Raw genomic sequence first — 144,179 nt, 5'->3', positions numbered from 1 at the left:
GGTGAAATTTGGATCGGTGATGCATAAATATGTGCTTTCGGGCGACAATTTCACTCGTTTGAACGTGTAATTATTAACCCGAGCAATATTTTTCTTACATGTGTCGACCTGATTGTACTTTCCAGCTTCTGAAGAAAAGTAAGTTGAGCTTCGTGCCATTGATCCACTTTTCGCGACTATCATGCAGCTGGCACGGCCCTACGAACGCTCTTTTGCTCAACGGCGCGACACTGTTTCTTTATAGACTGGCACAACTTCTCTCGCATGTTAGCCCTGGACCTTTGTTGTTTCGTGGCTGTGGAAAGTGCCCACCCGCAGTGCTGTCAGGGACAATTGCGCTAGGCACCCTTCAAGCACGCTTCAAAAACCGTTCAAGCCGATAAGAGTGTTAGTTCGGTGGACGTATGTATTCCGTGAGAAAGAATCAAGAAAAAAAAAACGTTTTATCGGTGCATCTGCGCCATTATTTCTTCCGTTAGCAGTTGCCAATTTTTACAGTGTCGCTGGCAAGTGACGGTGGCAAGAATGGTGGAGGGGTTGGGGGGGGGGGGGGGGGGGGGGGCAGTACGCGACAATTTTTGTGTGACGGCGTTGAAAACCGACGGCGGCGTGTGGAGGCAGGGTCGGCATCAAATGCTATCGAACAGCCAGCAACTGAGCCTTTGTTAGGAGCTCCGAGTTCGCTTTGAAATATAATTATCAAGAGTTACGAAAGTCAGCCTTGCTGATAGCTCACTCGAGTAGAAGCGTGCTTTGACCACTTTATCCCAGTCGGTATAATCCGCAATGTTTGCTACTCATGTTGCGTTCCACCGGCTCCGCATTCTAGGTAAGCTAGAACGGCAAAAATCGGCAAAGAACCTGCGCGTATCATGTCTGGGCCTTGTAGCTAGACCAATTACAGTATGCGTACGTTCGTGCCATACCGGTTCTTCTTAGGGTGCTAAAGAAAAGAAATGTAGGCAACTGTACGAACCTCGAATAAGGTCATGCGTTTCAGATGTCTTGGGTAGATTTTAGGTAATCGTGAAAGACACCCCTTGAACCTAAGAATGGCGTGATAACACCCTTGAACAGCGTCGATGTCTGTGATGTGTGAATTCCGCATATGGTCGTGCATCTGCAAAAGGGGTTCTTTTTCTTTTGTTTCCTTCTTCTTTGCTCCTTTTTTTATGTGTCGCATTATGATTCGGAGAGCGACTTGAAGGTGCGCTCAACCACTCGGCTTTCCCTAGCGAACCTGGAATTATCGTTGGGGTGTGCTACCAGTAATTCCTTACACTCAATCGAACCTGAACGGAAGGCGCTATACCTTAGCTTATTGATACTAATTACGTATACTATTTTTTTATGTGAAAGTACCTTACATGCCCCAAGGGGAGCATTGAGTAAGGGGAGCGTCAGTGAAGGAATGACAAGAGAAAACAGATATAGGAGCGCTAAACATGTGAGAGCTAAAATGTTTATAATGATCACGTGCTTGCAAAACAGTGTAACAAATAAAAACGCTAAATCAATGCAAATAGTTGTCGGGAAAGGAATGAAAATTACAATTTGCGGTAACATAAAGAGCGATGTAACACTATCGCAAAATAACGTAGATAGCCTGAGCACATAAAGCAAGCAAAATTGAAACAACAACAATAAAAAAAGAAAGACATGGCCCACACGTATTATATGACATGACATATGGTACAGATGAATAGATTTGTTATGATGAAGACTGCAGGTTCACTAGTTGTCTGAACTTATCATCGATCATTTGAGCGACAGTGCTGTTAGGAAGCGAATTCCATAACCGAATCGCTCGTGGTAGAGCCGAGAATTTAAATGCGTTAGTGTTGCCATAATTGCGAGTGAGGCTTAAATCATTATAAAGTCCTCGTGATATGCAAGAGGCGCGTTCCACTGGCAAGTTTGATGGCTTCATTTGGCGAACAAGTCTATGGAGCAAGGACAGGGCTGCTATGTCACGTCGGCTACTCAGTGATTGAAGGGAAAGGTCGAGTTTTATATTAGTAATGCTTAGCTGGTAGCTGTAAGTTCAGGAAATAAATCGACTAGCTCGGTTTTGGATGGCTTAATTCTAACATGCGGATTAAGTATTCATGGTAGGGAGACCATATAGGGGACGTGAACTCAAGCTAGGGACGTACAAATAATAGGAATGCTAATTTACGGAACTTAGGCAGTTACGCAAGTTGTGACAAACATACCCAAGAGATTTGGAAGCGTTTGCGCATATGGTTCCAATGTGAAAGGCCCAGGAAAGGTTCGGTGGAAGATTTACACATAGGTATTTATATACTGATGCCTGAGATACCATATTTGCGTTTATATAATAGGAAAAGCTATGAATTATTGTTTTTCGCGTGAATGTCATTAGTTGGCATTTAGATGAGTTAAGTTTCATTTGCCAGTCTTCATACCATTTGGTAATGAGATGAAGGTCCTCTTGAAGAATGCGATGGTCATCAAGGCTGCGAATTGGTCGATATAATATACAATCATCGGCAAAAACACGCATGCAGGATAAGACGTTATTGGGCAGATCATTGATGTAAATAAGAAAAAGCAAGGGTCCTTGTACGCTGCCCTGCGGTACACCGGAACTGACATATGCAAGGGGTGACGCAAAATTATTAGCGACTGTAAATTGTTGAGGATTTGTCAGGAAGTTACGAATCGAGGACAGCGTTAAGCAGTCTAATTTGAGAATGGATAACTTGGAAATTAAACGGCAGTGAGCTACACGGTCGCAGGCTTTGGAGAAGTCAAGAAAAGCAATCGGTTTGAAGATTACGGTCCATGTTAAAATGCAAGTCTGTAGTGAATTCTAGTAACTGCGTCTCACATGACAAGCCTTTCCTAAACCAATGTTAGTTAATAAAAAAAATTATTTGATTCCCACTACACCTTATTACCACAAAAATGTAGCGTTAGGAACAAATGTGGAGTTTAATGTACTTGCGGTGTGGTCTTGCAGTGCCATAATGAAGTTTTAAAAGGTAGCCTTGTAAGGGCGTCAGCGTGTGTGTCTTCCTTGGAGGCTCAACCGGAAAGAGCGGTAATGGCGAAGCGAAGAAAGCAAAATTCAGCTCTATCGAATGTTCGCGGAAGACGATGCTGCTATCATATTAGATTATGCTGGAATCACGCGTAATATTTACTCTTAGGAGAGCACAGAGAGGTGAAGCATGATGCTGCTATACTCACAGTCGAATAGAATGAGGAAACTAGGAAAGAAAATTACCGCGGTTTAGCCGGTAAAACCTGTATTTCTGAGTTAGCCCGCACACTCTACGTAGCTCCGTATCCCCTATGCGGGTAGTAATTGATTGCATTTTTGGTTGTTGCCTTTTTATTTGGCAGCACTTGACGATATGAAGTATTGCAGAAGTATTAAAAAAAAAACACTCGCATCTTCGGATACCGACTAAGCAACTCGAGGAACGAATCATGCAAGACATTATTCGAATCGGTATTCACACGCTATGAATATTGGCGCACCCTTAATAAAACCATCCCATTTGAAAGCAGCGAGCACGGCGGTGCCGCGTAATGGTGGCAGCACATGTCGCGCGCTATTCTAAAGGGCCGTTTATAGTCCGACGTAACGCCCGCGCGCGCGCACGCTACGTCACGTCGGCGAACACGAGCCTTCTATAGTCGGGCGCACCGGCGCAGCCAACGTAACCGGCGGCTTCCGACGCCCCCCGACGGGCCCGGCGCCGATATGGCTCCTGAGCCATTCGCGCGTCAGAGTCGGCGGAACTCTCGCACCACAGTGCATTGCGCGCGAAGAAAAAGGCGGCAACACAACTCCGCAGACGGCTTTTGCGGGCGGACCCGCCGTGGTTGCTCAGTGGCTATGGTGTTGGGCTGCTGAGCACGAGGTCGCGGGATCGAATCCCGGCCACGGCGGCCGCATTTCGATGGGGGCGAAATGCGAAAACACCCGTGTACTTAGATTTAGGTGCACGTTAATGATCCCCAGGTGGTCCAAATTTCCGGAGTCCCCCACTACGGCGTGCCTCATAATCAGAAAGTGGTTATGGCACGTAATTTTTTTTTTGCGGGCGGCGCGCGACTTGGCGAACGTTCTGCGCATGATCCGAAGATAGCAGCCGACGGCGCGCGCGTTGAAGTATAGAGGAGATGGCATCTCGGCTGGCGCAGCGCAACCGACGTAGCGTGAGTGACCGCGAACGACGCTCGCCCGCGCGCCGATAACGTCGGACTATAAATTTGCCTTAAGAGTATCTTCCACCGAAGTCTTGACGGTCTGCGTGCCGCTCGCGGAAGCGATGACTGGGCGTGCCTGAGAGCGCTAAGAGCCACCTACGCGCTAAAGTGGGATTTCCGAACACAAGTGCATCGGTAGGAGCTGTCCAAGACGGAATCCGAAGCTTGGGTGCCATCTTGCTGAGTCGCCACGGTGAATTAGTAGCCTCGGCGTTGCGCAGCTAATAAGCACGACGTCGCGGGGATGAAGTCCCGGCCGCAGCGGCCGAATTGCAATGGGCGACATAAAGCGATAACGTCATTGTACCGTATGATTGCGTCTCAGTCAGATGGTGGTTAAGGCACGTCACACCACGGACCATAATTTTTAAATAAATATCTTGCAGACGGATCCCTAAGATGTTATGCTCGAGTTTACGTGAAACTAATGGTATCTTCGACTGGTCGCCTGTATGCCCCGAAGCAGAGTCGGGTAGATCGGTCGTTTCCCGAGCTCAAAGGGAGGGGACAAGCGCGCAAGCCGAACGTGCGACTCGCTCTCGGAGGAGGAAATCGCTGATGCGAAACCACGTGACTACTGCCAACGTCCGATGTTTCGCCTATCCAAAGCTCCCGGCGCTGCCCAAAAAACCGGCGGACGTGCCGGCGGGACGAACGTTCGTCGAGACGCCAGCATGCAGTGGCCTAGGTTGCCAAGGTTACGGTGGGCCGTCGCCAACAGCAGCGACGCGGCGCTGCGATGACGTTTCAATCTCGATGACTGCTCCGACGACAGGGCTCGGAGCGCCTCAGAGCGCTCCAAGATAGAGGAGAGCAATAGAGAAGAACCAGCCGAACGCAGGGCGCGCACCCTCTTTCAACCAGTCGAAGACAACGCCGCTCGCGAGAGCGCTCCAGAGTGCACAGAAACGACCAGCCGAAGATAGCATAAGAGTGTGCAAGGTATGGCACGGCAACGCCAGGACGGCCTACACGACGTTTTGTGGTGTTAGGTAGTGCTACCTGGAGGGGTTTTGAAATACGTAGGATATTTAACACGCGTTATTGCTCTGCCCAGAAATCGCCGAGCTATTAGAGACTTTTAGCTTGTACGCTATTCCGGTAAACGGGAATGGTTTGGGCGGATTACCGGATGGTCGGGGCGTAAACGTGAGCGGTGAAGCCGCCTGGTGTTGTAGAGCTCAACCAGACAAACGCATGGCTAAAACTGCAGTAACTCACCATCTCCTGCTTCGCCACTCGTGCAAATTTTTGGCAGCGGCGTAATTGTGAACACGATTACGCCACTGTCGAAAATTTACGCCAGCAGCTAAGCAGAATATAGTAATTAGCTCTGTTTGTGTGGTTGAGCTTTGCGCCACCAGCTGGCGCCACAAATCTGGCCGCTCACGTTGACGCCCCCGCTAAACCGGAAAACCGCCCGCGCTTGCCCGAATACCGGACACGCTAAAAGTCTCTATTATCCCATGCACAATCCTCGTTCCAGTGACAGGTATGATTCGACCACTGTTGTGTTGTTCGTGGTCTGCCTGGTGGTCCTGTGCGTAGCCGGTTTGATCTTCGTCCTCCTATCAGGTGTGGGCACTGGTAAGTACATTGCTTGTCTAGCCACATCTACGCTTATTTTATTTCCTCGCACACCAAGCAGATGCAGCACTTCTTTGCAGATCATCTTAAATCAGTATATAAACAGAGCAACAAAGCTCCATATACAGTAAAATTAGACATTTTAAACGGTGATAAACAAACATGGAAAATCTTTCAGCAAATGTATGCCGAAACTATTTGAAACAAAGTGTACTCTAGCGCTATATATTTTAAAGAGGTTTTTAGCATGTAAAACGCCATGCATTCTTAGACTTGGCCGCATGTGAAGTAGTGGAGTGCGTTTCGAGAAATTATTCAAATTCCTTTTATTGCAGCCGATTCGGAAGCTTTTGTTGCTTTCCACTGTCCGTTCGTTCAGTATTCTGGGGCATATGGAGGACAAATCCTGGTAGAGCAAATGTTTGATTTGCAACATGCTGCAGAAATTTGCAGGCCACGAGTAGTTTTGTAGCGATCCTACACCTAGGCTACTTCTGTTTGAACTTGAAACACCCAGCTTGAGCTCTATACGGTAATATTAGCATACTAAGCTAAGTCTACAATTATCTTTTCAAAAAGTAACTTTTCGACATTTAAGTTGTAAATCGAGCACGATTATAACTGTCGCATTTATAAGGAATGCTCGGGCATAACGAAGAAAGCAAGACCGTCATAATTTTCAGGTAGTCTATGGCAGCCCGTCTCAGACAGGACAACCATATCGCGGCTCCCAGCTCGCCTAGAGCGACCGCTGAAGACGCGGCTCTCCTTGCATACCCACTGTTAAGTACGCTTGTAATCAATGCATGACCTCGTAGGCATCCTTCCAGCCAGCCTCATGCGAATGGCGTTACACTGGTAGGCTGATGCTCCCATTTAAACCTGTACTGTGGAAAAAAACGTCCATAACCACAAGCGTCATTCTCACCCACTTTAAATGTGCAGCCTATTGGTTTTCCATCACAACGCCACTTCACGTAACACACAGGCCTTAAACTCCGTAACCCGAAGTGCTTCAACCCAAATTCTTCTAAACTTCGCAAACTTCAATCCGGGAAATTTCTGGCTACATCGCTTTGACCTAAGACACGGAATTGCCGTCAAAGCAATAGCCATCGAAGCCACCTTGCAGGCTATTAAATCAAGGCTCTCGGTGATGAGGATTTCGCTGTTTTGAACAATCTAGAAGCCACAATAATTGACTCAGTATTGGCCAAGAAAAGTAGGCTTATCAGCTTCCTTGAAAAACAGTAAACGTTCCGGTGATTTCGTTATCATACTCTTGATTGCCCAATTATTACGAACGCTTGGGTATAACAAATGCATTAAGCGCAACCGTGATGTTTATTACAAGTGGGTTCTACTTACGAGGAATGTTATTAGGCGTCAGCCGGGATATGATAGCGTTTTCTGTTTGATAACTGTTAGGTGTGATCCTCATGAGGCTTCGAGGACCAAGGCCCTTAAGAGCGCGGAGGGCATAACGTGCATGCCTTGTGTCCCGGGCATAGCGTGCAGCAGAAATGTCATGTCTAAGGTTCATTTGAAACGCCCTCGGAAATAGCCGAATTCCTTCACAGCCTTTTAAAGCTAGATTGCTCATTTTTGCTCTAACTCAAGTGCAGTATACTTGTGCTCGAAGCAACACACGCGTGCAATAAATGCCCTGATGTTTACGGTCGCCAACTATTGGAAGTGGTATGCAAATTAACATACACAAGCAGTTGAAATATCGTGGATACGAGCACCATCGACGTATGCGCGTTAATCTGCGGCTCTTCTCTAATAGCTCTGTTTCATGAATTACTTCAACAAGATGCGCTCTTATTCTCTTAAACCACGGGCGTCCCCTAACCGCGGTTAAACTTGACAGAGGTTACTCAACCAAGTTTAACGTCAACCGCATTCTGCCGAATTCGCACGCGCTTTCATATGCACGGTTCACAGTGACGATGAATATGACAAGCTATTTGAAGTTCCACTGGAATTTCAACACTCAGCTGCACAGATTCTCAAAACTAAAGTAAAATTTTAAGATTTTTTTGGCACGAGATCAGTACAGCGTAAACAGCAGGCACGGCGCACATGACAACTTGTGAGACGGTTCGGCGTTTTTTCTAGATATGGACGCACCAGACGTCTCTGCGCAGAACGCGGAAGCCGACGCAGCGTCAACTAGCGACTGCATGCTTTCGCGGCCATAATTCTTCACGCAGAGTTCTTCAACTGCTTTTCACTCATAGTTTCTCTAGCGTAGGCAGTACCGGGTAACACTAGCTCATATTTCCTAGCTTGAGCTGCGCTTCATTCCTGCCGTATATGGCCCTTTCTTGACTGGAAGAGTGCTGCCGAGCATGCGTCATCTCGGAATGGAGCCCCGCATTCCGAGAATTTCAGACCAGAGCGGCCAGATTATTTTCCGAAACGGTTACCGTGGCTTCCGCAGCTGCGCGAAGTCAATTCACACGTTTTTGAAGATTCACAAGAAGACGCACACTGCACTCCGTTGATGTCATGACCATCATCATCATCAGCCTGGTTACGCCTACTGCAGGGCAAAGGCCTCTCCCATACTTCTCCAACTACCCCCGTCATGTACTAATTGTGGCCATGTTGTCCCGTTGATGTAACGTTCACTATATTGACCGTTTGCGAACCATTGGCTTACCTAAACCGAGATTGCCAAGCATGGTTTCCTATAAGCCGCGGATAGCGGCTTAACTGGTGGTCCACCTTGTTTGTTTAACTTCGCTAACTGCGTTTTGCATGCGATACCCACGGCTGTGTTAACCAGTGCTAAAGCCACCCATGACACACCGGTATTATGGCCACTACCTGAACATGTCTGATAGGTGTTCATTATTTTCTGTGTTCGCGCCATCAGCCCCGAAGGAACCAACGTCATATGCAGTGGTGGCTGAGCGTCACATGCTAAGCCAATGCGGAGGATGAACTGCAAGCGGTTCTTGTGTGGCAGAGGCCTGCGGGAGTAACGTTTTCGGCGTTCGACATCTTTGTCTCGTACAACTTAGCTTCACTGAAGTGTGCGGCGTAGTTTCTTTGTCTTTTACTGCGAAGCTGTTAGCCTCCCGTTAATCGACATTTTTCGTGTCGATGTTTGTGAGGAAAAATATCGGCCGATCACGGAGGTTATGCAATACCGGGCCGTCCCTCGGCGGAGGTAAAACAGACTTTAAGAAATCAGCAACGTGAAGCGAAAAGTGCATATATTGTTTGGAATCACGCATACAACAAACAGAACAGCATTTTTTCAATAAAGGACAAGCACGAAACAAGCATCCAAACCTCATAATTGATGATAAGGCACTCCTGATAGGCATGCAAAACGCGTAGCGTTCCCCACATACCTATCCCGGTGAAGATTACTGTTGCGAAAGCTGCCCCGGCGACGGCAGCATGGGAGGTGGGGAGTTACGTCACAAGTATTTCGTATATAAAATAATCAGCATAGCACCTGGTTTCATTGTTGTGGCAGCACCGATATGGGTAAGCAACGCGTAGTTAGGGCTCCCGAAGAGCAGCGTAAATACGAGGAGCGGCAAAGGTAAAACGAAACTGCAATACGACCAGCGAGGCGCGCTGTAAAGATTACCATTACTCCCCTTAGCACCATTACTCTTAAGCAATAAAGCCGTGCATACCCTCCTCAGCAGTTGTATTAATGCTTTTCAACAGCTTCGCTGGACGTAGACCTTTGCAGGGCTGGGATAGTGAGTAAATGTTTCTTTTGCAGACTTGCACAAGTCCGTCGGATCTTATTTTTCGAAAAAGGTGTAACGAACACGGTTTGAAAATGATACTGTTCTGTTTACGCTCACATCTGTTGATAATTTCAAACTAGATATTGACACGTGTACTTGTTTATCGAATGACCGCGTTTAACCGTGGAACAAATGTTATCGCTCAACGCGGGACGCTCCTGCATGTATCGGAAGTTTCTGGAATGTTATCGATGGTTCTATCTGCTGCCTTTTGTCGGCGAATTTTGTATAATCTAACTGCATGGATGTGCGACGAAAATTGTGAATAATTTTCTGTAAAACACGAGGGCACGAGCGATAACTCTGGAACCTTCGATGGCTTATGCATAAAAGCCGACGCGCTAGACCTGCAGATAAGATTTTCGACGAACGCCGACTGTCTTCGCCGCTGTCGCCATTCTTTAAGTGTAGCCTGTTTTTGAGGGCACAAGTTCGACCAATAAACCCATGTTTTGTCATGCCCAGTTTGGCTGCTTTTTTTCACCGTCACTACCATGTGACATATGGTGGAGGTGCTAGTGCCGTCACGTACCATACGGCTCCGCAAAGCCAAGCTCGAAGACCAGCGTGCAAGCCGCAGACTGCAAGGACTGCCCCGAGAGCACGAACTTCTGCCTGATACGACCAGCATGACGGTGGCCAGCTCAACAACCCCAATGGCAGCCCCAGCATCACCCATCATACTTCAACAACCGAGAGGGCCCCTTGCCTGCCGTGGAGCTATACCGGAGGATCCGGAAACATGGCTCGAAACCTTCGAAAGATCTAGGCCTTCAACAACTGTACCTCTGAGGATAAGCTACGACATGGTTACTTCTCCTTGGAAGATGCCGCAAGGACTTAGTTCGAGAACCGGCAGTCCACCCTTACAACATGGGACCTGTTCCGCAGTAACCCCTTGAGAACGTTTACGAGCGTTGTCCGAAAAGAAAGGGCCGAAGTTCGGCTGGAAACCCGAGAGCAACTACCCAATGCCACCATCGCCATCTTCACGGAAGAGATGACCCGTCTTTTACGGCATGCCAACCCGGAAATGTCCGAAGAGAAGAAAGTCCGTTTCTTGACGCGAGGCGTAAAGCAAGAACTTTTCGTCAGACTGATGCGCAACCCACCGAAGACCGTAGCTGAGTTCTTGACAGAGGCAACGACAACTGAGAAAACTCTAGAAATGCGCACTAGGCAATATAACCGCCAAGTGCTCACGCCGCAGTGCGCAATCCAAGCAATGGGCTCCGGTGACGTCCTAGCAATCATCAGGGCAATTGTGCGCGAAGAACTGCGCAACATGTTTCCGTCGCACACCCTCAGGTATCCTCAGTCACTGACATCTTCAAGGAGAAAATTTGACGATCACTGGGCGTTTCCGAAGTGCAGCCCGAATCGCCGCTCTGCGAGCCCATATCCGGAAACCTAAAAGAAGCGATCGATGGAGGTGCAGTTGCTGTTCGTCGAACTGACGAAGATCCTCCGCTACCGACGAAGACGCCGAAAAGCAAGAGCCACATCAAAGAGACACTGCTATCCCGACGAAGCCTGGGAGCAAGGAATACACCGACCAAATTCCTGACGCCGTGACGTACCAGCCAAACGTCAACGCGATGCAACCGTGATCCGGCGTCAAGACCTAACTGCAAAGCAACACAAAGAACCACTGACCTCGACGTGCCTTTCGACGGCCACGCACTCAGCGCCTTAGTTGACACAGGAGCCGACTACACAGTCATTAGTGTATTGTTCGCCGTCGAGCTGAAGAAAGTCAAGACTGCATGGGACAGCCCTCAAATTCGTACAGCTGGAGGACACCTGATAACGCCAACGGGAATATGCACGGCAAGAATTACAGTACATGACCGAACCTACCATGCGATGCTCGTTGTCCTGCAACAGGGCTCGCGAGACGCAATTCTCAGCATGGACTTCCTGAACCGACACGGCGCTATTATTCCCCTGCGGTCGAAATCGATAGCGCTGTCCACAGACCATACGATACCAACGCGGAGGCCTTCCAGTCAGCGGGCCTTGAATGTACTTGAGGACCAGGTCAGCATCCCGCTTCACTCCAACTTTGTCATTTCCGTCGGCAGCGAAACACCCGCAGACGTAGAAGGCGTCATCGAGGGAGGCCAACATCTAATGCTGGAGCGCGAAATTTGCGTCGCAAGAGCGATCGCTCGACTGCACGGAGGGAAAGCGAAAGTGATGTTCAGAAACTTGAGCCAAGAGCTCAGGCACATGAACAAGGACACGACTATTGCATACATGGAATACATTGTGGAAACCAGCAATGCGTTCGCCCTCTCGGATTCTGCCAAATTTACCCCGAAAGCAATAGTCCCGAACCGGCCTTCGACATAAATCCAAGTCTCCCCCTGAGTAAACAGCCACAGCTCATAAGTCTTCTCAGGTGATACAAAGCCTGGTTTTCGACGTCGTCCATGGTTCGACAAAGACCAGTTGCAAAGCATCTCAGAATAACCGAAGCGTGCGCTCGATTACTCCGCCAGTGTCCTTACCAAAGTTTCAACGCGAGAATGCAAAGCTATTAGGCAACAAGTCGAGGAAATGCTGCACGATGACATCATCCAGCCGTCGAAAAGCCCATGTGCATTTCGTGTAGTCTTCGTGAAGAAAAAAGGACGGAGCCCTACGTTTCTTCGTCCAATATCGTCGACTGAACAAGATAACCGAAGAAGGTCGTATACCCCCTCCACGGATAGACGGATTGGATCGGCTTTGCAACCCTAAACACTTCTCGTCGATGGACCTTAAGTCTAGCTACTGGCAAATAGAAGTCAACGACAGAGATCGCGAAAAGACCGCCTTCATCACGCCGGACGCCCCCTATGAGTTCGAAGTTATGCCACTTGAACTGTGCTCGACGCCTTGAAGTTCCAGTGCCTGATGGACACAGTGTTAACAGGATTGAAGTGGCAGACCTGTCTTGTTTACTTGGATGAAGTCGTTGTCTTCGCTGGAAATTTTTATGACCACTTTCGGCGGTTTGCAACAATACTAGAGGCCATCAAATCATCAGGGCTCACTCTGAAGCCAGAAAAGTGCTGCTTCCCTCACGATGAGCTTTTGTTCCCTGGCCACGTCATCTGCAAATCTGTAGTCTGCCCTGACCCGCAGAAGACAGCTGCCATCGCAAAGTTCCCGCAGCCAATCGACAAGAAGGCAGTGCGCAGATTCCTTGGCATGTGTGCCTACTATAGGCGCTTTGTCAAGGACTTTTCACGCATCGCAGAGCCGCTAACATATCTAACGAAATGTGATGTCGAGTTCAAGTGGGAAACGCCGCAGGCCGACGCATTTCAAGAACTCAAATGACGCATGCAGTCGCCGCCGGTACTTGCACACTTCGACGAGGACGCCGATACTGAAATCCACACTGACGCCAGTAGCCTAGGCTTCGGTGCCGTCCTAGTCCAGAGGAAAGACGCACTTGAACGGGTGATATCTAATGCTAGCCGGTCGCTGTCAAAAGCGGTATGCAATTATTCTGCGACCGAAAAGGAATGTCTCACCGTCGTTTGGGCTACAGCAAAATTTAGCCCTTACCTATACGGCAGGCCATTCACAGTCGTCAGGGAGCATCACGCGTTGTGTTGCCTAGCGAATTAAAAGGACCCTTCACGACGGCTGGCGCCTAGAGCCTCATACTGCAAGAATGACATCACGGCAATCTATAAGTCTGGACGAAAACACTGATGCCGACTGCCTATCACGAGCTCCCATTTACCCGCCGCCGCAAGATAACGAGGATGACGACGCCTTCCTTGGAGTAATAATGGCGGAAAACTTTGCAGAACAGGGGTGCTATAACGTAAAACTATTCCAAACTCTTCAATTTCAATTCTGCAATCAGCCCTCCGCGATTTCTCAAAAACTTTTTTGGAGCCCCCCCCCTCCGCCAGTCTGTCACGAGACGTCGCAAAATCCGCGATAGCTCCCCATCTGATATGACGTGTACACACTGATTATGCACGATTTGACCAAAGAAAATAAAAAAATTATTTCTGATTCGACACATTTTTGCCATCAGCGCTCAGCTATTGGCCAAAAGCTTTCGGGCTGCGCCGACTTCACCTGTTTTTCACGCGACGTTACATAACCGCAAGAACTCACCACGTCAAAGTGACGTGTACGCGTTCAAGGTGCATTATTATGCCGAAACAAAGCAAATATTCTTCTAAATAGCCGCAGGCTGCCCCGTTCCGAAACGAATAAAAGATGGCTGACGCCGATCGCTCAGGCACTGGCTACTCGCACCTGCCGGAGGGCATGGGTGTATTTGCATATAACGAATTTTTTCCGTGGCGGTGTAACGTTTTTGAGCACTTTTGGGCACGTTTACGACATCGTTCTGCCAACTCTTCTTTGCTGATGATTTCTTTTAGCGTCATCCTTAAGCTTCCGCTGCATAGCGCCGCGATTTTCGACCAGCCATCGCAAGCTAAGTAAGCGAAAGCGGACCAATCGCAGACGCCGGCATAACATTCTTCATCCAGTTATCAATTTGCAGTGCAGTGGCTCGGCCCCATCGAAACACTCCACTTGAGCGTGCTCCTCGCCTCTTGTCAGCCAATTAGATACGACAACCCGCTCAGTGTAGGCAATTCGTTTGTCAAGCAGACAAAGGTAACCACCTATGAACGAGGGGAGCGCTTTATTGTTCATTCCAGACAACCCTACCGGTGACAGCCGACGTGTTGTCGCTTCAAAACAACCTACTCATAACGAAAACTTCTCACCACTCCGCACCAACTATCTTCTTCTTGTTCCCTCAGCGCAGCGTCCAGTAGTACTGCAAGCCCTACATGAAGATGCGACCTCTGGGCACCCCGCATTCTACCAGACGCTATCGAGAATGCAATAATACTATTACTGGCCGCGCCTGACCACCGACGTCACCCGTTACGTCAAGACATACCGAGGCTGTCAGCGACGCAAGACACCACCGACAAGGTCAGCGGGATTACCACAGTCGATCAAGACACCTTGCCGACCATTTCAGAAACTCGGGATGGACTTGTTGCGACTTTTTCCGACGTCAACATTCGGAAATAAGTGGATCGTCGTAACGACGGACTATCTTACCCGCTTCGCTGAAACTTAAGCTTTACCGAAAGCCAGCGCAGCCGAAGTGGCAAAATTCTTTGTCGAGAACGTCCTGCTGCGACATAAAGCACCAGAAGTCCTCATCACCGACAGAGGAACGGCCTTTACAGCGGAGCTCACCCAAGACATTCTTCAGTACAGCCAGACAAGCCACAGGAGGACAACTGGCTACCACGCGCAGACGAATGGTCTTACAGAGCGCCTGAATAAGACCCTCGCTGACATGCTCGCAATGTACGTCGACGTGGGGCGCAAGACGTGGGATGCGGTCCTACCGTACGTAACCTTCGCTTACAACACGGCGGTGCAAGAAGCAGCACACATCTCGCCGTTCAAGCTGGTTTACAGCAGGAACCCGACGACGACTCTCGACGCCATGCTGACGTACGTCACCGACGAAGAGAATCTTGACATCTATCTCTAACGCTATCTCAAACGCGCCGAAGAAGCGCGACAGGTCGCCCGCCTGTGAATCAAGAACTAGCAGAGGACCGATAGACAACACTACAACCTTCGACGACGGTACCTCGAGTACCACCTCGGCGATTGTGTTTGAGTTTGGAACCTGATACGCGGACAAAGGCTCATCGAGAAGCTTTACGGCACTATTTCGGTCCTTACAAGATCGTCCGACACATTGGTGCACTCGACAATGAGGTCGTGGGAGACGGCATTTCGGAATCACATTGGCGCCGCTCACAACCTGAAATAGTCCATGATGTGCAACTTAAGCCATTCCACCAGCGCTAACGAACTTTGGGACTTTGCATAGCTGAGCATTGGACTTCCTTTGGGTTTTGTTCCTTTGTTGTTTTGTTACTTTTTGTTGGTAAGTGTGCTTTTGTTTTTCGCTCTCCTTTTAGTTTACAACATCGGGACGATGCTTTTTAAGAGGGGGTTATTGACACGTGTACTTGTTTATCGAATGACCGCGTTTAACCGTCTAACAAATGTTATAGCTCAGCGCGGGACGCGCCTGCATGTATCGGAAGTTTCTGGAATGTTATCGATGATTCTATCTGCTTGCTCTTGTCGACGAATTTTGTATAATATGATTGCATGCATGTGCGACGCGAATAGTGTAGAACGTTCAGGAAGAAACGCGGGCATGTGCGATAACTCTGGAACTTCGATGGTTTGTATATAAAAGCCAACGCGCTGCACCTGCAGATCAGATTTTTGGGGATCGCCGACTGTTCGCCGCTGTCACCGTTCTTTGAGTGAAGCCTCTTTTTGAGGGCACGATTTCGCCTAATAAAACTCTAGTTTCCTTATTCCCAGTTTGGCTGCTTTTTTCACCGTCACTACCATGTGGTAATATGAAGGGGAATTTTCAAATTGTTTTCATGGCATCATAGCGGTTAAACAAGCAACCCATTCATAAAAGGTCGCCGAGAGACTAAACGTTCCACGGGAAAGCTGCTTACAGCATATAACGAGGCCAGGTTAAAGTTAACAAATCGCTAGTATTCATTCCATAAAGACGAGTTCTGGGCTCTCTTTCACACTGCGCACGACTGTACCTGTTTAAAGCTGTATTTATTATTTGCCACCAGGCCGGGTAATATTGCCATAGACGCAGCTGCTCCCCGTAAAATCGCGTAACTACACGCTGTGACTTGGTACCCATGAAGGAAAAAACCAGTCAAAAACACAAAGGACAAGAGGAGAGGTTCACACCACAACGACTGGACTATCAACTGCTGATGCAGATGACGACAATAGCGGCATCGGCGGTGGTGGGGACGATACCCAGGAAGATAACAAGAAGAGGGGTGGCCCTTCGGTGTATGACGAAGTAAGGGTCGGACGAGACAACCCTCCGCCCACCACATACGCACCACCCCTGCCAGCACAAGGACGGATTCCTCACGCACCATTGCCCAAGCCTCCGGTACCGGCAACCATTCCTCCAGCAAGGCGAACCGCTCCGCCTAGTCTGCCGACAGCAACACCGCAAGCCACGCGAACGCAGCCATCCACAGGTAAGTGCCAGGTCTCGGACCTCCGAGACGCCAACATGTTTGAAAAACCTCCGTCATTGAATGCACCGCATATCTGGCTTACTGGCAATTACGTTTGCTGCCTAGGCCGAGATCGTGGGCTTAACTCCCTACAGCTGCGATGGCATTCCTAATGAGGCTGAAGGCGAAAACCTTCCTATACGTACACCAGAGCATTCGGATGGAAATCATGCGCCCAGTACAGAACCCGAGGTGGTATCTGGCAGCGTAGGTGCTCGATGCGGTTTGGTGTGGGGAACACAGTCAAGCGTTCAGTCAGTGAATCCCATTTAAAATATGTGAGCTCCCCAGGTACTGAGTAGCCGGAGCTGACTCTTACCTCTCCTTTAAGAACTAATTTCGCTCCACCGAGTGGCGTGATCAGTGCCACGCACGCGTCTGGAGGAGGGCAACCGGAGGACGGATTTTACCGAGTCCTGATCGTGGCACCCGATTAGTTGACACGGGACTGCATCTGTACGCAGCCCTGGTAACACGTATTTGTGTTATGAGCAGTGGTATAAGAAAATCTCTTTCTCCTACTACATTGTCCGCTCCCGTTCGTATATCGAAGTATTGCAATTTTGCAAAATAGGTGAATTTGTCAGTGACATTGGTGAAATGCCATCAGCAAATATTTTTATCGGCAGAGGGAATGTATCGGAGCATATTTTTTTGTTGTATAGCTTAAATACAATGGATCACTAGCAACTACGTACATGCGTTATATACACCACTTATGTACGGGCGAGCGCAATTGCCTCGTATATGTTTTAATTGATCTCTGACTTGTGGCGTCGTTCCTTAGATATTTTTATCTTCTGTTACTTTTGTAAACGTCGTGCTTCCCACGAGGCAGTTTGAGTTGCTTTAGCGCTAGATAACATGACGGCAGACGTTTCTACAGTGCTTCGTGGTGGGTCTTTGCACCAAAAAAATGGCCAGCACGCTATTTAGGATAACGAGCAGCGTTGCCACCGCTGATAGTCCGTATGATACGTGCCCCTTCTTTAAACGACAGGTGAAATTATCACTTTTGTTATAAAAGGCTCAACCTATACTTTAGAAATAAAAAAAAATTATTAAATACCCAAGTAATAAATCTACGCAGAAACTCCACTGGAGTTTTCTAAGTATGGATAAGCACTGTGCCAGTTGCTCACTTCCACGCAGCCCGTTGTGAATATCAATCTCATCAAACTTGACCCGATCGTTAGAGAACTTATGAACCCTTATAGTTCGTTATTAACCTTATCGGTCTCGATCGGACCCTAATCAACCTTTATCGCCTGTTATCAACTTTATCGACTCGATCCAACACTTATGAACCATTATCGGTAGTTGTATACATTATCGAAATCATTCCAATCCTTTCGACCCTTATCTGTGCTTATCAAGTTTATCGGAAATTATTCCACCTATACTAGCTATTATTCATTCTTGTCCACCTTCTCGGACTCAATGCGACCCTTGTCAACACCTATGGGTCCTTATCTACTTTATCAGAATTGATGTGATCATCATAAGCCCTTATCGCTTCTAACCTAACCATTTGTGTCGAAGCAATATCAATTGTGTTAAAACCCATATAACCCCTCATCACTCCTTATCAACTCACTGACTGCTTATCAGTCAACAATGCGCGACGCGAAGCGCATGAGTCCTCACATGTCGGTGTCATTTCGCTCGCTGAAAGACCGCCCCAACGGTAGACGCATCCTGAGACAAATGAAACGCATCGTGGTTGTGGCTTCTCTGTCAATAAATTTTCGGAAATTCGAGATTTTGCTGTCTACAAAGCTCCAAGTCGGCTCTGCATATGGTCCTAGAGATTACTTTTCTTCCATCACCAAATCTTTCAACAAAGCCTTAAGAGAAACAGTTCTTTTCTGACATTTGTTCTGTGCCACCGGTACAACAAATTCATATGGTTCAGATTTATTAAGCTTCTGCATGTGTGGGTGTTTAGCTGAGTGGGGTAGACGATCGGACTCTGAGCGTGTGGTCGCTGGCTCGAAACTGATCACCGCCAAAGATTTTGCTTTGAAATTCATTTTGGTTTATAAATTAATATCCCAGTGATTTGTCTTACCCGACAGACAGACGGGTTCCATCGTTGGGTATGCATAGAAATACATACGCGCAAAAAGAATTCAGAAAGTGACAGGTAAATGCTGAAATAAAATCTTCGCCACATCTGGCACACCGCAGCAGCTTGTTAACTGTATACAGCGATGATGTTTAGTAGAAGTGTGTACAGGAAGTTACATAAGAGAACGGCTGGTGTTCTGGCGTCACTGAATCGGAACAATAGGGAGGGACATAACATGGCAGTCGGACGCTGGCGAACAATTGGTAGGGCAATAGGGAGAGCCCGCCCTGCGGAATTTCTGTCCCACTGACTTTAGGATCATACATTATGACTAGTAATACTTTATGAAGTTATACAGCCTCCCCGCTCCTCCACTTGATTCGCCATGCCGTGAAACACTCTGGCGCCGTGCTTCTCTAAGTGGAGGTTTCGAGCAAATGTGCACACTGGACTACCCTGTTGCCCTGCGTGCGCTCTTGTATCTATTTTATTTTATTTAGTTGCTTATTTTATTTATTTATTTATTTGATACTGCCAACGCCGTTCATGGGGTCACTACAGGGAGGGTGATGTGTCAAGAATACATGATACGCAATTTTCATTCTATGTAACAAAAAAAAAAACAAGGAGCAAAGAAGAGTGGCTATACAAAGAAAAGTCAACAAATAAATGAATGCTCGTAGCAAATTTACTATACATAACCGGAAAAGAAAGTATCTAACGCATTTTCAAAATCGCCAGACCCCTCTTGTGTCAGGAAAAAAGGAGAAACGAACAGCATCAGTACGTGTTAAGTAAAGTTGGATAGCTCTGCTATTGTTTAGACGATCGCGTCTCCTTCGTGGAGGTTGTAGATATAAATCCTTGTTTATTTTTCTTCACCCACTCATGATCTTGAAAAGAGACTTTAGCCTATGCTTACGTCTGAGTTCCCTCCAGAGACTCTAGCTGGCACGATTTTAACAACGTTGTAACGGACTCCATGTGTCGGTATTTCCTCAAATGAAACGGACTGCCGGTTTTTGTATAGTGTCTATTTTTCCCTTCAGTACTTTCTGATGAGGGGACCATACAACACAAGTGCACTCCAAGACTGCTCATGCAAAAGTTTTGTAGGCTGTTACTTTCACATCCCGTGTAGCATATTCCAGCTTTTTCTTTAAAGAGGCATAGTTTTTTGGTTTGCCTTGGAGCACATATTAACAATGTGCGAGTGTCATTGCAATGGGTGCGTAATACTGGCTCCTAAGTATTTGAAACAAGCTGCATTATTCAGAAGAACGTTTCCGATGTGGTACATGAAGGAAAGTCCGCTCCTACTTGAGCGAATATGCGCAAATGATGTTTTGCTATAGTTTATTTCCATATCCCATTTTAAACACCACTCATCTAATGCCTGTAAGCGTCTGTTGAAATTAATTTGGTCACCTTCGCAAGCTATTGGGGAATAAATCAAACATTCATCGGCCAAAAGTTTCATTTTAACAGGCGGTTCAACCAGTGCTAGCCATCCAATTCTCCATCCTTACAGGCTGTTGACGCATAGACGAATAGGCCCCGATCCATTTTTTTACTTGTTTAGGTATTCCCATTCTAGCAAGTTTAAAAAGCAATTTACGCTGAGATACCTTATCGAAAGCTTTTCTAGAATCAATACTTATTACCTCTGTTTGCAGGTAAGCATCCATGTTCAAGTAGAAATCGTCGAGTGTTTCTGTTAACTGTGTCACCGTAGCAAGACCGTTCATAAATTCATGCTGGTTTGTGGAAAGTAACTCGTTAGTGTAAGCAAAGCTAATAATATGCTTTGCAATGACGTGTTCTAGGACTTTGCAGCAAACTGGCGTCAAGGATATGGGTCGATAATTGTTTACTTGCCTACTGTTACCATTTTTAAAAAGGGGGATTACTATTGCATTGCGCCATTCTCGTGGAAGTGAATGCGTTACATTTCACTTTCCATATATTATCTCGAAGTAAAAGGAACCCCATTCGGCACATTGTTTCCAAAATTCAGTTGATAGACCATCCGGTCCGCTTCCCTTCTTCCCGTGTAATTCGATAAGCAATTCTAAAATGCCTTCACGGCTCATAATAACTGGTTCCACTGCGGTCCTCATATCGCCTTTGATGTATTCACATGTATTATCACCCCTGTCTATTGTATAAACAGGCTGAAAGACGCGATTGAATGTGTCACTTAAGTCTAAGTCTATACCTCCAATTGCGCTGTACCAACTAGCCCACCACTCTGTTATCTGGAACTTGTCCTCTACTTTCATGACACCGATAACACCGCTGCCACCTCACGGAAATCGTCCTGGACACCCATGCGCATGAGATATTAAGTGCAGCTCAATGTGCAGGGAATAATTAAGCGCGGAGGATTTTAATGAGTGACTATACTCCCCATGAAAATACTGGTGCTCGTGCGCAAATGAACGCCAATCAAGTAATTAAAAGGGCGGAATAGGCCCAAGTGCAGCAAAGTTCCTCAGAGAGGTGGGTCTCATTGAGATATTTTAGTTTTCGGACTGTCGCGTGTTTTGTGTATTGCAATGTTTGGCACCTTACTCTGAGAATGGATGATGACGTTATTAAAATGAGGCTTGAACAGTTTTTTACTCAGCCATCGTGAGCAGTGAAATTCTTAAATATTCTCCACTCCTACAGCACTGTGCGTCATTGTTCTGCACAAGCGACTCGCCTTTGACGTAACTGTGAAGCCGTAATCGGGGACACCTGTTTTTCAAGGATTCTGACGTTTTCCTAGGCTCGTGATTGAGGGAATATGAGTTATGTACATCAAGCCATCTTGTAGTGCTGGAATGTTTGCGTTGACATCGCCTAGATTGGTGCATTGACAGAATGTATTAGAACAATGTAGCTACATGGCATGATGTAACTGTACCATGCACGCCACGCCTGAAAGCATGAGTTTTCATTTACTACTAAATAAGCTCCGATTATTTCTCCTATGTAAGTAAGCCCATATTTTGCGCCTCCAAGCTTTCGTTAGCAAAGCTTATAGGCAAGCAACCGACTGTCGTGATGACATTAAGGACGACGGCATTGACCCGGTAGCGTAGGTTAGCAACCCGTTTTTGTGATGTACCGGAGGCGTAGGCAAAGAACGCGAGCCTATAAATGGCGCCCGACTTCTAGCCCACCAACCCAAATCCTGCAGTATGCTGCGCATCTTCGTCGTGCACTGTGCATAGCACTTTCTCATATCCATACGGTGTTGCATCATAGACGCTCTGCCAAGCAAACATCTCCCCAGTTTATTCAACAGCCTCTCTCTCCACCTCAAATGAAGGGTCTGCAAAATTATTTCGCATTTGAATCGCCCGCCAATCTCTCTTATGCATAGTACGTGTTTATTAACTGCCAAGTCTGTTTGAGTCGACCACACATGCTATATGCAACGTCATTCTGTTTCAAGCTGCGACTCGGGGTCCTTGTGACTTTCTTCTCTTACTGAGAAATTTACCCATTGCAGGGCTCAGATTTTATAGGCTAATTTTAGGTTCTTTTTCGTGTTCTGGGTTAAAGTTTTTAAGATAGGTTTCATTAACTCATAATGTTGTCTGATAAAGTTAGCATTTACAAATATCACAGGTAAGGTATGACCAGAAAGATGGCCACATACATTCTTCTGTATGTGAATTATACGTTCCGGACGCGTAAAAGCTTTATTTTTGAGAAAGCGTCAAATCATTTGTTGTCGATTAAACGGCACACGCCTACAGTACAGTTTGATGCACTCTTAAAAGGCAGCACAGCGCTGTGCTGCCTTCGAGCGTGGCTGATGGCGCATCACAAGCGAGAATAGTATCGTGTGGGAGGAGGAACGTAGTTTTCACAGATGTCCTTGTGGGTCGCCTTAGGTGTGCCGCCGTCGGTGCTGACGTCGGGGATTCCAAGTAGAAAAGGCATGAGCACAACTCCTTCGACAAAGACTAAGAAGACCACGACGACTAGCACCGCCACTATGGTGAAGCATACCACGACAACCCCCAAGACAACCCCCCCGACAACCCCCACGACAACTCCCACGACAACTCCCACGACAACTCCCAAGACAACCCCCAAGACAACCCCTACGACTACCCCGACGACAACCCCCAGGACAACCCCGACGACAACCCCCAAGACAACCCCGACGACAACCCCCAGGACAACCCCGACGACAACCCCCAGGACAACCCCGACGACAACCCCCAGGACAACCCCGACGACTACCCCGACAACCCCCTTGCCGGAACGTAAGCCACGCATGATTTCTCTCGCGCGAGAAACGCGCCAATGCTGGTGAGCTGAATGGTGTATATTGAAAAGCGGCATGGGTCTGAATGTACCAGGCACGTAGCTAAAAACAGCCTTAGAAGGGCTGGTCGCAGCAGAAGGGCGTGCAAGAATGTTGCTCTGAGGTTGCGTCGGTAGGAAAAATCGTCGCACTAATTTCCCCACCTTTTCAGTAGTTGTTAGGACTTGCAGAAAACGCGCATTTCAGTAGTGCCAAGATACTCGTTATCCCGGACTACAGGTGCAGTTCTTGGTGTGTTACCCGACGAGCTGGAGTTATCCTCTGAGCCGGCTCATGCCTGGTTACGATTAAAGAAGCAGTGTAGTTAAGTCTCCCTAAAATAGGCGACAACACAGTTCGTTAGTAGACCTGTTTGTTAGAATTCACAAAATAAACTTTATTTAAGATTCGCGCCTCTTGTGTGCCATTGAGACCGACTTAGCACAATGAAATAGCGTTGTACCTGGAAATTAGGGCACCAACATGTCCATCTCTACCTTCATTGTTGGATATGGTAGCTAGCTAAGCATACGTAATGCGACCAAGCCGTGCGAAAGTCGACGTGCGGCTCCGCTCAGTTACTTTAATAAATATGGCGACACGTCACTTACAGTTGTTTAACAAAATTACACTTTCGGAGAAGCAGTGACAAGAGGCAAACTTTGTTCATCCGTGTTTATTGAATTGGCTTTGTACAGAAATCAGGCAAAAACTGTTAAAACATGCTGAATCTCTTCGATGATAAGAACGACATAAACGACGTATAAATACTATTTATTGTTTCTATATCTATGTTTTGTCTCCGCTGTGCAACGAGTAGGTTATCCAAAGTATTGATGTGGCGAAGTGGTAAGCGAGTTTGTTCCCCTCTTCCATAGTTTCTTCTCTCTCTCTTTTCGTTTCTGAGTCAAAGGAAATATCCAACAGTTTACTGCTCCTGTGGACACGCCACTTGCCAATTTCATATTCAGTAACATAGTTGGGTCGTGTCGAGCGTCCAAGCGTACTCTGAAGGAGCGAAGGGTTGCGATCTACCGAAAGGCCAGTGATGGTGAAGGCTTAAGTGGCAATGTATATTTAACACCTCTTATCCTCACTGTGTTGAACACGGATCTTTTGTATTCCGCTGCTGAGTTAGCCCCAGTGGCTGACAGGAGGACCCTGCAGTAAAGAACACAAACTTCCGTGTTTTATTAGATGTAAAATGTGGTCATTCTTTCATTGAGCAAAGCAGTGAGCCGTTCTAAGCGAAGTTTTGTTAATGAAGGAAATTACTGCACTTAATCTAAGCAATGTTTGGGAGCTGTTCGTTTACTATTTAGTCTGTCAAGCCTTTTGCCACAGACCAATAAAAATTGAACGAAGTGAACAAGGGCCGAGTTTGAAACCTAATAGCTTCAGAGAATGTAGACGCCGTCATTTACCGTACTGCGTGTGCAGTCGACGTAAACGCTTCAATTGTTATTTATTGACACACGTTTCACAGCACTTCTATTCACATATTGCTTACACAGTCGTGCAGTTTAGATGTCCCACAAATATTCAGCAAATAGAATTGATGCATTGATTTTTGCTAATTTTGTTACAGAGTAAGATTTTTATTGGGCGTTGTAGAATTACTTCCTAATATTCTTTACTGATCGTCCATTTTTGTGATGCAATTTAGGTCCTATAATGAAGGAGCTGCTTCCAAGACTTGCCGGAGTGTGGTGTTGCCAACTAACTTCAAGAACATCTATTCGCTTCTCAGGAATAATATCATATCGTGTTTCAAATATATCCGAACGACGAGTGGCTGACCGGGCCGCATTACAAATTGTAGTTATGTTATTGTAGCGCCAGGAAGTGAGCGTGACTGCCAACAGGAGACGCTCTTGCCCACTGACTGAAGTAGCGTCCTGAAGCGACGCTCCTTCTCCGCTTTGCTCCGTACAAGAGCCAATGGACCACGTCGGGTTCACGGGACGAGCCCCACGTGCTCCTAATGCGCAACATTCTTTGCCTCTTTCTTTGCCGTAGGCAGGTTGGTTCCTGTCTTTTTAATAAAAATAAAATAATGTGTGAGCGATGGTGGGCTCGAGCGTCTGCCGCAGAGCGCAGCAGCCCGGCGCTCCGACAGCGACCGCACCCATGCTTATCTCGTTCCACAGGCAGCCAGCTCTTTGTAACAATTGCCACGTGCACCACGTGCCACTTCCTCGTCTTCTTACCCTGTGGGAGCTAGCCCTTCGAGGCCCTGTGTCAGGACACATTTTCTCCGGGACCGGCCCACTTTCCTCCAGCACTTTCCTCATAGCAGTACACGCTACGTAGAAACTGCGGAACGATGCCACCTTCATGATCGCGCAAGTTCGTCTGGTTTTGATGTTTCTTCGCCGGAGTACAAAAGCCCTTGGTACACATACTCTTGACATAATCAAAGATGCATACGATTGCGTAAGACGTAGTTTCTGATGGCGTCACAATCCGTGTTACCCTCGTCCATCACCCATGTAGAATCCAACTATCGTCACGTCGTAAGCTCGCGTCGGAGGGCCGGCACACGTATACCTTCGGTGCCATACGATCATCTTCGACGGCGTCGTCGTCCTGTTCCTGTCGTCGCACACAAGTAGCGCTCGGAAGCCACACACACTACTGAATTTACAGAAACACATTGGTTCATTTAGTGGTCGTTTGCCGAACCACAAACAATGCTGAGTAGTCAGGTACGTGCAATACGCATCGCACAACACCTATTCGCGCTATGCGTGGGATCGACACGGTTTTCTTCTCTTTCTTTTTGTTGCGTGGCGTATTTCTTGCAGTGGGGCTGAGCGTTCCGATGTGGACGACTTACTGAAGTAACATGTTATGGTGAGGGAGGCTGCTAGAACTGAGTTTTACGTTTGGGCGTGTTGCCTCGGCTCTGGCGGCGCGCTTCGCTTCCTCGAGAAGGAGGACAAGCTGCGTTTGGTTTCAAATTTCAGCTTTGCTTGGCGTCATGCAGCGTTGTAGTACTATGCAGCTAATACTATGCAGATCGTCAGAGCTTACATTTGCGCAGTGCTTGTCTGTTTAAATTGACCAAACCTAGTTAGGCACCATTTCAAGGGCACCGAAAAAGGTACCCTTAATCAGTTAAACCTTAATCAGTTAAAACTGTTGAAGCCTTACTTCAAAGGTATCAGCACTTATCGCAAGAAGGAAGGTTTAGCATCCCAGGCAAACTTGGAGTCCAATCATCATTTTTCTTTAAGCCTACCTTCAAACCGCGCTGCTGTCGGCATTTATTTGGCGCTAGCGATTGGGCAACTTTTATAATAGACAATATCCCAAAAGTTACAAGGCATACTGTTTGCTTTTATAATTGAATCTTTTTTAATGACAAGGGCTGAAGTAGCCTTATAAATATTTTCAACAAAGCTTATGAAATCACCGGAATTTGTGTTAGAATTTGAAAAAGCCTTCGCTACCTGTCTTGACTTTCTACGTGCTCTCTGAGGTATTAGGCCTCGCAGCGTGCTGGAGCTTGCACATCAGGGTGTTTCATAAGCCTAATTTACCGTTCTATAAAAAGCCTAATTGCTATTATAGTTCAGTGCCATTTTTAGTCGTTTGGTAACACCAGTGAGCTTCAAATCTAGCCTCAGAGGTACAAAAAAGTGTTCGGGTAAAAAGTGGCTGCCGCTACAATTGTGATAAATGTTCCGGCCTCGTTACAGCAAGAGAAATCATGTGCACCGTGGGCCATACTGCCGTCGCGAACATCATGTACCCACCCGAAGGTGTCTGCCAATACCTCTTCTATGTCGACGTGATCATCGTGGACAACAAGATAGTAGCCTCATTAGAGCAGAACAGCTGGAAGCTATTCCAAATGAAGGCCATGAATTATAACAAGGTCAAGTCTGGCATTTCTTTCGACTACAGGTGAGAAGCGAAGATCACAATGAACACATTTTAGTACGTAAGCATTCTTAGGCGGCTCATCCAGGGGCCCTATAACGTAAAACAATTCCAATATGTTTTTATTCCAATCTCCTGACGTCAAATTTGCGTAACCACCGACGCAAGCACCGGGCGGTCACACGCAGGGTTGTCTGAACAGACCAATCAAACGCTCTCCTCGTTCATAGGAGGTCACTTTTGTTTGCTTGAAAAACGAATAACATTGCCTACACTGAGTGGCTTGTCGTATCTAATTGGCTGACAAGGGGCGAAGAGAATGCTCAAGTGGAGAGGGATTCTTTGGGGTAGAGCCAGTGCACTTAAAATCGATAACCGGATGAAGAGGGTGGTGCCGGCCTCTGTGATTCGCCCGCTTTCCCTTACTTAGCTTGCGGTAGCAGGTCGAAAATCGCGGCGGCATGCACCGGAAGCTTAAGAAAGACGCTAAAACTGATCCTCAGCAAAGAAAAGTTGGTAGAATTAGGTCATAAACGTGCTGAAAGTGCTCGAAAGCGTTACACGGCCACGCAAGAAGATTAATATACACAAATAAACCCATGCTCTCCGGCAGGTGCGAGTAGCCAGCGCCTGAGCGATCGGCGGCAGCCATATTTTATTGATTCGAAACGGAGCAGCCTGCGGCTATTCAGAAGAAATTTCAGTTTTGTTTGGCATATTAACGATTCTTTAATTCGTACACGTCACTTTGATGCGGTCAGCTTTCGCGGTTTTGTTACGTCACGTGGCAGGCAGGTGAAGTGGGTGCAGCCCGAAAACTATTGTCCAATAGCCGGGGACTAACGGCGGAAAGGCGTCGAATCAGAAATAACTATTTTTCGTTTTTCGGTCACATCATGCATAATCAGCGTGTAGACTTCACATCAGATGGGGAGGTATCGCGGTTTTCGTGACGTCGCGTGACAGACAGGTGAAGTGGACGTGGTCTAAAAAAGTTTTTGACCAGACGCGGAGGGCTGATAGTAAAAATGGAATAGAAAAGTTTGGAATAGTTTTACGTTATAGCGCCCCAGGAGACATGCCCGTCGCTTGGTCAGTCTGTCGGTTCGTCCGTAAGGCGAGGCGCTGCATGAAATAAAACCGAATAAAATGAAAAGGAAAAAATTCGAAGAACAGCGTTGGCGAGTTTATAACCTACGATCTGATGCTCCGAAGCCAAGGGTTGTGCCGCGTTGTCTGTGTTAGATAAAAATTTATGAATTGATAAGGATGATAAAGAGTGATGATGGGTTAGAAAGGTCTCAATACAGTTGATAAGGGCTGAAGGTGGATGGATCACGTACTAAAGAGTAATAAGGGCTATAATGGTAGGAGCAATTCTGTTGAGGTTGATAAGGACCGATGAGGGTCGCATAAAGTCTGATAATTATACGAATAATTATGATTCATCATTGACTGAGGTTCGTTCTGGTGTGCCTCAGGGATCAATACTAGGGCCCATAGTTTTCCTGATTTATAATAATGACCCACCTTCTTCATCGACATCTCACATTCACTTGTTTGCTGGTGATTGTGTGATATATCGGGAAATAATTACTAACGACGACACTAATGCTCTTCAGTCTGACTTAGACTATGTGATTGATTGGTGTAACACTTGGGTAATGGAACCTAATATTAATAAATCTAAAGTTATGCGCGCGCAGAGGAATACCAGTACTCTTCCTACTTACTATCTGAATAAGATTCCTCTAGAACCCGTTAACTCGTACAAATACTTAGAAGTTCATATAACAGCAAAACTAACCTGGAACCTTCACACTGACTACATAATAAGCAAAGCTAATAGCATGCTCGGTTATTTACGCCACAAGTTTTCCAAAGCACCACCATTCTTAAAATTATTACTTTACCAGTGATTAGTGCGTCCTAAATTAGAATACGCTGCAGCTGTGTGGGACCCGTACCATGAGAACCTTATTTCCTCACTGGAGCTTGTACAAAATAATTCAGTCCGATTCCTATTTTCAAATTATAACCGTATCGCTAACATAACATCAATGAAGAAAAATCTATCTCTTCCATCACTTGCATCTAGTAGAACAATAGCACGTTTGACACTGTTTCACTAATTTTATTACCATTCCTCCCTTCACAGTAACATCATTTCTCAACCTCATTACCTATCGAACCGCATCGATTATTGCCATAAGGTCGGACTTCAAACAGGCAACACTAAGACTTTCAGTCAATCTTTTTTTCCCAGATCGACACGGCAGTGGAACCACCTTCCCTGTGAAATTGTATCAATTGTCGACAACAAACTTTTCGTAAGGCATTAGCTAACATTGCATAATTAGGAATTATTTACGTGTTATTTCATTTACTTGCCATACTTACAAGCGACTAAGGACGACACTGGTTAACATTGTACTAACAGGAATTATCAAGATGCTATTTTGTTTACATTGTCTGTCGTACTACAAACATTATGCAGGATATTACATAGTACTCTATAATTAGGAATTGCTAACACGCTACATTTTTATTTTCCGTACTTCATTCTTATACTTCCCGTTTTTCCCCACTTCCCACTGTAATACCTTGAGGCCCTTTGAGGGTACCCTAAATAAAATAAATAAATAAACAAATAAATAAATACATAAATAAGGTTGATAATGACCTATAAAGGCTGATAATGGTCACATCGACTTCTGTAAGGTAGATACCGACCGACAAGGTTTGATAACGGTCGGATCATCTTCGATAAGCTTGATAAGGACAGATAAGGGTTGATAACGGCGGGAGCAATTCCGATACAGCTGATAACGACGGACAAGGTATGATAAGGGTTTATGCTGGTCGGATAAACAGACAAAACAGATTACAAGGCCACACATTTATCGAACCGTCTGTTGCTTTGTCAGTCGCGGTAAACAACATGCATAACGCCGTGTGCGTGGAGATGAGCAGAAGGCAAAATGCTCACGCATATTTCGACAACTCCAGTGGAGTTTCTGTGTAATTTTTTCAATGCATATCCAGAAAGATGTCGCCTGACGTCAGCACGTCCATTTGGCACTGGGAGATGACCACGCTGTAATCCAGACCTAAATGTTTTGCAACTTTAGCAATCGTACCCCGTTTGCTCTTGAGCATCAAATATGCGATACGATCATTGCGCGACATAAAATAAAACTCCCGCTGTCAACATTTCAAGTTTAGTATAGCCCTCACTACTTTACTGCACTCCGGAGCTGCTGCTCTTCAAGAAGTAAGGTATTACAGGCAGTTCAAATTGCTACCGCACTTTCTCAATTTTAACTGCATTTTGGACAGGTCTCGTGCTATCTAGCACTGTCGGGCTCAATATGAGTTGCAACATGAGGATCCATATTTTTGTTGGTGCTGGCGCTGCTATACATTGTCGGTATGGCAGCATGGCATCGCCTGCACAAAAGAAAATGGCTGAACACCGTTCCTATTATTGGTAGCAACCTGTTTAGAAGAAAAATGGCACTAGACGGTTTTATCATCGGAAGAACAGATGGATGTATGCCGTGTCACAACTCATATTGAGTACGATAGTATGCTCGTTCTGCTCCAGCAGAAACGGAGTGAATGAACTCCATATCAGAGGACATAGATGTATGCGAAAATTGTCGGACTTAAATATGAATATTCGACGCGCACTTCGCTCCGCTAGTGCGTTGCGAATGCTGCTGTTGCTGTATGTCTCTTGAATCATCACAGAAATCGTAGATCGAACATGCCCTTATTTTTATATTGTCATACACTTGAGAACGCGCCTAGGAGAGTGTTTTGAAAATCGCGACGTTGTGTTTCAAAATGGGACAGGAAGCAGCGCCATCACGATCGTATGGAATAGCCTTGACAACAGGACATCTTCCCGAGGAATGAAAATCACAAAACCTGTGAAACTGTCCATGTTTGGTAGTGAATTGACGGCTCCTGACTAGAGAGCAGAAATTGCCAATAAAGAAAAAAAATTCGAACCTTACGATAGACCTTCACTTCATCACTGAAGATGGAACGGCTGCTTGGTGTGCAAAAATGATGATGAGCATGTATTTTTATTTGATCGAAATGTAACACTCGGAGGAAAGCTCACTCCATCATGACAAGTTTGCATAAGTAGTGTTGAAGTGTTGATGACAAGCAAGGCAGCTGGAATTGACAAAAACAATTTACAGCCAAGAAAAATGACACCTACAGCTTGGTCTTTGCAAACTGTACGTCCTAAAGAGAATAGCCAGTAGAAGCCGATAAAAGGCTGGCGAAAGCTTTACAACCTTGTAGAAAGCTCTGTGACTTCTCTTACGTGCGGTTTCTAATTTGATGCAGGTACACCACATCGAAGCTGCTATCTGATGCCAAGAACGAACTTAATATGCTGGCAACGAAGAAGATTCAGAGCTACGGCGTGCTGAATATTGTCACGAAGCCGGGAGATTTTGCGCAAGCCGTGCATTCCATGGAGCCAGTTGTAGCGGTAAGCTCGAGCGCACCTATTTTGCGTTGCAGCGGATTTTAAGGTTCAGATTCCCATATTCAAAGTGCCGGGTGGAGAGGCCGATTACTTGCAAAAATATGTGAAGCGGCAATTCTTGATGACATTATTTTCGTTGCATCACTCAACCTTACTGGGGATGTACGCACACCACGGTAAAGAAAATAGGATTTGAGCACACAATTCAGTACCGACTACGCGGGCTTTGCGATGCGGTTAAAGAGTTGCTGACGACAGACCTGGCTACTTTTGCTGACGCTTGGCGCTGCCTAGTCCATTTGTAGTGAATCACAAGTGGTGTCTAACGACGGGCTCTACTTAGCGGTGAATAAAGTGCAGGTTCATTGTAGGAACTGCTGCATAGCACATTTGCGTGATTCTAGTGAGCCACTGATTGTAACTCGCCGGTATACTACCGCCCAACTATATATCCATATAGTAAGTGCCTTTCCACTCTGGGAAGAAGGATAACCAGCGAAGCAATGTATGTGAGCCCCTTAATGGCGAACTGCAACTGCACCTCGAGTTGGCCCGGTATTGCGCTATCTTAAGGTTCAGCCCACGTATAAGAAGTGCTTAACGCCTGCTTCACCTCTGCCTTGGGTCGGCCTGGCGCTGCACTGTCTTCGGGATAGGCCCACGTATGGGGTGTGCTTAACGCCTGGATCGCGTCCGCCGCGGGTCGCCCCGGCATTTCACAATCTTCGGGATCAGCCCACGTATAGGGAGTTTTGTGTCTACACACGGACACGATCCTGGGGGAACAAGCCCTTAACAGCTTCGCTATTATTCGCTCTAAAATTCGTTACGGCTTTGTGTTAATTAATTAATGACGTCAACGAACGTGGTAGCAGTGGCACGAGCGCGTTCAAGCGGTGGCGCCGATTGGTGCGAACGAGACAGCTTTGGAAGAAGACGAGGACGCTGGAGCCAATCGTGATGATGATAGTTGTGCGTTAACACACGGACACGATCCTGGGGGAACAAGTCCTTAACAGCTTCGTTGTAATAACTTGGTGCTGGTTCTACCACGCAAATCAAGTAACGAAACGAGAGTCGACGCATACCGTGTTGACATGATATTATGGAGCGCACGAAGCCACACAGACGCGCACACAGCTGAAAGAAGCTAGTGGCTATCGGAGTCCGATGACGCCTCCTTTTCGCGGTCTACTGACCAGAGAAAGTCATATTCAGTTGGCTTTATTGTATTAGAAATGCCCCACTTCTGGAGGCTCTAGCAACCGTCGTCCGTGGGAGGGCCACGCACTATGAACCCACCTTGCGATATCTCCGAGCGTCGCTTCTTCACACAACCAATTCGATGGCAGAGTTTGTTTACCTTGCTTTAATTTTTTTTTTTTTGTAACGATCGGCTTTGTATTTAATCTTGAATGCAATTATATACGATTGTAAATCGCGCGCAAAGTTCAGGCTTCTTTTACTAAAAAAATGCGCGCGTTAGAATCGCGCAAATATGGTCCTACTTTTCTTATTGTTTTATTTCGGGCCGAAAAAAGTTTCGCATTAAAGTAAGAATGGGGAACGTGGTGGGCTTGTTTGAGTGCATAATACTATACGGTGCAGAAAACATGTAAGATCATCTAAAATGCATGCCAAAACGCACTAGAAACGCATTTGTGTGTCCTGCCTTGTTTACCGCGTAGAGTATAGAGTCGTGGAGAACGAAACGAGCACACATTATTTTCAGTAACAACGGCCACTTCTGTCCACAAAAGAGAGAATTGACCAGACGCCGGCAGGGCGCCGGATGTGGCGAGATATTTAGATAGAGCGAGGAGAAAGGAAGGAAAAGTAGCAAGAAGTGGTATGGTGCGCGTACTTTGTGCTAAACGAAATCAATAAATAGCAACAACAAAACGGAGCTCACGCACTAAACGACGTTCGGCGCCGCGAGCCAAATACCTGTGGGTCAGCAGCACCCACGAAGGTTCGTTTTCGGCAGTCCTCCCACAGTGAGATGGGCCTCTCGTACACGTTGAGAGATTTGATGTAGTGTGGCCAGATGTTCCTCCCAAGCTTTAGTTGCGACGAGAACATCGTTAAACTAATAGTAGACGTTCGGAAGGTCACCTAGCACATCCCTCATTAGTCTAGTCAATACAGCAGGCGCAGTTTTTATGCCGAATGACATGAATCGGAACTTGTACAGGCACGAGTCACATGAAAATGCTGTAAGTTCCTTGGACGCTGTAGTCATGCGTACTTGCCAACACCCTTTCGTAAAGTTGAACTTCAAAATGTATCGCCGGCCGGTGAATTATGCAAACGTCACGTCAGGACGTGGTATTCGTCCTGAGTGTGCAACTGTAACGCAATTCACTTGACGAAACTCAATACATAGGTGCCTCGTGCCGTCCTTCTTTTTAACAACAGCAATCGGTGCTGATAAGCAGCTGTCCAGTTTTCTATGATGCCAAGGCGTAACATTTCTTCTATTTGGTTTCCAACTGCTTTCTTCACAGCAAATGGCATTGGGTATTGGCGGACATGAATGGGCGTGTCAGTCGTTAGCTTGAGCTGGCAATGTAAAGCATGTCTTCCTTGGTAGGTCCGAAAAGGTATCTTGATAGGTCAAAAGAAGGGACTCGATTTGTTTTTGATGGCCACTATTTAGCTCAGAATATAAGGTCTTACCTCCATGTCTGCGTTTGCGCGAGCGCAGCACGGAGTGAATTCGCCGCGTCTACAGTGCCGAGTTCATTGAGTGTCTTCGCAGCGGTAGCTGTCATCGGTGAAGGATCGCTGTCTGTCCTTTGGTGATACTTTTTGAGCATGTTGATATGGAAGACAGTGGCTGTAGGGTTAAGATCCGCAGCATAGTCTAAAGGACTTTTCATGTCAACCACATTGAGAGGACCTTTTCATGTTATGAGTTCTTAGAATCCGCCTGCAGAACCTTGTCACCAACGGCTAATTCTAGTATCTTCGCTTTCTGGTCATAGTAACTTTTTTCGCTAACATTGGCTTTGGCAAATTCTTGAAATGCAATGTATCAGGTTTGCTGCAGTCGTTCAATTCCACAATGTACTTGTATGCTGACTTTGCCACTCCATCTAAACTTGGGTTTGTCCACAAGTCCTTCAGAATTTTCATTGGGCCGCGAAACCATCGGCCGCATAATAGCTCTAAAGGGCAGTGAACGGTGCTGCTCTGTGGCATTTCTCGCTAAGCAAACAAAAGGAGACCTAGGTAGCAATCCCGTTTCTTTAGGTATTCCTGGCACATGCGCCTTAGCATACGCTTCAAAGTACCATTGAAACGCACAACTAGTCCATTTGCCATTAGATGATATGGTGGCATCGGCGATGGTTTAACCGACAGTATTCGCCTGAACTCGTTCATGACCGATGACATCAAGCTAGTCCCGCTATCACTGATGCTTTCGCGTGGCAAACCCACTCGGGTAAAGATTTTCATTAAGGTTTCTGCCACCAGTTGGCTTTCAATAGATGGCAATGCGATAGCGTCCGGGCATCTTGTTGCAAAATAAAGCATGGTAAGGATGTAGCTGTTGCCCTTGTTAGATGTCGGAGACAGAGGACCAGTCAATGGCCATGCGGCAAAAGGGGGTTTCGATGACTGGCATTGTTCCAAGTGGGGCGCCACCGACTAGATCTCGACGAACAGTCCGCTGACAAATTTCGCACGTCTTCACATACCGCTTGAGTTCAGACTGCTCCTGCCGGTAAACTTCACCGTGAATGAGGTCAGTCGCGCTAGATATCCTTGGTGCCCTGCGAGGATTCCCTAGTGTTCGAGTTGGATCACCGTCTGTCTCAGCTGTCTAGGTACGACCAGCTGTTCCAATTCCTTCCGAGATAGCAATATGTGTCACCGGTATACCATTCCGTCAGAGAGGAAGCAGCATGTCTTGCGAGTATTTACAACAATAGCGTTGCCCACACTTTCGTAAAAACGCTTTAGAGGCGCGCCATTCCTTTGGAATTCCTCGAGAGTTGTCTCATCCATAGTTGTAACCGCAGCTTTTAGTACAAGTAGGCTAGAGGTGGAGCGCATTCTCTCTGCCATTGCACCGTTTTCCTTCGGGAATCCCTCTCAGTCGTCTTTGGACACTCGCAGATACTCGCCCACATTTAGCGAACACCTTTGGGTGTCCTCCGTCAAGGTGTGCACCGACAATATTGCTGGGTTATTCATGCTTCCCACACTACTGACTAAATGGTTAACTTCACGTTGCGATCCATGCCCCAGTAAGACTGCCTGCTCTGTAGGATGGGTATCTTTAGCTTTCGCGAGCACCACATCAAAAGGGGGTTCTGCATGTATTTATCCCACACGATTCTCTTGAAGAACGGCGTCTCTATGGAGATGATTGCCTCCAGCAAGCAATGTACAGTTCGGCACAAGAAAACTGGTCTTGCAGTTCCCGTAAGCTTTTCTTTTGGAACAAGCGTTTCTCGTACAATTACAGTGTTGAAGCCGGTATCTCGAAGTACTGGTATAGCCTTGACTTCGAGAAATTATTTTGTAACTGGCAGTGTTCTGACTTCAGACACGGTGAAGTACGTAGGTGTCAACGGCGTATTCACGACCGGGGTAGATTTCCCGCATTCAAACACGACGTATCCTCTTCTGGTACTCCGGTCTTGCTCGCTTCTTCGGTCGACAACATGGATGACGCTAGTCGCTTTTCTTGCGTCTTTCCTGTTGCACCAGAGCAACCGATCCTTCTACTCGACCATACAGTTGCTTGTAGCACAACAAGCAATCATTGTGACCTCTACGAGATTTCTTTGCAGACACTGCTTTACGACTGATCTCCACTGCATTGTTCTTATACAACCTGTCCTTGTTCAAGCTGCAAAGACGCTGAGCCTCTAGGAAGCAATGAGCGTTCTGCGCTAGCATATTCAGTTTCTTACAACTTTTTTCCGTCAAAAATGCCCGCACTGCAGGCGAGTATCCCTTCATTAACTGCTCTGCAATGATTACGTCGCGAAGAGCGTCATACTTCGTCTCATCACTCGCTGGCTCCATCCAATTGTCGAAATGCTCGCTATGCGAGAAGCACATTGAAGACTTGTCTCTTTGTCCTCTGGGCTGGCTTTGAGAAATTTTTTGCGATATCCCTCAGTGGTATACCGGGATCGTAAGAACAAGGTTGCCTTTAGCTGATCATAGTCAGAGACGGTGGAGTCAAGTAGACTAGCGACCACGAAGTGCTAGTGACAGACAAAGCTTTTCCTGTCACGCACGAACTGAGCTATAGGGCCCATTTCATTCGATGCCACTCTTGAGACGCCGCGAACCACTAAAAACGTTGCCAATATGCTTCATGATAATCACGCACTTCAACTTGTGCCGAATACGGCCATCCATTACAGCTGGTACAGCCTCACCAACGCTCACCGCTAGTCCACTATCTCGCGCGTTGAAACCGGTCGCCTCTTCGTCAAGCTTAGGCTTCAGCCGCAAAACACTCTCCTCGGCTTGTAGTCATTTTTTATCGACCTCTATGTTCACGCGCTCATCGTCACGAGCTTGCGCGCCGAAGTCGCTTCCTGTCACGCGTTCCGCGCCAACCTACTCGCGGAGAGCGGCACCAGCTAGGCCCCCGTCTTTGCCGATCGCGTGTAGCATCTCATTATCCATCGGCCATTCCCATGCGTCAAGCTGTCGGCTAGATTTTAAAGCTGATCCTGCTGGCTCGCCGAACTTGTGGCGCTAAAATGTGGCGCAGGTCAGCCAGACGCACGATGAAAGCACCCAGAGGCAGAAAGAGACACCTTTATACTAACAACACGGCACATGAAACTAACACGGAAGATACTGTACTATAAACATAGGCTCTGGTTCTACGCAACGACAGTCACAATGAGGAACTCACAGCTCCGTCTTAGGAGCTTAGGCGTCATTGCGATGGCTTGCCGGACTAAGCTTCCGACAGCGGTGAACGCCGTAGGATGGGCTATTTACAAGGCACCAATATCTAGGACCTGGTCCGGGCTCAGGAACACAGCTCCGGCCTGTAGTCTGGTTCAACCTGGACAGCAGTGGCCAGGCTCATGTTCAAGGGATGCGGCGCCTGGACGTACCTCATGTTTCGGAGCGTTATCTCTCGAACCTCGCCGGAGCTTGGCAGCGTATTAGTGGTGGTGAGAGCCGGGACGGCCCTCAGCTCCGCAGGAGCCGCTACGATGGCAGAAGCCCGGGCGAGGACTGGTTCGCAGTACAAGACTGAAACATCGAGAGGTGGCATTCGATCCGCTCCAGGCTGAACCTCGCCGTGCTGCGTCGTTTCGTCAGCTAGTCCGCCCCCTCGCTGAAGCTGATATCTCGAGGCACGTTCAACAACCACGAGCACTCCCGCGCTCTTCGATCCCGCACGCCGAAAACAAGCACTGAAAGCCCGCGCATTTCACTTCTGGGACCCGTACACCGAGCCGAAGCATCTAATGCCGTCCTCCTACCGCAAACGTGTTTGAACGGGGGTGATGCGTCTCGAAAATAAGGCAACGGTTTCCCGTCCACCGATGACCTCCCCTTACCGAACGGCTCCGATCGCAAAACGGGAGGCATCACTCATGAGCCACAACAAGTAGACAGCATAGACAGCAGTGTGTCATCGACCAGTGCGTGCTTGATAGAATGGAAAGCTTCATCTGCCGTGGTCTCCCAAGTTAGTGCAGCTGCTGAGTGTTTGCGGCAGTACAAACGCTCAAGGTTGTCCAGCATCATATCGCAGTTTCTGATGAATTAGCGCTAACAGTTTACAAAGCCTAGAAACTGGCGGAGCTTTGTGATTAAAGTTGTCTTGGGGAACTTGATGATGACTTGCACCTTGCCAGGAAGAGAGTGAGGAATGGTTACTCCAGCGATTGAAAGTGACGGTACTCCGAACACTCTTTTGACAGTGTTGACAGCGATACCATTGGCTTATAGCCAATCGAAAAGCTAATGGAGGGGTCGGAGATGCTCATCAGGGAATGAGGTTGCCCCAAGCAAGTCGTCAACGGTGGCGAACACGAGCGGGAGACCACGTGTGACTTTAGAGATAAACCGTGTGCAGGGCTTCGGAAACCGAATGGCACTCATAAATATCAAACGGGCCAAAAGGGGAGGTAATTGCTGATTGTTTTAAACGTTCCTTTATGTTACAGAAATCTGGTGAAAGGTTAGAACTATGTCAATTTTAGAAAAGACTGTTGTGCCATGCACTGCCGACATGAAATATTGGATGTTAGGCGGTGGGTACCTATCGGGATTGGTGCTTGCGCTCATGGATCGATAGTCTCTGCAAAGCTTCCACTCGCTTAATTTCAGGGAGTGCGGGTTGAGTGGAGACACCCAACTACCAGTTCATTGTCGTATGATTCCTAGTTTCAACATATCTTCGAACTACGTTCGGGAAATTTTTGAGTTTTTCCGGCACGACTCCTCGTGGACTGGAAAGAAACAAGTAGACCACTTAGAATGTGATGAGAAACCTCATGTTGAAAGGATCTTGTCCAGTCATGTGATGTCTGGGAACTTTTGAAGGAGGCAAGTGAAAGAACTGTAGTGGTTGCAGCGACTATAGGTGAGTCGGGGGAAACGACGCATTAACCAGAGAGCGATGTAGCGGTGCGTAGCAGGCGTTGGCGTTTCACGTCGACCAGCAGTTCATGGTAGTTCAGGAAGTCAGCACCAATGAGAGCACGGAGAACGTCGGCGACGAGAAAAGCCAAACGGAACACGTGACGCAGGCCGATGTTCAGGTTGAGCGATGGCGATTTATAAACAGGGATCCTGCTAGCGTTGATAGCTTGAAAGCCGCAGGTGTCGCTCGGTCGGAACGTTGCGCGGAAATGATCATGATCATCATAATAATCATCATTATCATCATCATCTCATCATGCTGAATTCCCTATGGTTTCCACCAGGTACTACTGGCTTGTGGTTCGTTCCATTACATGAAACAGCCAACTTTTCCTTTGGACCTGACCAGTTATCACTATTAAAAGTGGGCCGGCTGGTTTCCACGACAAGGTGGAGTGTGATGATGCTCCGCAGCGCAAACTGATTCGTAACAGCAACTGCAAAGCTCGACGATGAGAAAAGCGGCGGCGAATGATGTTTGCGGAGCAGGACTCATAATGATATTTTATAGTGTTACGTTGTAGACAACTAGATTGACCACTCCCACGACTTTGTCCGCCAGGCCGGCGAGGCTGTTGAAGTCCATTGGAAAATTGTAGTGGGTGTCACCTTAACGTTTGTTGGAAGGCGCTGCATGAACAGTTCCCGAAGGCGAGCGTATCGGTTACTGCTGTATTGCCTCTCATGAGCAGTCGCATAAGGTCAAGGAGCTGCCTTGGCCGGAGGTTTCCCAAATCCTCCACTCCCTGCAGAGCAGCTGCTACATGCGGGCTCGCTGAGATTTTGTTGTGCGATCGAGCAGAGCAGCCTTGAATACGCCCCATGGAGTTGCTGAAGGCGCTGCGGAAAGCAGGTCGCCAACTTCCTCCGCCGCGGTAGGTGACAGCGCCCAAACAACAAGGTGGTACTTGCGTTGTTCCGTCCAAGCGCCAGAGAGAACAAATTGGGATTTCGCTTGAAGAAACCAGAGTGCAGGGGCGCGGTCCCAGTATGGTGGGAGTCGGAAGGAAGCCGTGGAGACGTCGTCTTCCTGGGTCGTACCAGTAGGTTCAGTGTCTGGCTGCATGTGGTTGCTGTACATGTGGCCACAATAGTTTCGGCAGAGGCCCGAAAAGACGCACTACGAGAGACCACATTGTATAGCCATGGTGAAGTAAACAAGCACACGTTTTTTTAGTAACAAGGCGTTGTTTATTTGTGCCCGAAAATACAATAGAAAAGAGGGAAAAGGGGCAGATAACAGTCAGGTGCGCGGACTTCGTCTAAAGGAATGCAGAAAATTGAGTAATAAGATCAGGGAGCTAGCGCACTAAATGATGTTTGGACCCGCGGGTCAGATATCCATGCGCTTTGTCAGCAGCACTCACGAAGGTCCGTTGACGGCAGGCTCGCGAGACGCTCAGCAATCTAACTGGAGAAGGCGGATATTACATGTGGAGTAAATCGGAACGTTCAGGTCTTAAACAACTTGTTTAATATGACAAAACGTTCTAATTATGAAGTTCCTGGTGCAATTGCAGAAATGAAGTCAAGTACACTGCACTGCAGTCAAGACACTGCAGATAACCCATATCCGTCTATAACATTGCCCAATCAGTTTATTGCTTGTCCAGTTGCTTTCGAGACTGCTAATGAGAACGCCTATAGCTACATATTTTGGTGAACCGATAACTGGAGACAGGTAGTGATCTTTGGAAGTTACATGACCAGTCATAATTTTTTTGCACCGAGCTTATGCTTGACAATTACAACATGCCCCTTAAAGCAAACAACTAAAAAGTTTGTTTGTCTAAGTATTTAATGAGTCATCGGGAAATTAATTTTTGAGTTTGGGGGTTGTCTTTGAAGTAATATCACCCTCCAGAGGTAATCCGCGCAAAATATTCGCCTACATTCCACCCAGTGGAAGCGGATGTACAGAGAAGCTCTTGCTGACATTAGACAACGTAAGAAAAACACCACTGCCACAAGGGGCGTATGTCACGCGCACAGGCACGTGTGTGGGTGTACAGCATACATCCTCATCCCTCTTGGCCTTCCACCAGGCGAAAGTGCCTTATTCAACTAATTCAATTTTTTTTCAAGCTAAATTGCGTCAGAGAATTCCTTGATATGCTTATTGAAGAGTGGCACATACTTTGCAACCTTCAACACCCGGACTCTTTCGAATGAGGCTAACTTAGCAGAACTGTTTGAGAAACTATCAGGCATTGTTTGGAATACCATTGGCCTTAGTGAGGTTAGAAGCACTAGGGAGGCTCATGCAGTGCTGACTTACGGCCACATCCACTGATACAGAGGACTCTCAGATAAGAAGTTATGCGGGGTAGGATTCCTAATACATAAGGAGATAGCGGGCAACATTGATTGATTCTACAGCATTAATGAGAGGGCAGCATTAGGAACGAAATTTAACAAGATGGATAGATTAAGGGTGGATGTAGGTCAGTTCTATGAAGACATGTAATTAGCCATGAGAAAAGCGCAAACTCAGTATGCTTTAATAATAGGCGACTTGAATGCAAAAATAGGAAAAACGCAGGCTGGTGAACAAGCAATTGGCAACTATGGCGTCGGCTCTAGAAACGCTTGAGAAGAGATGTTGGTAGAATTTGGGGAAAGGTATAAGCTACGAATAATGAACACCTACTCTAGAAAGCGTAGCAACAAAAAGTGCATCTGGAAAAGTCCTTATGGTCAAACAATGAATGAAATAATGAAAAAAAAGTGTTAGGTAGGGTAAAGTCCAGTGATCATAGGTAAGTGAAGTCTAGGATTCATGTGAATTTGAAGATAGAGTAAAATTGGTCAAGAAGAAAGAGGCCGACCTATACGCACTAAGGATAAAAGCGGACCAATTCAGGCTGGCACTTGGAAACAAATATACAACCTTAGAACACCGAGATGTACATGACAACGAGGTAATAAATGAAGCCATAACTAGGCTGGCTTCAAAAACAGCACTTGAAGTGAGAGGCAATGCACCAAGGCAACCTGTAAGCAAACCTTATGAAGCAACGAAAGACTTGATGAAGAAACTACAAAGAATGAAACAGTCGAAATCAAGAGATCAGATACAAAACTGATCAACAATGGAAAAATAAAGGATATACGAAATTATAGCGTAAGAAAGACTGAGGAAGCAGTACTAAACAGATGCAGCATGTAATCAGTGAGAAGAAAACTTGGCATAGGGCAAGCCAAGATGTATGCGCTGAAAGATAAGCAGGACAATATCAGCAATTTCAAAGATATCGCAAAAGCAGCGGAAAAATTTTATGCTGACCTGTACATTACCCAGAGCAGCCAGGACGCCTCCTTTGAAAGTAGTAATGAACTGGTTACAGGGGCTCCTCTTACAACTTGTGATGAAGTTAGATGGGCATTAGAAGACATGAAGCAAGGAAAGGCGGCAGGTGAAGATGGAATAGCAATCGATTTAATTAAATATGGAGGAGACATCCACGAAAAGCTTACAGGCCTTCATACAAAATGTCTCACGACTTCAAGGGTGCCAGAGAACTGGAAGAATGACAACATTATACTAATCCACAAAAAGGGAGACGTTAAAGAATTCAAAAATTATAGGCCCATTAGCTCATTTCCAGTTTTGCATAAAATATTCATGAATATAATTTCCAATATAATAAAGAAAACACTTGACTACAAGCAACCAAGGAAACATGCTGGCTTCAGGAAGGGATACTGTACAATGGATCACATCCATGTAATCAATCAGGTAATCGAAAAATGTGCATTGTACAATCAACCTCTCTACATGGCTTCATAGATTACGAAAAGGTATTTGATTTAGTAGAGATACAAACAGCCATAGTGGCACTAAGTAATCAAGGAGTGGACGAGTTTTACGTAAATATTTTAGAACATATCTACAAAGATTCCACAGCTACTCTAATTCTCTACAAGAAAACTAGGAAGACGCTTATAAAAAAAAGGGGTCAGACAAGGAGACACAAGCTCTCCAATGTCATTCACTGCGTGCTTGGAGGAAGTATTCAACTTATTAAATTGGAACGGCTCAGGGGTAAGGATCATCGGTGAATATCTCGGCAACCTTCGGTTTGCAGATGACATTGTCCTATTGAGCAACACTAGGGACGACTTACAACACATGAATAAGGACCTTAACAGCGAGAGTGTAAGAGCGGGACTGAAGATTATTATGCAGAAAACAAAGATAATGGTCAATAGCCTGGCATTGAAACAAGAGTTCAGGAGCGCCAGTCAGCTTCTAGAGTATGCGATGGAATACGTTCACGTAGGACCCAGAGGGGACCCTGACCATGAGAAGGAAATTAGAGAGTTTTAGTTTAGGGGACGCAAGTGGCTTGCTCCCCCTAAACTAAATCTCTCTATTTACAGAAGAATAAAATTAGGTTGGAGCGCATACAGCGGACATACTCAGATCCTTACTGGACGCTTACCATTACCACTAGAATAAAAGGTGTACAATCAATGCATTCCACCAATGGTAACATCAGGGGCAGAAACTTGGAGACTGAAAAAGCTAGAAAATAAGTTAAGGACCAGGCAAAGAGCAATGGAACGGAGAACGATAGGCATAACGATAAGAGACAGGAAGAGAGAGGTGTGTTTCGGAGAGCAAACAGGCATAGCCGATATTCTAATCGACATTAAGAGAAGGAATTGAAGCTGGGCAGGTCATGTAATGCGTACGTTGGATAACCGGTGGACTGTCAGGGTGACAAAATGGGTGCGAAGTGAAGGGAAACGCAGTCGAGAACGGCAAAAGACTAGGTGGTGTGATGAAATTTAGAAATTCGCAGGAGCAAGTTGGAATCGATTGTTACAACATAGGGATGATTGGAGATCTGAGGGAGAGGCCTTCGTCCTCCAGTGGCCTTAAGAGAGGTTGATGATGACGAAGATATACTTTGTTATCCAAGTTCGTGTTAAAGAGGTACAATGAAAAGCAGCACATAACCATTTTCTTAGGCTGCGTAATGCAAGTGCGGTGAAAAAAGTTAAAGAGCAGCACATAAGCAGTGGCAGGTACCCATTAACGCAGGTTGGCGTAAAATGAGTTTACCTCATGAGCCGCTCTCGTCGCCACACTGATCAGAAATCGAAAAATCGGAAGGAACAATTGTTGTGTGAGCGGAACACCTCTTTTTGATCATCCGAACAATGTCGACCTTAGGTGGTCAATACAGTGCTCGAAGATGACCATCCGAAGATGCCCCAATAAATGACCATCCCTTTTGAGCATACCCATTTATTTATAGCGGTAATAACCACCCAGCTGTGCCAGACTCGGAGAAATAATGATGGTGACACTTGGAGTAATACAATGTGTCGTAATGAAAATTGAAAGAGCATAGACATTTATCCGTCGTTTACATAACGTGCATACCATCACACTCCATGGTTTTACTTGGGAAAGAGCCCTCTTTATATCAAGCACGATATGAGCATTTATCAATGATGTGGCATTTAAAATCACTTACCAAATTCCACAAACCTCGCCTAATTGCCTCAGAAGGTGTGAAATGAGGTAACTCATGAGCCACTCTCCTCACCGCTGCCACCAGAAATCAAGCCATTGGTACGAATCATTACAACGTAGCCCTCAGCAACTGTTTTCAACCATTCTAACAATCCACGGATGATCAGTGCTCACGACAGCGTAAGTTAAATCAAGTTAGATCGCTCATACACTTTTCTGCGCCGACTGGCTCTCTAGCCAAAAAAAAAGCTGCGTATAATTAAACATTCTGAGACCATATCTTGGTGCTGTCAAAACATGAGGCAGCTACAAAAGTAATGCAAGCGCTATTGCAATTCGAAGTACATCGTTGTGAGTGATGGTATGCATTGCAGTTCTGTTCATCCGTATTGTGTGCTCATTCTTTCTCTATTTCGTTCTTCATCAAATTTTTCTCATATCACCCTTTTTACCCCTGCTTAAGGAAGGTAGAAATACTCAATGGAATTACTCTGTTTCCTCGATTTCTCCTGGTTTTGCTTACTGTGTATCTCTTTGTTAAACGCAAAGCAATGCACAACAAGCATTTTTCCAATATCCTTCTTGACCCTTTCTTCAAAAGCTAATGTGCGATCCTATGCTTGTCCTGCTGCAACAGGAAATGAAGAAAATCCAAGGCAGCGATCCAGATAAGAGAACCGTGATCGCATTTGGATCGTACGACTACAGTGAAAATTCTTTTATGGACCTGTACAAGAATACATTTGCAGCTGTGGTCGGGTAAGTGAATCTTTTTGGCATCGCGCCGAAGCATACGTCACATTTAAAAGATATTTCCCGGAGGGTTGCCATTATATAGCAGTGCCGCCAATATGGCTACGGTGGGTCCGTCCCATCTGAAAGGTGATAATGGAAAACATTTATCGTCAGACTAACGTCTAGGCAGAATTGTTTTCTTCAGTCGCCATGATACAACTTGCCGAGTCATGAAACCAAGTTACCCAGATGGTATATGAAAGCTTAAACCGTTAGCACTAGGATAGAGCTTATTTATTTGTTGAATTAATGCAGGGTCGACATCATTCGGCTAAGGAGGAAAATATGCTTTCATAAAATTCAGTTTTTTACTACTTCGTGAAATACATCACTGCAATGTATGTGGATCAAACTTTCGGTTGATTTCACGTAGCAGTCGTGAGCCAAATTTATGTATGGAATGCCCTGCACGGATTACAGAACATACAGTAGGGTTTACTGTATGCATTGAAGGGAAGCACAAAAGAAATACTATATTGTATTTTTCTTCGCAATGGGACTGTAAAAAGGTTCACCTTTTAACAGAGAAAAATCAAACCTAGCTGCTGGTTTTCGAATTCAATGCCCACCATAATGTTCTGTCTACGTCACACTGACGATGTAGATATTGAGGCACTTCCGTCAGTTTTAGCCGTTTCTGTGAGAGAATTACGAGTTTCGCCGGAAGGGGGAATCTTCTGCAGTAATTATTGGGTATTTTAGACTTTTGCACGCAGTAGGGCTACTTATTATATTGGCAGTATAAATGGCAGTAAGCATTCGGTAATTATTCACGCGTGTGTTACGTACCCAAGAACACACATAAACAGAGTGTGTCGTGGTCGCAACGCTGACGTACGCTGTAAAAATTGTTGCGCCCTTTGGGGTGTATATTAGCCCCACAACAATTATCGCGATCTGCCTTGCCCACATTTCCTTTCTTTATCAATGCCTGCCCGGTACATGCAAGTCACGAACGAAATGCACGTTATAAGCATGACAGAGCATTTTCGACAGGAAAGTAGCGAGTGCACCGTTTTCAAGAAAGGAAACGCAAGCAAGACAGATGACGATTGTCGTTGTGTGGCAGATATACACCCCAAAGGGTGCAGTTGTTTGTATATTGTAATGAGGAACGCCAATAGCAGGGAGCGTGCATGCCTGTCCGAAAGCATACTTTCTGTCCTGCGGCTCTATGATTTTGTGGCGTCGCGTTGCCGAAACTCGGCAGATCACTAGGCGTGCATCAAGACAGCTCAAGCCTTGTCGCGTTAACTTAGAGGGCGAGTTCACTGGAAACTACGGTAGCAATAACAGAGAAAGAAACACAATTAAAGGACAAAGTGTGCTTTAACTCCTCGCACTCGAGGTCGTGCCCCCTTCTCTCACCTGCAGCTGAACAAATGATCTACCCAACTAGGTACGCGAACCACACATGAGCTATCAAATTCAAGACAGCATACATAAAGCGAAGTACCAGCGCTCCAGAAGTGGCCGTATAGTTTCCATTATCATAAGAAAATGGTCTCCAATACACGCTGTGAATGTGGGTTGTAAGGGAAGTTGTAAACGACAACTAGGACGATTACTCATAGCGAAGAAGCTTGAAATTATTCATATTGCAAGCTCACTTTTAGGTGCAGTCGTGATTTATCGCAGCAAGCAAGGGAAAACGAATGCGCTCCGATCTACGGCGAAGCAGGGCGAGCGCGAGCATCAACAACAGTATTTTGTTTTGTCGTTTGGTGGCGTTCAAATATATCACTACAATCAACCCCCTCCCCCCCCCCCTTCCAGTGAAGAAGGAGCCACCCTGGTGACCTAAGCAAACGGCGATACTGCCGCGTCGTAGTGCGGTCTCAGCCGTTCGACGCGAACCATTTCGCGGCCGCAGTGCCGTTGATCCATGGATGGCTGGATGGGCTCAATGCCTTAGTTGACAGGGGACGTCTGACGTAGAACCCGGTGAGGACCGTCATACTTAGGGAGCAGCTTTGTGCAAAGGCCGGGAGGGGCGAAGGTGACGCGGAGCCTCATCAATATACCAGGCAAATATGACGGCGAAGAGGGGCTACGGTCGGGACAGCCTTTCAGGCTTGCTTGGACTTGCAAGGTAATTGAGCGCGCAAGCTGGCGGCATTCCTCAGCATACGTGGCTAGTCCAGATTGTGTAGTGGCTTCGGAGTCATCAGGGCGATATGGGTGGATAGTTTGCATTAAGGAGGAAAGCTCACGGCCGTAAGCAATGAAGTATGCGGAGAATCCTGTGGTAGACTTGAGTGGCGCTGGTGTAAGCGTAGGTAATGAAAGGTGCTATCTGGTCGCAATTTGTATGGTCAGTGCAAACGCACAATTCAAACAAGTCGCCTAGTGTAGGATTAAAGCGTTCGTTCATTCCATTGGCTTGGGGAGTAGTGCGATGGACAGTGTTCCATTGGTGTAGAAGGGCTTCTACGACTTCGGAGAGGAAGGAACTTCCTCGATCACTCGGTAGCTCAAGAGGTGCACCATGCCGAAGACCGAGCTTGTGGAGGATGAACAAGGCGACTTCATGCGATGTGGCAGACGGAAGCGCTAAAGTGTCGGCGTAGCACGCAAAGTGGTCCAAGGCAACGATGACCCAGCGGTTGCCGTTTGGAGCATTCGGAAGGGGACCGTACAGACCGATTCCGATGCGGACGAAAGGCCGCGTTGGTTGCAGCGGCCCTGCGGTGGCATAAGGTGGGCTCTTGCCGCGCTGGCCCTCGAAGCAAGAGCGGACGTACTGCCGGACAAAGCGGTATGTTAAGATAAGCAGATAAGCAAGTGCACAGTATACAAGGCCATAGCGGATGGTAAAGTGACGAGCATGCGTGGAAGCGTGCAGGTGGCTCGCGGGGACGGGTGCGACAGGAACTCTAGTAGGAAGGCTATCCAAGGATCCTCGCGCTGTATGGATGGCATGTCCGCCCAGGTAAGAGACAGAGAATCGTAGCTGACGACAGGCGCAACACCAGGCTCATCCGGAAGAGGAGAGGGGGAAAGGGCGTCAGCATGGGCATGTTTACGGCTGGACCTCTAGACGACACGAATGTCATGGTCTTGATGACGTAGTGCCCAACAAGCCGGGTGACGAGATGGATCCTCGAGGGAAGACAACTAGATTAGGGCATGGCGATCAATCATGGCATCGAATGGTCAGCAGTTAAGATATGGTCCAAATTTTGGGATCCGCCAAAAGATGGCTAGACATTCTTTCTCCATAACATAATACTTTGCTTCTGCTTTGGTGAAGGTGTGGCTGGCATAAGCAACGACGTACTGGTCGAAGCCAGACTTGCGTCGGGCAAGTCGGGCGCCGCGGCCCACACCGCTAGCGTCCGCAGTGATTTCTGAGGGGGCGTCCGGGTCAAAATGGCGCAGAATTGGAGGGGCGGTAACGAGTCGGCGTAAAGTGGCCAATGCGTCATCGCAAGCAGAAGACCATGCCGAAACGACTTGGTTGTGGGCGAGAAATTGTGTCAAAGGCTCGACGATGGAGGTAGAGTTGCGGACGAATTGCTGAAAATATTAACAGAGACCGATAAGGCTGCCAAATTGCTTCACTGTAGTTGGCCTAGGAAACTTGGTGATGGCTCGACGCTTTGCAACGTCGAGGAGAACGCTATCCTTGCACACAACTTGGCCTAAAATGGTTGGACGGCGTGCTGCACAATGGCACTTTAAGCTGTAGCCCAGTATCTGTAGGAAAAGGGATGACACTTGCAAGGCGGCTGAGCTATAAATGAAAGTCACTCGCAAAGACTACGCCAGATAACAAAGACACGTGTGCCATTTGAGGCCTCGAACAATGTTGTTCATGATGCGTGCGAAGGTGAAAGGCGCATTAGCGCAATTCAAAGGCCGGATGGCTTAACTTTAAACTCGTATAACCCATCGGGAGTTAGAAATCCAGTAGTAGGGCGGTCAGCTTCAGCCATAGGAACGTGCCAGTGCCCCCATCAATGATCCAGCGATGAGAAAAACTCTGCTCCTTGTAGGCAGTCAAGGGTGTCGTTGAATCGGGGCAGAGGAATAACCTCTTTGCGCATCATTTTATTTACGCGCCGATAATCCACACCGAACCTGATGCTTCCGCCGTTTTTTCTCACCAGTACAACTGAGGAGGCCCAATGGCTGTGTGAGGGCTATATCACGCCACAGTGTAGCATATCGTTCACCTGGTTGTCAATGACACGGCGTTTCACGTGCGAGACTCGATACGGGCGCTGGCGCAGAGGCTCATAGGTGCCGTTGTCGATGTGCTCAATGATAGTGGATGTGCAGCCTAAAGGTTGTTGTTGATGGTCAAAAGAAGTTTGGAAATGCTTGAGTAGCTCCAAAAGTTCGGCGCGCTGGTTACCGCAGAGTTGTGAATCAATTGACGGGTTGAAGACATCCGAAGATGACGAAGTAGCAGGAGTAATACTGAAAACAGGTAGGGCACTCATGTCATCAGACAATTGACGAGGTTAAACGGAGCCAATCTCATCATGTCGATCAAGGCATTCATGACGGAATAAAGTTGCTAACAAAGATAACCAATTCGTAACGTAAATGGCTCTGCGAAAATTTTCAATGGCGAGAGCAGCAAGAGGAAGGAGCAAGTTTTCAGAGAGGCGAAGGCGTCGGAGGTGGAAAACAGAGCATTAGAAAAAGCAGCAGAGTCGCAAGAAAGAGGAACGAGAACGGAAGAGAAAGGAGGCATGCCAATATCGGCACCGACGGCCATTCGGGGAAAATGAGATAAGCAGGGCTCAGTAGGGGCATCATTCATCAGCGATAATGGAAGTTCGGCACGCACACAGTCAACAACGGCATGATGTGTACAAAGGAGGTCGCAACCCAAAATGACGTCGTGTGAGTATGGTGAAAAGACAACAGATTTAAGGACATACAAAACATCCTTGATGAAAAGCCGAACCTGCGCGACACCGAAGGTTGGACGTGGTGCGCGGTTTCCGCACGCAAGCAGATGGAAGATAGTCGTGTTGAAATCTTTCGCAACTTCCGGCATATTTCACCACTGAGCGCAAAAACAGCAGCACCGGTATAAACAAGCGCTTGTACAGCGACACCTTCAATACACCCGTTGATTTCGTTAGCTGGACAAAGCTTAGATCTTAAACTTTAGTCACGAGTGCAGTTTTTGCCTATGGAGCTGCGATGTTCAGTTTTGCGATTGGGCGGGCTGGGGTCAACGGAGCAATAGAGAATCGGAATGGCGAATTGGGGATGGCCACCGGCGTCTGCGAAAGGCTCGTTCAGCCAACGAGATATAATCAGGCGTTGGACTAGAGGAAACCGCACGGGGGGGGGGGGGGGGGGGGGGGAAGGGGTTTGGATGAGCCTAGCCTTGAATTCGGTCGCATTATGCTACGGCACTGGCGGCGATGACGAAAGCGTGTTACATGGCCAGGAAGAACATATTTGCCTGTTGTCCTCAGTGCGCGAAGGGTTTGCAGGCATTGGGGTGGGACACAGAAAAGGCACAGGAGCAGGACGCATGGGTAGCCGCTCCGGGTAGAGGGCGCCCGCTGGCTACGCGGGAACCGAGGCGAATGAAGGTGGAGGCCCGGCAGCGATTCCAGCGTAGGTCAGAGGTGCGGAGACAGGCCGATGCTGTTGAGTATTAGGAATTGGGCCTTGTAGGCGGCGCCTTGAAAACTTGCGGTTGGATTACCTGTCCAAGCACTTGGGCGAGTGATTACGTAGGGTCCGGAACGACGGGCACCAGGGACAATGGTCGTGCCAATTCCTCGCGAACTGCTGTATTCGCGGCAGTAAAGAAGTGTGGTCACCAGAAACAACGCAAACGGTGAGAGCAAAATAGGTTGTCTCTAAAAGATAGTGCGCCCCGTGCCAATGTGCTGTTTCCGCAACTCGTCGTAACTTTGGCAGAGCTGAATGATGTCGGCGACCGTTTGGGGATTTTCGGAAACGAGCATGTGGAAGGCGTCTTCCTCAGCCCCCTTCATTATTTGCATAATTGTGTTAGTTTCTGAGATAACGGGGTTGATGCGGCGGCAGAGATCGACGGCATCTTCAATCTACGCGATAAAGTTCTCCCTCGTTTGATGGGCTAGACTACGCAAGTGCGGTTCTGGGCGAAGCGTGCTCACAGCGGGCCGGCCTTGGACTTACGCGAAGCTCGTCTTGAAAGACCACCAGTTGGCAATATCACCGTCGATGGGCCACATCACAAACATCATATCACAAAGATGGGCCACATCGCTCAATTAGAAGATGACGTTGTTTATTTTGCCGGCGTCATTCTATTTGTACGCACTTACTCGCTCGTAGAAGGACAGCCAGTCCTTGAAGTTGGGGTTTTCAGTACAGCTGAATGTAACAGGGTCACGCTGTCTGGAAACGCGCGAACAAATAACGGCCGGGGGAGGGTAGCCTGTTGTGGTGATGCGTCGTGAGGCATAGTAGAGGCCAGAGGTGGAGTCCGGGTACAGAGTTACAGGATCAAGAGGAAAACCAGCATCTCTACCAAATCTAAGCGCTCGTTTAGCTGCAGTGATTTGTCGCAGTGATCAAGAGAAACCAAAGAGCGCTGCGCAACGGCGAAGCAGGGCGAGCGCGAGCATGGTTATGGATATTGGATATGAGCATGGGCTATGGATATTGACATGTGCGCTTGTTTATATTTTCTTGTGTGTGGCCGCTTTCGTTATATGTTATAGCCCATCGCGGGACGCGCCCGCATGTATTGGAAGTTTCTCGCATGTCATAAATAGGTCTATCTTGTGTCTGCGGCCCCCGAAGCTTGTGTAATCTGATTGCATGTGCGACGCGAATTGTGTACAGCTTTCTGAAAGATACGCGGCCACCAAAAATTACTGTTCAACCTTCGATGACTCATTTATAAAAGCCGACGCGCTTGAACCGCTCATTTGATTTTCGACAAATGCCGATTGTGTTCTGTGCTATCGCTGTTCTTTGAGCTTAAGTTGCTTCTGAGGGCACAGGTTCGTCCAATAAAACGCTAGCTTCATTATTCACAGTTTTGCTGCCTTCTTCATCGTCACTACTACGTGACATTTTGTGGAAGTACTGGCTACGTTCATGCACCGAAAGCCCCCGAAAAGCAATGATTCCATCCCGAACCCGCAAGACAGCACCAACATCACCCCGGACCATCGCGCAAGCGGCAGACTACAACACCTGCCCCCGGAGCACGGTATTCTACCCTTGCCTACCAGGAAGGACGTCCCCAAATCAACAACGGCCGCTTCAGCATCCCCCATGGTGCTTCAACAACCCATCAGCCATCTACCTTCCGTGGAGCTTCTTTGGGCTATCCAAAAACCTGTCTCAATACTTTCGAAAGGGTCGCAGTCTTCAAAAACTGAACCTCTGAGGATAAGCTGCTCCAGGTTAATCTCTCTGGAAGATGTCGCGAGGACATGGTTCGAGGATCGGCAGTCCACTCTTTCAAATTGGAACTTGTAGCACAATAACTTCTTCAGGACCTTAAAAGCATTGTCCGGAAAGAAAGGGCCGCAGTTCTATTGGAAGACCGATTGCAGCTGCCAAATGTGAACGATGTCCTACGTACTGAAAAAAAAATGAGCCGTCTATTCCGCCATGCCAACCCGGAAATATCCGAGCACAAGAAAGTGCGCCTACTCCTGCGTGGTGTGAAGGAAAAACATTTCGCTGGAATGATACGAAACTCGCCGAAGAGAATCGAAGAGTTGCTTTGCGAAGCCAGCAGCGTCGAGAATACTATGGAAATGTGGAGCGGCCAATTCAATCGCGGCACAATCCCAGAAAACTTCGCCGAAGTTCAATCGTTGGATTCAGAGATGTTCAGATGATCCAGAGGATGTTCCCAAGATCCAAACTCCAGGCTGCCTCAATCGTTGATGTCTTGAGAGAAGAAATACCGCAGTGACTGGAACTTCCAGAAAGGCAGCTGGAATCCTCACTGGCTCAGCCTGCAGCGATGACCTATACTACCGTCGCCCGCCGTCAAATTAACCATCCGCGCCTGCGCCTGGGCACTGTAATGACGCAGTTCCGCCGTCTGCCGCCGCCGACGCCAGCTCGCCCACCCGCCATCCAGCGAAACTACCCAAGGAAGGCAGATGCCTGGCGAGCTCCTGACCACTGCCCACTTTGCTACCACTGCGAAGAAGCGGGTAACATCTACTACCGATGCCCGTACCAGGAGAAGGGACTTCCAGAGTTCGCCGTTAACGCGCTGCGGTCCGAGCTTGGCGAACGACATCGCAATGTCCCCACTTTGTGGGGCCCTCGATGACCGTCCCGTTCGCCGTAACGAGGCGGCTACCTGTCGCTGCAGCGCCGTCCATACGCAGGCCCAGCCCGGTTCTGGTCCGTCAGTTGATATGCGGAAAACTAAAAATTGTAACCCATTGAGCTGCGGTTGCTGTCCTTCGAACGGACGGAGATCCTCCGCCGCCGACGAAGACACTATGTCGACGACACAACAACTACACACCGCCATCCCGGCGAAGCCTGGAAAGAAAGAATGCACCGACCAACGACCTGACGACGCGACGTACCAGCCACACGTCTACGCGATGAAGCCGTGATCCGACGCCAAAATCTAACAGCAACGTAAGACGCAGTCACCGCCTTAGTAGACACAGAGACCGACAACTTCGTGATCAGTGTATTGTTTGCCCCCACGTTCAAGCAAGTCAAGACAGCATCGGACGGCTCTCAACTTCGGATACGTGCGTCATAATGGTAACGCGAATCTGCACGGCAAGAATTACAGTTCATGACAGGGCCTACCATGTGGCGTTCGTTGTTCTCTAATAGTGCTCGCGAGACGTACTTCTCGGCGTGAATTTCCTAAACCAGCACGGCGCAATCACCGATCTGAGGTTGAAGTCCATAAAACTGTACACATACCAAGCGATACGGATAGAGAGGCCCTTAAGGCAACGCGCTTTGAGTGTACTTGAGGACCAAGTCAGCATCTCGCCTCGCTGCAGCGTTATGCCCGTACGCAGCGAAACACACGCAGACTTAAAAGGCCTCATCGAGGGTGACCAACGTCTCCTACACGACCGTGAAATATGCGTCGCGTGAGGTATCGCTCAACTACGCCGAGCGAAAGCGAGAATGATGGTGACAAACTTCCGCCAGTAGTTCAAGCACATCACCAAGGGCACGACGGTCGCGTACATAAAGGAAATTGTGGAAACCAGCAACACGTTTTACAGCGAAGCTGTATTCCCCTACCCTCCAAGGAAATTTTCGTGTTGTAAGCAAAGAACTCCCCATGCGTGGGCCAATCCCGCAGATATTGTAATATCGGCCCGACCGGAGGTGGAGGTGAAGCAGGCGTTAAGGACTCCCCATACGTGGGCCGATTCAGAAAGATAGTGCAATGCTAGGCCGACCCGCGGCGGAGGTGAAGCAGGCGTAAGGCCTCACCATACGTGGGCCAATCCCGAAGATAGTGCAATGCCGGGTCGACCCGCGGTGGAGGTGCAGTTCGTCATTAAGGGGCCCACATACAAAATTTAGCTGGTCATCCTTCTTCACAGATTGAAAAGGCACTGAGTTTTTTTCCTCTCGGATTCTTCAGCATCCAACCCGACGACCGTAGTTCCCGAACCAAACTTCGACATAAATGCAAGTCTCCTCATGTGTAAGTAGCAACAGCTCAGAAGTCTTCTGCGACGATACAAAGACTGCTTTCCGACATCATCGAGGATTCGACAAAGTCCAGTTGCAAAGCTTCGCCTAATAACCGAAGAGTGCGCTCGCCCACTTCGCCAGAGCCCTTACCACGTTTCGACGCGAGAACCTCGACCTATAAGGCAAGAATTACACGAAATGCTGCGCGACGACGTCAACCAGCTGTCCAAAAGACCATGAGCATCTCCTGTGGCCTTGGTGCAGGAAAGGGACGCAACCCTGCGTTTCTGCGTCAATTATCGTCGACTGCAGAATATCAAGAAAAAGGACGTTTAGCCCCGCCCATCGATAGACAATGCATTGTATGAGCTCTGTAACGTTAAATACTTCTCGTTGATGGATCTCAAGGCTGGCTACTGGCGAATATAAGTCGATGACAGGGATCGCGAAAAGACGGCCCTCATCACGCCAGACTATTAGTTGAGGGTCATGACATTCGGACTCGGCTCGGCGCCTGCGATGTTCCAGTGAGTCATAGACATGTTGTTAGCAGCATTGAAGTGGCAGACATGTCTTGTGCACTTGGATGATGTCCTCGTCTTTGGTGGAAATTTCGACGATCACCTTATCGCCTTGCGACTTCTCTAGAGGCCATCAATAAGTCCTCATTCTGAGGTAAAAAAAGTGCCGCTTCGCTTAAAATGAGCTTCTCGTCCTGGGCCACGTAATCAGGAGATCTAGAGTCCGTCCCGACCCGCAAAAGAAAGCTGCCATGGCAAAGTTCTAGTATCCCATCGACAAGAAGGCCGTGCGTAGATTCCTTGGCATGTGTGCCTACCATATGCACTTTGTCAAAGAATTTTCACGCATGGCCGAGCCACTGATACATCTAACTAAAGGTGAAGTCGAGTTCAAGTGCGAAACGCCAGATACAGACTCGTTTGACAAAAAAACTACGCGTGTAGTCACTTGAGCACTTTGACGAGGACACCGATACAGAAATCCACACTGACCCCAATACCCTAGGCCTCGGTGCCGTCCTATTCCAGAAGAAAGATGGACTTGAACGAGTGATAGCTTACGCTAGCTGGTTGCTGTCAAAAGAGGATGGCAATTACTCTACGACCGAAAAGGAATCCCTTGCTATCATTTGGGCTACAGCAAAATTGCGCCTTTGCCTATACGGTAGGCCGTTGGAAGTCGTGAGCGACCATCACGCGCTGTGTTGGCTAGCAATTTGGAAGGACCCTTCAGGATGCCTGGTGCGGTGGAGCGTCAGAGTGCAAGAATATGATGTCACTGTAATCTACAAGGTTGGGCAAAAACACTCTGATGCCGACTGGCAGTCTCACGCCCCCGTGGACACTCCGCCCTAAGATGACCACGAAGAGGACGCCTTTTTAGGTATAAGTGCGCACCACTTTGCCTGCAGCAGTGATCGGACCCAGAGCTCAGAACCCTTGCTCTTTGTGCTTGCAAGGCAAGACCGTCGTTATCCCGAGGGTATTGAGGCGCAGATTGCCTTCGTTTTTCTTACGAAATAACGTCCTGGTTAAGAACTTTTCGCCAGCCCGTGCAAACTACCCTGTCGTTGTGCGCGCAGCAATCCTGTCAGAAGTGCTGCACGCGTTGCACGATGATAAGAAATCCGGGCAACTCGGGTTTTCCCCCACATTTTTAAGAATACAAGAAAAGTACTATTGCCCGCGCCTGACCATCGACGTCGCCTGCTACGTAAACACATACCGTTATTGCCAGCGGCGCGAGACACCGACCGTAGTCTTAGTGGCTACGCTGTTGGCCTGCTAATCACGAGGTCCCGGGATTGAGTCCCGGCCACGGCGGCTGCATTTGCATGGGGGCGAGATGTGAAGACACCTGTGTACTTAGATTTGGGTGCACGTTAAAGAAACCCAGGCGGTCCCAATTTCCGGAGTCCACTACTACGGCATGCCTCACAATCAGATAGTGGTTTTGGCGCGTGAAACCCCATAATTTAATAAGCGATGCAAGGCACCAAAGAGAAGACCAGCCAGTTCACTACAGCCCATCGAGCCTCCTTGCCGACCGCTTCAACAGTTCGAGATGTATTTGTTGAGGCCTTTCCGACGCCAACGACTCGAGTGGATAGTAATGGCCACCGAGTACCTTACCCGCTATGCCGAAACGAAAGCCTTCCCTAAAGTAGTGCCGCGGAAATAGCCAAATTCTTCGTTTAGAACATCCTGCTGTGACATGATGCGCCAGAAGTCCTCATTACTGACAGAGGAACAGCTTCTACACCTGAGCTTAATGAAGCCATACTGCAGTACAGCGAGCGAAGTCACCGTAGGACGACTGCCTACCACCTGCAGACGAATGGCCGAAGGAAACAACTGAACAAGACGCCCGCCGACGTGTTAGCGATGTACGCCTACGTCGAACACAAAATGTGGGATACCGTCCTTCCATACGTAACCATCGCTTATAACACTGTAGTGCAAGAAACAACTCAAATGATGTCATTAGAGCCGGTTGACGGAAGAAACCCGACGATGATTCTCGACGCTATGCAGCCACACTTCCCAGACGTAGAGAAGCTCGAAGTCGCCGCCTATTTCCAGCACGTCGAAGAAGCCCGACAGGTCACCTGCCTGCACATAAAAAACCAGCAGGGGACCCACAGCCGATACTACAAACTTCGACGACGCTACTCGGAATAACAGTCCGGCGACCTTGTTTGGGCTTGGACCCGAATACGCTGACGAGGTCTTAACGAAAAGCTGTGACACCGCTATTTCGCACCCTACAAGATCATCCGACATAATGGCGCACTCGAGGATGAGGTCATGCCAGACGACAATGCGCTATCACAGCGGTACCGCTCACGACCTGAGATAGTCCATGTTGTGTTACTTAAACCGTTTCACTAGCGCTTATGAACTTTGGCACTTTGCATAGCTGAACTTTAGGACTGTGTTACTTTGGCGTTTGTTTATCTGTTGTTTTGTTATTTTTGTATAATAATGTTTCTTTTGTTTTTCGCTCTCCTGTCATGTTTGTACCATCGGGACAATGTTTTAGACAGGGGGACATTCGAACGTGTACGTCTTTATTTTTTTCGGGTGACTATTTCACCCTCTAACAAATGTTCTCGCCGAGCGCAGGACGCGCCTTTATGTATCGGAAGTTTCTGGAATGTTATCGATGGGCCTATCCGCTGCCCGTTGTCACCAAACCTTGTGTAATCTGATTTGTATGTATGCGCGACGCGAGTTGTGTAGAACTTCCTGGAAGAGACGCGGGCACCAGAGATTACTCTTGAACCTCTGCTGGCTCATGTTTAAAAGCCGGCGCGCTTTACCCGCCGATCCGATTCTTTCTGTGTTACTTGGTCTTGAATGCGCAGGCTTGTCAAATAAAATGCCAGTTTCGTCATTCACAGTTTAGCTGCCTTCTTTTTTTAAATTAAGTGGTTTTACGTGCCAAAACCACATTCCGATTATGAGGCACGCCGTAGTGGGGGACTCAGGAAATTTTCACCATCTGGGGTTCTTGAACGTGCACCTAAATCTAAGTACACGGGTGTTTTCGCATTTCGCCCCCATCGAAATTCGGCCGCCGTGGCCGGGATTCAATCCCGCGACCTCGTGCTCAGCAGCCTAAAACTATAGCCACTGAGCAACCATGGCGGGTCCGCCTTCGTTCATTGTCGCTGGTGCGCGAAAATACAGCGGGTTCGTCTGGTGATCGAGAAGCCGAGCACCGAGCGAGAAGGACGGAGCAGCAACGCAAGTGGACGCTGGCTGTGCGCAAACTGCACCGACTGTGAGAATGCTGCTTACGCGCAACCGTTAGGGACTGGCGCTCATACGCCCACGGGTAACCCGCCTTAACCCAGTGAAACGTAGCCATATCTTTCTTTTTTCTGCAGTCAAGCCGTTAGCCTCTTTTTGGCCGGCAAAATGTGGACAGATGCTGCAGGTAGTGCAATGCAGGGCCAACCCAAAGCGGAGGTGAAGCAGCCTTCAACCACTCAGCAAAGTGACGCGAACGTCCATGCCCTCTTTGGAAACATGCATACAACATACGGAACAGCATTCGTTTCAATAAAAAAAAAACAAGCATCCGAACAACATAATTGATGATATGGCTCTCCTGATAACAGCGCGAAGCACGTAGCGCTCCCCGCACACGTTTAATAGTAAGGATAACTGTTTCGCGTACTGGCCACGGTGATGGCAGCTTCCGATGTGGAGGTCGCGTCAGTAGGCTTTTGTATATAAAAGAAGCAGCCTAACAAATGATTTCATCGGCTACGCTATGCACAGTTAGGACTCCCGAGGAGCAGCATCAATGCGACGAGTGGCAAAGGGAAACTAAATGGACAATATTACCAGCCATTACTTCCAATACTACCATTACTCTTAAAGAATAAAGCATTGCTTAGACCTCCCCCCCCCCCCTCCTATCACGTATGCAGTTGTAGTGGTGCTTTTCAACAGCTTCGCTGTACGTCCACTTTCACAGCACCGGGATGGCGAGTCCATCTTTTTTCTGTACGTAAGTGACTGATTAGGGCAAAAGTGGAGGGGATGCAAGTGGTTCTGGGCCTTCATCTCACTGGGCTGTCATATGTCCATTGGAGGCCCCTTCACCGCTCGCCGAGTGGGGCGCAGGTGAAGCCAGCGTAAATACGGCGTCGTGCGGTGGCTTGTGCTGGAAGTAAGGCGTATGCTGCCTGCCTTACTAGTGCGTTTGGTCGGACAATATTGCATCTGTAACCGTTCCTTTATTCGTGGCTTTAAGCGTTTTTAGTTTTGCTGTTGTCTATGCATTTCTCACCAGGGCTCTTATGATAATCTGAACACGTATCTAATAGCTTTATTTTTTACGATAAGCGTGTTCTCAACCGTCATTGTTTTGAGCGCACGCAGCTCATGCTCGAAAAGTTGTCGGCACTGTGATCACCAATCCTTGATGTCTAGACGCAAGACTTCTGCGGCCGGCTTGGACAGTTTCGGCATGATATGCAAGCACTTCTTGCATAGAATATCCTACAAAATATATGCTTTATGGGAAGAAGAAAACGATGCCGAGCTGCCGTGCAGTCCAAGTGCCGCTGTCAAGTAGGGAAGCGCCGAGTTCCAGGACAAGGTAGCTCAATTCTGGTGGTTTCAGTAGAAGGCACTCGGTGCAGTATCCAGCACCTTCAATTAGATATTGGTGTTTTATAGGGGTGTGCGAATATTGCAAGATTTGGAATCACGGATTGAGTGGTGTCCTATTCGATTCGGTCTTCGAATATAATAGCAACTATTCATAAATGGGAATATTTTTCGAACTGTTTTCTAAGATTTCAAAACGTCAAATACGCCGTAATAAACATAATATGGTAGCAAAAAAATAACGTAAAATTTCACCCTCACGGGCATTATGTGCACATAAAACAGGAGAAGTTGCTTGGAGGAGCAGCCTCCGTCACTTAGACAGCCGTATTTTACAGGCTGTACAGCGATCATTAGCACGCTCTGAAGAGCCCTGTGTATGCGAAGAAACTACTTGTTTGTTTTTCATGCTTTAAATAAACAACGTTTCATAACCTACTATATAATGACACAAATTTGCTAACTAAAATAACCAAGATCAGCCTATTTTACGCCCACTGCACGACGAAGGCCTCTCTCTGCGATGTCCAATACCCGGTCCTGCACCAACCAATTTCAACTAGCGCTTGCGAATTTCCTAATTTTATCAACCCACCAAGTCTTCTACACTCCTCAACTGCGTTTCCCTTCTCTTGGCACCCGTTATGTAACGCTAATGGTGCACCGGCTATCTAACCTACGCATTACATGACCTGCCTAGCTGCATTTTTTTTTCTCTTAATGTGAATTAGAATATTGGCAATCCCCATTTGCTTTCGGATCCACACCACTCTCTTTCTGTCTTTAACGTTAAGCCTAATAATCTTCGTTCCAGGGCTCCTTGCGCGGTCCTTAACTTGTTTGCGAGCTTCTTTGTAAATCTCCAAGTTTCTTTCCCATGTGTTTGCACTGGTAAATTGCGTTGATTATATGTATTTCTTTTTCAATTATAGTGGTAAGTTTCTAGTGAGGATCTGACAATGTCTGCCGTGTGCAACCCAACCCATTTTTATTCGTCTGTAAATTTCCTTCTCATGATCAGGGTTCCCTGTGAGTAATTTACCTTGGTAAACGTACTCCTTCACAAACTCTGGAGACTGACTGGCAATCCTATGCTCTTGTTCCCTGGCCAGGCCATTATTATCATTCCCTTTGCCTTCAGCATAATATTCCTCAAGCCCACTCTTACGCTCTTTCCATTAAGCCCTCAATCATTTGTCGTAGCTCTTCCCCAGTGTTGCTGAACAGGACATAATCATTTGCTAACTTCAGGTTGCTGAGATATTCACCGCTGATGCTCCCTCCTAAGCCTCTCCAGTTTATTAGCTCGAATACTCTTTCCAAGCATGCAATAATACTGGGATGTGAACATATCTTTATAATAATTGCGATAACGGATGTTCATTGTTCCAAAACTATTCGAAAAGTAATCGCGTTGATTCGCTTTTAAGGCGAAAGCCTTTAATGGCTCATACTCGCGGCGTCCGACCGCCCGTCGGTCCGTCCGTGCGCTGGAACGGTGCCAGCTGTGGCCTCTCCACCTCACACTCTCTCAGCAATCACGTGATAGCACAGCGGCGCGCGCGGCAACGCTCCTTCGTCGGACGTCTCGTTGCAGCAGTCAAGTTAGGCGGACGGCTCCCAACGGCCTGGTGATGATTGCACGGCAAGCGGTTCGGAGAAGCGCCCCAAGAATGTGGATTCCTCCGATACCAAACGCGAAAAAGAATGAGCGCATGCGGCGGGCTAACATGCCACTGTGCACCGAGGCCAGGGAAGCGGAACGGAAGCGATTAAGGCGAAAGCCTTTAATGGCTCATACTCGCGGTGTCCGACCATCCGTCTGTCCGGGCCCTGGTATGTTGTAGGGGATTTCAGCGAAGACGCTAGGAAAAGACCTGCATTTGTCAGTAGTCTACAAAGTTAACTAGCGTTATAGTTGGTCACACCGACGACCACAGCCACCACGCAGCATGGCAGCTGTCTTCATCTCATCTTCCAGACATATCGAACCACCAAAGATCTTGAGTACATACCAGTACATTTCAGTGATCACAAGGCAGCTATGCATAAGCAGCCAAGCATAAGGAATTCATGGGGCATTAAAGCAAAGACACAAAAAATTCATGAATATACAGTCCATCGCTTACTTCAAACCACACTTTGTCAATCTTTGTCGAGAAAATTGATACACTTTGTAATATCCAAAGTGTGGTCGGCGAAAGCCCGTGCCCGTTCCACTGGAAGTGCCATGCACACAAAAGCAACAAAAAAAGACATGGCATAGTCAGTCGTGGGCACAGCCTTTCGCCGAACAAACTTTGCAATTTACAGCGTCCTTCAATTTTTTCGCACTGTTCGAATCGTATTTCATTTGGTGTCCAAATTCACTATTCGCATACCCCTACTGGTTTACTTGCCCGGTGTTTCAAGTAACTTGAACTAAGGACTTTAAAAAAAAAGTTCTTAACCGCATGTAAATATAAACCATGGACCAATATTTTTATGGTCCGCTTAATCAGTTACTTCAGTACGATCAATTATGCATTTTTTTATTATTCGCTTTAGCACCAAGAGCATTTACTTACGCTGTAGAGAGAATCCAAAAAACGAGCGATAATATTTTTGTGGGAACGTACGTGCTGCATGGTGACAATTTTCGGCGTTTAACGAAATCCCGCGAAATACGAAATAAAACCACATGACTGCGTTGATGCGTTGTCGTACTGCCGTGCTGTCAGCCGTGCTTGCAGCGAAAGAACCGTGCGCGTGCACTGTCGCCAACGCGATGCGGTAGCTCTAGTCCTCGCCTCCACAGTGCGTCAGCTTCTATGACGTCGACGCAAGGAAATGAAGCGCCGTCGTCCCTTATAAGCGATAACCTCGAACCGCGGTTGAGAGCGCTGCAACAGAATAGCACATGAGCGTAGTTAACGTGGTTTTATTTCATATTGAGCGGGCTTTCTTTAAACGCCGAAAAGAAAATCACGCGGCATGCGCTTGCCACAAAGAATTGTGTCGATTGTAAACCCCTCTACAACGTAACAGAAAGCATAATAAAAGCACTTCTTGTTGGGCTAGTTGGTAGCTGTTCATTATAAAATATGAAGACGCCAAATAAACCGACACACACAAGAGAAGAGAACGGGACAGGGCGCAAAAAACGCGACGGGAGGCGCCCTGTCCCGTTCTCTTCTCTTGTGCGTGTCGGTTTATTTGGCGTCTTCATATTTTATAATAACAGAAAGCACTTGGCCCTGAAGTGAACATTAAAATTTGTGAAGAAGTGATCTCAGTTAATGAATTAATTAAGCCAATATAAAAAAAAATATTAAATTACGAGGTTTTGCGTGCCAAAACCACTTCCTGATTATGAGGCACGCCGTAGTGGAGGGCTCCGGAAATTTCGACCACCTGGGGATCTTTAACGTGCACCTAAATCTAAGTACATGGGTGTTTTCGCATTTCGCCCCCTTCGAAATGCGGCTGCCATGGCCGGGATTCGATCCCGCGACCTCGTGCTCAGCAGCCCAACACCATAGCCACTGAGCAACCACGGCGGGTGCCAATATAAAAAAGAATATTTCCAGAAACGCCACATTAGGGTAAACCATATGTTTCACCCATCTGCACTCAACCGCCGGCCAGGGATACTTCGCATTGAACCTCACAGAAAAATGCTTGCAACACGGTTAGAGAAAATACGGTGCCTTAAAATTAGATATTGAGGAAGAACGTTAAAATAAAGAATGCTAAAAGAAACGACAAACGTTAAAAAAAAGAATGTCAAACTTGTTCGGCGGGCTTGCTTTGCCCGAACGTTATTCTATTGGTTTGGCATAAAATTATGAATCACTGGTATCCAGACAACCACACCAGGACGCGACATAAATGCCAGACCGACGTCATTCTCTCGATGGTCCGGAAACGATAGCGTCTACTAAATTCGCAATGAAAGAGTGCGTACGTCGATCTTTGTTCCACAGTTAAAGATTTCCGTCACTCCAATATAACACGTATACTTAGAAATCCAAATAATAAGTTCTTCGAGAGTGAACTAGAAGGCGCAACAGATCTATAACAGCGTCAGTAGTGCTAAATTTCCGCGCGGTGTGTATGGGCTGCCGGTGTCTCCGTACGGAGACGCGGATCAAATCAGGGTCAAAACTATTCACTAACAAAACTGTGAATATCGAGTCACTGGTTTTCCAGAAAACGTAGCTATTTTATCACCTAAAACAGGGTATATAACTGTTCTCAATGACTTTGCCTGCCGTAAAATAGAAATTTGAGCAGCGACTCTCAAGGGCTCAGGATGAATGCCATTCGCAATAAAACAGTTATTAAATTAGCCGTCAAATTTTCCAAACCCACCGAGCTCCAATATTGCATGAGACAAATGCGAGCGCACCATGTGTTATCCGATTGGACAAACAAATGTTATGTATATCGGTGCACTAGTGACTAACGCATTTGAAATGCACTTGCAGCATTTTCTAAGGGTGCACAAACCTTCTTCCTTCAATGTTGATCATGTTCTTCTTTCAATGCTTCAGAAACATATGGATAGTTCACGGAATTTTCGGCTGCTGTGTATCTACCTCTTCGTTTCTTTCTTCTTTCTGGCTTTCTTTCCATTAATCTATCTATCTATATGTCTATCTATCTATATCTCTTTCGAACCCTTTTCGCGTCTACCGAAGTCACTGTGTAGTCTGTGGTCAAGCGGGTAGCGCAGCGGGCTGATATGCTGAGGGAATATGGTTTCGAACAAACCGTCACGTGGTATGTGTCAATCTGTACAAACTTGTCGGTCTTCCACGAACCTCTTTCCCGCCAACATAGGCCACGGCCGATACGGGACTCGGTATGTACCGCTCTTCAATCAAACTCTTTGACGCCCACTTGGATCGCTGCGCACGTGTGAACATGCATGGGCTGCTATTCAATAAACGTCTTTGAGGCCAACTTGGGTAAATGGGCATGATCCATTGGAAACTTTTCGTTATACAATGAAAATAAGATCATCTAAATTACAGCAGTGGTGTGTGGAATCGAACCCACGTTAAAAGGTTTCCACAAGGACAGCCACCCAAGGCATCAGCTGCCTGCAGCACAATGCTCTGGGTATGTGCGACACTTTATAGACTAGGTAAGGCCTCTCGCTCCTCTGTGGCGTCATCACACTACGACGTGCGTGGAAGACGCGTTCTTCAGAACAGCACACTGCTGTGCGCTCGTTCATGCATTTACAGCGTGATGAGAAAGCATTCATGGACGCTTGTGTCCCCTTGGTGTAATGAAGGATGTATGTATATATCGATTTCCGGTGACAGTCCGCGGTCTATATGCATCATTACAAGTATAGATTTGACAGATGATTGGATTACTAATAGGCACGGAATCTGAGGTATAGCACCAAAAATGGCGCAATATGGCCCAAAATAGTAAATAAGAATCAAGGTGGAATGACAATATTTCAATAAAAACACTAGAACACTTTTTATTGAAGTAAAGCTCGTAGGGTAATGTGTATGAAATTTAGTTTATATACTCATTAAGTGCCAGAACAACATTTAGAACTTTTCTTTACAATGTAGCTTTAAAATTGATACCATAAAATATTTACATAACTCCGTCGCTCTCACAAGACATGTAAAACTATATGCGGAGCCAAGTATTTCTGTTGCACTTCAGTATTTGCCTTACAACTCAACAATACACAAGTAAGCTGCGTTGCGTATAAAGGCACCGTTTATAAACAATGCAATATTCAGATCAAGTGATTGCACACATACAAGTGAAAATGCAGAACAATCAAGTTTTAGAAGTGCACAGCCTCTGTTTTTGAGTCACTTACAATTGCAGAAGTCAGTCGTTTCTAACCATGCAACAGTTTTTCAAAAGAGTAGTGGTAGTTGCTACACTGGGTATGTGTCGCATCATTAGCTGTGGGCTATGACCACTTTCACATTCCTCTAAATTGTCACAGTCCTTTACCCGACTAATTGCTAATGTGAAAAGGGCTTGCCTTAGGTTTGTAAGAGCATGAAAGCCAGCAGCATACTTGTGACTTCGAAGCATGTCCAGTTGAATCTTAGCACTCATAACAGCATTCGCTACTGTGGGCTGGGAAAACGTCAGTCCCTCACGATTCATGCTTTCTATCATCTCAGCGTTTTCAAGTAGAATGTCTTGGTCTTCCATCGAGTTTGTTCGGCAAGCAACGCATGAGAGCTTCATATGTGCCGCATGGGCACAGTTGCCTGCAGCGTATGTTATGGCAGGAAGATTAGGTGGCTTCATTTCGAAGTCATTGTCGTTGTTGAAGCTGTGTAGGATGGCCTCGTCATTGTTCATTGCAGGTCCCTCTGCATCCATTCCTGGAAGCTCTAGAGCACTCTGGATGCGGAGCTTGCGTTCAATTTCAATTACATCCTAATAGAGACATCGTACTGGGATTCTGAAAGTTGCTTCTGCGTGTAAGATTTTCCTCCTTACAATGAGTTTGGAATTTACTCATGAGCACATATTAAAATCCAAGGTCTTCGAGGCAAGAGGTGCTGAGCTTAAGAAACATCTATGCACTGAGTCGAAAGGCTATGCGGTTCTCTCTTGTGAGGTTTCCATTGTCAAATTTCAAACCTCTCCAGACGTGAAGCCACTGCAGGGTGCTTTAGAGGAATTCTAGTTGTGGGCACAATGTTTTTGCGATCGAGTCTTCAGCTCATCACGAAGCTGTGGTCCGTTGCTGTGCGACTTAACATTAACATGTCTCTACCAGGTTTCAACAATACTTGCAAACTCTGCAATTCCAGATGAATTCTGCAGGTCATAGCGCTGAGCACATTTATTTATTTGTTATCATACCCTCAGGGCCCAATGCGCATTACAGAGGAGGTGGGTACATGGCTTACAAACAAAAAGCATTCAAGCGTATAACGCAAGGACAAGATAAACAGAGAGTAAGAGCAGCAGAATAAAAGTAAAAAAAAACCAGCAAAATGCGAGTCATTTTGAAAGACGATCTGTCACAGCGGTCTTGAATGATTACGCATCGGCTAAGGTGACGATAGAAGAGGGAAGGCGGTTCCACTCAGTACAGGCTTCCGGCATAAAAGAATGCTGGAGCATGTCAGTGCGGCAAAAAGGAACAGCTACCTTATTGCTGTGATCGATACGGGAGGATACGTACACTAGCTGCGAAATGAGTTGCTGATTCAATGAAAGGTGATGGAACACTTTGTGGAATAAACAAAGGCGCGAGATGTTGCGCCGAGTTTGAAGGCTAGGAAGGGTAAGTGACGATTTCATCTGCGAGACACTAGCGGTACGTGAATAGTTCGACATATAAAAACAAGCTGATCGATTCTGAAAGGATTCTATGGATTGAATGAGAGTGCAGTGTGCCGGATTCCAAACTGCACAAGGCTATTCGAGTTTCGGACGAAAGAAAGTTTGATAAAGCATTAATTTTAGGCGCTGTGGAGCTTGCGAAATATTGCGTCGGAAATAACCGAGAGTGCGATTTGCATTACCTATGATGTAGTCAATGTGAGTATGTCATGACAAGTCATCAGATATGCAGACACCGACATACTTGTAGGCAGACACGCGCTCCAGTCCGATGCCATTAATTCTGTATTCTGAAGACAATGAGGAATTAGTGCTTCGAGAAAATGTCATGTGCTTGCATTTACTGATGTTAAGGGTCATTATCCATTTATTCCACGATTCAGATGCTTTATTTAGGTCAGATTGAAGGACAAGTGTATCATGAGGGTTATTTATTTCGCGATAGATAACGCAGTCGTCTGCAAATATCTTTATACTAGAGCTGATGCTATCTAGAAGATCATTTATGTAGATCAGGAATAGCAGTGGACCTAAAACGGAACCTTGAAGGACGCCAGATTGAACAGGACAAGGAGAGGAAGCGTGATTGTTAGCGATAACATATTGGGTTCAGTTAGATAAAAAGCATTCGATCCATTTGAGGGTGTTTGGGTCAATTTTCGAAGTGCTGATTTTCAGTAGAAGTAGTTGATGAGGTACTTTGTCGAAAGCCTTAGAAAAGTCAAGAAAAACACTATGAAGAACGGAGCCTCGGTCTAGAGCTGCTGCTATGTGATTAGTAAATAACAGAAGCTGTGTTTCACAGGAATAGTCTTCCGGAATCCATGTTGGCAGGAGGTAAAAAAGTCATTTGATTCAAAATATGTGACTAGATTAGAGTAAATTACATGTTCTAAATGTTTGCACGGGATACTGGTTGAAGAAATTGGTCGATAATTGACAGGCGAATGCGTGTTTCCGGATTTAAAACGTGCCACCACTTTACCGACCTTCCAATCTGATGGCAGCGCACTAGATTCAAAGAACTGTGTGAAGAGGTATGACAGGAAATCTGAAGAGCAAACGTTCGTGTTATTCAGAAACTTCGCATTAATTTCATCATCACTACATGAAGACGAAAGCTTTAGTTTCTCAATTAATATAGCTATTCCCTCAAAGTTGACTACAATTGCATTCATGGGAAAGAAATCGCGATTATGCAGCTGCGGCGTGACAACAGCAGTTGTCTTTGTAAACACACCCGCGAAGACGTCAATCAGGGCAGTACAACATTCCTCATTGCGCATCACGTGCCCAGCAGAGTCAACAAGAGAAATGGCACGGCTTTGTGCAAGTTTAATGAATTTCCAGAACTTGGAAGGGTTGCTGGAAAGAAGAGAAGGGAGTGTACACTTCAGAAACAAATATTTTGCCTGTTTGATAGCAATGCGATAGGAGCACAGACTATCACGATATACAAGCCAGCGAACAACACTGTTTGTAGACTTCGCTAAACGAAAAAGACGCTTTTTTGTTGTTCCGAATACCTTTTATTCGGTGAACAGAGTGAGAAGGAGGAATGAACGTTTATTGTGAGAAACAGCGAGAAATTGTTCTTTCTTCACCATACGTGGGCGACTCTTATAGTCCAGAAAACGGTTGGTCAATGACGAAGCATGGGCCCGGTCCACAAGAATTCGCTGACGTTCCAGGCGCTGTGCCTCTAACTTTGCCTCCCACATTTCTTCGGTGGCTTGTAGCGGTTCTGAGGCATCATCTTGACTTTTTCTCGTGGTGTGGGCACACCAAGACCATGTGTTGAAGGGTGTCTGGTACATCACAATATCGGCTTAAGTATGAAAATTTGGTGGGGTGCATCCGGTGCATGATAATTCCATGGAGATACATATTCGTTTGTAGTCTGCGGAAGGCGGCGGCTTCTTCCTTGTGTAATTTTGGATGTGGTAGCGCATATTGTCTTCTCTCCAGTTGATAATGTTGCAAGTACGGCTCTGCCTATTCGAGTCAGCGTAAGGAGCTCCAGGTCTGTGTGCGTCACTCATTTCTTCCCAGGTGTTATGGAGGCCAAGGTTTAGGGGTGTCGTAGTTCAGGTAATACTGGGAAGTGTTAGTGCACTTTTGATTGCTTTTTAGATGACGATGTTGAGTTTCTCAATTTCAGCTTTCTTGAGGAGTATATGCAAGGTGGCATATATGTGATCTGTCTTATAATGAGAGCTTGGAGCAGTTGGACTGTTTCTTGCTCTTTTTTGGGTGGTTATACGCCTAATTAGGTGAGTTACTTGTGTTAGGGTCTTCTGAAGCTTCGGAAGTGTAGGTGTGCCAGAACCGTCTTCAAGTATTGTGAGGCCAAGGAAGCGGAGGGACCTAACTTGAGGGATATCGATTCCACTGAGTCTGATGTATGAATAAGGGACGACGTAGGCTGGTAGTTTCCCCGTGTCCTTGCCTTGAGTATGAGTAGGTCTGATTTTTTGGCGGCGCATTGGAGACCGCATTATATCTGATCGATTGCCTCTTGGAGGGTAGTTCGCTGTTGGCTGGTTCTGCACGCTTTTGTCCATGAAGTTGTATCGTCGGCGTATTGCATGGCTTAAACCTTCCATGGCATCGAGATGTTGCGAGCGCTTAATCATGGCGAGATTGAAAGGAAAAGGTGAAATGAGTGATCCTTGTGGAGTTCCTTTTTTGGACATTTCGAATTTGTCGCTTCGGATGCTGCTGATACCCACCGTAGCCGTGCGATCTTTGAGAAAGTCGTGTACGTATTGGTAGGTCCGGGTTCCGTAGATTGTTTCTTAGAGATTCTGGAAGATTGCTTCATGCTTCACTTATCGAAGGCTCCTTTTACATCTGCTGCTAAAATAGAGAACCTTTTGTGGCATGCTAGGTAGTCCAAAAGGTCTTCCTTTAGCTGTAGGAGTATATCTTGTGATGAGAGGAGCTGTCGGAAGCCAAACATTGTGTCAGCCATGAGTCCTCAGTCTTCGAGGTATGTTGTGAGGCGATCGTGAACCTTGTGTTCGAGAAGCTTTCCAGCGCAGGAAGTAAGGGAGATGGGCCCGAGGTTGCTGATTTGTAGTCGCTTGTTGGATTTTGGGATCAGAATGACTTCTGCGTGCTTCGATTTTGCCGAGAGCTCACCTTTTCTCCAGCACTTATTCATGTAATCGAGTAGTCCATTTATTTAGTGCCTTGTCTTGGAGGTTTCGTAGGATCTTGTTGGTCACCTGGTCATTTCCTGGCGACGTGTTACCGTTCAATCTGGCAAGGGTGGCCTGGAGTTCAGGAAGCGTGAAAGGGCTGACGTGGGTGAGGTTTGGTTCGCATTTGTACGGTCGGGGATCGTTGACCTTGAGGGCATTGTCTCCGACAAGATTACGTTTGATTTCCTAAAAAAAAAAAATTTTCTCAGTTCCTGGATGGGAGTGAAGGATTTTGTGAAAGTCATGCCTTTGTTGAATCGTGGTTTTGGTGGTAGCTAGATGGGCTTGCCGTATATGCCGGTGCTAAATGTGGCTTGAAGTTGGTCGCACCACTTTGCCAGTTCTGACTGCTGAGTTGATCTCCGTTTTCTTCTGCTTGCTTTGTAATGTGAGCGATCCATTTCTGCAGTTTGCGGTAAGCTTTCATCTTTTTCCACCGCCTCAGTAGTCCTCTTCTGGCATCCCGAAGATGTAGGAAGTGAGAGTCTACGGCGCGCGTGTCTATTGTGAATTAGATTACTTTAGTGTGCTTACCCGCCGTCTTGACCACTTTGGTGAGCCAGTCTTCAACATTTTCGACGTTTTCTTCTAGGTCATGTTCTCGGAAGGGCTTCCAGTCCGTCAGTCCTGCCGTTAGGGTTCTTCTCGGCTTCTTATGGTGCAGGATTTCAAGCGGGAGGATGTGGTGATCGCTCCCGATATTTTCCTCCAGTCAGGTCGACTCAGCTTTGAATATTCCTATTGTAAAAGTGAGGTCGGGATTTGTATCCCTAGTTTTGGATCACTCCGGAGGGTGAGGTGATTCTGTTGCGCCGAATCGCGCACTGGCGCTCCTTTCTTGGTCCTGTGCAGGTAACCCCATGCTGTGTGGGGTGCATTAAAATCCCCCATTCATAATCATCATCATCCTGTTTTATGTCCAATGTAGGATGAAGGCCTCTCCCTGCGATATCCAATTACCCCTGTCCTGCGCCGAGCGATTACAACTAGCGCCCGCGAAGTTCTTACTTTAATCGCTCCACCTAGTCTTTTGTCGTCCTCGATTGCGTTTTCCTTCTCTTGGTACTAATACTGTAACGCTAATGGTCCAACGGTTATCTAACCGGCGCATTACATGACCTGGCCAGCTCCATTCTTTCCTCTTGATGTCAAATAGAATATCACCTATACCCCTTTGCGCTCTTATCCAAACCGCTCTCTTTCTGTCTCTTAATGTTATGCCTAGCAATCTTCGTTCCGTCGCTCTTTGCGTGGTCCTTGTTCTCAAGCTTCTTTGTCAGTCTCCAAGTCTCTGCCCCATGTGTCAGCACTGGTAAAATCCCCCATTATTACGAGTTTATGGCCTTTAGATAGTCTTCTGGCTTGCGTAATGAAGTTTACAAAGTCGGATAACGTATTCCTGGGTGGAAATATATAAGCATAGGTTAATATATAAGTGACTTCTGTATCTGCGTGGACTGTGTAGTGAGGTACTGCTTGATACGGATACTGCCGGGAAGCCTGAGTCTAAATTTGAGTTCCATCTGCGTTGCTGCTCTTGGATCTTGTTTTCCCATTGCAGTCTCATCTTGTACGGCGGTGGATTTGGTTTGAGTTATGATGGCACTCCTTCCCTGCTGTCTCATGGGACTCGTGACAGATTTTGCAACTGAGTTGGCAGTCATGGTCTTTCGGTTGATTTTCCGTGTCGCATATGTAGCAGAAGTTCATAAGGGGTTTCGGGCAGATGTCTTGCCGGTGATGTAGTTCTCCGGCGGTTCTGCAGTGAACAGAGTCAACAAAGAAATAGGACGCATGGGATCTTCTCGCGTAAGGGTAGAAGCTGCTGACTTTTCATGATGTTCCAAAGATAGAAATTATTATGCGATCCACAGCGTTGCTATCTGCGATTACAGCAATGACTCGAATACCAACATTTTCGAACTCATTTATGATGCTCCGGAGGACGTGGCGGTATTTTGCGCAACACTTCAATGGCTTTAGGACAAATATAGAGGAGGAAGGACGCTGTCTTCTAACTGCACATAAGTTGAAAGTAAGCGCACTTTCTCCTCTGTATTTTTCTTAAAGCCTTTACGCCCTGCGTAAAACACCACCATGTACTATTAGAAACGCGGCCTAGCGTCCAACCTTGTCCGCAGGACAGTGTTAATAAGTTCACTATTGATTTTACGAACTGACAAATTGCGAACCCCTCTTTTTCGAAGACAGGAAGCTTTGCTTCATAAATGCATGTCATAGATTGGCTGTATTCTAAGCGTTACTGGCAACGCCGACTATGTAGCCACTTTCGTAATTGAAATACGGTTGTAGAGAAATGTCATCCATTATGAAAATAGCAGATTTCTATTAGCCTTCACTGCAGTCAGGATTTCCTTCGCATGCAGCAGGAATTAAGCATCCTGCTGTTCAGCTGCTGGATAAAGAACATGTGAAGTGCAGACACGCCTGATCGTTGACTCATGTGACAGTGTGAGACCTGTGTTGCTCCTCAGGTTCTTATGGGCGTGAAGAGAGATGGTAATTGAGCAGTTCGGGAATACCAAGAAATCTGAAGAGTATCGGGTTGTTTTGCTCAAAAGGAGAAATACTTGTTCCTTTAAGAAGGTACAAACAGCAGGCCGCTCCTCGTGTTGCATTTCAGTATTCGTATTGTCCTGAAAACTGACAGCACGAACTCCATCTCTTGCATTTCTGGATTCGTGGCGTCGTCGATAAATGACAACACGAGCTTTAGTAGGCAACTCGTCTTGTCCGCGTACTTGACAGCAGGCTTCGCATTAAATCCCCGAACGGCTTCTAGAAGACGCGTCATGCAGCGAGTTTCGTTCATTTTTTCGTAATGATGTCTATGCCATCAACTTTGTCTACCGCGTCGTCTTGAAAAACAGCTTCAAAGAGAGATTCTCTGTGATTTTAAGTAATTTTTGATAGCATGCGCGCCACCGACCGTGAGATTGAGAAAGAGTATACAGTCATACTGCGAAAAACTTGACGAAATTGTGAAACTTTATTTCCTGGGAGGCGGCATATGAGCGGCTGAAGGGTAGCAATTTGGTATTTTGCTCTTCCTCTCGATGCCTCTCGATAAACAGGCTGGTGGAATCTTGCTACGAAGCTGCATCCCTAAGTGTCCTCTTGAAATGGGGCCTTTCGACATGTTTTTTTGCAGCCGGGGCGGAAAGATAGGTTGGACATTTTGGAAGTATGCTTCTTAGAGCGTCAGGTCGAAGATGTGTAAGCTTCAGCTTTGCTTCAATTACTTTGTCGGTCTTTGTATCCACGTACGTTGATATTTTAGGGTGCTGCTCTTAGGCGCCTGCTGCTGCGGTGAGATCGGCGTCAGCGCCGCCGAGCGAACTGGAGGAGCGGAAGTTGAAAGGGCTAATGCGGAGCGGGTAATGAAAGACGTGAACCGCGAGAGCAGCCCCTCCAATGACATGCGCGCGGGAAACTGGTGTCAATGGGGACTCGACGGACCGCTCAATGCGTACTCGCATCTAATCTCAGCCGGACCGCTCATCCCGTACTATCACCTGCTCGCGCGACCTCTGGCTCTTGCTTGTTTGGTTTCCTTGGATTAGTCTAGCTCCCGCTACTTTCGACTGTGCTGGTTTGCAATTGTTTTGTAATCTCATTGCACACGCGACAGGAATTGTCTAGTATTTTCTGGAAACAACGTGGCAGCAGCATTACACTTGCACCTTCGACGAGCCATGTATAAAAGCCGACGAGCTTGACCCGCAGACCAGATTTTCGACAGTGGCTGACGATGCTACATCTCTCTTTCTCAGACTGTTTGCCTCGATATAGCGCGAAATGAAAACACATGCAGAGCTGCGCTCAAATTTCGCATTAGGCAGTATCGTAGTCGTCGGTGAATTTTTTGTACAATGTTCCATGACTTTGTCACATGGTTTTTACGTGCCTCATGGATAATTTGTTTCGAAGGGGGCAATGCGTTATTTGGCTATATTAAACAGTTTTATTTGAACGTATGGGACAAGCCTCCCTACGCTGCAAGACAGAGGAAGAGAAGTGCGCGTGCGCAGTACGGAACGCATTTATTTCATGTATGCCTTCGTACGCCCGTAAGGACATGCTGCGGGCATAACTCGCGGCTTGCTGCATCACACACAAGCAAGCCATAAAGGTACACAGCCAACACCCCGCTTGATTGGGATGCATCTGGCCGTTATCATGGCTTCCGCGATCATGCGGTACGCCAACCGCAGAGGCCACGCAGTTAGGGAAATTTAGTTTCTGCCGCTTCGTTGCGCTGAGAAACATAAAATGATGGGGGCTACGTATTTCTGGTCAATTACGATTACGTATTTTTGGACCGGAAATAATTGCACAGAGAAGAATAAAGAGTTAGTGGAATGCAAAAGCGCTGATATTAAGGCTTTCGGGAATGGTGCAGAAATTGCCCTGTTGGGTGACATGAATGCCCACATACAGGATTTAGATGGCTATACCGACAACAACGGGATGTCCATGCTAGACCTTTGTGAGTAACATAACCTCGTTATCGTGAACACAGGGCCTAAGTGTGAAGGGCAGATAACGTGGGACGGGGGAAACCGGCAATCGACCATTGATTACTGTCTGATGACAGAAGGAATTCATGATAAGTTGAGAGAAATGGTCATTGAGGAGGAAGGGCATAGCAGCATAGGAAGGGACCATAAACGCATCATCTTCAATTTGGGATCTGTAGTTGTGAAAGAGAGCAAGGAGTGCAAAATGGCCAGCCCGTATTTGAACGCCGAACAATTAGCAAATATAGTCACTAGAGTCGAGGAAGTACTTGGCAAATGGCCAAGTAAAGAGTGGGAATATGGTGAGCTTCTAAGTGTATTAACGACAGAAATACGGAAAGAAAACAACATGTTCGTTGGAAAGGAAGAAAGAAACCGAAAAGCTGGTGGAACAGGGAGATACAAGAAGCGATCGCCAACGACAGAAAGTATCTAGAGAGCATAGGCAGGCAAAGAAGGAGCAGTTGCCACAGGATGAAGTAACCAGTAAATGGGAAATATGCCGGGAGAAAAAGTCTATGGTTCAAATACTGGTGTAAGCAAAATTAAAAGGTGAAAGTGAACGTTGGTTCTCAGAAATACGTGAGGAAAAGAAGGCAACACCAAGAATATTTTGGAACCGCATGGCACTATTAAGCAGGAAGTAAATACCAATACAACAAGATATCCTAGACGAAAATCGAAACAGACTGGAAGTAGAAGCGGCAATAAATGACATCCGAAAAATAACAGCCGAATCTTTCCAAGTGAATGACGGGGTTGTATTTGAAGAAAAAAAGAGCATGAAAGAGATCCGAGTGGAAAAGAAGCTGGTGCTGACAAATTTCAACAGGAAGAAAGCAGAAGAGAAAATTCCTAAGCGCACAGCCACTGGACTAGACAAGGTTCCCGTTAGGCTGATTAATGGACTAGGACCAATAAGTAAGGAAGCTCTGGTGAAAGCAGTGGAAAAAAGTTTAAATAGACGAATACCAGACAGTTGGCGACAAAGTCGAATGAATGTAAGTTATAAAGGTAAGGGGGAGAAAGATAGAATTCACTCGTATAGACCGTTGACCACACTCCAAGAAAAGTTTACACCCTTTGGAGTGTATATTTGCCACACAATAATCGCTATCTGTCTTGCCCACATTTCCTTTCTTGAAAACGCTGCGCTCGTTACTTTCCTGTCGGGAATGCTATGTCATGCTGATAACGCGCATGTCGTTCGTTACTGGAAAGTACCGGACTCGACGAGTTAAAGAAAGGAAATGCGGACAAGACAGATGAAGATTATTGTTGTGTGGCAAACATACACCCCAAAGGGTGCAACTGTTTTTGGAGTGCATTACATCGGTAATATACAGGGTAGCAATGCAGGCAATCAAACTAAAGCTTCAAACATGGGCAGAGAATAATGGCATTTGGGAGAACATCAGAATGGCTTCAGAATAGGTAGACGTTTAGATGATAACTTATTTGTTGTTACTCAGTGTATTGAAATATCAAAAGTAGAAAGCAGAGGGTTATATGCAGCCTTTTAGGACAACAGGAGCCTATGACAACGTAGACCGCAACATCTTGTGGCATATTCTGGAAGGGGAAGGCTTAGGTGACTTACAGCTTTTGACAGAGATTTACTTAGAAAATACCGTTTGCGGTGAATGGGAAGGGATGAGGAGCAAGGAGAAAGTTCATATCAACAAGGGACTGAGGCTGTGGGGCCCTTTATCCCCGCTGCTGTTTATGATGTACATGGTGAGGATGGAGAGGGTGCTAGAAGGAAGTAATATCGAGTTTAATCTCTCGTGCAAACAGGCGGGTACAGTAATAGAGCAGCAGCTCCCAATATTATTTTATGCGGACGGCATTGTGTTGCTAGCTAACAAGCAAAGTGATTTGCAGCGTCTAGCTAATATCTGTGGGCAGGAAGGCAACAATTATGTTTGAAATTTAGTGTTAGAATATCTGGTGTTATGGTATTCAATGAAAACAGTGAACAGACAGTGCAAATACAGGGCCAGGAAATACCTCGGGTAACAGAATATAAATACCTTGGTATATGGATAAACGAAGGGAATAGATATATGGAAACACAGGAAAAAGCAATAACACGGAAGGGGAAGAGAAATGCAGCCATAATGAAGCAAAGAGTGCTATGGGGATACCATATGTACGAGGTCCTCCGAGGTATGTGGACAGGTGTAATGGTTCCAGGACTTACTTTTGGAAATGCGGTTGTTTGCTTTAAATCAAGGGTACAATCAGGACTCGATGGGAACCAAAGATCAGTGGATCGCCTCGCATTGGGCGCTCACGGGAAGACAACATATGAAGCTGTGCAGGTTGATATGGGCTGCACTGATTTTGAAGTGAGGGAAGCTCGCAGTAAAATGGAGTATGAAGAACGGCTGAGGAATATGGAAGAAAGTGAATGGGCTGGGAGAGTGTTCAGGTACCTGTACAGGAAAAACATTGATACACAGTGGAGGAAAAGAACTAGGAGGCTTACCAGCAAGTATGCGGCCTGTAGGGTGGGCAACACAGCAACAAAGAAGGTCAAGCGGAAAGTCAGAGAGGCTGAAATATTCTCACGTTTGGCGGCAACGGAAAAGAAACCTGCTATGAGTAACTACTTAAGAGGAAAAAAAGAAATCGGGAAATACACAATTTATGATAACTCAAAGGGAAGCTCATTACTTTTCGAAGCGAGATTAGGATGCCTTAGAACACGCACCTATAAAGCGAGATAAGACGGAAGAAGAAGCATGTACTTGCTGCGGTAAAGCTAGGGAGACTATGGAGCATGTTTTATTAGAATGTGAAGACGTCAACCTAGCTGTCGATTTAGACACCACTGGACTCCTTGAAGCCCTTGGGTTCAGCGAGAGCAGTAGAAAAGTAAACCTGTCGGCAAAAGGCATTAGTAAGACGTGACTGGAGGACTGGTGGAAGAAAAGTAGAGAAACGATAAAAAACGGAGGCATAAAAATCACAGCACGAAATAGGGGATCAGAAAATTTGGATGTTGTGGTTCATAGCCTTTTTTTTTGTTTTTTATTGTTTAACTTAGGTAGGATATTAGGCAATATGCGAGATCTATGCGAGATCAGGATGCCTTAGAACACGCACCTATAAAGCGAGATATAAGAAGGAAGAAGAAGCATGTGCTTGCTGCCGTAAAGCTAGGCAAACGACGGAGCATGTTGTGTTATAATGTGAAGATATCTGCCCAGCGGTCGATTTGGGTTACACTGGACTCCTTGCAGCCCTTGGGTTCTGCGAGAGCAGGGGAAACCTAAACATGTCCGTAATAGAGATTAGTAAGAGGCAATTGGAAGATTGGTGGAAGAAAAGTAGGGAAACTACAAAAAACGAGGACGTCCAAAAGCAAAGTTCACAATAAGGGGTCAGAAAATTTGGTTATGGCATCTCATCACGCATTTCCTTCTTTATCTTTTTTTTTCTTTTTTTAACCTAGGTAGCCAGTATAATAGCAAGAGCTTGGTAACGCAACCCTCCGTCCTGTTCAAGGGAGACGCTCATAACGTCCATCCACCCATACAGCGATGACACCCGGTGTATGAGATGTCTAGTAGAACGAAACGGCACCTTAAACTAAAAATGTACATAAGTTATTGTGTATTACGTACGCATGTGCTTCGCACGCCAAAATAAAGCTGTCTATTGATTTAATGCTCCCACATAGCACCGAAAGTCATCGTCAGATCGGTTATGCCACAATATTTATGCTTTGACGACGCGGTCTTGCGTATTTAAAGGCTCGCCTATTGCAGGAATAAATTGAGTGTTAGTCAGCACAACGCGTCGTTTTTTTCCTTGTGCCGTCATCGGTGCCTGTGTCTTTATTGCTGTTGCCGCCTTGAATACTGCGACGGAACAGTATTTGCGATGACGAAGAGGCGAGCAGTCTGAAGACAACGACGACGATTAGAGGCTAGCGCGGGCTGTTGCCTCTTGGCCAAGTGCGGCGCATTTCTTTGTAATTATATTTGTATATAGCTTTTCGTTTGCGTCTTTCTACGTAACATATCTGGTGGAGGTGCACGTTCCCTGTGGACGGTACGTCGAGCCTTCCTTCATGGCTCCCGGCGGCGACAACTCGACTCCGCCGGCTCCGATACCTGCTGCCACTTCGACGACCTACATCCCTCTCCCCGCTCCCCGTGATCCTGGCGTATTCTCGGGAAAAGATGGGGAAGACGTCGAGGACTGGATCAGACTGTACGAACACGTCAGCCGCAATAACCGGTGTGACTGTACTATCATGCTCGGCAACATAGTCTTTTACCTCGGTGGCACACTACGAGTTTGGTTTCGAACGCACAAAGATGAGCTCACCAGTTGGGATTCGCTTAAGCAAAACGTCCGAGACTTGTCCGGCAACCCCTACGGTCACCAACTTGCTGCGCAGAAGGCGCTTTCCGGCTGTGTGCAGACGTCAACAGAGCCCTACGTCACGTACATTGAGGGCGTCTTAACTCTGTGCCGCAAAGTTAACGCACGTATATATGACTGAGTCAGGCAAGGCTTCCCACATCCTCAAAGGCATTGACGATGACGCCTTCAACTTTCTCGTTTTCAACAACGTGGCGACGGTGGATGCAGTTATAAAAGAGTGCCGCCACCTGCAACTCGCTAAAAGCTGACGTATCGACCAGCAGTTTGCGCGTGTGTCCAACACCCCAGCGAAATCTTCCTGTGCCGACGCTCCTTGTCCCAACAACACTGGCGATGTTACCAGGATCGTCCGGCGTGAGTTCGAGGCTGCCTATCCGGCTGCATTCGACTCCAGCCGCTCCAACCAACCTGCAGTCAATGTTTCCCTTTTCCAGGCAGTTGTCCGCCTGGAGTTCACAAACATGAGTCTTCACACCACCTGCTCGGCCCATCGCCCTGATACCCACCCGGCTTCCTCGATTCCGCAGCGTCCCGCATCTTATTAACCACCACGTTTCCGCAAACCATCTGAATGGCGCACTGTCAACAAGGCCATTTGTTTTCACGGCCATCGAATCGGGTACATCTCTCGGCGCTGTCGCAGTCGCTGGAGTTCCCCGACCCAGTCTACTTAGACTGCCTACTCTTGCCCTCCAGGTGGCCCGTCTCGTCCCTATGCCACACGCTCCGATAATGCCGCCACTGATTCTCCTGCGCCGAACCGCCCCTGTTCTCATTCGCCTTGTACAACGATATGAACAACGAACTAGCCGATGCTTTCACATTAATAGTGTTTGACGTCCATGAGCAACACGCACGGAATTTCATCATCATGATTATCTCCTATTTATGTCCACAGCAGGACGAACGATATCTAGTTACCCCTATCTTGCGCTAGCTAGTTCCAAATAGCGCCTGCAAATTTCCTAATTTCATCAACTCACCTAATTTTCTACCGTGCTAGACTGCGCTTCCCTTTGCTTGGCAGCCATTCGGAAACTCTTATGGTCCAGCGGTTATCTACCCTACGCATTGCAGGGCTTGCCCAGCTCCATTTTGTTTTCTCGTAATCTCAACCAGAATGTCGGCTACCTCGGTTTTGGTCTCTGATACATACCACTCTCCTATTGTGTCTTAACATTACGCCTAACACGTTTTCGTTACATCGATCTCTGCGCGGTCTTTAGATTGTTCTGGAGCTTCTTTGTTAGTCTCCATGTAGCCACAAAATGACATATGTTTATTGAATAGAGGAGGACAAGGCGGGTTTGGAATAATTTAGACCGCTAGATTATGGGCGCTATAACGTAAAACTATTCCCAACTTTCATATTCCAATTCTGCAATCAGCCCACCTTGATTGGTCAAAAACGTTTTTGGACCACCCCCACTTCACCTGTCTGTCACGCGAGGTCATGAAAACCGCGATAGCTCCCCATCTGATATGACGTGTACACAGTGAATATGCATAACTTGACCAAACAAAAATTGTTATTTCTAATTTGACGCCTTTTTGCCATTAGCCCTCGGCTATTGGTCAAAAGTTTTCGGGCTGCACCCACTTCACCTTCCTCTCACACGACCTCACAAAACCGCAAAAACTTACCGCGTAAACGTGACGCGTACGCGTTAAAGATGCATTAATATGCCGAACAAAACTGAATTTTCTTCTCAATAGCCGCACGCTGCCCCGTTCTGAAAGGAACAAAAGATGGCTGCCGCCGATCGCTCCGGCACTGGCTACTCGCCCCTGCCGGAGAGCAGGGGTTTACTTGCGTGAAACAAAACTTTTTGCGTGGCCGTGCAACGTTTTCGAGAACTTTCGGCACGTTTACGACCTCGTTCTGCCAACTCTTCTTTGCTGAGGATCCGTTTTAGCGTCATTCTTAAGCTTGAGTTGCATGCCGCCGCGATTGTCGACGAGCCAGCGCAAGCTACGTTAGAGAAAGCGGACCAATCACAGACGCTGGCACCACCCTCTTCATCCGGTTATCAATACTCAGTGCAGCGGGTCCGCCCCATCGAATCACTCTCTTGTGAGCGAATTATATAAGTCAGCGCAGACAATGTTATTCGTTTTTCAAGCAAACAAAAGTGACCTCCTATGAAGTAGGGGAGCATTTGATTGGTTTGTTCAGACAACCCTGCGCGTGACCGCTCGATGCTTGCGTCGGCGCTTACGCAAATTTGACGTCAGGAGATTGGAATAAAAACATATTCGAATAGTTTTACGTTATACGGCCCTATCTTACACTTCGCCCACGGGGTGGTACATTTCCTGACTTATCGGTACGGAGCCACCGCGTCCTGAAATGACATCTACGATCTTGTGCTCAAAAGGCACCTTCTGTGTGCTTACCTGTGCTGCGTTTCAGGACTGGTCTAACACGACTATTGTTTCCGAATTTCTTCGAAATCTTGAAGGGTTCCTTTCCTACCTAAAGTTAGAAGAAACGAAACATTGCCTTAGCCTAATGTAGGATTTCCGCCATAGAATCTAACAAAAAACAAGGTATACGTTTTCTTCAACGCGAAGACCCCTAAGGCTGAGTGTCGCTTGAGTGTTATAGCATTGGAGAAAGCAGCATGGAAGACAGCGTTATCTCAATTCTTTAACGAAACGTTCAACTTCACGGAGCACAGCAATCATTTTCAAGGTAAAAACGTAGCCAGGCTCCGTACTTTATCAAAACTGAGTCTAACTTCAACCTAAATGTCGATATGAAGAATATTTACTGTTCGTTCCCCCTGATAGCCTGCTAGCATGCGTGGAATCATCTGTTTTCAAGTTTACTTATTTAGTGTCCCAAAATCAAGCTGGCGTTCAGCTTACCAGTCGCCTTGAACTGAATGACAAACCGCATTTTCTATAGCAGGAAATCTATATTGGCTCTCTGATATTCGCGGTTCTGTTTGACATTTCCCCAGCCAAATTGGACTGTTCTTTATAACAGACACGAACGTACAAATATTTTAAGAGTTTGTAGATCCGTGAACAACCTGTCAAAATTTCATAACTGTGACCCTAACTCGCTTTGCTTGTCTGGTGTCAACATTCTAGTCGATGTATGCGAGTGCTGTGATCCTTTAGAACTCAAATATGAATTTCCAGTTTCGAGAAGATTATATTCCTTCACAACACCATGTTTGATTTAAGTAGTGATCACACTTGTTGGTGTTATGAATCCCGTCCTAACAAACATTTCCTGCCGCTCTATTCTTCCTATTCGGACGTTGTAAAAAGGAGCATGGTTCATTCATTCATTCATTCATTCATTCATTCATTCGAATACCTGCAGGGCTGCTAGGGCGTTACAATAGGGATGGGGTACATTAAATGCAAAAAACACAAATGCGAAAATCAGGTAGAATGGAGGGACGGTCTTTTGCTGCTCATTGCAGCTTGTGTGGATGTAACAGTAACAGTTTCCAGTGATTGCCAAAGCAAAGCCCAACAAGTTAGGGAGATAGCTGACGCTGACATACTGGAGAGACCAGGAACAGGATGCTTCTACTCAACATCTGTCGGGTTATTGGAAGATGATGTTGCGTTCATTCGGGTCAATATTAGACAGTATTGGATTTTGAAGCCATGGTATTGTGTCGTGAGCACTTTTTGTGTAGTAATGCGCATACGTACATTTTCTGTCCTGTTGCAAATAAACACATGGAGAAAGCTTGCGCTTGCGCGTCACGCCTCCACCCTCCGTGTCCCGTTCTGACGCTATTACTCTCTCGTCATAGCTCGCAAGATAAGTGAAACAGCTGAGGTAGGTCAGCATATGAGTTTAATAGCATGTCTGAATACCAACTTACCTCGATTTAGTCCGAGTTGGCGTCTGGGCGTTGAGAGCAAGTTTTTATTGGTGAGTCTTGTGTAGGTGAGTGTCTTGTGGAAGGACGCGACAACAGAGATAACTGTATCGGGTGCACATCAACTACGGCGTTCTGCTGAAAGAACTACGTGTTCCATTAGCTGTACGACCTTACTCCTACTAGAACTAAATGCAGAAACGCTTGTGTACCAGCTTCTGGGTGCTCTTTGGCTGAACTTAGGTAAACGAAATGATTCAGGATTACCCTAAGCCTATCGTTTAAGAAATATTAGGCAAGTAATGTCTCACAACGAACGAGCCAATGTGCGTATAGGTGTGGTCTCTGTACAACCGCTTTGAGTACTATTATGGCCCCTTTGATAACGTGCGCAGCGATCTCCTAGGAAGATGCAGCCATTTGCGTGTGTCATTTGCTGCTGCAGTTCATTCAAGGTCGACACAGTCATTGCTATCTCATCGGTCGGATCAATCGAGGGCCCAGGCAGCTGCTCTGCCGTCCCGCCAACTGTCTTGATCTCTCCAATGCCAAAGTTTCCAAGCCTGGTAAGTATCCGTCGCCTTTACTATTTGTACCACAAGTGGATGTGCTATTTTTCATGCATTGAATTTATGTATCGTTGCTTGGGTTCCTGAATTGCTCACAGGGACGGAGGGATGGGACAGACAGACAGACAGACAGACAGACAGACAGACAGACAGACAGACAGACAGACAGACAGACAGACAGACAGACAGACAGACAGACGGACAGACGGACAGACGGACAGACGGACAGACGGACAGACGGACAGACAGACAGACAGACAGACAGACAGACAGACAGACAGACAGACAGACAGAGAGACAGACAGACAGACAGACAGACAGACAGACAGACAGACAGACAGACAGACAGACAGACAGACAGACAGACACCAAGCCCAGTTAAGAGCAAAGGGGTTTTATTTGTATGTCCCTTCACTTAATGGGCTTCATCATTCCCAACTCCTGCTCCTCATCTCTTAAGCCCTACCCCACATGCCATGAACACAATGACACGCATCAACGAGCCACAGCGCGATAACGTCTATGGTAATGGCACAGGCCCTGTGATGAAAACCTGCGCTAAGTTGTTGAAACGGCCGTTGCATGGAACGCGGTGTGAGATGCTAATGAGTGGGACTGGGTTGGTCGTTGAAGTTGCGAGTGTTGCGCAATCCCTGACGCAAGGCGACGGCTTGCGATGTGAGCTCTTTTACTGTTTCCCGAAGGGAATCCACTTCAGGAAGTGCAGAGCTACGGACAGCCTTTATGACTGCTGCAGCGACGTTCATTATCTCGTCGGCCAGTTGGTCGAGTTCCGACAAAGGCTTATGCTTAGCTGTGACGAGAGCCATACCTACGTTGTAGGAAGACGTTGTAGAAAGAAATCACTTAATACGGCGCTGTCCAAGGAGTCTAGTTGGTCACTAATGACGTGTTGCAGGTGTCATAGAAACTGAATGGGACGTCGTTCACCGAGCTTTTTGTTGTTCAAGAGCTGCTGAATACGTCGATGCGCCGGCGGGACGACAAGGCGAAGAGCCTCTTTGATTGTTGTATATGGCGTTTTCTGACGTGACTGGACGAGGATGCAGCGTATCTCGGTCATGGCTTGTAGCAGCAAAGCTTAAAGCAGCAGTTCATATTTGCCAAACTCCGATGTGACGCGATGACTTCGGCCGTCCTCTACTGCGCTTCCCTTCTCTTGGTAATTATTCTGTAACCCTAATGGTCCAACGGTTATGTTACCTGCGCATTACATGATCTGCCCAGCGCCATTTCTCTCTTAATGTTTATTAGAATATCCTCTATACCCCTTTGCTCTGTGATCCAAACCATTGTCTATCCGTTTTAAAGTTATATCTAGCATTCTTCGTTCCATCACTCTTTGCGCGGCCCTTAACTTGTTCTCAAGCTTCTTTGTCAGTCTCCAAGTCTCTGCCCCATATGACAGCACCGGTAAAATGCACTGATTGTATACCTTCCTCATCATTTCTTTCTGCGCTTATGAATAAACCATAGCTTTCATCTTCTGCCTCTGCCCGTCAAATCTGATGATGAAATTATGATGATGATAATGATCATGATAATGATATGATGATAGCACATTTTTATTGTGCTATTTATTATGCAGTGTATTTTTCAGTGTCTGCTATCTTGTTTGATATTTCTTTTCTGCTCGAAATGCCCGCTCCTTCTTAAGGACTAGTAACAGGGCTGGCAGTACTTCTAAAATATAGTGCCAACATAGCAAACCATTGTAAATGATCTCAATGTATTTGGTAGCTGGAATGGCAGATAGAAAAGACGGCTGAACATTGTGAAGGTCACGTGGGTGGGCCAAATAGATGATTCTGAGCATGATATTAAAGCTATAAAAGTTCCTTTGCTCTGGCAGCAGCTCACAGAAACTCCATGTAAGAACACGTTTGTGCACAAGTTCATGTATGAAAAGCAGTTCTTTGCCGACATAATAGCCATTACAGGATAGAAGGCATGGGCGTTCTAACGTAGAGCTATTCTACAGACTTTGTATTCCATTTATGCAATTAGCCCTGCGCTATTGGTTCAGCGCATTTTGGGCTAACCCACTTCGCCTGTCTGTGACACCAAGCCACGAGACTCGCCAAAACTAAATTTAATACGATGGGAACATACCAATTATGCCTGATCGGACCAAACAAAAGAAAAAAATACTATTTTCTATTCAACACGTTCTTCGCGTAGCCCACTGTTATTGGTCAAATGTTTCCTGGCTGCGAGCACTTCGCCCTCTGTCCGGTGACGTCACAAAACCGCACAAGCTGAGCACGTCAAAGTTATGTGCACGCAATAGAGGGGCATTATTATGCCTCTTGGTTCTGATGAACAAGACGTCACTTTTTTTTTTGGTACATCTGGAGAATGCCATGTTGCGAAAGGAATAGAGGATGGCTCCCCAGGAATTGCTCTGGCACTGGCTACTCCGTCCTGCCGGAGATAATTTATTTATTTGCCTAGAATATCAATGTTCGCGTGGCACTCTAACGTAGCCCAGCCCTTTTGGTAGGTTTACGACATGGCTCTGCCAACTCAGCTACGTTGAGAATGCCTCTAACCGGCATTTAACCTTCCCATGAACACCGCTACGATTTTTCGACAGCAGCGGCCAGCGGCAACAGCGGCCAGCGCGCGTTTACTCCTCCACTGCGCAGGTGCTATGCGCGGTGAAATCACGTGCCCTTCGATTCTTATCCGCCGTACTATCGTTCGTTATCTTTTTTGTCAACTTTACGCACGTCATCCAGCGCAGATGCCCCCCCCCCCTCCTCCCCTACGAGACCACGCACACAGCTCATTCATAGAGATCCGCCAAGTGAACAGCTTCGCTATAAAAAGAATTTGCCACATAATGTGGAACAAATTCTAACGTTTCTTCGCTGGCGCAAAATAAGTCAGCCGTCATGTCTTCGCCGCCGTACCGTCGCTGTGCTTTGTCGACACACAAACACAGCTAGCAGGCATCGCTCGCCCTACGCGGATATGTTGCGCATTTTATCACACTTTGGAGAACCTTGGGTGATAGTAGACAGCCCGGCTACCTGCGAAATTATTAACAGCAAATTAATCTTAGAGTGTGATGGACCCACATCATTTTTCCTCTGTAGCCCAGAAGAGATCTGTTGGCGAGAAATTCGCGTCGCTACGAAAGTTTTTACTCCAATAGATAAAAGGACTGAACAACAAAATGAAATGCCTATTTTATCGCCGACCCTAGACGCATATCCGGAGCATCGAAAAAGCTAGGGCTTCCTGAAAATTCTTCCTGTATATGCTTTTGAAGCCCCAACGCTGAAGTAGCTAAACACAAATGAGTGTACATGATCTCTTTACTTAGGTAATATTTTTTTCTAAACACAGTTTCTCATTGATCGTCTCATACGTTTATGCGGGGCGTTACGTGACCGATATCTATTTTTAAATATGTTTTCAATCTTTGTTTCACCAATACACGCTGAGCTATTAATTGTGTAGGCCCTCGTCGGCTGTAGTTGCCCTTGCTGTCATTAACCAATACCAGTCCATCATCCATTCTTACGGTCTACCAGATTTGCAGGATATTTCAATAATAAAAAGATGTTGACGACTGAAAGCTCGTGCGCGCTTTGCCTCCGTAGTTTTCCTTTCGTAGCCACAAAATGTTGTACGTGAGTATACAGCTAGTCGTCTCTCACAAAGCTAAGTGGGTCATCAGCCGGCTGCAAAACGCTAGGATCATCGATTGATTTGCTGTGTGAGTAACATTGTTGCTGAAATTGGATCAGAGCTTACCACAAACCACAGGTTGCGATAATGGTGACGCGGAGATTTGCGAATACGTGATAGTTCGGCGGGTGGTTCGGCAATAGTGAATAGTCCTCTCACAAGCATAGCTGAGATATTAGAATAGGGATTGCTCCGAGACTGAATGTTCTTACGACAAAAAGCGCCGCTCAGGCGGGGTTCGTGTTGTCCACTTCTCTACTCTTGTGTGCTGTCTACAGGCCTCACCTCTTTTTTTTGCATAATGAATCCTTACCAACTAGCTCAACTTTCTGTCGTTGCAGGCGGGGCCACCGTTTATTTTGGCTAATATTCTGGGGTTTTCGTTTATTGTGGTATCGTATTTTTGGCCGTCCGCGTTCGACAGTAAGGTACTACCGGCGATGCTGTTTATTGTAAAGGCATGTTTACTACATCGCGCGTTACTGTAACGAGGTCCGACTGTATCGGTTTTCATTACGATTCTTTTTTTTATGTTTGAAGCATTCTTTCACTTCAGTAACGCCAATTATGGACATTTGTGGCCCATCTCTGTCCTTCAGACCTTGTGCGCATTCTCGTGCAGAAGAGCCATTGGCATCTCGTGCGCGCCAACGCGACGGGGTACATCAACAGAAGAGTATGGGTGGGCCTGTCGTTCGAGATGGGGGCCCTTATCTACGCCCTCAAACAGGATGCCCGCAACTTGAATAGCAGCGCTTACGCCGAGTGCACAGACTTCGGCATGACGAGTCGCGATGCGGTAAGCTAGCCTTGCTCTAAAGGTCGTCCTTTCTGGGCGATGCTGCGGCGCCTAGCGATGCCGTTAGAACAGTGGAAAATTCGTTTATACAAATACACAAGAGAATAAATATTGAGGAAAAAAATATTGCGTACCTACAGTGCGAATTCAATGTTTCACTTTCAGTTGACTTCACGCGAAAGTAAAGATTTCTGGTGTAAAAAGATGCGACCCGATTTGGTGATCAAGGCACAAGGTGATAACTGTGTCAGCGCGGCTTCACTTGCCTTGTCCAAAAAAGAAAAAAAAAATGTACTTACAGAACAGTGTGCCAGGTTTTGATTAAAATGTGCTTGTACTGTTTTAACCCTGTGTGCGCATGCACCAACGAAATTAGCGCTCGTCCTGTCGTCTTCCCTGTCTGTGTCCCTGATATCTTGCGCTAGTCTTTTGAATAATAACCTGATTTGGTTCGTGAACTCCTTCACCGATTCTTGTGTAGTATCGCGGAGTTGAGTTGACTGGCCAGTCAAACCGTCACATTTTGCTCAAATTCTATAGAGGTAAAATGCAATCTCTCTAAAGAAAAACATATGCTTAGTCAAGAGCAGACATCGTCAAGTTGTGTAACGACACCAAGACCCCCACATGCTTTCATTGTCTCGCTGTTTTTCGATTAGCGTTTCAGTGTGGTGAACGTAATATATTTAATCTTTCCGCCGTGTCGCGTACTAACCCGTCTTGATGCGATATTTGCGACGTGTCCTTTGAGATAGGTATATGCTTCGTATTCCATCACATTTCCGTTTCCTATTCTCTTCGAAGGCGATTAAAATCCACTTGAGAACTGGAAGCGGCTTTTAGTTGCCCTTAAGTTATTTATGTTAGTGTCGAATATTCCAAGTAGGGCACCAATCAGTCACCTAGAAACAATCACAGTGACGAACATCAACTTTACTGAGTGCTCATAGTACAACGTAGCGATTTGTAATTCGTGATGTTAATACAGTTGCTGCAAGGAGTCGGGTTTTTCGACGCATGGGCTGTTAAGCCAAAAAAGGAAAAGACCGTATTAGTGTAGTATTAGTTCATTTTATATCGCAATTGTTGATGAATGAAATTGCGTTTGTGCATAGCACGATAATTTTATTCACTTAATGGAAAGGTTTTGGATTTAGGTAATAAATATTCATACTCTAACTATAAACACAATAAAATTCCAAAAATATTTTAGAACTATGCTCATCTACAGCAGAAGAATATACCGCAGTATGAAAAAAACTGATCAATGTAACGTCTTGTACTCAAAAGATCCGTATATATCTCTACTTCAAATCTGAGTTTTGCAATAGTCCTATTAGCACATTATCACTCTATGTCAATGTGAGGTGTAAAATAAATCAATGTTGCCCGCCTTAACTGCCCTAAGCACAGGTATTCGAATTGCTAAGTATTAGAAGAAAATACAAATAGTTGAGAAAAACACCCTTGAAATAATAAATCAAATACAGATATTTTGTACGTTCCAAACAATTTGAAATAGCAAAGACGCCTGGAGTATTTCTGGCGAAAAATTTGGGGTGACCCCATCTCACGATGCGTGGTCACGTCGAAGGAGACCAACACTGAAGCTGTGCAGAGAAAGACCGCACTGCCATCGGCGAAAGGCGTCGTATAGCTGGCGTGTACGCAGCCGGGATCATCTCACCGCGCTTCCGATGATGATGATGATGACGTAGGAATAGCAAGCCTTTTCACTACGGGTGAACACAGGCAATGTGCTGGCGAAAAGAGGGGCAAAGAACCCAAATATTGAAGAAAACGACGAACACCGTCGCCTCACAAATAACATATTGTTACGTGTAGCTGAAGCCCAATGCTATATACAATTTATTTACAGGGAAGCTAACGGAAGGCCAAAATGGCGACGCTATCTCAAGCCGGCCCACGTCGTCTTCTTCCTCCTTAGTGCAGCCACACTGTGGCGGCTGTTCCGTAGCATCACCCCCGGCAGTAGAAGCACCGTCCCGGTGCTGAATCTACACATCCGCGGCGAAAGGTGTGTGGTATGGCTTTAGTCTTGCCACGTGAACGATGTCACTTGCAGCCGACGATGGCGCTGAGAGGTCGGCGGGGATGACTTCATGCGTGACATCGGTCCCTTATCGCACCACACGGTATGGGCCAGTGTATCACGACAGCAGCTTTTCGGAAAGACCCACACGTCGAATGGGTGACCAGAGAAGCACCAGAGAAACCGGAGTAAAGTGCACGTCGCGATGGTGGCTATCATAGAGGCTTCTCTGATGCTCCTGTGAGGCCTTGAGACGGGTTCGGGCGAGCTGGTGCGCGTGGTCGGCGTGTGCGACCGCGTCGCGGGCGTTTTCAGTGGCTGAACGTGTGGCCGAGGCCAACAAAGTGTCTAAGGGCAACGCGGGTTCTCGGCCATATAGGAGGTAGAATGGTGAATAGCCGGCGGTGTCGTGACGCGATGAATTATACGCAAACGTCACATATGGTAAATGAAGATCCCAGTCGTGGTGGTCTGTCGCAACGTACTTTGAAAGCATGTCGGTGGTGGGCCGGTCGAGGCGCTCCATGAGGCCGTTGGTCTGTTGGTGGTAGGACGTGCTGAACTTGTGCTTTGTCGAGCAGGAGTGGAGGATGTCCTCGACGACTGTCGACAGAAAGCTGCGGCCACGGTCAGTGAGTAATTGGCGCGGAGCACCGTGCACTGAAATGATGTCATAGAGCAGAAAGTCAGCAACGTCAGTAGCACAACTTGTCGGGAGGGCTCATGTGATTGCGTACCGTGGAGCATAATAAGTAGCGACGGCGACCCATTTATTTCCGGAGCTCGAGAGAGGAAACGGTCCAAGCAGGTCTAGACCACGGAAAAAGGGTTCTGGTGGGATGTGGATTGGCTGGAGACATCCAGCTGGAGGCGTGGAGGGCTTCTTCCCACGCTGACAGGGCTCACAAGCGGCAGCGTAGCGCCGCACGGAACGGGCGAGACCCGGCCAAAAGAACCGACGTCGTACACGGTCGTATGTGCGCGAGACGCCCAAGTGTCCAGTCAAGGGAGCATCGTGAAGTTGTTCGAGGAGAGTCGAACGCAGGTGCGATGGAATTACGAGTAGAAGGTCAAGGCCATGTGGATCGAGATTGCGGCGGTATAATGTCCCCTCCTTAAGGAGAAACATACGGAGAGAGGCGTCGCCAGGCGTTGACTCCGGATGGTCGATGAGGGCTCGTAATGAAGGATCGCGGCGTTGCTCGTGGCCGATTTCAAGCAACTGGGACACAGAGAAAACGCAAGCGATGGTGTCCGCATCAGCCGGTTCGTCGACGGGGTAGCGGGACAAACAATCGGCATCCTGGTGCAAGCGTCCCGTCTTATATACCACGGAGAAGGTATATTCTTGCAGGCGTAACGCCCAGCGAGCGAGTCCTCCCGTGGGGTCCTTAAGCGAGGATAGCCAGCAGAGCGCGTGGTGATGACACAGAAGGGGCGTCCGTACAAGTATGGACGAAAGTTCGCAACAGCCCACACAAGAGCAAGGCACTCGCGCTCTTTGATTGAATAATTGCGTTCGGCGGGTGATAGAAGTCGGCTGGCATAGGCTATAACGCGATCATGCCCACGCTGGCGTTGTGCTAACACTGCTCCTATGCCGTGACCACTGGCATCAGTTCGAACTTCCATTGAGGCAGACGGGTCAAAGTGGGCCAGAATCGGAGGCGTGGTAAGGAGAGTAGTGAGCTGCGAAAAAGATGCGGCATGGTCAGGTCTCCAAGTAAATGGGGCGTCTTTCTTCAAGAGGTCGGTAAGGGGACGTGCGATGGTCGCAAAATCCTTCACAAAGCGTCGGAAATAAGAGCACAGCCCTACGAAACTATGAACGTCCTTGGTAGACTTCGGAACAGGAAAGTTCGTAACGGCGCGAATTTTGACCGGATCAGGTCTCACGCCTCTGGCGTCCTCGAGGTGTCCAAGGATGGTGATTTGGCGGCGAGCGAAGTGACATTTCGAGAAGTTCAGCTGGAGACCGGCGCGGCGGAACACGTCAAGAATCGCTGAAAGACGGTCTAGATGCATGTCAAATGTGCACTCTAAAAACTAGGAAGGGTATCGCAGGAGTGAAGCGGCTGATTCACTCTTCAAAGAGTTGTTTTACTCTCGCAAAATGTCGAGTAGGGTGAAATGCATTGTTCACTCTGTCACCAAGGAGAGAGTGAAGTGTACTTTTCACTCTCCTCTTCAGGGAGAGAGTAGAATTACCGTTCTACTCTGGCGGCAATAGAGAACAAAACTTAGCGCAATCTTCTGCTTCAACTGTAGGTGGCTGGCCCCGAACATGGCAATGTATCACTCATGCACGCTGAGCAAAGAGCACATCGTTTTGCTTCTAAGAGAGCAGGCCGCCGCAGTTCAAAGGAACGCGTAGGGAGCGCTCTACTTTTTCACTCGGAGTTGCTCCACCGCGCGCGCGCCCTCAAGCTCGCGGAACAACACAGCACCGGAGAAAGGTGATCCGTCCAGCGGGCAGCAACGAAGGCCATCCAAGGGAGATCGTGTGTCAGCCATCTCGCGTCGCCGCAAAAACACGACATTCGTTCGTCATGCCTTGGATAGAACAAGAAATCCTTCACGGTAAGTGAATTCTAACTTAGGTCCACATTCTCCGTATATGACATGCTATCGCCAGGAAGTCGTCGCTGCGCTTAGCCGACGCGATTGACAACGGACTAGGCATACGCGCTGTGTCTCTCGATGTCAATCGAAAAAGCCAGTCGTCGCGATAACTGCATCTTATTTTATAACTTTGCCGTTATCCGTAAGAGCTTCGAAAATGGAAAACGCTGCCAGAACTATGGCATGTTCAATAAGACGCCAGGCGAGAGGACGCTTAAAATGGTTTGTTCACCAGCCGGTGATTCCGAGCCTATGCTGAGCGCGATTAGCGTGCGTTTTGTGTGTTTGAATTTATTCAGTTTGGCAGTCTACTATGTACGGAAAGCTGTTGAAATAAGGAATCACATAACAGAAGGCTTCATTTTGCTGGCAGCATACTTCTGTTATAAATAAGCCGCGCAGTTGACGGTATCTCGCCCAGGGCGAATCTGCGACCACTGAAGCTACGTGCAGCACCAGTGCTAGTTAGGAACTTTGCCGCAAGCATTCAGCTGCATGCTGCAAGAGGTCAATTGGGCGTGTTATCTTGAACTTGCTTAAAACGCATGAGGAATCCATGTTTTATGCCGAAAAAAAGTATCAAACCCATATAAGCGATCTTGCGCGCGACAACTACAAGCGACGCGATGGAGATGGCTGTCGCGTTCACTCGTCGCCCACAAGTCGTACTCCGTGCAAGCGACGGTCTTGAGCGACGCCTCCCCGGTGTTGCCGGTATGAGGGCTGCAATCACGCGTGACGCGTTCTTTAGTAATTTACGTTGATGTATTTTACTATAACAAGTAGCATAAAATATTTCCGGAGGTATTGCAGTAGGTTCTTATCCTTGCACGTATAAAAATTGAATCATTTGCTCGTTCCGCGCGACAATCGGTAGTATTTGAGCGAAGTACTGTACATCCAATTCCGGCTTCGCGCTATTGGCTAGTCGCTCATAGCACTCCCGGGCGACGAGCGGCAATTTCTACATTTCCAGAACCGAACGATCTGTTCAAGCGACCGCCCGTTTTGTCGCTCGAAGCCGTCGCTCGTCGCCGTCGCGCACTAAATCGCTCTCACAGTGTTTATCCCTAAGACTGAACTGTTTTTGCTCATGTATTGAAATGGTGCGATTATATGTCTGGTTTTGTCTCCTGTTGCGGTTTTCGAGCACGGTGCGAAACTGAAAGGATGCTTATGTCTACGAACTCGGTGAATTGTCGAGCAGCTAGTTATGCATCGGCATCGAATATAACGGCTGCTGTGTGGAATTATAGTTGCAGGTGCGCTTTGCATACGCTTATTCTTTTGGACATGCCTGTGCATTTGCTAATATGAGTTGGCGTGTCAGAGTTATGTCATATGAACAGCTAAATCAGCCTTCCTCTGGGGTTTACAAGCGTAATGTGTGCATTTGGCTACTGCATGGCAGACGAAAATGTGTTTATCGCTTGAATATTTTTAGTAGAGAAATAAAATATCAAAATAAAATGTTGCTTTGATTCCGTGTTACCAGTCGTCTGTCGTACACAGAACAATGAGTTGGTCTAATAAACTAATAACTGCGGTTTAACTGCAACTTTTACATGCGTTCAAGAATCTAAAATGCTAGATTTCAAACTGCAGCAGTAGTCGAGTCTGTCAAAGATGAACTCCTTTGCGCACCTCATAAATGAAAATAAGTTCATGCCTTTTAGTAAGCTTAGATGCAGGCCGCAATGAACTTACTTGCTAGTATTGAAATTGGGTAAGCTTGCCATAAGAAGCCTTGTTGCCTTTTTTTATAGGCACATCCATATATCCATTGAACTGAAGGACAATACTTTCATCCCTACTGAGCATCATGTTTGCAGCTATGATTCTCAAATATGGATTCAGCAGTGGCACAACCAGGAATGGTGCGGGGGGGGCACACTGGGCACGTGCTTAGGATGTGTCACAAGTGGAGTTTGCGATGCACCAGACTTATGACAGACCTATGACGTCTGAAAATGACCAATATTCTATTTATTAGCACGAGCATTCTAACATTGGTGACAAACAAGGATGAACTGTTGGTTAGTTGTTTTTTTGTTTAAATCTTAAAATTGAAGTTAGTTTAGCAGTTGGCTGTTGCAGTCATTTGGATGTTTTGCATGCATTTCACTAGGAAGACTAAGAGCTAAGACTTTCTTTTATTGCCATGGCCTTGACTGTCTTGATCTTTTGCACCATGCCCTTGTGTTGACTTTTGCACACAATAGTTTTCAGGCACCCGCTTTATTTAACGCAAGAAGGCAGCTGCAAGGACACGAGGATGTGAAAGAGCCAGTGCAGCGCGACTTCACGTAGGGCAGAGGAGCGAATGCCAAGAAATCAAAATACATTGGCCTGCAATTTGGACACAAAAACTAGTATGTGGGTATATCGGGTGTACCATTTGACCAAATGTCAACAAAATCAAGATACAGTATGTTACACCAAGATTAAAATTCTCACGTGCTCTAGAAAGTCATCTTAACATGCTATATTTATGTAATGTCTCTGACTGGAAAGTCTAATCAAGTATGCTCTCTGGAGACAAACACATAGCAGCAAGTGTCATTGAAAAGTTAGAAATGTGTTTAAAAAAAGCTGATTAGTTCTGAGAAGTGACTGCTTTTTGTCTTGCCTCTCAACAGCTATATCCATGTGATAAAAAAATTGTGGTACAATGAAATTGCACATTTGTTTAGTGACATGATACATACTTGCAATGAGCACGGTGCATGTGTTTACTATACAAAGTAACAGCCCATGCTTGGTTAGGTTAGGCCCAGTACAACATGCAGGCATGGGTGATTGGTGCTTTTTTTTTATTTCTGTGTCGTTAGGTTTACTGACGTGCGTATAGGTGCAGTGGCACGCAGTATGGCTAGTACAAAAACGGGGGGGGGGGGCAGATATATGTAGCTCACTGTACACGACACAGGGCAAAGGAAATTCGTGTTCAGCAACTATGCTAAATGCCATGTACGTAAATTTTACAACGTTACTCATTCGAAGCGCGCGCAGGTGCATCTTGAAGAAAAGTTTTCCAAGGTACATAATTTAGTGCGTAATTTACACTAATTTCGATTTAACCGCGAGGCATAATAATTTGAATATATTATATTGCACGGAAAAACCTAGAGCGAATGAAACTGTGTGTCAACTTCGTGTCTATACATATAGTCTTTCCTATGCATTAGGTTTTTCGCATAATGCATTACCAGTTGACAGCCTATCTTATGATGTGTACTCTGTTTACATTACACTTGTTTATTAATTTACTCGTTTGTTTTGCGACCTATGAAATGCCGGCGTATATATATTTTCAACATTTGACATAACCCTGTATGATTTGTTGGGACACCCCAGGACGTGCATTTCTCAGCACCCAGTCAACTGCCAGAAGTGACTCAAACACAGGCCACCAGTAAGTGGACATCAGTTGCAATTTCACATTATGCAGTTGGATGCTGCCTTGTACTGAGGCTTCTTTTTAATTAGATGGTGATGTCGTTCTAATGTACATTTTGACCACAAAGGTGCGATCATGTCTCACAGAGGCATATATGGTTGCTATTCTCTGCGAGGGACGTGTTCCCGTGTTCGTGAAGCATTTGTGTTTGCCAGTGTTGTCGCCCAATGAGTCAGATATAAACACTAACGCGCCACTGCCGGCAAGTAGTTGCGAGAAACGCCATATATTATGACGCTGTAAAGTTATTTCATTAATTGTAAGCAAAGTGTTGCAGCAGGAAGAATGGTTGGTATTCCAGGTAAACATGTCTTTTTCTCACAAGTTATTTAGCCAAACTGTGGATGCGTGAAATTTGTGACTTATGAATAGATTTTAATTTATCCTTTAGTAATGCTTCTAAAAGAGACTAGAAATAGCATGTGACTACCTGTCTAATCAGCAGATCATACACTTAGCCATAAGTGGTAGTTCCGTGCAGTCTCGCACTCTATATAACCTTTCCTTTCAGCAGCATTGGAACTGGTGGCTGTGTTTTCAAAAGAAGTGCACTTGGCACTGTATAAGTATGTGTGAATTCGGTTTTCTTTGTATGTGTCGGCTCACTGACACAAACAGTGCAAAAATCAGTTGTACCATGAGGCTGACGACGCCTTCTGCTGCTAGAAATGCGGCACTTCATACTTTATAGTACTGTATGACATTTAAATCAAAGCATATGCATTTGTCACTAATGTCACGTGGTGGTGACGTTGAAGAACACAGTAGCAAATACTGTGAAAGACAAAACTAACTTTTATTGGGCGAACCTGTGCCCACAAAACAGGCTACACTTATAGCACAACGATAGCGGCGAGCACGGTAGGCGATCGTCGAAAATCTGATCAGCGGGTCAAGCGCGTCGGCTTTTATACAGAATCGTCGAATGTTCTAGACTAATCGTGGGGACCCGCGTGCCTTCCACAAAGTTCTACACCATTCGCGTCAGGCGAATAAATCAGATAACACAAGGTTCGGCGACAACAGACTGCGGATAGAAGCATCGATAACTGTCCAGAAACTTCGGATACATGCAAGCGCGTCCCGCGCTGTGCGATAAGATTTGTTAGGCGGCGAAACGTGGTCGCCCGATAAATATAAGTACACGTGTCAATACCCCCCTCTTAAAAAGCATCGTCCCGATGCTACAAACATAAGAGAGCGAAACATAAAAGGACACTTATTAAACATAAGTAACAAAACCACGAAAAGAAATCAAGTCCAAAGGTCAGTTACGCGAAGTCCCAAAGTTCGTCAACGCTGGTGGTACGGCTTGAGTCGCACAACGTGGACAATTTCAGGTCGTGAGCGGCGCCGCTGTGACAGCGAAATGCCGTCTGGCACGACCTCATACTCCAGTGCGCCAATACGTCAGATGATATTGTACGATCCGAAATAGCGACGCAAGAGCTTCTCGCTCAGTCCTCGTCGGCGTATAGGGGTCCAAACCCAAACACGGTCACCGTGCTGGTACTCGATAAAGCGTACCCGCCGTGGTTGCTCAGTGGCTATGGTGTTGGGCTGCTGAGCACGAGGTCGCGGGATCGAATCCCGGCCACGGCGGCCGCATTTCGATGGGGGCGAAATGCGAAAACACCCGTGTGCTTAGATTTAGGTGCACGTTAAAGAACCCCAGGTGGTCAAAATTTCCGGAGTCCTCCACTACGGCGTGCCTCATAATCAGAAAGTGGTTTTGGCACGTAAAACCCCAAATATTATTATTATTATCGATAAAGCGTCGTCGGAGGTTGTAGTGTCGGCTGTCGTTCCTCTGCTGGTTCTTGATCCGCAGGCGGGCGAGCTGTCGGGCTTCTTCGGCGCGCTGGAGATAGCTAGCGACGTCAAGATTTTCCTCGTCAGTGACGTGCGGCAGCATGGCGTCGAGCGTCGTCGTCGGATTCCTGCCGTAAATCAGCTTTAACGGCGTGATCTGTGTTGTTTCTTGCACCGCCGTGTTGTAAGCGAATGTTACGTATGGCAGGACGGCATCCCAGGTCTTGTGTTCGACGTCGACGTACATTGCTAGCATGTCGGCGAGGGTTTTGTTCAGGCGCTCCGTGGGACCATTAGTCTGCGGATGGTAGGCAGTTGTCCTCCTGTGACTTGTCTGGCTGTATTGCAGAATGGCTTGGGTGAGCTCTGCTGTAAAAGCCGTTCCTCTGTCGGTGATGAGGACTTCTGGGGCACCATGTCGCAGCAGGATGTGCTCGACAAAAAATTTCGCCACCTCGGCTGCGATGCCTTTTGGTAGAGCTTTAGTTTCAGCGAAGCGGGTGAGGTAATCCGTCGCCACGACGATCCACTTATTCCCGGATGTTGACGTAGGAAACAGCCCCAACAAATCCATCCCAATCTGCTGGAATGGTTGACGAGGAGGTTCGATCGGCTGTAGTAATCCTGCTGGCCTTGTCCGTGGTGTCTTGCGCCGCTGACACTCTCGGCATGTCTTGACGTAACAGGCGACGTCGTCGGTCAGACGCGGCCAGTAATACATTTCCTGTATTCTCGACAGCGTCCGGGAGAATCCGAGGTGCCCAGCGGTTGGGTCGTCATGTAGGGCGTGCAGTACTTCTGGGCGCAGCGCTGACGGTACAACAAGAAGGTAGCTGGCGCGGACTCGTGAGAAGTTCTTCTTCACGAGCAGGTTGTTTTGTAGCGTGAACGAAGACAACCCGCGCTTAAATGCCCTAGGGACAACGTCGGCGTCCCTTCCAAGTACTCGACGAGGCCTTTTAACTCCGGGTCTGCTCGCTGCTGTTTAGTGAAGTCTTCCGCGCTTATTATTCCATGGAAGGCGTCGTCGTCCTCGTCGTCTTGCGGCGGGGGATCGATGGGGGCACGTGACAAGCAGTCGGCGCCGGAGTGTTTTCTTCCGGACTTGAATATTACCGTGACGTCATATTCTTGTAGTCTGAGGCTTCACCGGGCCAGCCGTCCTGAGGGGTCCTTTAAGTTAGCTAGCCAACACAACGCGTGATGGTCGCTGACGACTTTGAATGGCCTGCCATAGAGGTAAGGGCGCAATTTTGCTGTAGCCCAAATGATGGCGAGGCATTCCTTTTCAGTCGTAGAATAATTGCCTTCCGCTTTTGACAGCGACCGACTAGCATAAGATATCACCCGTTGAAGTCCGTCTTTCCTCTGGACTAGGACGGCACCGAGGCCTAGGCTACTGGCGTCAGTGTGGATTTCAGTATCGGCGTCTTCGCCGAAGTGTGCAAGTACCGGCGGCGAATGCATGCGTCGTTTGAGTTCTTGAAATGCGTCGGCCTGCGGCGTTTCCCACTTGAACTCGACATCACATTTCGTTAGATGTGTTAGCGGCTCCGCGATGTGTGAAAAGTCCTTGACAAAGCGCCTATAGTAAGCACACATGCCAAGGAATCTGCGCACTGCCTTCTTGTCGATTGGCTGCGGGAACTTTGCGATGGCAGCTGTCTTCTGCGGGTCGGGGCGTACTCCAGATTTGCTGATGACGTGGCCTAGGAATAGAAGCTCATCGTAAGCGAAGCGACACTTTTCCGGCTTCAGGGTGAGCCCTGATGACTTGATGGCCTCTAATACTGTCGCAAGCCGCTTAAGGTGATCGTCGAAATTTCCGGCGAAGACGACGACGTCATCCAAGTAAACAAGACAGGTCTGCCACTTCAATCCTGCTAAAACCGTGTCCATCAGGCGCTGAAACGTTGCAGGCGCCGAGCACAGTCCAAATGGCATAACCTTGAATTCATAGAGGCCGTCTGGCGTGATGAAGGCGGTCTTTTCGCGATCCCTTTCGTCTACTTTGCCAGTAGCCAGACTAGAGGTCCATCGATGAGAAGTATTTAGCATTGCAGAGCCGATCCAATGCGTCGTCTATCCGTGGGAGGGGGTATACGTCTTTCTGCGTGATTTTGTTCAGTCGACGAGAATCAACGCAGAAACGTAGGGTTCCGTCCTTTTTCTTCACTAAAACAACTGGAGACGCCCACGGGCTTTTCGACAGCTGGATGATGTCGTCGCGCAGCATTTTGTCGACTTGTTGTTTTATAGCTTCGCGTTCTCGCGTCGAAACTCGGTAAGGGCTCTGGCGTAGTGGTCGAGCGCACTCTTCGGTTATTATGCGATGCTTTGCGACTGGTGCTTGTCGAATCCTCGATGACGTCGAAAAGGAGTCTTTGTATCGTCGAAGCAGACTTCCGAGCTGTTGCTGCTTAATCACGGGGAGACTTGGATTTATGTCGAAGTCTGGCTCGGGAACTACGGTCGTCGGGGTAGATGCAACAGAATCCGAGAGGACGAAGGCATCGCTGGTTTCCTGAATTTCCTCGATGTATGCGATCGTCGTGCCCTTGTTGATGTGCTTGAACTCCTTGCTGAAGTTTGTCACCAACACTTTCGTGTTTCCTCCGTGCAGTCGAGCGATCCCTCTTGCGACGCGAATTTCGCGGTCGAGCAGCAAACGTTGGTCGCCTTCGATGAAGCCTTCTACGTCAAGGGGTGTTTCGGTGCCGACCGAAATAACAATGCTGGAGAGAGGCGGGATGCTCACTTGATCTTCGAGCACACTCAAGGCGTGGTGACTACGAGGGCTCTCCGGCAGTATCGCTTTATCTTCCGACAGCGTTATTGACTTCGACTTCAGGTCGATGATTCCGCCATGTTGGATCAGGAAGTCCATGCCGAGAATGACGTCTCGTGAACACTGCTGTAGGATAACGAAGGTGGCAGGGTAAGTCCGGTCATGAATTGTAATTCTTGCCGTGGAGATTCCACTCGGCGTGATGAGGTGTTTTCCAGCGGTCCGAATTAACGGGCCTTCCCATGCAGTCTTAACCCATTAAGGACCAGCGTGACCATATGGTCACGTTAGTCTGCACAGTGGATTTCATTTTATTACGATTAACAAAACGGCACCAAAATCGCCTTTGACATGTCCTTAGACAGATGAGAGTTCCCTTTATGGATATCAAGTGGCAGCAGGTGTCAGTCGTTTTGTGGGAGCAGCTACCAAAGGCGGGAAGAAGTGTTGCTGTGCGAGTAGCGTCGCCATGCATCACTCCAAGGGGTAATGTGTTTTTTTTTCACTGCTTGTTTAAACAATAGTCCGATATCCTTGCCTTTATATTGCTCATCGAATATGTGACCTTCGTTGACCATTTGTGAAAAATTTATGTTTGATTTATCCGTCAACGAGCGTGTTATCTTGCGCGTTGCCATATGGTCACGCTGGGCCTTTAGGCTACCTAACTTTTTTTTAAACTGCATTCTCATGTCTTCAACGGCTGCTGGCGCATTCCCGCAGTTGTTATTTCTTATTTTATTGTCTTAATAGGTTGGTGTTGGAATAAATAGCGAAGATACTCGAAGAAGACGATGACGACGTGTCAGTGATTTATATCGAACCACGAGAGGCTAGCACCTATTCTGATGAAGAGTCGGCCGATGAAGACTCAGGCTGACTGAGAATCTAATCTGGCGGCGTTGAAACTGTTTTCTCTGATGGACGCCGCATTGGTGGATCCGACTCGGACGATGACGACCCCAGGCGGGCAAGGTGACGGAACGTGAGAGGTTCCTTCTGCCGTAGTTGATGCTGCCATTCCTGCGAAATTATCCACTGCTTCTAAGTGGACGAACGGTGATCTCTAGAAAAGCCTTGGCATATTTCCCTACCTAAACTTTGCTGCTTACAGGGGCTTTTCCCCTGTTGAGTTGTTCGAAATCTTTTTTGACGAAGCCGTCGTGGAGCTGCTAGTCGAGCAATCAAGAAAGTATGCGTGATTTTTCAGTATGCCCGATCCGGAGGTTACCAAAGAAGAATTAGGTTCTCTTGGAGTGCTCCTTTTGTCCGGCTATAACATATTGCCAGGCAAAAAGTGCTTTTGGGACAGCGGCATGGATATGCGCAACACGATGGACTACAATGCTATGCGGAGAAAGCGCTTCGTACAGATAATGCGATTCCTGCATTGTACGAAATGCAAGCCTAACGCTTAGTGACAAGTTGGCAAAGTTGCGTCCATTGATGGCGTTATTGAAAGCAAGGTTTCTGGAGCACTTTCAACCTGTGCGTCGCCTGAGCTATGACGAAAGTAAGATTGAGTATTATGGTCGTCATGGCTGTAAACAGTTTATACGCGGAACGCCTATCCGCTTCGGGCATAAGGTATGCTGCCTAAATGCCAAGAACGGATACCTTGTAAACTTCAAAGTGTATCAAAGCAAGCAGGGGATCCCGGAACATCTGAAAAATATGAAAAGGACTTCGGAAAAGCAGCGGCGCCACTTCTTCAAATGGTGGATGAACTCGCAGCAGAGACGCACGCCTTCCTTTCTTTTTCTATTTTGATAATTTATTCACAGGCATGCAGCTACTCAGGCATCTCAAGGTACAGGGCTACGAAGGCACGGGCACAGCGAAGCAGAATCGTGTTCCCAAAGGGTGCTCTATCGCTCGACCCCAATTCGTCAAGCGCCAACCTCGCGGGCACGAAGAACCCGTGCTGAGCGACAATGGGATAATTGTTGTCCGCCGTACGGACAATTCTGTAGTAACGATTAGAAGCACCATTCACGGCGTAGAGCCAATGTCATCTGCAGACAGGTACTCTCGTGTTCAGAAGAAGCAAATCGAGGTGGCCCACAAAAAACACTGTTGCTCTGTACAAGTTTTATGAGAGGTACGGACCAGATTGATGCAAATGTATGCGCCCACAGTATTGTAATCCGTGGCAAAAAGTGGTGGTGGCCGATTTTCACTTGACTTTGTGAGGTATCTATAAGCAACGCTTGGACGCTAATTCGTAGCACAGGGTTCAACGTCACGCAGGTGGAATTCCGCCATCAAATTGCACAAAGCTACCTGATGCGATGGGACAATAAGCATAAAGGACCTCGTCAACACAGAATCCCAAAGACTGGTTATGTCCTGACGGGTACACGGTATGACAAAGTGGCCCACTTTGTTGCACCAATAGCTAATGGCAAGAGGTGGAGGTGTGCATGAGATAATTACAACAGTGCAGTGCACACACAATGCACAAAGTATGACGACGGAATGTGTATTCCATGATTCAAACCATTTCACACTAAGTAAGTGCTCAACTATTCGCTATATAGGTTTTTTGTGATGTTTCATGGCTTGAAATAAATGTTTTTCACTTCGCGTATTTTACTGTAGCGTAAGGGCCCAGTGTGACCATATGGTCACGGGCTATATTTCAAAAACTAATTAGGCAAGAGTAATAATTTTCTGTATGTAAAATATTAGTACAAGGATAAGTTATTATATAAGAGTTATTTCAAGATAGCAAGAAAAAAAGATACCGGTCCCGAATGGGTTAACTTTCTTCAATTGGGCTGCGATGGGTCCACTCATGATGGAGTAATCGGCTCCTGTGTTTACTAAGGCGGTAACTGCGTGGCCGTCGAGAAGCACGTCGAGGTCGGTGGTTCTTTGTCTTGCGTTACAGTTAGGCCTCGGCGTCGGATCACGGCTGCGTGGAGTTGACCTGTGGTTGGTACGTGGCGTCGTCAGGTGGTCTTTCGTCGGCGTGTTCTTTCCTGCCAGACTTCGTCGGGACGGCAGTGTGACATCGTTGTTATGTCGTCGATGTAGTCTTTTCGGCGTCTTCGTCGGCGGCGCAGGATCTTCGTCAGTTCGACGAACAGCAACCGCACCTCCATCGGTTACTGCTTTTAGTTTTCCGCGTATGGGCTCGCTGACCGGCCCCCGGCTGGGCCAGTGTATGGTCGGCCCTGCGGCGTCACATAGCGGCCTGGTGACGGCGAACGGGACGGCCGTCGAGGGCTCCACAGAGGAGCGGCGAGGTAATCTGCGATTTCGCGAGGGCGTTCACCTTGCTGTGGGCCCGGAGCGTTCATGGCGAAACCTCGCAGTCCCATCTCCCGGTAAGGACACCGTCGGTACACATGGCCGGCTTCTCCGCAGTGATAGCAGAGCGGGCGGTGGTCGGGGGCTCGCCAAACGTCAGTCTTCCTCGCGTAGGTGCGCTGGGCGACGGGTGGGCGTGCTGCCGGCGGCGGCGGCGGACGACGGAATTGCGTCGTTGCAGGGCCCTGGCGTGGTCGCGGAGGGGGACCTTGACGGCGTGCGACGGCGGCGTATGTCATCGCTTCTGGCTGGGGCTGCGCTAATTGTGGTAGCAGCTCGGGAACTCCAAGCGATCGGTGCACCTCTTCCTTCACGGTGTCGGCGATCGAAGCCACTTGGGGCTGCGACGAAGGCAGGACCTTGCGCAGTTCTTCGCGCACAATGGCCCTGATGGTCTCCTGAAGGCCGCCGGAGTCCAGTCCTTGGATGGCGTACTGCGGCGTGAGCCCCTGGCGGTTATATTGCCGAGTGCGCATCTCCAGAGTTTGCCTCTGCCTCTGCAGAAAACTCAGCTACGGTCTTCGGCGGGTTACGAATTAGTCCTGCGAAAAGTTCTTGCTTGACGCCCCGCATCAGGAAGCGGACTTTTTTCTCCTCTGACATTTCTGGGTCCGCGTGCCGGAAAAGACGGGCCATCTCCTCCGTGAAGATCGCGATCGTCTCGTTTGGCAGCTGCGCTCTGGTTTCTAGTAGTGCTTGGGCTCGCTCTTTTCGCACGACGCTTGTAAAGGTTTGCAAGAAGCCGCTTCAGAACAGGTCCCACGTCGTTAAGGTGGCTTCTCGATTCTCGTACCAGGTCCTGGCGGCGTCTTCCAGTGCGAAATAGACATGCCGCAGCTTGTCGTCGCTGTCCCAACTGTTAAACGTAGCGACCCTCTCATACGTCTCGAGCCAGGTTTCCGGGTCCTCGAATGTTGATCCGCGGAACGTCGGAGGTTCCCTGGGCTGCTGCAGCACGATGGGGGACGCTGGGGCTGCCAATGGGGTTGCCTTGGCCACAATCTTCTTGGTCTTCTCAGGTAGAAGTCCGTGCTCCGGGGGCAGCTGTTGAAGACGGCGGCTTGCTCGATGCTCCAGGATTACGTTGGTGTTCTCTTTGCGGTCCGGGCTTGGATAACGGCTTGTCGGGGGCGTTCAGTACATCAACGAAATCACCTCCACTAGATGTCACGTGATGGTGACGTTGAAGAACACAGTAGCAAATACTGTGAAAGACAAAACTAACTTTTATTGGGCGAACCTGTGCCCACAAAACAGGCTACACTTATAGCACAACGATAGCGGCGAGCACGGTAGGCGATCGTCGAAAATCTGATCAGCGGGTCAAGCGCGTCGGCTTTTATACAGAATCGTCGAATGTTCTAGACTAATCGTTGGGACCCGCGTGCCTTCCACAAAGTTCTACACCATTCGCGTCAGGCGAATAAATCAGATAACACAAGGTTCGGCGACGACAGACTGCGGATAGAAGCATCGATAACTTTCCAGAAACTTCGGATACATGCAAGCGCGTCCCGCGCTGTGCGATAAGATTTGTTAGGCGGTGAAACGTGGTCGCCCGATAAATATAAGTACACTTGTCACTATACAGGTGGCACTCGGCTGTACCACTGCAGTGCTGCGGAAATTGCCAGCACCAGCGGCTTTGCAAGAGCTGTTTCGCAGCATGTCGGTATGTGATAATATATAGTTATGTTGGGATGGGCTAGTATTATGGACCACTGCTACTCTGTATTGTGACAGATACATATGATAAGGGATGTAATGAGCACAGCGAAAACCTTTGAATGTTTTACTATGGTACATAAACAGGCTCTCCTTTTCGTCACTGGAGCAGGGGTGAAGAACATGCAGGCGCTCCTGAATGTACATATATTTCAAAACATGAGACACACACACACACACACACACATATATATATATATACACATATATATATACACCTACAATTAAACTAAAGGCAGGGACGTTCCATCTTTCAACTTGAATTGACTTGTACAGCGAAAAAATACAACACAGACCACAGAGAAGCACACATGTTAACAGGTTTGATACACACGTTAGTTCAACAGATTTGACACTTCAGGTGTGCTATGTTACACAAGGGGGAAGGGAAAGGGGAGAAACGCAGAAAAAGGAGGAGTGGAAAAGAAAGGAATCGTGCCAAGAAGCATGAGAAGCATCGTGCAACCAGGATCGCCAGCAGGACATCTAAAAAGCACTGTGATAAAATTACATACAGGACAACCTTACGTATAGTTTGTTTCAATCAACTCAGTTCACATGCAGCCATTACTGCAATCAAGTTGTTTCCTTATGTCAAATGAGGGAATGATGCGGGCCCAAAAAACTTTAGAGCTGAAGGTTTATGTGCCATGCTAGCCTCATTGCCTGCCTTTTTATCATATTGTTATCAGCTGCTTATGTTAGGGACAAAAAGTAAGAGTACGAGCTGTTGCCTGATTTGTCATTCCACACAACATGTCTTTGTGACTATATGTACATCTCATTACAAGATACACTTGGTTGTAAGAGACATCTGAAAATGGTTTGGTTGGTTTTCCGATGTTTGCCACATTAACAACACTGTATACAAGAGAGACCTTTGTTACTAAGGATGACTTTTCAAGTATTCACTACTTCAAAGGGACACAACCCAGACACATTCACTTCGTGCAACTTGTGTGCTCCGAAGGGCGTAAAGATCGCGCATTCCTCACACAAGTCAATTGCGCATGTCTCTTTAAGCATAAACTAGAGAAGGAGGGCAACGAGGACAGTGCAGGGCAGAAAGTGTCGGCAGTTGAGGCTGAAGAGCGTCTAAGAGCACCTCAAACCTACTGCGAGCAACAAGGCTTGCAAAGTGAAGTTTTTAACTTGCAGAAGTTGGGAAGGAAGCTAACACAATCTACAGTTAATAAAAAGCTGTGAATGTCTTCTTTAAAGGGCCCCTAAACCACCGAGAGGTTGAAATTTAGTTGCGGTGTTGCAGTTGTACACGATAAGGCAACGAACAGGTAGCCACGAGAATATTTCGAAACGGTGCAATAGTGGAGCTACGTGTGTTTGATTATCGAAAAGTATTCCCCGCTCATTTTACTCTTTCATGTGGTACACGCCATCTGGACAGTATCGTCTTTTCCCCGCCTAGTACACCTCCAAATGTTACGGGACAGGCCATCACCAACGAGCTCTGTTGCTGCCGCACTGGCCCGTCGTCCTGCGAGGGGCGGCGCTAATGACCTCACCAATACAATGGAACTGTATGGTGACTCATGTTGAAGAGCCTCTTAGGGAGACCCTTCTGTTGGCGTTTCTGTTCTTTGCCCCCATTGGCTGCCCACAATGGCATCGCGAGCAACGCGACGAGGAAGAAGGAGTGTGTGTATTTGCTTGCAGGCCTTGCTGGCAGTCGTACACTTTCGTTCGACCAATCGACAGCACCGGAAACTGGTGACATCATCAGAGACAGCCTGGTGACGTCAGAACAAACTGGGGGATGCAGGATAGGTCCAGAGAGGCGCACGGGGTCGTTTTATTCATATTGTGGTGCTCCCGCAGTGCTATGCACTGTGGCGTTTGGCATCGTCGATTGTGACTGCATTCTGATTTCGATACGCGTGTTTACTTGAAATGTTCAAAAAATGTCGATAAGTCGTTTAGGGGCCCTTTAAGCCACCCTGAGCAATGGTTCCTTCAGCTATATCTAAAGATACTTTAGTGATGATGCATAATAAAGTGATCTAGTCTGGCTCCTCAGTGTTTTAATATTTTTGGTTTCGAGAGACATGTTTCCTGTGCCTCTTGAGTATCTCTTCTAATGAGGCTTTACTGTAATATACACACACAATTGTGTAACTCCTCCTGCAATTATTATTCATTAAGCCCCGTCACTGATGTGCAAAGCTTGTGGTTAAGTCTTGATGTCCGTACTTTTTAGAGCTATGTTTATTAATTCAGGCTGTTCTTATTGGTTCTGCGATGCAGGAGACAATGCCTACGAAATTGTTGGCCCTGATGACGAGAGCCCGCAAGGGGCAAACAACATCTCTGTTACAGAAGTGAGCCCGATACTGAAGTTACCATGACAGATGACACGACAGCAATGGATACAGAGACTGCCACGTCTACTGCAGCTGCAACAGTGTACGAGGCAAGCAGCAGCGCATCAGCATCAGCTGCAGTGTCAGAAGGAACCACACCACGCCTGGTAGAGCAACATGTGTGCTATCACTGTGGCTTTTTTTGTAGCGCATACAACTCATTTGCTCAACATACAAAAGCTTCTCACCACGACTGTGAGCCAGTGTTCTTGTGCAGCAAGTGCAAGACGAAGTTAGGTGTTATAACACAGTACAAGCATAACTTTAATATATGCAAATGCAAACATATTACAGTTGTTGCCTCCCCAGCCAGCCCACATAGCGACAACAATGTGGAACACATGGTGGGACACACCACTCCCCCATTAGAAGATAGTAGAGACTGTCAGTGTAGTTGCTAGATTGAGCGGTCTTTGTAGGCAACTAGAAGGGCAACACAGGTGTCATAAGATTGTTGTTGATGTTGTTGAAGAGGTAAAAAAGAAGTTTGATACAGCTGAAGTGCCAACTGAATTGAGCAAATCAAAAGCAACCACCTGAGAAAGCAACACTATCGAAATTTGGGTATAATGTGCCGCCAACTCTGGCAAGGATGGCATAGGACAGAAGTGTGATGAAAATCACACAGACACTGCTGTTGCATCACTGGCCACAGTGAGCAGCGACTTGTAGGGCAAGAGATTCAACTGAAACTATCATTATGACATAGTGTCATGCTCCCGTGTGACCGCTTTTCATGTTATTTTGCAAGATACAGCTCAACCTCTAGAAACGAGACTGCAACTTGCCTGTAACAAAGCTTGCAAAAAGGATTATTCATAACACTATTGACATAGCAGTATCTTTTTTTTGTGTCGGTTCGAGGTTCCCGGGTGTCCATTAATGCAAAAATTGAGGAAAAACAGAACATGTGTCGTACTTACACCTTTTTAACAAGTACGAGGGGGACAGAACTTTTCTAGTCATGCATCTTCATCATACTATCAAGTTTTTAAATGGCTTTTGTAATTATTACTACCAGTTATATCTGACTGCATTGTATGCATGTAGCAGGTGTAAAACAAGGTCAGTTGGATCAGATGCCTTATCTGCAAGAGAGCCCTATATTCAAGAAATTTGAATTAAAATAGGTACGTTAGAGACGCAGTCTATCAGCACTTTATTGCATGTGGTTTAAGCATTGCTCAATACTTTAGTGGGTGGCACTTTCAACCGGCACAGCACTTCACTTTGCCACAGTCACATGTGTCTTCAAAGCGGTGTTACCATTTGTGTTGATCTGTTTGTGTATGCATAGAGCAAGTTTTTAATTTATATTTTTCCGCATTCTTGTGCTTGCACTAAGCTTGTATAAGGCAGTTACAAAATGTGCGTCACTATAACGAACTGTTCTGTTGAGCTTGCACTTGCAAATAATCGTGTTCAGATGGCCGCACTTCTATTTATGTGCACCGCTAGCTTTGTGTATGTTCTCATGTTTGTATAAAGCTTATATAAGCTAGTTACAAAATGTATGTCAATAAGCATTGTGATATTCTTTAAAGAACTGCTTGGTTGGTTTTACACTTGTGAATTAGTATTCAGGTGGTGGTATTCCCATGTAGGCCCACTGCTAGCTTTCTGTGTCCTCACGTGTTTGCATTAAGTTTTTCCAAGGGAGTTACAGCATGTACGTCACTAAGCGCTGTGATATTTTTTAAAGAACTGCCTTGTTGGTTTTACACCTGTGAGTAATAGTGGTCAGGACACAGTACTTGCGATGTATAGTTGAATTTATACAGTGCCAAGACATGGGCTGTATACGTACCAAAAGAAATGAATGTCATTATATTGTTGTGATTGTTACTGCTTGGATTTTAATAAACTGTAATAAAATTGTTTCTTGTATCTATTGAGTTATGGAAATTTGTCATGCAACCAAACTGAGGACCTTAACTAGTGCATACAAATAAACAGCTAATTTAAGAGTATACTGCTCATATTCTGCTAAACCAGTTTAACAAATCTTGTACTACAATGCTGGAAAAATGACAGAGCTGACTGGGATGTACAGAAAGAGTTCTGCACAGGCTGAAGGACTGCCCCACACTGGAGTTGATAATGTTGCGTTTATTGGAGTAGAACAGAAAGTGCACTTCTATTAAAAATGTGACAGTTTGTCCAGAAACATAAGGCAGACAAACAGATGTGGCACATTTTTTTCAGGGCCCTCCATGCCTACTACTGCATTTCTAGTCTTCCTGAGCCCCTGTTCAGCCAAGGTTTTTCCTCCATGACAGTTGTTCTACTGGGTTCGTAGCAATATTGAAGAAAAAAATTCAATGGTTTTCCAGGACTTTCGAGGCCCTGACACAGTAACTTCAAGGACCTCATGCGATGTGTGTAGTAGTTTGGACAGGCAATAACTTGTTGAACAACATCGTTAACTTTAATGCAAACAAAAGAAAACAAAACAAATCGCATTTCACGGATTTCAAACATTTGAAAGACTGCTAATTTGCATTTTACCACCCATCACTAAACGCACACAAGGAAGCATTTCAAGAAAGCACTGAAAGTTTTTCTGCAATAGCACAATTAACTACTTGGACCTGCAACATTTGCAGTTTTTGAATACTGTTTGGTTTGACAGTGTATGTGATGTCATCTGTTGCCTCAGCTTTTCACCATCAAATAAGCAATAGTCATTTCTAATTTCTTTTTATTGTTTCTGTAGCTCTCAATTTACTCTTCACGGCTTCTCTTCGAATGCCTCACCTGTTGAGCATCCTGCTTCTGCTCCTCCAAGTACATTTGTCGCCGGTTTCATGTGCATAAAACTGGTATCTGCAGCTTCTTTGTAATTTCAACTTTAAGGATGTCGCTTTCCTTCTATTACCTCCAGAGACAATTTTCTGTGACTTGCAAGAGAGTGTCACAGAAGGGAAAAAAGCGCTTGGCAATGTCTGCTAAGTCTAGCCAAGTGCACAAGTTTAAGGACTTTCCAGTACTTCTAAAAACTCCAGGGTTTTCAATGCCTTGAAAATGGTATTTTAGAAATAAAGGATTTTCAAGGATCGCTACAAACCCTGGATTCTAGCACCTAAATAATTTTACAACCTTATTTTGGCATGGAGTTCGGAAATTCATGCTTTTTAGCTAACGCTGCACTATTTCTGTATATTGAAGCCACGAGAGCGCAACCATTTTGGAGTACAGAAAAATACTGAAAGCTTTTAATACAACTCTTCTTTTTTTCTATGGAGCTTCGTATTGCCTAGTTAAATTTACGAATGTGCCTGGGTTTGGTGGGCGTTTCTTCGGCATTTTCTGTGAGAAGCAGATGACTAACCCCCGTATTCAGAAATATATCTTAATACAAAGATCATGCTTGACTTGATATAAACAACGAATGGTGCGAACGTCCCCCTAGACGCTCACTGCCTTTCTTTTGGTGCGTTCACGATTTGCGTCGTTTAGATCAAGTCAAGCATGGGCTTCAAGTTATGATGCATTTCCGCATATGGGGGTAAGCGTGCACAATTCCGGGCAACGCACTGTGCCATTGACACTGAGAGGAAACGGGGAAAACAGAGTTATTCACCTGTGCTCCTAAACTTTCGCGTACCTGTGGTGTGCGTATATCGTGGAAGAAGAAACAGCGCAAACACAAGGACGAAAAAAAGCATCAACCACACCAGCGTTTCGTGGTGTGGTCCATGTTTTTGCATCGCCCTTGTGCTGCGCTGTTTCTTCTTCTAAAATGCTCAACCAACTAACCGGCAAGTCCATCCTGTGCATATATATTGAAAACACGCGTGAGTGTAGGTGGTCTTCGAAGCTTTTAGAACGAGCACTGCCACTGGATACGAGCAGTGCACGCGTAACAAGTGGACACATTAGTCATTTAAACATGCGTGCCAATTCATGTGACGCGGCTATCGGCATAAGCAGTCTCCAAATGCTGGAATACATGCGCTTCAAAACGCTAACGATCCACTGCTAATGCAGGACAACAACTCACAGCGGACTGAACCAAACTCTAAACTAATGCACTTGAAAAGAACGCCTACACGGCAGCGTGAGTCACGTCGAAATGCCTGGTACTGGCGTAGCAGTTGACCATATACGAATGGAACTGGCGGAATAAAATAAACAGAAATGCTCACTAGTATATGCGTGAATTAAATTCACATACGTGGATGGTTGGCGCAATACTTTGTATCCGTGTATTTTCGGAGAACATGGACTGGAGAAGCCCTCGATCGTGAGCTGAACGGCACATTTGTTATTTTCCTACGGTGACGACAAGCCGTGAATAGTTCTCACGTTGTCGTCTACGTTGTCTTCCTTCGTTAGTTGTATAGTAAGGAATGGAAATGATGCAAACGCAAACGTATTCCAGTACACAACAGTACAGCCCACAGCAGAGAGACCCCACTCATCGCAGCCGATTCCTCAAATACATTTGGTATATATATAACCTCTAAAAGAACACGACTGCGCGTGGTGGCGTTGTGGTGTAATGGTTAGGATGTGCGCTTTGAATTGTATAGATGCGAGTGTACGCGGGTTCGAATCCGTTGTGATTCCTCATAAGTATGTGATTCCCTGGTCAATTGTGTTCTAATTAGATTATGTGACTCCTGATTGTGAAATTTGCGAAGATAATTGCGGATTAAGTGCGAATTCGTTTTTTTTTTCTCCGCGGTGGCGTTCGGGACGCATAGGCCGCTTCAGAGCAGTCACGCCTCATGGTAGGCAGCAAATAGTCAGGAAAAAAAACTTTAAAATCATGCATAACTTCGCTAACGCCTATTCTGAAAGCCACTTGGAATTGGGCCACTGGCTCTGAGGAGCCGCATAGAGAACAGTATATCAGCGGCCCTGATTTGATCTGATTTCTTGCCTGCATGCGTGCCCAGGACTGGGCTAAGAGGGTATTGGGAAGAGTACTAGCACGCTGTTCTGAAGGAGTACAAGCACTCTGTTTGGGGGAGTAGAAGTACTCGGTTTGGCGGAGTACTATTACCCCTGCGGGGAGAGTATTAGCACTCTGCGGAAGAGTACTAACACCCCCTGTGCGAAGAGTATTATCACTCTGCGGAAGAGTACTAGCGATCCCTTGCGGTGGAGTAACAACACTCTGTCAGGAGGAGTTGACCTACTCTCTCTCAAAGAGAGTTGATCTACTCTCGAAAAGAGAGTGAAATATGGGACAAGCAGCTACTCCCTCAAAGAGAGTGCCCAGAACTCTCTTTGTTTTTAGAGTATGGGCGAATAAACGATGACGTCATCCAGATAGCACAAAAAGGTTGACCACTTGAACCCCTGAAGCAAAGAGTCCATCATTCCTTCGAAGGTGGCAGGCGCGTGACAGAGACCGAAAGGCATCAGCTTGAACTGATAAAAGTCGCCAGGGGTAACAAATGCAGTGTTCTCTCGGTCCATGTCGTCGACGGATATCTGCCAGTAGCCGGACCGTAAATCAATAGAAGAAAAATAGGTGGCACCGTACAGGCAGTCTAGGGCGTCATCAATACGTGGCAAAGGGTACACGTCCTTTTTTGTGATTTTGTTCAGGTGGCGATAATCTACACAAAAACGCCACGTTCCATCCTTCTTTTTGCCAAGTACTACGGGAGAAGCCCAGGGACTACAGGAAGGCTCGATAATGTCCTTTGCAAGCGTCTTTTCGACTTTCTGTTGGATAACGGCTCGTTCGGACGCTGAAACATGATATGGGCGTCGGTGAATAGGGTTCGCATCGCCAGTGTTTATGCGATGGGTCACTACGGACGTTTGACCTAAGGGTCCATTGTCAAAGTAAAAAATGTCGCGATAGCCTTCAAGAACGCGGCAAAGAGCTTCAACTTGAGCAGGTGTAAGGTCAGAGGAAACCATCTTCTCAATTTCGGCGTCAGTATCGTGCGATGACATCACGGTATGAGCTGTGCTGTGACGATCTTCCACTGTGAATGGCTCGACCTCATCATCCTGCAAAGGGCTAATTATAGCCAATGAAATCCCCTGAGGCAGAACTTGCGCGGTTAGCGCGAAATTGACAAGGGGAAGGCAGGTGCGGTTGCCAGTAATTGTCAGCACAGCGTGCTGCACGGTAGCACCATGTGTAAGTATAACTGCAGGAATTGGTGCGACCACGTAATTACCGTCAGGTACAGCTGGTGAGGACAGCAAGTCGACGTGTGTCACAGAGTGAGGCGGTAGGCGAATAAAATGAATGCAGCTCAAACGGCTTGAAGGCTGGTCGACAGGGCCGGCAAGAAGAGGCAAGTCAAGGGGAAGTGAGCCGCCGGAACAGTCAATGAGGGCAGAATGATTGGCAAGGAAATCCAGACCGAGAATGAGTTCTTGAGGGCAATGCTCGATGACGGTGAAGAGAACGACGGTGTGTCTCTCAGCAATGGTGAATCGGGCAGAGCACATGCCAACAATAGCGACAGTCCCTCCGTCGGCGACTTGTACAACTCGGTTCGGGGCGGGCGTCAGAACGTTCTTGAGCCGACGGCGAAGAGCAGCACTCATAATGGACACATACGCCCCGGTGTCAATCAACGCGCACACAGGAACATTGTCGACGAGACCGTCAAAAGATTCTTGTTCGTGGGTATGGTGAAGCGAGGATTTCGTGTCAATGTCGTCATTGCAGCTTCACCTCCAGAAGCTGCGCTGTCTAGTTTTCCGGTCGGGGGTGCAGCGAGTAGGTCGGAGAAGGAGCACAGCGTGACGGGGGCGAACGAGATTGACGACGGGAGGGAGAAGGCGAGCGGCAGTAGCGGGGCCGCGTCAAAGATGTCGCAGGGTCAGATGTTGGAGCGGGTATAGAAGGGGCGAACGAAAAGGATGCGCGAGAGGGTGAGGGTGATAATCAGGAGAATAGCGCGTCGGAGAAGTCCAGCGGCTGCGGCAGTGGCGAGCGACATGTCCAATGCGTCGGCAGTTAAAACAAATCGGCTTGTCGTCCACGGTTCGCCATTCGGAGGGGTTGCGCTGTCCATAAGAGGAGTAAGAAGAGCGCAGTGGGGAAGTGCGTGCAGAAAGAGGTTCCGAGCGTACGGGACGAACGGATTGCAGGCCGACGTTGCAAAACTCTTGACGGACGGCGGCCTGGATCAAGGAGATTGTCACCGGAGAATGATCAGGTGACGGGAGTGAAGGGGCCGCCGGTTCAGCCGCTTCGAGCTCACGACGAATGATGCGGGTCAAGTTGTCACATCGCGACGGCTGGTGGAAGAGGTCGTCACAGGATGACGTAACAGCTGTGTTGGGAAGTCGCGTGATGTGCTGGGCTACCCAGCAGCTTTTAGCATGCTCGAAACGGCGGCACTCCTTGAGGATCGTATCGATGCTGGTGACGTTCGTAAACACCAGTAAATTGAAGGCGTCGTCAGCAATGCCTTTGAGGACGTGATTAACCTTATCGTCCTCAGACATGGTCGGGTCAGCCTTGGCACAAAGGGTCAAGACGTCGAGAATGCACGACACGTAGGACTCGGTCGACGTCTGTACACGTGTGGCAAGGGCTTTCTTGGCAGTGACTTCGCGACCGAACGGATTGCCAAAAAGGTCGAGGATCTTCTCTTTGAAGAGATCCCAGCTCGAGATCTCCTCTTCGTGAGTCTGGAACCATGCAAGTGGAGCTCCATCGAGGTAGAAAAGTATGTTCGCAAGCATAATAGTCGGATCCCACCTGTGACTGGTGGTGACGCGTTCGTATAAGCGGAGCCAGTCGTCAATATCAGGACTGCCGACTCCGTTGAAAACACCAGGATACCGAGGGGGGGAGACGGCGACGTAGGTTGGGGCTGCAGGCGGAGACGGCTGTGGAGATGAAGTGCCGCCAGCAGGAGCCGAAGTTGCACTGTCACCGTTGCGACCGCTGCGAAGCTACATGACGGGTACGGGGTACGTCCACCTCCACCAAATTAATGTTACGTGTAGGAGAAGCCCAATGCTATATGCAATTTATTTACAGGGAAGCTAACGGAAGACCAAAATGGCGACGCTATCTCATGCCGGCCCACGTCGTCTTCTTCCTCCTCAGTGCAGTCACACTGTGGAGGCTGTTCCGTAGCAATATTGTGAGGCCTGGCGCGGAGTGGTCCACCACAAAGACCGCCGCTTTTTGGTGACCGCTAAAGCGTACCCCTCCTCCATGTTACGTGCGTTCACTGGGACGGTTCTTTGCAGGCAGGTCAGTACGGTCCGTATGCACCACCGATACCCTCCGTATGCACCACCGAGCCACAAAGAACAAATGCTGCTTAACTTGACAAATAACATTTTGAAATAAAATAAATTCGCGGGAAAAACGTGTCATTCTTCATTGGCTGGCGGCAGCTGAAGTGCCGTCCACGTAAGCACTTCCCGGCATCCATTGGTATCAAGAGGCATATAGCGGTATAATAAAGCAATGCATGCAGCGCTTGGCCAAGGTTCTTGGCTGGACCTGTTGTGTGTTAGCGCTTACTGATATTATTGGACGTAGCTCACCCGCCAAGTTTGCTCACTGCCCCTACCAGGAGCAAAGAATAACTCTGCGTAACATTCTGTTCTACTGCTTTCATTGAGACACAGAGAAAGGGGGGGTTGTGGTGGAAGTAGTCGAGTCTGGTTTTCTTGCACTGGTCAGAACTACATCACACGACACCGTAACTCGTTCCATTCGGCCACAAATTGTGACTGGCTTTCTTCCAGAGGTTCCTGGTATTTTAGTAACACCAAATATCTGTGCATAAGTGGTCTGTAGTATACATTATATGAACATAGGAACATGAATTTCGTATTGACTCTCTGGCATATAATCTATGATGGCAGCGATTTGAGAATATACCCTCCTGAAACATTGCCTTTAAAAAAGTAAGACACATAATTTTGCTATAATAGTGAAAGAAGCAAGGCATTTCGAGGAGACGTCAGACTCCGCTAAACCATACAATATTTGTTTTTGCACTTTTTGCTTTATGAGCAACCTTGGCTTAGATTATGCTAGACCATTTTATACTACACATCTGCCACCTACTTGTCGCATTTTGCCTTTTGCGACTAACGCCACATTTTGCTGCATTTCCAGGAGTGGATTGCAGGCCTAACTGCACTGCAGCGATCACCCAATTTCTTCAGAACGTTATCAAGTGTGTTTTGTGGCATGTCTAAAGAAACTTAATTGAAATCTGTTGACAACGGAAAGTTCGACCAGCTGCACAGAGTCTGCTGGAAACAAGCAAACGGGGAATTATTACGGCGCAAAGATCGTAACTTATGGCTCACTGTCACGTCTGACGAGCACTACGAAGCTAATAACAGTGCGGCACAACCATGGAAATCATGACAATGTAGTAAAAGTGTCGGACACTCACGAGGTTCCTTCGTGCAGTGAGTTGATGCACGGTCACTGTGTACTCGAGCTGGTGTAAAGCGCTCTTGGCCGCGATTGAAGCTTGCTGCAGCTGTAATTGGCCTCCTCCGTTGTATTTGTTAACAAACGTGCATTCTCATAATAGGCGCTGTACCGATTCATGTTCCACGCATCGCTTGCAGCGATACACTTTATTAATGTTATTAGGATTGTGAGGATAGTTCACATACTTTGCGGGGCATAACTGTCTATCTACCCATCTCTGTGTGTACCTTCATGTATGTATGTATGTATGTATGTATGTAGTATATATGTATGTATGTATGTATACATACATGCATGCACGCATGCATGTATGTATGTATGTATGTATGTATGTATGTATGTATGTATGTATGTATGTATGTATGTATGTCGCTAGCCATTCTCCCGGCAAGCTGATTTTCTCTGTAGTCCAATGCCAACCAGATAGCTTATTGGGCTACCATTCTGAGGGAACGGGGTTCGAAACGAGCCATCGGACCAGCATTGGCCACTGGACATGTGCCAGTGTGCACATGTTAGCTGCTCTTCAACGAACTTTTTTTCACGCCGGCATGGGTCACCGTATTTGCGAGACGGAATAAGCACCGCTATTCGAAGAAAATCTTTGACGCCGATTGCGTATACGCAACAGGGTCGTGCTTATTTTCATTTAGCCTCTTTGGTGCCAACTTTAGTCACTGCGTATGCAATAGTTGATGAGGGACACTCTCCCCTTTGGCGCAAACGTCTGTTACTAAGTTGCTGCGACTGGGAATGTACGCCGCTCTACTATGACGAAACAGATCCCGTAAATTTATTACTATGCTGAGCGGAATCTATCCGACGTCACAACGGTTCCTCAAGGACAGCCACCCGAAGCAGTTGTAGGCTGTGCCATGAATGAACTAGCCATATGGCGCCCTTCAATTGACCTCTCGACAATTTGGGTCACTGAGTAAGTGCTGCTGTATGTGCGGCCATTGAGAGAACAATTCTCATCGTTAGCAGGAACCGGCCAGCTCGTCTCGGAGGCCATGCGAGAACTTCTCGGCAGGGCCACCAGATGGCGAAGCGTGTCGAGAAAGAAGCGCGACAGAGGAGCCTGGTTCGTGCATGACGCGTTTCTCATCGTTCGCATGCACCGGCACGCCATGTATTTCGGAGGTCACGCACAGGCTTTTGCGGTGGCGACGCTAGATGGCGCCGAGTGTCCTTAGGCAAGCACGAAATAGGAATTCCGCAGCAGTACACGCTTCATACATAAATCATTAACTTTTGCGGGCAACTTAACTGCATTTGTTTGTCATGAAGATCACTCTCTGTAACCTTTATTTGTAAGCCCACCCCTTATGTAATACCCCCTAACCGGGGTCTTTAAGGTAATAAAATGATGTGAAGTGAATAATTTCGCTGGCGGCAATGCGTTTTGTCATTATATTGATGCAACGCTAAACGCATTACCGTCAACAATCATCATGCGATAGATTCCACCACTTTGTGGTGCGAATGTATATCTGATGATGAGGCGAAAAATACAACAATGGCAGCGCGACCAAGCGACGCTACGAAAAGGCTACGAACTGTCGAGGTTCAGTATTAATTAAGCAGAAGTTAATCAAGGCACAGTTACTAAATATAGTGTTAATTAGAGCACTCGAACCACTACCCTTGGTGGCCGTCAAGCCACCAAGGCTAGTGGCTTAATTGACAGGGCCTAAATAAAACCTTTGCTTTTATTAAGACGATAATAATTAAGGCACAGGTAATTAAGATATAGGTATTTAGACACTGAATGCACGACCTCTCGTGGGAGTCGTACCCACAATCTTTGGTGTTAAGTCGAAGTTAATTAAGGCACGGGTAATTAAGGTAGAGAAAATTAGGGCGCTTGAACCCTCCACTTTTGCTGGCAGTCGAGCCCACGACCTTGCGTTGTTGCATAATGACTAAGTATCGCGCAGTGGTCTCAATGCTTTCGCATTACTCGACGTAGATATGCTTAAGTGTCGCTTGAATTTGTGGACGAAGACAAACCAACCAGCCCCAGTCAGCACGTTCAGAACGACACATACATTGGCACATACCACGTGACACAAGTTGGCGCCAAACAGGTTCACTTAAGAGCAGCACATACCCGGTGGCACATGCGGAGAAGTCAAGGCTGGCATGACAAACCTTCATTGATGAGTGGCGCATACCTACTCTCATTTACCCATTGACATAAGCTGGTCCAGCGATTGGTTTCCATCCTGGTACTCTCAGCGTAGCCACCCGGCGCTTTACGCATTAAAGCATGAGTTACTAAGTGACCCATGTTGGTGGGAAAGTTGGATAACCTGTCCCTAATTTTACATATAATTCGCTACAAATAATTTTGGAAATGGTTATCACATTTGGCACTTGGCAAAAGCCTTTCGTTGCTTGCAGACCCACCCATATCTTCTGAGTGTTTATGATTTCCTCTGAGAAGTTATCGCTAAAGCGAAACAGCTAAAACCGCTCGTTTGATTTCGAACCCACGTCCCTCACCGCAGCAAAGCGATGCTCTAATCACTAGACCATGCCAAGGTCGGCGGGAAAACGGTTAGAGACAGAGACAGGCAAGCCAAAACAAGGCAAGGCAGGCAAGCAGGCACGCAAGCAAAGTGCCGGAAGTACACTAATAGTGCTAATCGCATTAAAATCAAGTAGGGATTTTAATTCGATTAGCATTATTAGTGCATTATTAGCATTATTACGGATGTCACCGTCCTTAACATTATAGCTTACGCAATTATTGGCGCGAAAGCAGCGGAAGACGCAGATTAGAAGAACGCCGACCTGTGTTCTTCTAACTTTGCGTCTTTCGATATTTTCGCGCTGATTATTAAGTATGTATCCTTTCCTACTCACCCACCTTTCTACGTTACCGCATTAAAATGGGTGGCAACAAAGCTGAGACAATGCTGACGGCACCATAGAGAGAAATGTAAGGATTAAAAATGTTCAGGCGAAGCGGGGTATCTCCTCACGAACCAACACAAGAGATCAGTGTAAAAAATACCTAGTTGCACGCGGGGCATTACACTGTTGTAACACTAGCCGTGTAAGAAACCTTCCTGCATTATCTGGACATGGCTAGCTAACATACCTATTGTGTAGCTTTAAGACTTATGCTTTCCTATATAAACGTTCTAAAATCAATTCTACAGTCTGTCGACATTGGTTGAACAAAGTCACAAAGAAGTTGACCATCTGAGTTGAGTAAATGTTTCCGAAGAACTCAATCTGAGGAAATATGACTTCTTTCAGGACACATTTTGGATCATTCTTAGATGCGAGCGACTTTTTCTCGACACATTTTCTGAACTTGTGAGGATAAACAGTTTTTCAATAAGCAGTGTTAAAGTCTCTCATCAATAAAAATAAATGTAACAATACCAGCTTGGTCGAGCGCTACGTGAGAGTATTTGTTTCTGTTACGACAACGTGGACGGGTAGTGCTTGATGAGTGTACGATTTTGCAGGGACATTTAAACAGTCACGGGTCTCTATGTGTTTGTCTCATAAATAAGTCACGAAATGTGCATCTCTTTGCCGATGTCTAATCCCGAGATAGTAAAATATTAATGATATAGTTTAAAATAATCAGGGGCCTCTGACGTGGTTCCATTGGTAATTTTAGTTATATAATGCTAGTTCTGAAGCGCCGATTAGGAACCGTTCTGCCCCAACTATTTTTCAAATTGGTTCTAAGTTACAATTCACAGCAGAAATTTAGATTTTGCGTTGCTTTGCTGCCAGGAGGTGACCTTCACGGCCTACCCATTACCTTAGCCTTGGCAAGCGATCGCGAGCGACGCTCCTTGGCTGTTTTCTCTGGTAGCGGAGAGGATGGACCGCTTTGCATTTGCGTCCCAAGCGCATGCTCCATTCCGCCTCACCCACACCCCTGCCCACACAAGCCTGGTGGTTCAATATTGGTGAGGGGCCCTCTAAGGTGCATGCCAGTGCATCTTTCTTGCATTCAGTGTGCGATTATTCCTCCCAACTTCTGTTACTCACGCAATGCACACGCAACAGACATACTTCACCCGTACAGAGGCCGCACAGTTCTGAGACGTTCGCTAAGATAATTTAATACAACGTCATTTAGGGAATTAGGTAACGGTGAAAAGAAAATTTTACTCTGTATTGCACCCTGACGCGACTTTAAAAAAAAAGTGCCGCTTCAAAGCCTCGCTGGAACACAATTCTTGCACATAGTAAAGCGATATTGTACCGTCTACGTTAGCCCCTTTATTGGACAGATATATAAAATTACCTAAGAAATTGCTCCAGACTACTATAGATCAGGGCACGTGCCGCACGTGCACTTCATATAACCCGCGAAGTTCTGTGATTTTTTCTGCGTAACCTGTCAATAGAATGAGCGCTCCGTATTAGACAGCAACTGTCGTTTCCATTGATGAATATTTACAGCCTATATATTGGTTGCAGATTTGCGCGACAAGAAAATATGTTGACAGAAGGGACCAGCACCTGAAGAGCCCGTATATTATATATGGCACATTTCTCACAAGCACGAACAGGCACGTTGTCTTTGCCGAGTACCACACCACCGTCCGGGACAAGGTCAGTGGGCCAGCGTTGTGCTTATCTCTGACCAATGTTTCTGATGAGCAGATGTCATGTGCAGATGGCATACTTAAGCATGTGCAAGAACCTATACGTCTGTGTTCACGCTTTACAACGATGTGGAAAAGCAGACATACAAAGGCTCAAAGAATTATGGCTACTACCTGAACGAGGAAAAAGAAACCTGTACAGAATTCTTCAAAATTTCCTCCACACCACACCTCCATAAGCAAGAACATAAATAGTTGAAGGGATCCAACCACGCATCATTGCTGTACCTCTGCGGTTTCCTTTTGTTGCCTACTGCTATAGTTTCATGGGTATCACCGTTCTTAACATGGCTTACCGCGATATTAGTCTTGTGAGAAAAAAAAAAGAACTCTATCTGTATGCACTTTGCCAGCATACGGTCGACTTCAAATGATGCAATTGGCGATGCTGCATGCATACTTGTGGGTGGCTTACAACTTATACATTATAAAAAAGACTAGGTGCCTATGCGAGTTACTCAGCCAATATGGCAATGAAAGCGAAAACGTCGATTGACTCGCCGCGCACGACTCCCTCCTCATAGATTTTGAGAGCTGCCAAATTTCATGATTAAGCGTGCACGACATACCGGTGTTATATGACGCGCTGATTGTCTAATGAAACCTTATCAAGCGTAATCACCCGTACAATGTAATTTGGGTCCAAGCTTAGTAATTTAGAAAAATTGCCGGGTTTTACGTGCCGAAATCACGATTGATTATAAGGCTCGCCGTAGTCAGGTGCAGATGATTACTTTAGACCACCTGTGCTTCTTTACCGTGGACTAAGTGCATGTAACAAGGCCATCCTTACATTTGAGCCCCATGTAAATGCGGCCTCCGCCACCGAGATTTAATCGCGCACCCTCCTGCTTATCCACGCAAAGGCAGAGCCACTACGGGACCAGGGCGGGTGGCTTATGAATGACGAAGGTTGCCTTTAAGCTGATGGTTCAGCATTATCTCTTGCAATGCCGTTAGAATGCATTGTTATGCGATTATTACGTTTATTCTGGCAAAGGAAGCATTTTCCGGGGTACGTAGGAATCTGAGAGAAATAGCCGACGCAGGTAACTCAGCTGCATATTTGAACATTTAAATGATGGCGCCGAACTCAATTGTCTCCTGAACATTTTCTCCCATGCTCCATCTCATCATTTGCATTGTTTTGGATTGTTCGGCAAGGTGGAACGACGTTCGCACTGTAATTGTATTGGTGTCATTTACCTATATTTTTCCTAGTATTTCATTATATCTCCAAATTAAGTGCCCTTTTCTAAAATTACTTGATCTTACAATACACTGCCGCTTAAGTATTGCAAGATATCTATGGTATCTTAACTTGCTTTTAGCAGCAACGCGCTCACGTTAATCTGAACCTGTAATCTCTGAACTACATCTGGGCGTACGCACCGAATAAAGGGTCTCCAGGCACTTACTCTCAAAGGAAGGAATGAATGTGTCAGTTCATTAATCACGTTACTAAGCGTTACCGTACACTTTTTTGCGTACTGTGATTGTGCCTGAGCCGAGCAAATGTGCTCAGTTGAGGTAGTACGGGGACTCACTCAAATGTATAGAGGCAGTTTGCTTTTGCAAAAGATGTCCGGACTACAACTGTTCTTAGAGGGAACACTAAATGAGAACGCGCGGCGTTTAGTCGGGTAGGTTTTGTAACGAATGTTTCATTTAACGCAGCCGTACAGATTTCAGCACAGTAACCAACACCCCGGGAAAAGTATGCATCCACGCCTGAGTACTAACGGCTTTTACGAATCGAGGTAAACATGGCAAAACCATTGAAAAAACGAGCCTAAATCCCCTTTGGAGTGAGCGCTAAATCTAGTGTCTGCTTGTTCCATGACGCCGGTGCTCATTAGTGGCAAATGCTGGACTTAACAGAGCAATTGCCGTTCTCACGCAGTATACCGCGGCCCGCAGAAGGTTTGGCTCCCTGCGTAAACAAGCGGCGTTGATGATCTTCAACGTGCACCTTGGGGACGTGAGGAAGAAGTGCGGGACCGACGCTTTCACCATCATAAAATGGATCTGCGAAGACTTCAGAGGTGTTAACCAGTGCAACTGAGCCATCGTCTTTTCGTCGTGCACCTGGAAGCCATAGACCCGCCAACGGAGTGCGGTGAAAATAAATAAAATTTGTTTTTACGGTTGCAAGGTCCTGCTGCCTTTCTCTCTGAGTGTTCTCCAACACCAACGCTAACCGTAGAGCGTGTTTCTCAACCGTCGGCAAGGCCCGTCACGTGATGCCAGGCTATTTAAACAGCTACCACGCTCTGCTCAACTGGGTTCCGGTGCCGACATGAGGACCACGCACTTAAGGCTCCTGTTTCTGCAGGTTTGTGAATTTTACCGTTATAGATCAGTTTGCGGAATGTCAGTATCGGTACCGGAACCCTACACGTCACCTGACGGGCTTGTTGGGCTCGTGACTGATGTGTGGTGTGCTGTGTGTTCAACATTTTCTTTGATGAAAGCACTTTTACTCATGGCCGCAGATGTTGAGCAAAATCCCGGCCGTTTTTCGGAAAACGCGGAACATGAACTATTAAAGGCAATAGAATACCTACCAAGAACTACTACAGGGCCAAGAGAAGATACTCGCGGAGCTTGAAGTTTTGAGGTCGCAGCAGAAAACACTGCATGAGCAAATTGAGCAGATGACAAAAAAGGTTGAAGCTCTGACCGAGGGCAATGGAAGGGAAGGTTTGCGGGCACACAACACTTATCTGGCTGATACCGTGCGCAATGTATTGGCAAAACAAGACGATATTGAAAACAGGTCGCGTAGAAATAATTTACTTTTTTTTGGTATGGGTGAAACCGAAAAAGAAACATGGAACGAGTCCGAGCCCAAGGTGATTTCGCTTTGTGCAGACAATCTCGAACTAGAAATTAACCCCTCCGCTATAGAGAGGGCACACAGAATTGGCAGACACGCAGTTAACAAAAAAAGGCCTGTAATTGTGAACTTCACTGCTTTCAAAGATAAGCAAAGGGTCTTGACTGCTGCCTCTAAGCTTAAGGAAACTAACTTTTCAATAAGCAAAGATTATTCTAAACATGTTCGTCAGGCAAGAAATTCTCTGCTCGCATATGCACGGGAACGGAAAACGAAGTGCACGCTTAGGTAAACAAGCTGGTGATGGGTGGGAAAACATATTTTTGACGGCTCTAGTGGTTCTGTTCGAGAATGTACGCAATAGGAAACAACATACCCTTCTGCCCGATTTACTAAAAATAGACCCGAACAACTTTCTTTTATTGTCGTAAACTGTCGAAGCCTGAAGAAATAAACTAATGATTTTGCAGGCCTTCTATCGATATCAGAGCCTGACATTGTTATCGCCACCGAATCCTGGCTAGACCCTGACATTGCGGATTCTGAGGTATTTCCATCAGACTATGCTGCATATAGAAAGGACCGAAATGCGCGGGGAGGGGGGGTGTTTGTTCTAGTTCAGGACACAATTGAAAGTGCACCATTTCTTCCAGCTGACGATACCTCAGAGTCTGTATGGTGCAGGATATGCATTTCACATGGAAACGCCCTTATTGTCGGTTCTTTCTACAGACCACCAAATTTGAACACTGTTGATCCATTTATCAGCCTTTCAAGGTCACTCTCAGTCCTGTCATCTGAAACAATCATTCTTGGTGGTGATTTTAACATGCCAGATGTTGAATGGCGTGACCTATGTCCTGTACAGAATAATAGGTCATTGCTTCAGTCTGCATTTTGCGAGCTAATAATGACCTATGGGCTCTTCCAGTTCGTTGATTTTCCTACTCGTTTTGGATGTACAGACGGAAATGTGTTACACTTGGTCTTTACTAACCAGAAAAATATCATAGACTTCATTGGACCAGTACCAGGGATTAGTGATCATGAAGTAGTTGCAGGCACTATTCGTTGCAGAAAAATAGAATTTACCAAAATGCGGCCGAGAAAGGTGTTCTTTTATGAAAGGGGTAATTATGAGGCTATTTCTAATGAGTTAAATGATTTCCTGCCTATATTTGCGCATTACAGTTCATTTAGTAGCATCGACAGTCTGTGGGTCATATACAGGGATAAACTGCTTTCACTGACCTCAGATTTCGTTCCGTGTAAGGTGGTTTCGAGTAAGCGCCGCAAGGATAAACCCTGGATTAATAAGGATTTACGTTCATCAATTCAGAAAAAATCCAGAACTTACTAAATATATTGCACAACAAAAAACCCAAGCATGTACAAAACACTAAGGGATATCAGAACAAAACTTAAAAGCGAATTGAAGCTTGCGAAGGATGCATATCAACAAGCCTTAGCAGATAAACTAAAAACGAATCCCAAAGAGGTCTGGCGGTATATCAAGAGCAACAAGAAATGACACTGGCATCCCGGCCATCACAAATGATGGTAACCTAATTAAAGAAGACAAAAGAAAAGCAGAAGTATTTAACAAGTATTTTCATTCAGTTTTTAGAAAGCCATGTAGCATTGCTATTTCTTACACACCGACACGATTACCGGAAATAAAAAACATTGCCGTGAGCAAGGAATGAGTGGAGGCTTTGTTGTTTAACCTAAACCTGCATTCAGCTCATGGACCCGATGGAATTTCTAATCATGTTTTGAAACAATGTTCGAGACAGATAGCGCCTTTCTTACTAATATTATCCAACAAGTCACTAGATAAGCAAAAACTGTCCGAAGATTGGAAGACAGCCAACGTGACCCCGATATTTAAAGAGGGTGATCGTACACACGTAGGCAATTATAGGCCGATATCTTTAACTTGCGTTTGCTGTAAGACTCTCGAACATGTCCTGTACTCTAATATGATGAAATATTTTCAAACAAATAACTTTTTCACTTCGGCTCAGCATGGGTTCCGCTCTGGTTTTTCGTGCGTAACACAACTAGCCGAATTCACTCACGACATTGCACTCCGCCTGGACCATGTTGAACAGATAGATGCACTCTTTCTTGATCATCCTCATTTATTGACCCTTAAGGACCCTTTTCAGGGTATTACATAAGGAGGGGGGGGGGGGGGGGCAAAAGCACCAAGAAACACTATGGTCATTACATACAATGGTTAACTCATTAGTATAACGGTAAACAAAACTTAGTATACATGCTAGTAGACGACGGGCAAGCAAAATTAAAAAATAACAAAGTAAGGTACGAACCGGAAGTAGAAATGGCAACACAACCGGCAATATAACAGAAAAGTGAAAAAAAAGAACTTAGACGTTAGAGTAACAGCATAGTACTGGTAGGTTAAGGGTTTAGAAAACATGACAAGAGGTGTCTAAATTTATCTGGATTACTTTTGTTTACTATGCTGTTGGGTAGCGTGTTCCACAATTCAATAGCACTGGGTAAGAAAGAGTTGTTGGAGGCTTAGAGGAACGATGGAGACGTTGTAGACTCAGGTTGTTAAAGAGTCGCTTAGAAAAGCGGTTGGGCGGAAGTAAGGGAGTGTTCCTGAGATGTGGAAAATTGTAATAGAGTTTGTGGAAAAGGGAAAGTTGTGAAATCTTCCTACAAAGTGCTAGGCTAGGGATGCTGAGGGATGATTTAATGCCGCTTATACTTGTATGCCAGTCATAGTTTGAAGCGATATAACGTGCTGCGCGATTGTGCATTGCTTCGAGCGAAGATAGGACTGGTGAGGGTTGCAAATTGCTGAGGCATACTGAAGTTTAGTCCGAATGAATGTTTCATAGGCGAGCTTGCGTACGGGAACAGGGGACAGAAAAATCGATCTTTTGAGTAGGCCAAGCGATTTAGAACAGTCGTTTATAAATTGAGTTATGTGTGCAGACCATGTAAGCTGATTAGTGATAGTAACGCCTAGATAACGGTAAGAGTCAACTTTAGTCAAGGGTGTGGAATTAAGAAAGTACTGGTGGTTAATGATGTCCCGCTTGCGAGATCTGCGGAAAGCATTTGATGTCGTCCCGCACAATCTAGTTTGTTTAAAATTGTCATTTCTAGGCATTCCTGAACATATTCTCGGCTGGATAAACGATTATTTACACCTGCGCAAACAGCAAGTTGTTCTTAATGGGGTAAGCTCGGCTCCAATGCACGTGCTATCGGGAGTGCCTCAAGGCTCTGTGCTTGGGCCTCTTTTGTTCCTTGTTTATATTAATGATTTAGTAGTAGGCCTTAAATCAACAGTTAGTCTGAATGCCGACGACTGCGTCATGTATCGTACAGTGAAATGTTATGCCGGTATGTCTGTCTTACAAGACGACCTTGAAAAAGAATCTATCTGGTGCAAGCGGTGGCAGATGACTCTGAATACTAGTAAATGCTACCATGTGCAGTTTACAAAGAAAAAAAAATCCCCCAGTTCCTATTGTGTAAATAATATTGCACTCGATACCGCTAAGGATGTTAAGCACCTCGGAGTTACGTTTTCTGAAACGCTTGACTGGACTAATCATGTTAACTCAATTAGCGCGAAAGCTTACCGTCTTCTTCACTTTTTCCGACGAAATTTTAAGCATTCTCCTTCATCACTGAATGTAACCTTGTGTTTAACAAACGTCAGGCGTATTCTAGAATATGCATGCGTTATCTGGGATCCATACACTAAAATCCTCACAGAAAAAATAGAACGCGTCCAGAAGCAAGCAGCACGCTTCGTAACAGGAAATTATAATTTTACTATCAGAGGATCCGGAATACGGGAAGGATTGGGTTGGAAAACTCTTTCTTCAGCCAGGAAAATCCCATGATTTAAATTCCTTTATAATATATACAAAAGTAAAACTGGCATCGACAAAACACTGTTGATCAAGGAGCCGCATTACGTTTCATCTAGGAGGGACCACGCTAACAAAATTAGAGCTTATCAGTGCCGTACCAATGTGTTTAAGTATTCATTTTTTTCTAACACGATTAACGATTGGAATGAGCTCCCTAATGAAGTTATGGCAGCTTCTAGTTTTGAAAATGCTATTGAGAGCCATATTCTTTGATTGTTCTGTTTTTCATCTCTGCACATACGCTACTTTTTTGTTAGTTACTTTGTTACTCACTTTGCTTTGTACTTTGTTAGTTTGTATTTCGCTTTTGCGAATTGCAGTGCTTGAACTATGTTGTATTTACTGATGTGTTCTTTTGATGTTGCTGAATATGTTTCCATTGTGACCACCTGTATTTTAACCCCCCTACGATAATGCCGTGCAGGCGATGTAGGTATACCGAATAAATAAAAAACCGTGTGCGTAAATGACAGAGCCGTGAGAGCGTGCATTACGAAATGTTATAGACCTGTTCGGTGGCTCAGCTACAGCGGCGCCTTTTTTTTCTTGCTCCGCATGAGGTCGCGGCATCAGAATAGTTCGACCGTGGCGACCACATATTGATGTGTGCGTTATATCACATCTGTCACAATCGCACATTTATGGCACGCCGAATAACCCAAGATTGCATGTACAGGAAGCCATTTATTACGCCGCTTTTCATACATATTTGTGAGAAATTCAAAGTCAAAGGCATTATGAATCGACTCACTCAGACTAAGGATGACTAACACTTCTTACTGGGTTTTAGTGACTTTCACTCACTCTAAAGGGCGTGAAGTCGATAGCAGTTTGATCCCGTGAGTTGCACAAAGAACTGCATCAAGCATCCAATAAACAAACTGCGACAGTGGTTGCAACTATTAAACATTACGAATAAATGACAACTAACCAAGATTTTATTAACTTTCCATCAAGTGTGCTGACTGGTACACTCGATGCGGAATGAAAATTATCTTATTATTGTGCATACCGAACTCACGACCGAACCAGAGTTTTGGTCACAGATCTGAGATATATGTTGTCATGAACAACAGTGTTTCAGAATACTTTGAAGCGTACTCGGGAGTACCCCAACGGTTGGTTTTAGCACCCATTTGATTCCTTCCTCACGTCAATGACATACAATTTTGCATTCATTCACCCATACAAAGAAGTCTTTGCAGACGACTGTGTAGTGTACACAACTGTAAACAATCGGGATCATGAAATTAGACTTCAAAATTCCCTAATAAACATACAAGCATGGAGCTTAAAAGAGGCTTTACGGCAATAAAACAAACTGTTTTAAAGTCGCCAATAAAAAAGAACCCTAAAACTCCACTTACAAACTGGACGGAATTGAAATCACCCTGTACGATGAGGTCAAATATTTAGGAGTCACACTGAGAAGTAATCTGAACGGGGAACAACACATTACTTCAATTTGTGAGCGAGCTCTTAGAAAACTGTCCTTCCCTAAAAGACGACTGCGTAACGCACCGCCATCAGTTAAACTGAATGCCTGCAAGACACTGGTAAGACCGGTATTAGAATTTACAGACGTAATATGGGACTCATTTCAAAAATACTTCATTGACCAAATCGATAATATCCAGAAATTAGCAGCACGCTTTATCTACTTGGAATACTCGCGATACAGTAGCGCAACTAGCTTAGTGAAGAGAGCAAGTCTTCAACCATTCAGCCAGAGCAGAACAATTTCTAAACTAAAATTTACATACCTTCTCTACCATGGGCATTACAAATGTCCTTGTTCTCGCTACTTGCAAAACCCCGTTAACCACTCGACCAGAACTAACTACTAAAGCCATCGAACAACCCTTTAGTAAACTCCATAAATATTAGTATTTTCCCTAGAGATACTTTGTGGGAACAAATTATCGAACATTGTAGTGAATTGCACGGCACTTCATTCATTTGTAAAAAACATAGATACAATGGAATTTCTCCAGATTTAATAGTTCAAATTCCCGACTAGCTGAGTGTTTTTTTCTCTCGTTTCTTTGTTGTATTAATACTACTTCTATCGCGTTTGCGTATTTAAAGTGATTGCTCTTGTTTAAACTAATCTTTATGCTTTGTGCTGTTTTCATACTCACTGATCTTCCCACTCCTGCTTGGGCCCGGAAACGGTCTACAGTATCTGTAACTAAAATTAAAAAATATGCCAAGGAAAATTGAAATGTCAAATGCAGTGCCCATAACCACGACTAAGATAACTGCAACTCCTACTGCGCTGTATAAATCGCGAGAAAAATAGTCCAACATCTTTCAGATCGTTATCTATCTGGAACAATAGAATTATGCTTCTAATGTCAAGCCGAACATTTCATAGACAATCAAACAACTGTCCCATATATCTATGCCGATACCTATACCTATGCCGATGCCGATGTTGCACGGAAAAGGCCAGTTCTACAGAGGTCTCAGGATTCTATCGGAGTCAAGCATTTCGCCCGCCCCCTCGATTGCCGATCAATAACTTCTCGCTCCCCTCGATGGCAGCGGCCACTGTTGCTCCGTCGCCTTCAAAAGTCACGCGCATCTCTCTTTGCCAGTGCCGTAGCTAGCTCGAACACTGATGCCTCAGGCGGGCGTTTCACTGCTCAATTCGCAGGCGTTTAGCACTTCTCGGATAGCGCTTAACGTAGACGGGACAACACTGGCACCGACGACGCCAAAAAATCTCAGTAATTGACGAGCTGCTACCAACCGCAACCGTACGATAGACTGAACTGCAATAAAATGGATCTGCTTTGCAGCAAACGGGTTCGTAATTTGGGAAAGAGCACATTCCGGTGAATAAAGAGCGGTCATTTCCGTAGAATGGACGGTCTGCAAAATGCTAGCAACGATAAAGAGTACAAGTACTTTCGTATTTACAAAATATGTGGCTCTTTGATTTATTGGTACTATGCGGTCGAACGCTTAAAGTACCTGCGCTCCGCGTATTCAGGAAACGGGAGACCATGATGAGTCTATACTATACGGCCCTACCGGTAAAATGTAGGTGCTTCACGTACTGAGAAAACAGAAGAAACTCTATTCTGAATCTATACTATTCGGTCTTTTATTTACAACAGAGATGTTTGCCTTATTGCGCTTTACACAGCTTATTGCTGCGGAACAGTCTTTACAATGACGAAGAGGCGAGCAGTCAAAAGACGACGACGACGATTAGAGGCTAGCGCGGGCTGTTGCCTCTTGGCCAAGTGCGGCGCAATCCCTTGTAAATATACGTGTGTATAGCTTTTTGTCTGCATCTTCCTACGTAGCGTTATCTGGTGGAGGTGGACGTTCCCTGTACCTCATCAGGGAGCTTCGCAATGGACGGTACGTCGCCCGTACAAAAATGGCTGTTGATTAACCATTGATATATTTTTGGGCAATTGCTGAAAGAACCGACTTCAACAAATTCTCAAGAGCAATTGCGTTCACTCAACCTTTGCACAACAATATTACCGTTGACTGTTCTCAATAAACAATTTATTGGGTAATTTGTGTTGATTTTCCAAGTTGTTTTTTTTTGTTGTGTAGCAGTTGAGTCCAGCCCAGTTGAAAAATACAATAGGAATTATTGTCGCAACTACTGAAATTTCTGTTGTTCGACAGAAGTTCCTGATGTTTCTGTAGTTGCGACAGACATTTCTGACGTTACGAGAGAAATTCGGATGTCGCAACAGAAACATTCTGTCGCGAAGACCAAGAGTTCTGAAGTCGCAACAGAAACGTTCTGTTCAAGAGTTCTGAAGTCGTTACAACAGCTTTCCATCGTGACAGCGATCCTGACGTTAGGACAGAAATTCTGTCGTCGCAATAGAAAGATTTTGTCGCGACGACGAAGAGTTATGAAGTCGCAACAGAAACTTTCGGTCACGACAACAAGAGTTCAGCAGTCACAACAGCTCTCTATCGTGACAGCGATTCTAACGTTACGATAGAAATTCTGTCGTCCCAACAGAAAGATTCTGTTGCGACGACGACGAGTTCTGAAGTCGAAACAGAAACGTTCTGTCGTGACAAGAATTCTGTAGTCACAACAACAGCTTTCTATCGTGACAGCGACTTTGACGTTACGACAGCAATTCTGACGTCGCAATAGAAGCACTCGGTCGCGATGACCAAGAGTTCTGTAGCCGCAACAGAAACGTTCTGCCGCGACCACAATAGTTTATGAAGCCGCAACAACTTTTTATCACAACAGCGATTGTGACGTCGCAACAGGAAGTCTCTGTCGGGACAACACAGAAATGTGCTACTTTCTGTCACAGCGACATAAGTTCTGACGCCTCGACAGAAGCGCTTTCCGTCGCGACGCTTTAAAATTTTATGTCAGTTTCGCATTGGTGGTGTACACTGTACTTTTCTCTTGCACGGTATTCAATCGTGCTTCTCTGAAGCAGGCAATGCTGATAGCACCGACAGCGGTATTAAAGTCGACGTTGCCAAGTGTTATAATTGTGCCTTACGACGAGGCACTAGCAACGCCATACCGGCCTCTTCAACATCATACCATCTGCGGGAAAGCTGTGTATCCGTATTACTTTATTTGGTAAGATGTGGCACACAGGCCTGCGCACTTACATGTGCCGTTACACTGACACATTAGTTAATTTCCCAGAAATATTGCATAAGCTTTTGCGAAGCGAAAAGGGAGTCTTGGGTTGTTCCTCAAAGTTACGTGAAAAGCTGTCTAGCTCTGGTCTCATTATTCTGTTACAGCGCTGCCGTGAGAAGTAAGTATGCTGTCAGAAAGATCACTCATCCACGAATGTTTATGTAGCTATTTTGCATTGAACACACGAATTATGTGCGCGCTCAAAAGTGTAAAGAACGAGAGACAACTGTCGAAATTAGCAGTAACAACCCTAACAGTCGCCTTTGCCTATTTCTGAATGTCTTATTTAATATGAATATCGTACATCAAAATCGATGTTCTAGCACTCCACGATGTAACTGTCGATGGTAACAACACTTTTGCCCTTCTAGAGATGCGGCAGTTGACGCAGTGGAGTGATAGCGGATCTTGGCCCTTAAAATGCAAATGTAAACATCAGCGTATCGTGCCATTGACATGGCCAAAATGTACACTTAAAGACATGCACGGAGTGGTGCAGTGAGAAGAAACGTTCGTTTAGCTTTATGAACGCTGCCTTTTCTGTGTGTGACACTCATTGTGCCCTCCATTCTCTGACTATATGCAGAAAGGGTGAACGTCTGGTTGAATGCTACTATAATAAATACCATGAAAGAAAGCAAAAAAAAAGGAGTGGTGCAGTGGTAAGATGCCGGGCTCAGATTCGTGAAGTGGCAAGTTCGAATCCTCGGCGGGGATGTTTCTTTTATTTTTTTTCCTCTTGTATTTTTCTTTGTTGTACTAACAAATTTACATAGGGTTAAGGAGGTCTCTGTCCATTTTTAATGAAATATTGATCAAGAACTACAGAACTTTCTACTACAGGGCGTCACACTGCAGACAACAGAACCACAGACAACAGAACTACAGAAACAACGTCCCAAAATACGACAGACTGAAATTTCCTGTTGTGTTTTTCAACTGGGAGTACACAATAATTAGGACTCGCATATGAAGACATGCCAAAAATGTATTGCGAAGCGTTCGAACCTTATTCCTGTCACTTTGCTGTAGGTAGGTTCTTCTTTGGCCTCGCTTTCATTAAAAGAAAAATAATGTGTGACCGATGGGGTGGAATAGAACGCCGGCCGTCGAGCCCGGTACTCTAACCAATAGGCCACGAGCGCGCGCATGCTCCTCTCATTCGAAAGCCAGTAAGCTCTGAAATGCTTGGCGCGTGCCACTTCCTCGTGCTGTCGCTACAGCTGGTGCTTTGAAGCGCCTATCTCCGGGACCGCCCCACTTTCGTAGTTGTTTTCGCTACGTAAAAACTGCAACGTTAGACTAGATTCATTACCGCCCAAGTTCATAACAATTTATTTCTTCGCCGGTATACAAATGCCATCGTCGTTTTAATATACACTAGACGACATAGCCATTGGTACGATCCAAAATGAGCACGTTTCGGGGAGCAGAAGAATTCGAAATTAACTTGCAAAGACGGTGACTACGCGCATGTGGAGTTCCCGAAAAGTAGACACGGCGGCAGCGCGCCCGGCGATAAGGCAGGCTCCGACACGCGACGACGATACCTTCGAGCACCGGACGCGCTGTGCGAACCATAGGATGCAAGCGCGCAGAAACTAGAAACACACACGCGTGAGTTCTTCGAATTTCCTGCGACGTACCCTTTGTCCGTAAAGCAAATATCGCTTTTTTATCCAATGTCCATGGTACTAGAGATCAAAGAACGAACGCGCTTTGTTATCGCAGCGCGCAGCCGCTATAACCATTGACTTCAAAGAGCTTCGGATTCAGCAACAGCCGCTACAGTATCAGAGCTAATCCCTGTATCTGCGGCTGCTCCTGACTCTTGCCTTGCAAGAAGCACGCGATTTATTTGAACCTCGCCGAATTATCGTCATCTCATCTCCCAAGCCTGCAGGTCTCGTATGTTAAGTCAAATACAAGAACACCAAAGGGAAATGAAAGAAATACAGGTAACGGACTCCTTTCATACCTTACCTGTCACCTCGTTATCTGCAAAGCCGCTACAAAGTATTTCAGAAGCGTTGCTTTTGTAGAAGTAGCAAAATTGGTAGTAATTTTCATTTCTGGGTGGCGCTACAAACGTCAAGGTAGTAAAACCCCATAAATTTCGTAAAGTAGTGACACTCTCGCCGTCCGCCTTCACTCCTCCTCATTTCTCCTCTCTTTCACGCTCCCTCGTCGACCGTGGCGCCGCCTACGTTGCTCGAACGCAGCAGACGACCTTTCGCAGAATGAATGCACGCACAGCAAGGCAGTACACTTTAGGCGCTCGCGTTGGCTTTCCAGCTCCGCGTAACTTCGTATACAGCTTATAATTCATATTCGGACGGTTATACAAATTCAGTGACGGCAGCTTTTGTTTCATTTTTGGATAACTATTTCTTAAAGAAGTACCTGAAGGGGTGTTAACGCTGTGCGTTGAAGACTGCGAATGTATCGCGTGCCCTAGAATTAGGTACGCAACATGTGTTAAGCGCGTGACGCAAGATCTTGTTGCGAATGCTTGTAAATAACACGTTTACGATCGAATGCCAACATCTTGACTTCCAGCAAGCCCTCAGTAGCCTAAAGAATCCGCTCCGCCCTTACCATGTGAATTCACGGCGCATATCAGCTATGACGTACAAAGGCTGACGGAGATCGCTGCTCAGAAGGTTCGAAAGTGTACTACAAGCTACAGTGCCGCTAACGTGCGTGCTTGCCAATCTAAGCGCGCCCAAAGGCTCAGAGGTGGGCGCTCGTGCTATTATGTTTCTCGTGTCTCAACGTCAACAGAAATACCGCGGCCGATCATCGAGTCCGGACTCTGCGTACTTAAGAAAATAAAATAAGTTTTTAGCATTCGTGCGTGAAGCGGGAGCGCGATAACAATGCATAACTCACTCTCAAACAAGACCATAGTGGGCTTGAGAAAATTTTTTCAGGTTAGTGACTTATCACGAATAGCACTTCATCGTGGGTTGGTTCGTCCGCTTACTAAGTGAGGACAGTGACAGTGACAAGAACTTTATTAGAGTGTCCTGAAGAACTCGATTGGGGGACCGAAGGCTCCCCGATCAAGTTGTTGGCTCCGCCCACGACGGGACAGGGAGGTGGTGACTCTCCGCGACGTCGCGGGCCCTCTGGACGGCCTGTAGTTGGTTTGTGAAATCCGAGCTCTTCAGCAAGGCGTCCCACTTGGACTTGTTATGAAAGTCGGAGCCCGCGTTGTACGGGCACAGCCAGAGCATGTGGTCGAAGGAGCAGCACGCGTGACCGCATTTGGAGCACGATTGCGGGAAGTTCGGGTCTATCCAACTCAGCGCTCTAGGGGTGAGGTAGGATCTCGTCTATAAAAGTCTGAAAGTAACAGCCTGAGCCCTGTTCAGTTTCGGGCTGAGGAAGTGAGGAAGTGACGCATTTGTCGCGAACCGAGTTGCACTCAGATGCATGTATTAAGGGCGGTTGCGCTCCCTCCGAAGTAACATTTGCGAGACATGACTATATAGTGTAGTCATGATCGCGCAAAGAATCGTCCCGCCATGACGCGGCCAAAATCGCAACAAGTGAAACGTTTCATATAGGCCAAAATGATATGAAACGGCATTCTAGTTGTAAGTTAACAGTTTATTTTCAGCACAGATGCTTTACAGATTTGCCTTTGCATTCACAAGTCCGCGTGCATAATTACACTTAGCAATATAGGCATTCTTCACATGCGTGAGTTTAACAAGGGCAGGATGCAGTTTTATAAGTTTATTAAATCACAGTAACTACTGAATTGCCTTCATTTAAAGCACAATAGACAACCACCGAGCATTGCTTATAAAAAATAAATTAACACAGCTGAATTTACAGCGAGCGTCCATATTTCAGAAAGGCAGCCCGTATTCAGAAAAGTGTAAGGTGCTTTTTTATCAATTCAAAGTGGGATATCTTCAGTGAGTTCAACTAGGCACTATCTACAACATAACTCAAAACAGGTACTTAATCACAACATAAATATAATCCAAGAAAAAATTACAATAAATAACCACTAGGAAAGAAATTTACCGTCAACTCTAAAAGGCTCCCGAAGCAAGAAGCAATAAAGAAACTACGCGACATTAACTAAACTCTTCTCACTTAACGCCAGTTGTTGCCACTTGCTTTCCCACACTACGACTGCCACACTTCAAGTTTGCACTTTCTGAAGCTGCACGCTCATTTTCCTTCTTCAGTATGATGTGCAACCGTCTCCTGAAAAACACGTTCAACAGTTTCCTCTCAACATCATGACAAGACCGAAAACAGTTTACCGACTGAATATTGTTCAAAGCAGATGCTTCTAGCTGTGCAAGAGGCACTTTATTGTGCAGAAGGCCTCGGCTATTTGCACGAAACAAACCCTCTGCAGCTTCCAATAAATGTAGAACTGCTGGCGAAGGCATCACTAGACTAATATTGTTCGTGTATGATTTCATCTGTGTCAGCATACTAGCACTGTTTGACTGCATTGCTGCCTTGCACTCGCTACAGCTTACTGTGTTTTTTAGCACATTGTTCACAACGTACCCAGCTAGGTAGTCTAATGATTCTTGCTCTGCATTGCTCAGCGCAAGAATATCGTCAGGAAGGGCGACAAACTCTGCGCCTTCTGTCTTCGAGCTGGCCTTTCTATCTGTTTTGTCTAGGCCTACCAGAAAAAAATCCATCATCGCTGGCATAGTTGCTATCCTTGCTAGGTTTTAAAAACTGTGCCATTTTTGCAGCTCGAATGGCACACCGAAATTCAAGGGGCCTGGGCACTGGATTTTTCGAGCGCGATGTGGAAAACAGATTTTCTAATGCGTCTTGTCCTAATCTGCTTAGGAGTACACAGAAGAAGTCCTTTTTGTTCAAGTAGTATTCTTGCAATTCTAGCACAACTGTTGTCGCTAGTACTACTCCTGTCTGTACCGGCTTCCAAGTATTTTTCTTTGCACTGCCAATTTGCACTCTTAGAAATAGGTCAATAATAGCGTTAAGGAATGAAACTGTCTCGGCGTACTTTCCCTCATCAAGCTTGCTGATGGCAAGGTTTGTTGTTCTCGATGTCATCAAGTTAAACCACCTGAAAACAGTTTCAATGAACCAAGCAGTTGTCAGAGCTTCCACGGGTAAATCTCCTCTCTGAACCAGGAAACGAATTGAAGCTGCAGTGTCATGGTTAAAAAAGGAATAGGCAAGGCTTACTTTCACTTTCTTGAAATGTCCAGGATCTAAGCAAGCTGGCTTCAAGTGAGGTGCAAGATTGAGATCAAGCTTCGTATCAAGCTCTACAAGCATCTTTATGTGCTCAATCTTGACCTCGCTAGACGGCAAGTTATGGTTAGTTACAATATCACTTGGTAAGAAAAATGACTGACCTCTTGTAAAATGATTGCGAAAGTTCTTTAAGAGATGCGCTACATCGGCAACAAAATAAGACCTTCGACTTGTATCATAGGGGTGCGGGCATGAGACAGGTTTTGCAGTATTTGCCGACAATTATTCCAAATTCCCTCCAAACACCTTGGTTACCACCTCCCATATCACTGACCACTGCATCCACGTAGATGGAAATTTTTTCACACTGTTGAATTACCTCCAAGGTTACATTCTTAACAGCACTAGAACTAAAGGAATTCCCTGTGAAATGGTATGCCACAGTCTGCTTCCACCGTGTGGTCACACCACCTAACTTGAAAACTAGCGCATGGGTAGCCAAGGCATCCTCTGGCAGTGTCTCATCAGCTAACGGTTGGGTAGGCCTGCCAACTACAAGGCCGGTCGATTGATCAAGAGCTAGACCTGGTGCGAGTTGAATCTCGTCCAGCATTATGACAGCGTGCCGCTCGTGGTCATCCATAAGCTTAACCTGAAGAATAAGGCATAATAACGTACATGTGGATTCTAACACCTATATTTCCTATAACACATCCAGAGAAACCCGTCACAAGCATCACCTAACACTCCAAGAATATTCTTGCACTAACAATACATTCGGCTTTTCGTTCTTCCCGCGAGCAGTTCGCGATTGGAATGCTTTAGCCCAAACGGTAGTCGCACAGCCCACTGTTGACAAATTTGTTGAAATCGTTGGCGCAACAGTACTGTCAACCACTACTAAATGATGTTATCAACATTGTCTTTATCATTGTATTAATTACCAAATGTTTTTGGAAATGTGTGATGTGAAATGATGTATGATGCTATCAATTGTATAACCATATGCTTATCCTTCTTCCTTTTTGTCTCTTTGCAAAACATTATATGTAATTGCAATAAGCTCTTTGTGCGTTATGTTTTTGCCATACTTATTGCTGTTAACATAGCTCCATGAAACTCAACTCTTGCCAAGTGCTCTTTTGTATTCTTATGTAAATGCCTGTACTGCTATGTCTACAGACCTTTCTAACCCACTCCTGTGAAAATCCCTGATGGTATGGACAGTATCACAAAATAAAAAATAAAATAAATAAATAAAATAAAAGCAGAGCAGATATGTAGAGAATACCATGACTAAGTATCATGAACGTTATCATACACACTTACTTTGAGAGCAAGACACTGCAGAATGTCGTGAAGCATGCCTGGAGAAAATTTGTTCTTTTCCAAGTGCCTATATAGGGTGCGTTCAGATGGTAGCGGTGTGCAAAGTTCCTTTACAACAGAATAGCCACGGGCACCACAGGACAGTCTAACCTTGAGAGCTTTTTGAATTGTTGCTGGAGACCAACGCACACATCTCGTCGATGACTTTTCCATGCACTGGAGCTGGTCGCAGGCTACAAAGTGATCAATTTGTTTCTTCAGGTTGATCTTTTCCTGGACTGCTTTGTTTCTCGTTCGCTGTGTAAATGTCAGGCTTCGCTTTGTACTTTGCAGCTGGTTTTATAATTGCCGTATCCTTTCCTGCAGAGCACCTACATCATTCGGAGAAAGGTACTGGGCCTCTGGAGGAGCTCGTACAGGTAGACTGTCAGTCATGGCATTTGATAGAGCTGTAAACGAGACAACATTAGATATCAGTAGTTACAATTCAGCGTGGAAGAAAAAGAAAGGAGGAGCGAGGCATACCGACGGTAGAATTGGCACTTTCACCGCCCATTTTTCTTAGCCTCTCCCAACAGTGACACTCCCCGTGCGAAGATTCAATAGTATATATAGCACTTGGGGCAGCTGCAAATAGGAATGCATAAGAAAATCGGTTTGCTGCCTATTCATTGCAGGGATGCGAAATTCTAAGGAACACAACCTACAGCTGCTGTCACACATTGTAGCCTGTGAGTCATGCCTGTTCGGGATACGTGCACTGGTCAAGGATGCTGTTGACAGATAAAACTTGGAGTTTAGGCGTACCTAAACACAGGTGGCACAACACAATAAATCTTTAACCACAGCAGGAGCTGCAGCTTTCAGAAGAAGGTAAGCACCCGCATTCTTGTTCATTAGTGAAGCTCCACAAGACAAATAAATGTTTCCTAGACACTGCACATCACTTTACCAGTCCAAGGTTTTCACAGAAGATGTAGCACATGCCTTGTGAAGCGCAATTTCACATTGACACTATGAGATGCAGGAATAGCTGAAAGGGAGAAAGAAATAGTTATGTGAAGCAGGCTTTCAGAAACCAAAGTTGCTGAAGACACCTATTTGAAGCATTATGTGCAGTGCGCTCAGGCAGTTCCTCATCAAGGACATCTGGGCTGTCTGGACTGGAAGCCAGCGCTGCTGAGTAGATGGAACAGTAAAGGGACAGCGCATGAATATAGCTACATACAACCACCACAGAAAAGCAAATATAGACTCACATTCGGTGTCAACCAGAAGTGCCTGGTAGTTAAAGGGAGCCGCATCTTTTGAAGACACCAGTGGACCTGTAATGTTGCCATAAATTCAGAAAGTACAATGGCTTGTGCAGTAATACTGCAGCAATATTGTAACAAACTTGCAAAGAAATGCTTCATATGGTGTTATTGTTACGAAATACAAAGCAATATAGCTAGATCTAGATTTCTTTTAGTGCGTTACTTACAACTGCTGTGAGGGGTTGTAGCTTCCGAGCAGAGCTTGTTCTCGAAATATCAACTGCTGCAGGTCGCGGCTGACATAGGAAAGCATCCCACACAAATGGTAAGCCAGACATGCATAAAAGATAAATGACAACTTACATTCAAGATGAGCTGCAGCTGCCAGTAGGAGGCATGCACCCACATTGTTGGCATTCGTTTCTCCAGCTGCATTTAGCACAAGAAAATGGATGGATCACAGTAATCGGCGTCCTATCTATAAATACGTTATTTCAAGTGTCATACATACCCTGCCAGTTGTAACCATACATTTTATTCTCGTTGCCAGTAGAGGCAGCTGGGAATAGAAAATATGATACAAGAGCTTTAGGTGAGCAAAACAACAGCTATGCAATGCTTCTTAACTGCAATGAAGTTGCAATGTTTGATCGCAAAAATGTGCACAAAGTAAATCCAAGAAACTAACTACTCACATTCAGTATGAGCCATAGCTTCGAACGTGGGACCTGAGCCCGTATCTTGTGCTGACCTTTGGGGGACTGCATATGATGGTTTGAGTAAGCATAAGCAGCAATGATAACGCATTGTTGCCGACAAAGTTGTTGTGCTTACTGCGCAAGGAGAGCTCTGACACGTCATGGCTGACTTCTGCAGCTGAACACCCTCCAAAATATATTCGGTAAAATTAGTGGGATGTTAAGAAGCTAAAGAGAAGTTTTCGTTGAAACTACACGTCATGGCTATGGTGATGAAATACCTTTCAATGGAGGGTCCTCTGAAGAATTTGCATTGCTCAAGAATAGGGCACCTTAATTGTAAAGAAATGTGTTAACCATGATACAAAGTTGCCCCTAAGTGCAGCAAAACGAACTGAGTAAAATGACGGCAGCTTTTTTTTTTTTTATTTAGGGATTACGTCTGTTACGTTCCAAAGGGGGCTTCCTAGGCTTTGGCAGCTTCCGATGTATGAACATACTTGGTAGAGCGTTAGGTCGTCATTTCTTAATTCCCAGCTTACTCAAAAATAAAGGCTCGAATTGGTCCTCGGTGAAATGGTCCTAAAAAAGGTAATTTCAGTTAGATAACTTCGAATAGAATTCGGCTGATACTAGTTATTTGCACTGCACCTTAAAGTAAACGAAACCGCGAGTGCAAGACCATGTCCCGGCCAGTAGACGCGACAGTTAAAAAGAGATGCAGAAAATATTGACAATGATTGACAATGTAAGCAGCAGCCGAAACCTTCGGGAAACCTGTTTGTTCTTTATTAAAGGAATTATGTGCTTGAAGGCGGACATTTGTTACAGTCGTTGACATTTAGGCACCATTTATTGTCTCATTGCGTAATTAAACGCAACAGCCTAAGAGCCATACAGCAAGCGCGTCTCAATTAGACATAGTAAATATAGAGACTAATAGTGGAATGAACGAGCAAGCAAACTACTAAACGAGCACGCGAACTAAACTAACGAGCAAGCCACTAAACGAACGACTGAACGAGCGTTTGATCGAACGAGCAAACGACTAAGCACGAACGACGACTAATCATCCAGGTGACGAGCGGGCGACCGCACGTTTTCTTAGCGAGCGCTCCACCGCCGTATGTCAAGCTTCGCACACTTTAACGCTCACGCGAATTACGCACATACGTCCAAATTGCATATGATGCTGTCGCTCGGCGACGAGCGCACCGCGTAACACGGTTTTGGGAGAGCACGCACGCTTTTCATCGGTGCCTCTGTATCGCAAATCCACCGGGCGGCCGCTAACAAGGAGCCGGGCGACCGCCAACGAGGAGCACGAACAAATAAGGCAAACAAAGCTATTCTATCTAAAGAAGGCTAGTAAGTAACCATAAAAGGCAGACAGCT

General features: G+C 46.4%; 1 protein-coding gene across 1 annotated transcript; it reads left to right on the top strand.

The window, feature by feature from the left end:
- The first annotated feature begins 31,399 nt into the window (after positions 1–31,399).
- Positions 31,400–124,978, top strand: LOC129383063 (uncharacterized). Its single transcript, XM_055067286.2, has 6 exons — positions 31,400–31,540; positions 45,307–45,428; positions 84,018–84,138; positions 88,484–88,660; positions 122,675–122,809; positions 124,766–124,978. The coding sequence occupies exons 1-6, from the start codon at positions 31,439–31,441 to the stop codon at positions 124,925–124,927; spliced, it is 819 nt and encodes a 272-aa protein (XP_054923261.1). The 5' UTR covers positions 31,400–31,438; the 3' UTR covers positions 124,928–124,978.
- Positions 124,979–144,179: the final 19,201 nt, after the last annotated feature.

This window comes from Dermacentor andersoni, chromosome 3 (assembly GCF_023375885.2).
Source record: "Dermacentor andersoni chromosome 3, qqDerAnde1_hic_scaffold, whole genome shotgun sequence".
In the NCBI taxonomy this organism is placed as follows: Eukaryota; Metazoa; Arthropoda; class Arachnida; order Ixodida; family Ixodidae; genus Dermacentor; species Dermacentor andersoni.
This window is presented reverse-complemented; position numbering and strand designations above follow the sequence as displayed.

Excerpts from the sequence above, each read along its gene's own strand:
- LOC129383063 (XM_055067286.2), top strand. The coding sequence starts at position 31,439 with ATGCTGGCAACGAAGAAGATTCAGAGCTACGGCGTGCTGAATATTGTC. Across the intron at positions 45,429-84,017 it reads ACATTTGCAGCTGTGGTCGG|TTCATTCAAGGTCGACACAG; the intron begins GTAAGTGAATCT and ends TTGCTGCTGCAG. Across the intron at positions 84,139-88,483 it reads TGCCAAAGTTTCCAAGCCTG|AAGAGCCATTGGCATCTCGT; the intron begins GTAAGTATCCGT and ends ATTCTCGTGCAG.